General features: G+C 43.3%; 2 protein-coding genes across 5 annotated transcripts; one reads left to right on the plus strand and one right to left on the minus strand.

Moving 5' to 3' along the window:
- Positions 1–9,708: 9,708 nt before the first annotated feature.
- Positions 9,709–118,773, minus strand: CTPS2 (CTP synthase 2). 4 transcript variants are annotated; one of them, XM_082681879.1, is made up of 19 exons: positions 118,680–118,773; positions 111,806–112,010; positions 106,256–106,426; positions 104,019–104,119; positions 95,986–96,102; positions 95,625–95,708; positions 94,701–94,781; positions 91,242–91,393; positions 87,186–87,318; positions 84,858–84,946; positions 83,632–83,726; positions 81,588–81,650; positions 81,438–81,481; positions 42,668–42,764; positions 31,355–31,410; positions 29,256–29,352; positions 24,363–24,507; positions 10,863–10,973; positions 9,709–9,954 (listed from the first exon to the last, which is right to left on the minus strand). In XM_082681879.1, exons 2-18 carry the CDS (start codon positions 111,969–111,971, stop codon positions 10,904–10,906), a joined length of 1,761 nt encoding a protein of 586 aa, XP_082538005.1. In that variant the 5' UTR covers positions 111,972–112,010; positions 118,680–118,773; the 3' UTR covers positions 9,709–9,954; positions 10,863–10,903. The 4 variants fall into 4 exon arrangements, with proteins under 4 accessions (XP_082538005.1, XP_082538004.1, XP_082538006.1 ...); XM_082681878.1 differs by lacking the exon at positions 118,680–118,773 and adding an exon at positions 118,456–118,583; XM_082681880.1 differs by lacking the exon at positions 111,806–112,010 and having other exon boundaries at positions 118,680–118,762.
- On the plus strand, positions 53,567–58,570 carry S100G (S100 calcium binding protein G). The gene is made up of 3 exons (XM_082681882.1): positions 53,567–53,647; positions 54,372–54,515; positions 57,924–58,570. Exons 2-3 carry the CDS (start codon positions 54,381–54,383, stop codon positions 58,026–58,028), a joined length of 240 nt encoding a protein of 79 aa, XP_082538008.1. The 5' UTR covers positions 53,567–53,647; positions 54,372–54,380; the 3' UTR covers positions 58,029–58,570.
- Positions 118,774–120,701: the final 1,928 nt, after the last annotated feature.

A 120,701-nucleotide genomic window follows, 5' to 3' on the forward strand; every position in this document is an offset into this window, starting at 1 on the left:
CTCCATCTCAACGCTAAGACCCAGCTTCACCCAACGGCCAGCAAGCTCCAGTGCTGGATGCCCCATGCCAAACAACTAGCAAGATAGAAACAAGCCCACCCATTAGCAGAGAGGCTGCCTAAAGTCATACTAAGTTCACAGACACCTCAAAACACACCACCAGACGTGGCCCTGCCCACCAGAAGGACAAGATCCAGCCCTACCCACCAGAACACAGGAACAAGTCCCCTCCACCAGGAAGCCTACACAAGCAACTGAACCAACCTCACCCACTGGAGGTAGACACCCAAAATAATGGGAACTACGAACCTGCCACCTGCACAAAGGAGACCCCAAACACAGTAAGTTAAACCAAATGAGAAGACAGAGAAGTATGCAGCAGATGAAGGAGCAAGATAAAAAACCCACCAGACGAAACAAATGAAGAGAAAATAAGCAGTCTACCTGAAAAAGAATTCAGAGTAATGATAGTAAACATGATCAAAATCTTGGAAATAGAATGGAGAAAATAAAAGAAACGTTTAACAAGGACCTAGAAGAACTAAAGAGCAAACAAACAATGATGAACAACACAAAAAATGAAATTAAAAATTCTTTAGAAGGAATCAATAGCAGAAGAACGGATAAGTGACCTGGAAGATAAAATAGAGGAAATAACTGCTGTAGAGCAGAATAAAGGAAAAAGAATGAAAAGAATTGAGGACAGTCTCAGAGACCTGGGGGACAACATTAAACACACCAACATTCGAATCATAGCAGTCCCAGAAAAAGAAAGGGTCTGAGAAAATATTTGAAGAGATTAGAGTTGAAAACTTCCCTAACATGGGAAAGGAAATAGTCAATCAAGTCCAGGAAGCAAGAGAGTCTCATACAGGATAAATCCAAGGAAAAACACGCCCAAACACATAGTAATCAAACTATCAAAAATTAAAGATGAAGAAAAATATTAAAAGCAGCAAGGGAAAAGCCACAAAAAAACATACAAGGGAATCCCTGTAAGGTTAACAGCTGATCTTTCAGCAGAAACTCTGCAAGCCAGAAGGGAGTGCCAGGACATATTTAAAGTGATGAAAGGGGAAAACCTACAATCAAGATTACTCTACCCAGCAAGGATCTCATTCAGATTCGGTGGAGAAATTAAAACCTTTACAGACAAGCAAAAGCTAAGAGAATTCAGCACCACCAAACCAGCTTTACAACAAATGCTAAAGGAATTTCTCTAGGCAGAAAACGCAAGAGAAGGAAAAGACCTACACTAACAAACCCAAAACAATTAAGAAAATGGTAATAGGACCATACATGTCGATAATTACCTTAAATGTAAATGGATTAAATGCTCCAATCAAAAGACACAGACTGGATGAATGGATACAAAAACAAGACCCGTATACGTGCTGTCTACAAGAGACGCACTTCAGACCTACGAACACATACAGACTAAAAGTGAGGAGATGGAAAAAGATATTCCATGCAAATGGAAATCAAAAGAAAGCTGGAGTAGTAATTCTCATATCAGACAAAATAGACTTTAAAACAAAGACTATTACAAGAGACAAAGAGGGACACTACATAATGATCAAGGGATCAATCCAAGAAGAAGATATAACAATTGTAAATATTGATGCACCCAACATAGGAGCACCTCAATACATAAGGCAAATACTAACAGCCATAAAAGGGGAAATCGACAGTAACACAATCATAGTAGGGGACTTCAACACCCCACTTCCACCAATGGACAGATCATTCAAAATGAAAATAAATAAGGAAACACAAGCTTTAAATGATACATTAAACAAGATGGACTTAATTGATATTTATAGGACATTCCATCCAAAAACAACAGAATATACTTTATTCTCAAGTGCTCATGGAACATTCTCCAGGATAGATCACACCTTGGGTCACAAATCAAGCCTCAGTAAATTTAAGAAAATTGAAATCGTATAAAGTATCTTTTCCGACCACAACACTATGAGACTAGATATCAATTACAGGAAAAACACTGTAAAAGATACAAACACATGGACGCTAAACAATACACTACTAAATAACCAAGAGATCACTGAAGAAATCAAAGAGGAAATCAAAAAATACCTAGAAACAAATGACAAGAAAAACACGAGGACCCAAAACTATGGTATGCAGCAAACGCAGTTCTAAGAGGGAAGTTTACAGCAAAACAATCCTACCTCAAGAAACAAGAAGAATCTCAAAAAAACAACCTAACCTTACACCTAAAGCAATTAGAGAAAGACGAACAAAAAAAAAAAACCCCCAAAGTTAGCAGAAGGAAAGAAATCATAAAGATCAGATCAGAAATAAATGAAAAAGAAATGAAGGAAACGATAGCAAAGATCAATAAAACTAAAAGTTGGTTCTTTAGAAGATAAACAAAATTGATAAACCATTAGCCAGACTCATCAAGAAAAACAGGGAGAAGACTCAAATCAACAGACTTGGTAATGAAAAAGAAGAAGTAACAACTGACACTGCAGAAATACAAAGGATCATGAGAGATTACTACAAGCAACTATACGCCAATAAAATGGACAACCTGGAAGAAATGGACAAATTCTTAGAAATGCACAACCTGCCAAGACTGAACCAGGAAGCAACAGAAAACATGAACAGACCAATCACAAGCACTGAAATTGAAACTGTGATTAAAAATCTTCCAACAAACAAAATTCCAGAACCAGATGGCTTCACAGGTGAATTCTATCAAACATTTAGAGAATAGCTAACACCTATCCTTCTCAAACTCTTCCAAAATACAGCAGAGGGAGGAACACTCCTAAACTCATTCTATGAGGCCACCATCACCCTGATACCAAAACCAGACAAGGATGTTACAAAGAAAGAAAACTACAGGCCAATATCACTGATGAACATAGATGCTAAAATCCTCAACAAAATACTGGCAAACAGAATCCAACAGCACATTAAAAGGATCATACACCATGATCAAGTGGGGTTTATTCCAGGAATGCAAGGATTCTTCAATATATGCAAATCAATCAACGTGATACACCATATTAACAAATTGAAGGAGAAACACCATATGATCATCTAAATAGAGGCAGAGAAAGCTTTTGACAAAATTCAACATTCATTTATGATAAAACCCTGCAGAAAGTAGGCATAGAGGGAACTTTCCTCAACATAATAAAGGCCATACATGACAAAACCACAGCCAACATTGTCCTCAATGGTGAAAAACTGAAACCATTTCCACTAAGATCGGGAACAAGACAAGGTTGCCCACTCTCACCACTCTTATTCAACATAGTTTTGGAAGTTTTAGCCACAGCAATCAGAGAAGAAAAGGAAATAAAAGGAATCCAAATCGGAAAAGAAGAAGTAAAGCTGTGACTGTTTGCAGATGACATGATACTATACATAGAGAATCCTAAAGATGCTACCAGAAAACTACTAGAACTAATCAATGAGTTTGGTAAAGTAGCAGGATACAAAATTAATGCACAGAAATCTCTGGCATTCCTATACACTAATGATGAAAAATCTGAAAGTGAAATCAAGAAAACACTCCCATTTACCACTGCAACAAAAAGAATAAAATATATAGGAATAAACCTACCTAAGGAGACAAAAGACCTATATGCAGAAAATTATAAGACACTGATGAAAGAAATTAAAGATGATACAAATCGATGGAGAGATATACCATGTTCTTGGATTGGAAGAATCAACACGGTGAAAATGACTCTACTATCCAAAGCAATCTACAGATTCAATGCAATCCCTATCAAACTACCACTGGCATTTTTCACAGAACTAGAACAAAAAATTTCACAATTTGTATGGAAATGCAAAAGACCCCGAATAGCCAAAGCAATCTTGAGAATGAAAAACGGAGCTGGAGGAATCAGGCTCCCTGACTTCAGACTATACTACAAAGCTACAGTAATCAAGACAGTATGGTACTGGCACAAAAACAGAAAGATAGATCAATGGAACAGGAGAGAAAGCCCAGAGATAAACCCACGCACATATGGTCACCTTATCTTTGATAAAGGAGGCAGGAATGTACAGTGGAGAAAGGACAGCTTCTTCAATCAGTGGTGCTGGGAAAACTGGACAGGTAAATGTCAAAGTATGAGATTAGATCACTCCCTAACACCATACACAAAAATAAGCTCAAAATGGATTAAAGACCTACATGTAAGACCAGTAACTATCAAACTCGTAGAGGAAAACATAGGCAGAACACTCTATGACATAAATCACAGCAAGATCCTTTCTGAGCCACCTCCTAGAGTAATGGAAATAAAAACAAAAATAAACAAATGGGACCTAATGATACTTAAAAGCTTTTGCACAGCAAAGGAAACCGTAAACAAGACCAAAAGACAACCCTCAGAATGGGAGAAAATATTTGAAAATGAAGCAACTGACAAAGGATTAATCTCCAAAATTTATAAGCAGCTCTTGCAGCTCAATAACAAAAAAACAAACAACCCAATCCAAAAATGGGCAGAAGACCTAAATAGACATTTCTCCAAAGAAGATATACAGACTGCCAACAAACACATGAAAGAATGCTCAACATCACTAATCATTAGAGAAATGCAAATCAAAACTACAATGAGATATCATCTCAGACCACTCAGAATGGCCATCATCCAAAAATCTAGAAACAATAAATGCTGGAGAGGGTGTGGAGAAAAGGGAACACTCTTGCATTACTGGTGGGAATGTGAATTGGTTCAGCCACTATGGAGAACAGTATGGAGGTTCCTTTAAAAACTACAAATAGAACTATCATATGACCCAGCAATCCCACTACTGGGCATATACCCTGAGAAAACCATAATTCAAAAAGAGTCATGCACCAAAATATTCATTGCAGGTCTATTTACAATAGCCAGGACATGGAAGCAACCTAAGTGTCCATCATCGGATGAATGGATAAAGAAGGTGTGGCACATATATACAATGAAATATTACTCAGCCATAAAAAGAATCAAAATTGAGCTATTTGTAATGAGGTGGATAGACCTAGAGTCTGTCATACAGAGTGAAGTAAGTCAGAAAGAGAAAGACAAATACCGTATGCTAACACATATCTATGGAATTTAAGAAAAAAAAATGTCATGAAGAACCTAGGGGCAGGACGGGAATAGAGACGCAGATCTAGAGAATGGACTTGAGGATACGGGGAGGGGGAAGGGTATGCTGGGACGAAGTGAGAGAGAGGCATGCACATATATACACTACCAAATGTAAAATAGATAGCTAGTGGGAAGCAGCCGCATAGCACAGGGAGATCAGCTCAGTGCTTTGTGACCACCTAGAGGGGTGGGATAGGGAGGGTGGGAGGGAGGGAGACGCAAGAGGGAAGAGATATGGGGAACATATGTATATGTATAACTGATTCACTTTGTTATAAAGCAGAAACTAACACACCATTGTAAAGCAATTATACTCCAATAAAGATGTAAAAAAAAAAACGCAAAGAAAGATGGCAATACAGTGGTTTTGTTCAAGTGCAGTGTGAGTCACAATAGAATGAGCTGTTTTTCAATATGGCTCACCTATTGATTATGACTGATAATAGAAGAAGCAGTGACATGCAGAATGGCAGCTCATCATTATATCTGGCTTATTAATAAACCCATATTCAAATGTAAACACAAATCAAATAATGGTATCACACAAGAAAAGCCTACCTCCAAAAGAACTAAGAGGCTGGTCACTTCCCCAAAGTTGACTTTCTGGCTAGCACTGACTGTGCTGCTCAGATTAACGATGAGTATAGAGCCTGCTTCCTTACCATTGACCCTGAGAATACAAGTGTGATTGTATTTTGCAGACTTGAAAGAACCCCACATCTCCTCATCCACAAGTGAAACAGAAGGGTTAGAAGGGAGACTCTGAGAAGGGCTTGGCGGCCTAGGGAGAGAGTGATGCAGACCTGTTGCTGCTACACGATCTTGAGCTCTTTCTTGCTCCGTTCAAGAAATTCAATCAAACCCCAAAGACACTAGCACAGAAAAGAACCCACAGGCAACATTTCACTAACTCTGGATTTCTGGTGTTGTTTCTGCATATCTCCCCTCAACTTGTACGGCATCTTTGGGGTGCAGAACTTCAACTCTAGGGGAAAACTGTGATGCGTGTCAATGTCTGGCACTGACCTTATCAGAGCACAGATGTGCAGATAAGTGGTACTTTTTACTTCAACAAAATATAAAGTCCAAGTAAGAAGTACAGCAACAAAAGTGACAATTGGGAATGGAGCTGGAGAGCTTATGGAGAAAACAAAAAAGCTGAGTCCCTTCAGCTTTAGTCCAAATTTCAACCAAGGAAAGGTGTGGGCCGATACCAAGCAGGTGATGACACCAGTGAAACAGTGTCACCACTCACCCAATTGCCAGCCAGTCTGGGAAACCACAGCCCACTGGTTCTCGGAGCTCTTTGCTCACCATCTTTGCGTTGTGTGACCACAGGCACAAATCTGTGTGAAACATTTACCAGCTTTGCTCAGAAGGCCTTCCTTGGCTGCCCAGTTTGTCAGAGGATCCCACTTTACACTCTCTCACAGTCTCTTTGTCCTTCTTCTTTAACACTCATAGCTCCCTGAACATCTCACAATTATGATTAAATGCTTATTTTCCTACAGATTTGTTTAAAGCCTGCCTTCCCCCGAGAGAAGGTCAGGTGCAAGAAGGTAGGTTGCTTCTGTAGGGGAAGAAAAATCATTTTCCCTCTACCCTTCTAGGTTCTTGGCTGACACCCTTCTGTAATAAAAGACAGATGAACAGGAGAAAAACAAACAAGGTTTGTTGTTGAACCCAAGATTGTGTGCCTGTGTGTCCTGAAGCCAAACAAACCGAAATGTTGGAGTCCTGAGTAGAGAAAGGTTATTGATTGAGAGGGCGCCAGCTGAGAAGATGGGAGATGTAGGCTGATCTCAGATCCATTTTACTGGCTGGCCTGGGGGTAAGGTTTTTAAAGGCAAAAGGGGCAAAAGGGTGTGTGACCGGTTCGCGCACAGTTCTCTATTGGTGCGTGGGGAGGTGACGGTAATGTTTTGGGAGTCAACATCCTCAACCTGGTTCCAACCAGTCTGATGTCTACTGCTTGTGCTCAGCACGCAGTCACCATCCATCACCAGGGTGCGGGTTGTAGTTCCTGCAGAACAACTCAAAGATATGCATCAGACTGTCATATACATCCCTTGAGGAGGAACTAGGGCTACGTATTATCACTGAACTATTGTTTCTCGACTGCTTCTCCTTTGTTTCTGCATCTTCTCACTTCCACAATTAGTAACTGCTTGAGTCTGCTCTTTGGAACTCAGGGAAAGCTTAGGAGACTAAAGCCTTTTTCTACAAACAAGAAACAGAGGACATGGAAAGGCTTTTGTACCTGGGAGGGCCCTGCAGGGTCCTGCTTGGTTTCAGTTTAATAACATGTGTACCTGCTGTATACATGGGAGAGACGCAGGAAAACTGAGTAACTCTTCAAAATGGCCCAAGCCACCACCTTCAATACCATCTCCAGCGAAAGACAGAAGATGTTTTTGTGGGGGAGGCAGTTATGGAAGGTGACCAGGCGAAACACAGTAATCAAGGGTGAGGTTGTTATACAGATTTAAGTCCCTGCCTTCTCCACTGAGAAGAGGTTCCAGAGATGTAGAGCCCTCGGTCTCTCCCTGGTACAAAGAAGGACTCAACTTTACAAACAAAGGTTTCCCTTATAAATGTAAATGTCTCTTAAAAAGGGCAACTTCTATTCAGTTTTCAGAGCTTTTCCTGTATCTGCTGTTTCTTTAAAATAATCCTTATGCCAAAGAGACATTTTTGGGGGGCAAATTCTGCTCCCCTTCACTTCCCCCAGCACCTGACACCATGTGTCGCGCATCCTGGGGGCTCAAGATACATTAGTCGAATGACTGATTTATAATACCTTTCTATGTGCTCCACCACCGTAAGCAGCCATGCTATTACCATTCCGCACTTCGCTGAAGTCCAAGTTCAACAGGTGTCTCCAAAAGAGGAAATCTCGTGCAGCAACAGCGAAGAGGCTGCTTTGCTGCTTCTTAATCATTAGCCCGAAGGTAAGCACTCTGTTATAAGTAACTTTACAAGTCATAATTACTACAATTGAAAACTCCCATTTAAGCCAGATTACCTCTTTGTGCTGTTCAAGCATCCCCTCTGTGCTTACACACCTCTCTCTAGGAGGCCTATACCAGCTTTTAACCTCTCTTGTGGGCTTTTCATTTGGAGCCTCCTGTGATCTTCAAGCTGTAATTTTCACAAGTGGAGTCCTAGCGTTCTTTAATATTTTTGTTTACCAGAATTATTCATTTCATTTCTGCATGCGTTTGGTAGATAAATTTTCTGTAGCAGTTCACAAAATAATGCTTTACAGCATTAAGAGAAAACAGTTAAAGGCCAAAGACAACCACAAAAAAATTAACCGAGCAGTTAAAATATTTAAATCAGTTTCAGAAGGCTCAAATGTAAGCAACAACTAAGTCATCTCAAGTACATTCAACAGGGAAATCAGGAAGCATACTGGATGAGAACGTTGTACAACTGGCCCAGGACTACGGCCGGTGAGGGAGGGGCAGGGCTGGATCCTGTCCTTATTTTAAAATTTGCTATTTTGCTCTTTGTAAATTTTTTTTATGAATTTTGGTTTTTTAAAATCTTATATTAAAATATTACTGATGCTTCCGCCAAAAGTCAAACAGAATTACCACGTGACCCAGCAATTCCACTCCTAGGTGTAACCATTTACCAAAAGAGTTAAAAACAGATACTCAAACAGTTATTTACAGGAATTCCCTGGCAGTCCAGCGGTTAAGGACTCTGTGCTCTCACTACCGAGGGCCCGGGTTGGATCCCTGGTCAGGGAACTAAGATCCCACAAGCTGAGGCACGGTGTGGCAAAAACAAAAACAAACAAACAAACAAAATTTATTTACACATGAATGTTCACAGCAGCGCTATCCAAAAAAGCCAAAAGGTAGAAACAACTCAAATGTCCATCAACGGATGAATGAATAAACAAATTGTAGCCTAATCCATACCAGGAAATTCATTCAGCCACAGCAAGGAAGAACTGACATAGGCCACAACGTGGATGAACCTTGAAAACATCAAGCTCAGTGAAAGAAGCCAGACACGAGAGGCCACGTATTATATGATTCCACTAATATGAAATATCCAGGATAGGCCCATCCATAGAAATAGAAAGGAGATAAGTGGCTGTGGGGACGGCTGGGAAGAGGGACGGAACCAGATGAAGGTGGTGGTTGCACAGCACTGCGAATGGACCCAGTGCTCCTGCACTGTTCACTCTGAAATGGTTAATCTACGTTATGTGATATTTCACCCCAAGTAAATATATATACATATGTTACCGATCTTGATTCCTGAGTTTTTTTATGCCCCCTTATATTCTGTGCCTGAGGCCAGGGCCTTACTTACCACCCCCAGTCTTGGACCTGTTTCATTTTACTTTTTACTACAAATAAACAGAGTGACAAACTGAAATAAACTTGGGCCACATGCAAATCTGTGGCTGAATTCCAGGTAACAGAATGACTCATTTTTGACACAAAATTAGTTGTTGCGTGTGCCCTGCCGGCCTTCCCATATAGCCCAGAGAAGGCTCAGCTACCTGGATCCTTCCTCACCACCTGGATGTCTCCATACACCAGACAAGACACCAACACACTTTCTGCCCGCTGAAGTTGCTGGGAAAAGTTTAATTGGCTACAGAAATTTGCAAGAACCAAAGGTCACCTCTGGAGGAAAAAGAAAACTACCCCTTTGATTCTGGTTCATGGAAGTGCATATTATCAGATTCCCCTCGAGGCTGTACATCCCATGTTTGGTGGAGAAAAGAGTGATTCTATGAGTGTGGTGATTTCCTTAGATACTTCCTTCATCTTGGCTTCGGTTACTTCAGAGCCTTAAAAAAAAAAAAGAAAAAAGAAGTATTAGCCACATCGAAAGCTGAATAATATGTCTTACAAGTGCCTCCAACTAATCTTTGCACCATTTTGGTTTGCTTCTGAAGGTCTCCATGTCTGAGGCAAACCTAAATAGGCCCGGATGTGCCTTCCCTGGTGAACAGGAATGTTCTGCCCCCAAGTGAAATAAGAAGAGAAATCACACTGGAGCGATGAACTCCGCACGAATTTTCCAAAAGTTGCTGTCCCTGCTAAAGAGCAGGGTTGTCCAGGCAGCACCTGCCTCTGAGCATGAATGGAACAAAGCCATCCAGGCTGCTACCTTCTCTAATAAAACCTCCAGGAGCCGTGAGGGACATAAGCTGCCCTTGGAAGCCAAGCCAGTCTCTGGCATCTCCCTACAAAGAAAGAAAACATTATTTTATTTTCTACAAATCCAAGGAACTCTGCTTTTCCATGAGTGACCTAGACCAGGGGTCAGCACACTGTGTCTGGAAATCAAGTTTTACTGGGACACAGCCCTGCCCATTTATGTACATACTGTCCAAGCCTGCTCTCCCTCTCCAACGCACTGGAGGGCCCACAAAGCCGAAAACAGTCACTGTCTGGCCCTTTACAGAACAAGTTTGCTGACCCCTCAGCTACACTATCAGCCTCCACGTATCCATTTAGAGGCACCCGGATATGTTTATTCCCGGCCTCAGGCGCATTCCTAACTGCCTGCTTCCTCAGGTGCATTCCAGATTCCCAGAAGCACCGTCAGCTGTCAAGTCTGTCCTGCTAACTATGCAAACAGGAGCGTCCCAGGGGAGCAGGATCCTGCGGGACCAGTCCTGTGATGCTCCCTTCTACACCAAGAAGACAGCCTGTCTGGGAAACAAACAAGAACTTAAAGGTTCCATCTCACCCTCTCAGGCAGTCCTGGTGATTCCAAGTCACGTATCAGTTTCAGCTGATTTCCAACTCAGCTATCCTTTGCTCTGAAAAGCTGTCATCACTGGCATCGCTGTATCTATCACTAGAGCAAAAGACGAATTAACTTAGCAAGGTGTAAAAAAACTCTGGGCAATTATCCTATTTACAATCCTAAACACTTTCCATAATTAACCCCCACTAAGAGAAGATACTAAGGAATATTCTATTATTACTTCCTAGTCACTCCAGGAAGACGTGAGTCCAACCACAACCAACGGTCTCCTTCTTTTGTCAGAGGAACTGATCATTTGCTTGTGTCTTAAATTGGAAGTACCTTATTCAGAAAATTTATAAAAGCATTTCAATTTAGACTGAAATTTATAACCTTCTGAAGACCACTAGTATAGGTCAACAGCATGAAAGTTTTCCATTCCAATAAACATTCTCATAGGTCCAAGGGTTTGAGAAATAATTTGCACAATTTTGCTGTTCTCAAATTAGAAACTTTATGTGATGATCCAACTACCTCAAGTTACATGTAGTATTCAAAGTAGGACTGATTATTGACCTAGATGCCGCCATCTTGGGTTCCCGAAGAAATACACCTTCTCCATGAGATAGGCCTGTAATTGTACTTTCACTTTGAGCCACAGACTCAGTTTGGGGTTCCTCTTGCTTGGTTCCAAGCAAGTCAGCAGGTTGATCAACCCCTCAAGAGTTCTACTGATCTACGAAGATGACATTGTCAGGAAGTAAGTGTTTTATGCCGACCCGTTCCTAGCCTTGGCCAAGTTTTTGCTGACTTATAGCAATAGAAGTCTGAATTCCATAAGAGGTGAAAATTCACTTATTTTAAAGAGAGGAGAGGGAACAATTGGAGAAACCCTATGCTGACAGGCTAGAAAACAAAGATTTACCCTAAACATATGGAGTAAATATCAATAAATACATAAACAAAATCATAACAGACAACCTCACTCTCCTCCCTGACTTTTGGACAAAATACTGGAAAGGGGGAGGGTGGGGCTAGAGTATGGAGAAGACACAGAAAAAGATCAAGAATTGGCAGAAAAGACAAGATTACTTAGGTGAACAAAGAAATCAACATATCCTTAAAACCAATCAAGTAGAAGATACCTCCTAGTTAGATTTTAATTCAGGAAAACCACTTCTGTTACAACAGGGTTTCCAATAAAGAAAACACAGGAATAACCAAAGAAAATATATTTTTAAAAAACAACCCCCCAAAATTGATATATCCTTATCCATGCACTCTTACTACGCAAACGTCGACTCCTTCCTGGTTCTCTGCAACTAAAGGGAATTTGGAAGATGCACTCAACTCCCCATGTGAGAAGAAATGAAGGTCAAGGATGTTCAAGTGACTCGCTAGGCACACAGCTTGTTCAAGGTGGGACCAGGATCCCCATCGTGCTAACCCAGGCCACAGGCTCAAGTCGAAGGTGTGTGCTGCAGTGGGCCCCACAGGGCATGTACCCTGACACCACAAGTGAGAAGGGCCAAAGGGCCAAGGGAACTCCATTTTCTCAAGTATCTCAAGCTTCCTTCCCCACCTCCGAGCCCATGGAGGAGTGGGGTGGGCCCACATCCTCGCCCTCACACTCCTGGTTGTACTGGTTATTAGCCACATGCCTGGGAGTCTAGAAAAAAGTAGTAACAATACCTACCACCTCATCAAAATGTTATGAGGGCCGAAAGAGAATGCCTAAATGTGCTCTGAAATTATATGAAAATAGGAGCTGTTGCTGTTTATGGGGGCTATGTGTTTACAACATGGCATCTCTCAAAAAGTCATGGAAATATAAAGAAGCGGCGAAAACTGCCAAGTGCATGATTTTCAGAAGTCTTTCCTGTACCAAGAGTAATTCCCTACCCACTTCAGCAGGTGGACTTGGGTGGGTCTAACCTAATGGCTCTCATTTCCTGTCTGCTGGCTGTCAGCCCCAAACTCTGCCAAGGCATCAAAATGACACAGGTTGAGTCTAACGAAGGGGAGCTCCAAGGCAAATGACGGTTCACTAATTTTCTTCCATATGTGTTCAGGGGCGGAGGTGGAACAACCACATAAACCACAACACTCAAGGACAGAATTCTCAAAATAGGCAATGCTGCTCAATAAACATGCTGATTTTATGGCATTCATGCTCCAGCAAAACACAAGTGCTAGAAACACAATTCCACATGCAGGACAGCAGTGGTTCCTGCACATCCAATAAAATGTGGGTGCTGCTCTGTGCCATGTAAGACTTAGGGCTTCATTTTTGTTTCACACAGAACAGACTTAAGTCATAAGATACTTATCGGGGCATATTTTCACTTAATTCGAGACATCTCAGCTCTATCTTAAGACAACCTGTCTTTTTAAATAACCTCTGTACACACACACACACACACACACACACACACACACACACACTTCTCAGTGGGGAGAGTTATTAGATATTAGGGTCTTACATGTTAAATTTTTTGAAATGCCGCAGAATACGGAACTATTCGTGTGTGCCTTGTTACTTTTGAGGAGCAGAAAATTTTAAACCTGCACTGTCCGATGTGGTAGCCACGAGCCACAGTAGCTATCTAAATTTAAATCAACTAAAACCAAATAAAAGTTAAAGTTCCATTCCTCACGTGTACACACTGAGCCACACTTCAACTGCTCAACAGCCATGTGTGGTTGGCAGCTACCATATTGGACAGTGCAGATTACAGAACATTTCCATCACGGCAAAAAGTTCTATTGGATAGCATTGATTTAAAAACAAATGAATGATGATTTAAAAAAAAAAACCATAATCACCATGCAGTGGTTCTCCTTATCACTCCCTAAGAAAGGTTTTTTTTAAGGTCTGGCTATGTACAGTCAAAATCACAGCAACTCTCTCTCATACATGCATGTACCCCCCAAATAACGGAAGCACTCTTTCTAAAAAAGTTTTTTACTGTACTATTTCTTACAAGACAAAATCAAAATCACCAGCAGCAACGCAAGGGAATCGCTATCCTTAAACACTGGCTGGACTTACAAGACTTGACCGCCATGGTCTACATGTGGTTCTTTGACAAACAAAAGGCTTGTCATAGTCAAGTTTGTTTGTCCAAGACTCCTGGTTCCTAATAAATTCCCAATATAAGAAAACATATATTCCAAGGCACCAGGGCAAGGGTAGAGTAATGTCTCATATAGTCCACCTTCTTTGCTACCCTGATGCAGCCATTAAACCATTTCTTCTCCATTAACAAAAAGAGGTGGTCGGAATTAAAAAAAAAAATTAATAGCATACTTAAGATTCCCAGCATGCATACATTCCTGTAACACTTTATATCAAAATCCATCTCATATGGAGAAAGCATATTTTAAAACAGGTTTCCATGCACACAGTTTCCCCCAAAGCATTGTTATTGCTATGCTTCCTTCCTTCTCAAAGAGCCCCTGGAAGCCATAAAATATAAGAGCAATGGAATAAAAACTTAGTATGCTGTGAATGAGTTTTGCATTGAATAGTAAACGGTAGAACACAACCCCAGCGGGGCGTTAAAAGCACAGTAGTCTATGTCTCTATTAACTCCGTCCCTGGCTGGTACCACATCATCTGCAGGCAGTGAATCACGATCAGTAAAGAGCACCTCTTAAGCAACGTTTAATCCCTGACGGAAGGCATACTCAAATGGGGTTTATCAGCAGTACTTTACGAGAAAAAGTCTCCAGGTATGGTTTTGGAGTCCAACAATAAGGGAGGGGGGCTGTTTTAAAGATGTTTAAAAGAACTGTCAAAAAAGAAAGCAAAAAAGAATATTTTTTTCCAGTTCACTTTTGCTTGAAATATAACAAAGGAGGAAAAGTAGTATTTTTATATCAGTTGAAAGTTTACAAAGCACCATCTCAACTGTTCCTCACAGCAACCCTAAAGGATGAAGATCCTGACGTTTAGGACTGGGGACTTGGAAAAAAATTACCCAGTAAGTGGCAGATCCAGAAAATAAACCCATAGCACCCGCTCTACTTGCCCACACTGTCCCCACAAAAATAAAATATTTGCACCTTATACTGCAAGAATGGCCCCTGGCAACATCAACCATGTAGCCCAAGAGTTAAAATAAAAAGGAAGGTGATTCCAAGTTTAGAACAGTGCTGGAAAATGCACATTAGATTCACACAGGAGAAAAAGAGTATCTTACTCTCCTAGTCAAATAGAAAGAGACACCCAAAGTGGGATAAGGACGCCTTAGAGGGAGAAATGTACACTCTGTATATAATCAGCGGAGAGGCCACACCCACCTCTGATGCCCACCATCAGTAACAATTTGGGGAACCAGCATCCTAACAGGCTACAGATTGGCATTCCCTTCTCGCTAAGCACTTCAGGAATGTATAACAGGAGCCAAGGGAGACGTGAGAGCTGAAGCCAAAGCACTAAACCCTCTGGGGGAGTTCAGGCTGTTCCGTAGGGATTTGTGGGCATTTTATGCTGTGAGTCAAGAGAAGCCATTTAGAGATTCAAGCTCCAAAATAATGCAGGAAGAGCATTCTGCCAGCAGAAGATGGACTGAGAAGAGGAAAGCTGGAGGCCTGGAGAGCAGGTAGGAGGCTTTGAGTAGGCAAGAGATGAAGGAGACGGGAACTAAGGTGAAATTAATAATAGCACAATAATAATTCCCATTTAATTTCCTACCATAGACCAGGCACTGTGCTAAGTGATTTCCATTTAGAATAAAACGTACTCTTCATCACTACCATGTGAAGTGAGTACTATTACCATCCCCTTTTTATAAAGACTCTCTTAGCTGGGGGTCTGTATCTGAGGACCCCTAGAAGAATATCGATGGATTCGATGGATGGGAGGCTTGTGGGATATGAATACCGTTCCAATTGCTATGTGTGTGCAGCCTTCCAGGAAGTGGGTCCACAGCTTTCATCACTTTCTTGGAAGGTGATTTGTCAGCCTCAAAATGTAGAGAACCATTAAACTACCCGATGAGTCCCCCAGGACAGGGTGTGTGTTCTCATTGGACTTGCAGTTGATTCTCCTGCACCCAGCACCATGGCTGGGATGGCGTGAGCTCCAGCACATGTGGCGCATTGAGTGGACGCTGAAGCACGCAGCCATCAAACAGCCAGAGCATCATGCAACTTGGAAAAATGTGTACGAGGTGTTCAGTTCAAAAGACAGGCTTTTGTAATTAATAAAGACTCTGTGGTGATGCTCTGAGAACACATGAATATCCTGTTTTCCGAAACCTTTCATCCAATGGTTTTGGCAACCACTGATGATCCTTATTTGACTCAGTTATTATATTGGGGGTTGCATCTACATTTCTTTTAATTGGCCTTTTGGTTTTTTTGAGTATTATTATGGAATTTTTTAAAAATGTAATGTGTTATAATCCAATTTTGTCATGATTGTTTTTGATGTTCGAACTGTCCAAAGTGAGCCCCTTTCAAGTGGCTTCTTTGATCTTATACAAAATCTCCCCCTTGGTTTTTGAACTCTCCCTTCCTTTAAGTCTAGCAACACATTCTGGGCTCATCTTGTACTTTCCCTGCCCCAGACCTGAAACCAAGCGTTTCTTCCAGGAACCCTAGTTCATTTCAGTGGGGGATGGTATTTTAGAAACTGAAATGGAAAAAAATGTTTCTTTACAAAAGAGACGTCCACACAGTCACTACCTTAACCAGGTGATAAACTCAGCCTCATCCACCGTGTGACAACAGAGGGAAGGTTATGTGCCTTACGTGTCTCCTGACGTGTCTGTATAAAGTCTACAACAGCCCCAATGAAATACTCTTCCCAAGATGTCTAACCTGATTCTAATCATGAGAAAACAATCAGATGAATCCAAATTCTGGTCATTGCTACAAGACAATTGGCCTGGCCTCTTTATTAAAGTCAATGTTATGCAGAACTGAAAACGAGAGGGTGATTTACCCAGATTAAAAGAAACTAAGGAAACATAACCAAATGAACCTCAAATTGAGCACTGATTACATTTTTTTGATTTCAAAAAAAAGCTAAAGATACATTTGGGGATAAATGGAGAAATTTAAATATGGACTGGAGGGCTTCCCTGGTGGTGCAGTGGTTGAGATTCCGCCTGCCGATGCAGGGGACACGGGTTCGTGCCTCAGTCCGGGAAGATCCCACATGCCGCGGAGCGGCTGGGCACGTGAGCCATGGCCGCTGAGGCTGCGCGTCTGGAGCCTGTGCTCCACAACGGGAGAGGCCACAACAGTGAGAGGCCCAAGTACCGCCAAAAAAAAAAAAAAAAATGCACTGGATAGTAAATGATGTCACTGAATTAATGTTAATTTTCTTAGGTGTGATCATGATACTGCATTTACGTAAGAAAATGTCTTCAGTTTTAGAAAATGAATGATAAAGTATCTAGGAGTGAAGTGCTATGATGTTTGCAACTTATAAATGATTCAGAAATAAGTATATACACAGAGAAAGAGAGAATCAAATGTGGTAAAAAGGCAACAATTGATGAATCTAGGTGAAAGGTTTACAAGTATTCACTGTACTATTCTTTCATCTTTTCTGTAGGCTTGAAAGTTTTCAAAATAAAAGAATCAGGAAAAATACACACACACACACACACACACTCACTATTATGATTACAAGCATGAAATGAGTCATATACGGATATGGACTAAAGACTGGAAGGAAAGACTCAAAAGCGAGCACAGTGACTATGTTAGGTTTATGGATCCATTTTCCTTTTTTCCCCAATTTTCTGTAATGCCTCAGCTAGAAGTCCACAGAAAACAAAATCTTCCCAGGCTGGAAGCCAGCATGTCACTTAGAAGGAAAAGCCCAGGAGTCACAGGAGAGAGACCAGAGACAATGGCGAAGGAAATGGGTGCCTTTGCTCCCTGACTGCTGCCGAGATTCAAAGAGAAAAGTGAAGAGGGAAGCCTGAGCTTGCAGGAGAGAAGGGACTCAGATCCCAGGAGCACACCCGGGCTCAGGAAACGGAAGGCGCTGACTCCAGCTCTGTACTTCCTCTAAGGACCCTCCGATTATGAAGTAGTTTCAACTTCTGAGTTTGGTCTGAAACGATCAAGCTAATACAGTGCATCGTGGAGTTAACTTCCCTCCTCTTTCTGTATCGGCCTGCCTCCTGTCTCGCCACAAAAAGATGATTTCTCTGCATAAGAGATAGTATGTATTGGGTGGAGACATGGAATCTAAGATCCTAAAACCTAGAATAAAATGCTACTCACATGTCTTAAGATTACGGTTTTGTATTTTAAAAACATGTTTCCCAAAAGAGCTGCATTTCTGGGAACTGTTGACTGAACTCCATCTCATTTCTTGCTTTCAGGCATAGAGCACATAGAACAAGCACTATCTAAGCACAAGAGTTTTACTCTGACCTGACAGAGGGGCATGATAAATGTTGGAATCATAAAAACTGGAAGTCGTTCCTGACCTCGGTGTGGAGTGATTGCACCTCAGGGCCTTGCAGGGCAGCCCCAGAGACACGCAGACTGAAAAACAGCCTATGAACTTCAGACTCCCATCCCTCTTCTCTTTCCAGTTGCTTAAAAATGGAATTCTGAAACAACAAGGTCCTACTGTATAGCACAGGGAACTATATTCAACATCACATGATAAACCATAATGGAAAAGAATATATATATAAAACTGAATCACCTTGCTGTACACCAGAAACTAACACAACACTGTAAATCAACTATACTGCAATTAAAAAAAAAATGGAATTCTGGACAGAGATCCTGTGCTTTGCTTCTAGATACTGAAAAACCTGCAATTATAAGAACCTTTGGATATTCTATTTAGTATAAATCTACAATTTTTTATTACAATTACATGAAGCAGTCTCATTCTATTACATCATACACCGCAAAGCCACGCAAATTTGTGGATACCATTTAAACATGGGACAAATTATATTTAGACACCAGGGGAGAGACCTCAGCAAGGAATTACAATGATTTATTTAATGGACCATAATTTCCCATTGATTTCTTTATTCTAAAAATGGTTTATTAGACTTGTGCAAAAGAGTTAACACAGCAGGCCTGAGGCTGCTATCTTTAGAAGGGCCTGCTTGCTGGGGAACTTAGCTTTCAGAATGTTTTCTCCATTACTAACTGATAAGGTCATTTCACTGGGCCTAGGCTGTTTGTACAAGCAAGGTGATTTGTGGTGAGCGCTTGCTATCCTTCTGGGAGCCTGGAATTTGGGTAGTTGCTAGGCAGAGAATGCCCATGTGACCAGTCTCCTATAGAAACTCTTAAGTGTCAAATGGGCTTCTCTGGGCATAAACATTACACACTGCATTTTTACTGCTGGAGGGAGGGTGAGTTCTGTGTGACCTCTCACAGGAGGGAGAGAACATAGGAAACCTGCAGATAGATTTCTCCAGACTCTACTTAAACCTCCTTCCCTTACTGAGCCAGCTGTGTATGCTTACTCTGTCACTGAAATGAATTTTAGCCATGAGTACAACTATATTGATTCCTTCTAGTCAATCATCGAATGTGTGGGTGGTCTTGGGGGACCCCCAAAACAAGACTTAGTTTGATTTTGCAAGTACTTCTGAGTAGCTTATAAAAATCTAAAAAAAAATTTAAAATACTATCCTAAAACTATTATGCCTGGGGGCTTCCCTGGTGGCGCAGTGGTTGAGAGTCCGCCTGCCGATGCAGGGGACGTGGGTTCGTGCACCAGTCTGGGAAGATCCCACATGCCGCAGAGCGGCTGGGCCCGTGAGCCATGGCCGCTGAGCCTGCGCGTCCGGAGCCTGTGCTCCGCAACGGGAGAGGCCACGGCAGTGAGAGGCCCGCGTACCGCAAAAAAAAAAAAAAAGAAAGAAAGAAAAAACTATTATGCCTCTTGAACAGACCACCACAGGTGGTGGACCTGGTCTTTGTAACTGCTGCCATTCTATAGATACCAGAGTAGCTGAGAGTTCAGCTCACCAGCTCTAGATCCCAAAATAATATTCTTACTGCAACTTCCCAGGCAATAAAAGATAAATGTTCTCCACGAAGCAGAAAGCAAAGGTTAGAGCCCAGGTGTATTTGCTCAAAGCCAAGGATTTTTTTTTTTTTTTTTACATTGTGGGTTTTAAAGACATCAGCTGCACATGTGCCATACATTTAAATAATATCAGCCAATTTCTGGGAAAGGAAGTCATTAGTCTAGTGTTCATATTTCTTGACACATTTGTTTAGGATTGATTACAGACAGTAATCTTGTTTGACAGAAATACAGTCCCAACTCAGCTCACATTAGCGCCTGGCCATCAAAGCAGTTATTTGCTTTTCAGTGCTCACTAACACCATGGAGCCAGGCAGAGAGGAGCTGAAGTGCAAGGTTCCTCTGGAACCCTAGGGTCTGCCACTGGATTAAGTCAGGGGCACCATTGTTAGTTGGAAAACCCCCTGCAAGGTGTCAAGATTATACTAGATTATATCCTCCCCTGCTACCTACATTTAGTACTGTAATGGGTAGTAAGCAACCACTGCATACTAGGGAGCCAGGAGACCAAGATAAATAAGATGCTGGCTGCTCTGAAGGACCACACCAGTTGGTGGCTGATAGACAGGAATTCTCTGACCACCATGGAAGCCTGCTAGTCAGCTGTGATCCCAATCCCAGCATCAGAGTCTTGTTAAGAGATCTTTCCTTTCTTTCTGAGACCCTGTGACTCGCTCAGCAGTTGCTGGCAGTCACTTTTCTCAGAAACTACTGGTGAGCTTTACCCAGAGACCACCAGGCCCCAGGCAAGAACTGGCGGGCCAGCCAGCACACAGGTGGGTGGACCACACAAAGCAGACGCCATTTCTATATTAGTTGATGCTTGCAAACAACCAGATAGTTATGCATGAACGATTATGTGTGCGTTATTTCTCCCAGCCATCTCACTTGTTCCACCGTCATCCTCCTTTCACGTGTGAGCACCTGAAATAATGGAGACAATAAAGTGGCTGGGAAGGGACAGAGCATATATCCAACACGGGACCACACTGGAATGTCCAATCTGCTGTGTAAGCCATGCAGCCTTACAGCACAGGAAGCTCGTCTTCATATGCAATCTCATGCAGAACCAGGCCACGTGAGCCAGGAAGAGTGGAGCTGAAGCTCCACTGAAGTAGGGAAGCAGGGAAGAGCCTGGAAACACCCCCCCCTCCCCGCCCCGATCCCAGTCTACTCCTCATGGCAGCCTGGATTCCAGCTCCACAGGCACGGTGTGAAAACCACTGCACTGGTTCAAGAGTGCAGGGAGTGATCATTAATTCATTAAGAGACCCAACATGCAAAATATGTAAAGCTATTCCCATCTGAACACACAGTTAAAGGACATGCTAGAGAGCTGTGAGTCTCTCCTAGCAGGTAATATCGCAAACAAGCAGGCTTGCGTAACAAAGCACACGTAGACACACCACACAGCGATCCTGGCAGTCCTCAAATGCAATATCGCCAGGCTCATTTGCTAGGATGAGGGTCCACAATGGTAATCTTCTAAACAAGATATATCCAGTTATTGTGGTAATAACCCCTACCTAAGAACATGATTCCGGCTAGTTCCTTTCACTTTGAAAGTTATTACATACAATATTCTTAGATGAGAGGAAGTAAAAATGTAAATTCTCCCCAAATGAGTATTTAAATAGAAAGAATTTTTTTTTTTTTTTTTTTTTTTTTGTGGTACGCGGGCCCCTCACTGTTGTGGCCTCTCCCGTTGCGGAGCACAGGCTCCAGACGCGCAGGCCCAGCGGTCATGGCTCACGGGCCCAGCCACTCTGCGGCATGTGGGATCCTCCAGACCGGGGCACGAACCCGCATCCCCTGCATCGGCAGGCGGACTCCCAACCACTGCGCCACCAGGTAAGCCCCTAAATATAAAGAAATTTTAACGAAAATCCCTAAGGGATTTTTTTATTCAAACTTGACTCTAAAAATCATTATACAGGTCCTCCAGAAGAGAACAAAACACATTTTTTAAAATGTTAAATAAAAATGAGAATAGGGTAGATAAGGGCTTGATTTACAATAATCCTATGATAATGAAAAGGGTGGTAAGGATTCAGAAAAAAGAGATGAAATCACCAATGGAACAAAACAGAAATCCCTGAAACAAATCTAAATTACTTCATTGGCGGGGGTGTGGGGGCAGGGGGGCAGTATAAGGGGGATGCGGATTCCCTGCCTCACACAATACACCAAAAATAAAGTCCATATAAATTACAAATTGAAAATATAAAATTGAAACCATATCACTCTCCCAAGGCAATAGAAATAAAAACAAAAATAAACAAATGGGACCTAATCAAACTTACAAGCTTTTACACAGCAAAGGAAACCATAAAAAAAACCAAAAAGATAATCTATGGAATGGGAGAAAATATCTGCAAATGATGCCATGGACAAGGGCTTAATCCCCAAAGTATACAAACAACTCATATAAGTCAACCAAAAAAAACCAAACAACCCAATTGAAAAATGGGCAGAAGACCTAAATAGACATTTCTCCAAAGTAGACATACAGATTTCCAAGAAACACAGGAAAAGATGCTCAACATCACTAATCATTAGAGAAATGCAAATTGAAACTACCATGAGCTATCACCTCACACCACTCAGAATGGCCATCATTAAAAAGTCTACAAATAACAAATGCTGGAGAGGGTGTGGAGAAAAGGGAACCCTCCTACACTGTTGGTGGGAAAGTAAGTTGGTGCAGCCATAAGGAAAAACAGTATGGAGGTTCCTCAGAAAACTAAAAATAGAGCTACTATATGATCCAGCAATCCCAGTCCTGGGCATATACTTGGACAAAACTGTAATTCAAAAAGATAGCTGCACCTCTATGTTCATAGCAGCGCTATTCACAATAGCCAAGACATGGAAACAACGTAAATGTGCACTGACAGATGAATGGATAAAGAAGATGTGGTACATAAATACAATGGAATATTACTCAGCCATAAAAAAGAACAAAATAATGCCATTTGCAGCAACAAGGAGGCAACTAGAGATTATCATACTAAGTGAAGTAAGTCAGAAAGAGAGAGACAAATACCACATGATATCACTTATATGTGGAATCTAAAATATAGTACAAATGAACCTATCTACAAAACAGAAACAGACTCACAGACATAGAGAACAGACTTGTGGTTGCCACGGGTGGGGGGTGGGGGGATGGAGAAGGGTGGATTAGGAGTTTGGGGTTGTTAGATGCAAACTATTACATTTAGAATGGATAAACAACGAGGTCCTACTGTATAGCACAGGGAACTATATCCCATCTCCTGGAATAAACCATAACGGAAAAGAAAATTTAAAAAAGAATGTATATACATGTATAACTGAGTCACTTAGCTGTACAGCAGAAATTAGCACAACATTGTAAATAAACTATACTTCAATTCAAAAAATTTTAAAAAAGAGAAACCATAAAAGTGCTAGTGGAAAACAAATGGGTAACTATTTATATAATAATCTTTTGATAGGGAAAGACTTTAGGCAGGATACTAAAGACATAATCCACAAAAGTAAAAGATTTGACCACATATAAATAAAAAATACATGAATAAGGACTACATAAAGTCTTTATTTAAAACTTTAGGGAAAATAAAAACTAAGATAAAACTAATAAAAACTAATGAAAGCCATTAACAACTTAGAAAAAAAACAAAATCACTTTGAAAAAGTATGTGTAACCTAACAAAGGATTAATGTCCTTTATATATAAAGAGCTTATCAATCATTAAGAAAAAAGGAGGGGATTTCCCTGGTGGCACAGTGGTTAAAAATCCTCCTGCAAATGCAGGGGACACAGGTTCGAGCCCTGGTCCAGGAAGATCCCACATGCCGCAGAGTAACTAAGCCCGTGTGCCACAACTACTGAGCCTGCGCCCTAGAGCCCGCGAGCCACAACTACTGAAGCCCACGCGCCCAGAGCCCGTGCTCCACAACAAGAGAAGCCACCGCAATGAGAAGCCCACACACCGCAATGAAGAGCAGCACCTGCTCGTCACAACTAGAGAAAGCCCGCGCACAGCAACGAAGACCCAACGCAGCCAAAGATTAATTAATTATTTTTAAAAAAGAAAAAGGATAATAGCAAAAGGAAAAATAGGGCAAAGGATATGAACAGGCTATTCATAAAACAAAAGGCCAATAAATATATAAAATATTCATATATATTTATTAATCAAAAAGTCAACAAAAGAAAATCCCTTTTTTAACCTATCAAAATGACAAAAATCTCTAAAACAATACTCAGTATCAGCCTGATTTTGAAAGCTGACACATTACCACTGTAGATGTGATTAAATCATTTTCACTAAGAGAAAAAAGTATGCTTGTTAAGAGGGGAAAAAAATGATTCTCCACTTTTTAAAAAAATCCTACAATGATATTAAATTTTATGAGAAACCTAAGATGTTGATAACTGCACCTCAAGTCACTGCTAAGAACTGTAAGCTGGTTACCTGGAAGACAGCTTGCATCCCTGAAGGAGGTAGGCATTCAGAGTCCCAGTTGCCGCAAGTAATAGCCCCAGGTATGGAGGGGAAGGCTTCATTGGCCTCGAAGAAAACTCAGGATGGAATTGGACACCGACAAAATAGGGGTGATCTGAAATGAGAATAATCATAATGCAACTGAAGCAGATAAATATAAGAAAACTCATTAAGTGGTAAGATGATTATTTAACTTGTTACCATCATAGCCAGTTATTTTCATGATCCAACTTGGTAGCAGAATTTCACATTGCAAAACACATCACATCAATAAGAGATCCAGCATTTTATTTGTGCAAGGTGTTAGAGAGTGAGCAAAGTTAAGCAAAAGTTTTTGAATGGGAAGATGATCTGCTTTCTCCAAATCTGCCCGCTATCTAGACCCTTCACAGAGGTACAGTGGTTCCATTTCCATGGGTGGGGCCCAGGGCAGGCCACCCTAAAATATGCCTAAATGGCATATTGATTATTTTGAATTAAAGTTACTTAAGATTGAGCTGATGGGGACTTCCCTGGTGGCACAGTGGTTAAGAACCCACCTGCCAGTGCAGGGGACATGGGTTCGAGCCCTGGTCCGGGAAGATCCCACATGCCGCAGAGCAACTGAGCCCGTGTGCCACAACTACTGAGCCTGCGCTCTAGAGCCCACGTGCCACAACTACTGAGCCCACCTGCCACAGCTACTGAAGCCCGCGCTCCTAGAGCCCGTGCTCACCAACAAGAGAAGCCACCGCAATGAGAAGCCTGCGCACCGCAACGAAGACCCAACGCAGCCAAAAATAAATTAATTTAAAAAAAAAATTGAGCTGATGCAAGAGGGACACTTTGACACACACCCCACCTAGTCTCCTGAAAGCAGGAAGTAAATCTCTCTTGTGAAAGGTGTACTTCCTGCCTCTGAAGTGGAAGGATACCCTTATCACCAGAGACAGGGAATTTGGGCAGAGAAGCCTATAGAAACACATCTTGTGACTTCGTTAATTTACGACCCAAGCCCAAACTTTGTTTAGATTCTTCACTAATTAAGCACCCAAAGCCTAAGTTTCTTTGTCCTGTTAATTCCTCACATATTTATTGTTTCTTTGTCTAAAAAGTATAAAGGCTGCCTGCTTTGGCCGCTTCTTAGGTCCCATTTCTATGAGACCTCCGTCTGCATGCATTAAAATTTGTTTTTCTCCTGCTTATCTGTCTTGGGTCAATTTTACTATTAGTCTAGCCACAAGAACTCAAGAGGGTAGGGGGGAACGGTCCCCTCCCAGCACCCTGGTATCCTCATACTTAAGGCTAACTGTAAGTCACTCTTTCTCTTAGATGACTTCAGGCCATTTTCCACAAGGTCTCCTTTCCCAAGGGATGGGTCCCCTGGGAATGCACCAGGTATAACTGCTTTTCTAGTCACAGCTCTGGGCTGGATATTAATCACGGATAGCACCATGAAGCTGAACAGGCACTCGTGTTTCAGCCGATGCCAACGTATCTCTTGTGATGAAGAGACTCCAAGTGATAAAAGGATGCCCTTTCAAGATGTTAATGGTGGTTATGGCTCAAGGGGTGAGAGTTCAAGATATTTTAATTTTCTCCCTTATATTGATACTTCTCTGTATCGTGTGAACCTTTACAATGAACACATATTTCTTACATTATCAGAGGGCAAATAAAGCTATTATACATTGAGGGTTGTAAGAAGTCCCTATATGAGCAATTCAAGTTCTCCTAGATGTAATAGGAACAGAAAAGTAGCTCTTCTCAAGTATCTGAAATCCCTTGTTTGGGAATGGTAAAAATTAATGGGCAACATTTCCAAATCTGGGTAGAAATTTTCTAGGATTACAAATTCCTCTCCCAACTCAGAACTCTCAAAAACTATGTTTATTCCCAGATTAGGAAGCAACTCCTAATTAGAGATTGGGCAACTCTCTAATCACATAATTGCTATAGTCAAAGCATGGTCAGTATGTATTCCTTACTTTAAAAATCATTTTAATGGCCATATACATATCAAACTGAAGATGATAAAATATAAGTTTTATAGGAGGAAGTAAATATAACTTTAAATCTTTCAATGAGATGCTTTATCAAGTGATCTGAAAGTCTAGTACGAAATTCAAAATCACAAATCCCCATCACTTACCACTGAAGACCCAAAGCTACTGCTCAGTAGTAAGGAAATGATGATTGAACGGCAATGTCCACTGTCTTAAGGTTATCATTTAAAGCTTATCCCTCATCCTAATAAAATATGTAGCAGGCTAGCAGAGTGTTCTTATCTAATGGTTATGGAACTTTAGAACAGGAAAGGACTTCAGAAGTAGGGTAAATGTCCAGGTATAGACGCAGAAGCCTGGAGAAGCTTTGTCCTGTTCCTGGTCGGCTAGCTGGGGTTTCAGCTTCCATCGTCTGACTAGCTCACGCCTCCGTTGGCACCCGTGGGGCCAGGTGTGTCCTGGGGCGCTCACTGCCCGCTTCAGAAGCTTTGATGTAAGATCACCATTTGTTCTCTTCTGCAAAGGACTGATCTTTCAATTCTCAAACGATGATGATGATGATCCTTCTCCTATTTTGAGTCTTCTTTATAAAATAGTGGCAGGATCAGAGAGTAGTTTTTCATGTTTGTTTTAATTTTTACTCCTTACTTAACTAAATAAAAGTTGGAAACCTGAAAAAAAATAATAAAGCTTTGCTACACAAAATGGTAGCCCCTGGCCACAGGTGACCATTTAATAAACTCACTCAAATTAACTGAGCACATTTCAAGAGCTAAACAGCCACACACAGCTAGTGGCTACCATATTGAACAGGGCAGAACACTCCATTATTGCAGCAGATTCTACTGGACAGCTCTGAATCCAGAAAAACCCAGTGTAGACATCCTCTACATCATATCCAAGAAGAAGCCTCCTTGAATTAGAATAACATTCAGGTATGAAAGCTTGGTGAGAGGAATGCCACCTTCTCCCGGGAAAGTGTCCCCTCAAGAAAAGAAGAGAAACCAGCTGCCCTTAGAAAGGAAAACAATACCTCTTTAAATTAAAGATGTGATGAATCTTGCAGCACAGCATCTAGGGATGTCTCTGAAAGAAGCCGACAATAATTGTGGTTTTGTACCACTAGAGACAGAAACTAAGCAACGGATCGTGTCATAGCCAGGGAAAGAATATTTGAACGAATGGATCGTTGCTCTGAATCACTTTACCCAAAAAATCCAATATGAGGAAAGAGACTAAAACTTTTTATTTTGATGATGCTCTATCAGTCAAAGTATCTTTTAAATAATGCTCTTAATTGCTTTGAAACAAATTCTGACATTATACTAATCTCAAGCTTTGTTGTTCCTTTTAGAACTCCTTCAGGAACGTAGTGATTCATGGATGTGATAAGGGTAGCTAAGATCAAAATCTTCTGGGAAATTTTCCTTAATAAAATGAATTCCCTTGCAGTCAGCTTTTTAAAAACTGCAAGGTTTTACAGCAGGTCTCATTTCCTTTCCAACCCACATGAAATTTGAAAGTGTCGGTGGGAAACTAAATCCTTGCGATGAAGAAGCTTCTAAGTGCTTGCTGGTAATAATGAGAGACAGGAGAATTAAAGAGAATAAGTACTTGAACAAAGTAAACAAATAGTCATTTGCATAAGAAATTTCTCTGCCCTCTCACATGCCAGCCTTAAGAGACTTCAACACCAAACAGTGATCCACTCTATAACAATTGTAAATGATGGGCATTTCCATCAGAAGGACTACAGAAAATACATCCTCATATTCTAATTTAAAACTTCAGGCATGGATTGATAATCTTAAGTGGAATGTCCAATGAAAACAAGAAGAACAATAAAATCCCACAGAGGTGGTGGCAGAAGGAGGCTCCGACCTGGTTTAGCTCCAGTCGCGCCAGGGGCTGGCTGGATGGCCCTGGCAGGTTGCTTAACCTCTCTGCACTCGGGTCTCCCTCTCCATAAAGTAGGAATAACATCACCTGCCTTGTAAGTTACATAAGGCACGTAGAGTCCCTAGCAAGGGGTCTGGTGAGAAGCATCTAGTGAGTGCACACTCAATGTCCACTGCTTGCCTTCTTTCTGGGTCCAGGTAACATGCTACAGTGGTCAAAGAAGCCTTTCCCAACTTCAGTACTCCTCCCTGCTCGGGACTTCTGAAGTACCTGAACAGTTGAGAGACAGAAAAGGAAAGGGACAGAGAAAAGGAATTTGAAGTAGAAGCACAGTGACGTGGACTAAAATGGAACAAACAGTAGGAAAGTTAGAAGAAGAGTAAGTAGTTCGGGTTATCTGGAGCCTAAAGTACACAGATTGGAAAAGGTAGGTTCTAGAAAACGATGCTACCATTTTTAGAGTATCCTGAACACACTAAGCATTCAATAACGAGGATGGTTTATCTAACAAATTACTGTCACATGTGCTGCACAGTCAGTCACCAGTAGTGAGGGGGCACTGGGCCATTCTTCCTCAGAGGAGGGAGAAAGCAGAATGCTACTCAACAGTGGGCTGCCTGCCTTTCCCAGAGCGTCTAACCCAGAAGCTGCAACAAGAGACACCCCAGGAAGGGAGCAAGGACGCCAGGAAGCACACTACTGGTAGATCTGGTAGGCTCCGATCACGACATCATTTTATGGCAGGTTCACTCTAATAGGCCCCAAAATGATTAGTATTATAAGCAATCTAGTTTTTCATGCACTTTATACTTAGTGCATATTATTTCTATTTAGCTGCATATTTATTTCAAAGGAGAGAGGAAAAGGAGAGCAAATAAAATGGGTCTCAAGTTATATCTTTGTATGCTTACAGTCGACAAAGAGACATTAGCTCACCACAATCACCACAAAAGTTTTCAAAAATGAAGAGCCCACTTACTTGCCAGTTCAATGATCTCCATCCGCTCCCCGTCGACATCCTGACCTACAAAACTTAAGTCATTATGCTCAAGTTGGTTGATCAGGCTAGGATTCACCTGGAAAAGCAAGAAATGAAGTGTCTTTGGACAGCAGAGCAATACAGACGTATCAGCTTATGAAAATGTCCTCCACCAACTGGGTGGATTTTCCATTTCGGTGATGCTCTAACTAGGAGTTAATTTCTATTTATATTCAAATCTCAAAGCCTATTTTTAAATTCATGATGAACCTGAGAAATAGTTGGATCACAGCCCTTACATTTGGGAGGCCCACCTTCTACTGTCCAAAGATGAGTTTCAAAAAAAAGCAGGGAAGATGGCGGAAGAGTAAGACGCGGACATCACCTTCCTCCCCAAAGATGAGTTTCAAAAAGTAGGACTGTGAGACTACATCAAACTAAAAACTTTCTACACAGCGAAGGAAACCATCATCAAAACAAAAAGGCGGGGAATTCCCTGGCGGTCCAGTGCTTAGGACTCCACACTTCCACTGCAGGGGCATGGGTTCAATCTCTGCTTGGGGAACTGAAGTCCCGCAAGCCACGCAGCATGACCAAAACAAACAAACAAACAAAACAAGGCAACCTACTGAATAGGAGAAGTTATTTGTAAATCACGTATCTGATAAGGGGTTAATATCCAAAATATATAAGGAACTCATACACCTCAACACCAAAAAAAAAAAAAAATTAAAAAATGGGTAGAGGATCTGAATGGACCTTTTTCCAAAGAAGACATACAGATGGCCAAAAGGTACATTTAAAGATATTCAACATCACTAATTATCAAGAAAATGTAAATCAAAACCACAATGAGCTATCACCTCATATCTGTGAGAAAGGCTATCATCAAAAATACAAGGAATAACAAATGTGGGAAAGGATGTAGAGAAAAGTCCTACAATGCTGGTGGGACTGTAAATTGGTACAGCCACTAAGGAAAACAGCATGGAGACTCCTCAAAAGATTAAGAGTAGAACTACCATATGACCTAGCTATTCCACTTCTGGGTACCTATCCAAAGAACGTGAAAACACTAATTCAAAAAGATGTTCACTGCAGCATTATTTACAATAGCCATGATATGGAAACAACGTAAGTGTCCACTGATGGAAAAAGAAGATGTGAGATTATATATATATATATATATATATATATATATATATATATATATATATATATATATATATATATATATATAGCAGTTGAACTGTTACTGGTTCACAAGTGGGCAGGTAATCTAAATTGACCCAATCAGGTTTAGGAGAGATGCATGTTGCCTCACTTGCCACTGGCAGCCATCTTACAACTATGAGGGAGACCAGCCTAAGGACAAGGCAGACACACAGAAAAGGGTAGGGCCAAGGGACTCCTAGACAAAGCAAGAGCCTTGATTGTACCATGCCTGGAGCCCGCCAAGCCTCTGGACTACCTGTTACCTGAGATAACAAATTTCCTTATTGCTTAGGCTGGTATCAGTGAATAATGAGCAGGAATTTTGACTCTTCACAGTCAAAAGCAATGTAATTGGTACACCAATTAATCCCTGAACAGACAATTTGCATTTTGGGGAACGTAGGCTTCTCATGCGGCAATCTCAACAATAACTCCTCTTCATCATGCGACACTAAGCTTCATGCTCAATGTAGCTTCCAAGAGGCTCCCAAACCAAGAGTCCATCATGTGATACCCAGAGCCACATCCCTATCCCGAGAGGCATTTGGTTCAGAAGATGCAAGTACCCTTTTCCCAACTCTGCCAAAATAAAGGGCAGGAGGTTCAGGATAAGGATAACAACTTTATCTCGGTCTAAGAGACAGCAGTTAGGGTAACAGAGAGCCCTGAAATGTCCCATGTGCAGATACTTAAAGATTTTGCCTTTGGAAAGCCAAGACCAGAGTCTCCCCACCCCTACCCGCCCCCTCTGGGAAATCTGACACTTCTCCCCTGAGCCCTATGGATACCAGGCTGGACAGCTTCTCCAGAGGCCCGCTTGTGATCACTGGGGTTCCTCACACTAAGCATCTATATTCCACAGTAATTCAGTGTAACAGCCATACCTCATACCGATGTCTGTGTCTTTCTTCTATAAAAGGAACGTCACCATAAAGTTTCCCTGCAAACATATGAAAGTGAAATGAATATTGTAGCAATCAGCTTTGGAACCACATCCATGGCATCTGTGTGGGGGAAATCTCTTTGATCTCCATCCGTCTATCAGAGGTCTAAAAATGAACCAGACTCTAGATAGTAATCTCGATTTTCTTTTCCTATAGGACAGCCATAGCTTCTTTGAAACCCTGAAGCAATTCTCAAGTAAGCCGTCAGCAGTGCACAGAGGGAAGCCCACCACGGACTCCAGCAGAGGCCCTCCTTTCATACGCCTGCCTGCAGAACGGAGAGCCCCAGTGACATCGGCACCATCACCACTGTGCAGATTCACAACGGGGCTCATGTTACAAAAGAAGAAAATGAAACCAAGGGAAGGGAAACGAAACCAAAGGACTTGCCCAAAGCCCCGCCCCGCTGGCCATGCCGTCCTGTCTGGAGCCCAGGCCTCCTCACTCCCGGCCCAACGCATTCTCCACTACACCAGCCGCCTCTTCTTTCGCATGTGTGGTACCGGCCACACTGGTTTACACCCCACCTTAAAAATATGACTATCCTTTGACTAAAATTTGACCTCTAAGAATTTACTCCAGAAAACAAAAACGAGGACAGAGATGTAACCACTAAGATGTGACCTGCTGCGTTATTAGCAGGGGACAGTCGGAAACCAGCATCGCCTCAGGAACGGAGGGCTGCTGGCAGGAATGAGAGCACATCTCCACCCACAGTTCTCAACCAGGGGTGTGTGGCAGAGAATCACACGCGCGGCTGCTTAGACAGGCCCGTGTCGCAGTGGGGGCCGCAGCCCAGGGCAGCATCTCGGGCACAGCCTGTCTGGCGATGGACACGGGGGCCAGTGGGACGCCCAGTGACCCCAGTGTGAGGTGGAGAGGAGCGGGGTCTGTCACCAGGCACCTCTCAAGAACACAGGGCCCATGGAGCACGTAGAGAAGCAGGATGGCCAAGTGGGTCACAGCACTGGAGCAGGCACAGGGGCCGATGACTATTCCCTCTGCACCGGCTCTCAGCACGCAGACCCCAGGCTCACAGCCAGGGGACGGGAAGACCTGCCGACAGCGCTGGAACACATCGCTGAACCCCAGCAGAATCAGGAGCAGGGCTCGAGTCCACAGGCAGGGGATTGCCAGACTCTCCAAGGTGTCATCAGGCCGCGGAACAGGATGTTTCAACCAAGAGACCAAATGTCTCACATCTCGCTTGAGCTTCTGACTTGGATACAGAAAACTCAAACTGGCTGTATTCTCCATGACTAAGTGTGATCAATTATCATGACTGAACTTCTACTTGCAATTCTGCGCATACAAACTGAGTTCCCTGGTGGCGATGTTAATGACAGTGAGTATTTAGGTATGTGCCTTGGAAGAAAAATGGGCATAGTGGGGGCAGGGAGCTCCTTTGAGAGAACTCCAACATGCCACTGCCAGGGGGTCATTCAAGACAGAGCCCTTTGTACTCAAACTATCGGTTCATAAAAATGAAAGAAAAAATGGAAGATGATAGCACAATAATGCCCAGTTGGAGAAAATGGAAACACTTATACTCTGATGTTACAAGAAAAAGCAGTTGAAACATCTGGACCTAACTTTGAGAGGATTCTGATTCTCCTCTGACCTCTAACTTTGTCATTGATCTTTTCCTCCTAGAGTCCAAAATGTCTTCTCTCCTTCCTTCATTAGGACAGATGACTAAGCAAATCCAATAACAGAGCCTGCCAATACTAATAGAGATGGTGACAAAAAGGGCAAAAACCTCCAAATTAGGATATAAGGAATTATATTGAGGAATTATATCTGAGTCATCGGGACTAGCAGGATATTGACGAACTTTTGAACCTGTGTGGCTTGTGCCTGCTGCCTGGCTTAAGGCAAACTTTGTGTTTGCTATGAAATCCCAGAAGTGACAGGAAGAGGGGAGGTATAGTGACTCTGGAGCCAGAATGCCTGGCTTTAAATTCCACTATACCATGTAATGGATGTGTGACTTGGGCAAGTTACTGCACCTCTCTGCCTCAGCTTCCTCATCTGTAAAATTGGGGTGATGACAGTCTCTACTTCATAGCGTTGTTGTGAGGACTGAATAAATCAAAACATGTGAAACACTTAAAACAGTAAGTAAACCATGTGACTGGTATTGTTATCTCTAGACTATGAAATCCAAACAGAAAGAGTGGAAGCTAGAACATAAGTTGTACAAGATAATAGACAAGATAGGGACCCATCCCCTCAATTCTTGAGACCAGTGTCTAGCATATAAGCAGGTACTCAATACATATTTGTTTAATGAATGAAGCATATATATGGGGCAGGGGGTGTACGTGGTACACGATGAAACATGTTTTCAGAACTTTGGAAATGCTGTTTTGTGCATTCAAAATCTTTCTTAATCACTGACAAATCTATCAAGAATGAATTTATGAAATTAATCCATTGCCATATCCATGAAAAAAGAAAAAATTTAAATTTCCATTAAAACTATATGTTGAGAATCAGCTCAGAGTGTTACCAGATGAAAACACCTTAAAATCAAAAACTAAGAATTCTCACTGCAGGGTCGCCCTGGCACCAGGAATTCTGATTTCGATGCTCTCAGGAGAGTGCCCAGGCACGTGGGTTTTTACAAAGCACCAAGTGACTCCCTGTGCATTCCTCGTCAGTAACCACTGAGCCACAGTATCACTGAACGTGCTGTTGGGGGGACAATCAATGACAAGCGAGATGCTGGATGCAGCTGGACGCAGACTGTATCCAGCTGTGGACTGAAAAGACTAAGGGGTAGATATGCCATGTTGTTAGGAGCGCTTCTCTGGACGGATTTATTGAGCACACGTGCCATGTGGTAAGCCTAGGCACAGGGGACATCCTCAACGATGACAAAGTGACATGGTCTTCCTTCCTGTCCTAGTCTTTTTGGAGACAAAATAAAATGCAACAGAGATTAACTGCACATAAGCTTAATGTTCACTTAAGAAGCACGTAGCAGCAAAGCTTTAGAGAAAGACACCTGATAAGGTCTTAGGACCTACAAAACACTCTCAGCGTAGGCAGCAAGACACCAACAATGCATATAATAGCATCGTCGGAAACAAAAACTCTGCCGAATTACACCTTCTCCTTCTCTAATTTGCTACTGGGTAGATTCTGTCTCATATATAATATATATTTAACCCACTAACGGTCCTGCCAATCCCCACCCTCCTGTTAATAATCCTAGCGTCTGAACCTGAACCTTTCTCTTTCCTTTTCAGAGCAAAAACTTCCCCCACAAAAAGCTATACAAGCTAGAAGGTGGAAACAACCCAAATGTCCGTGGACAGGTGAATGGATAAACAAAAATGGTATATACATGCAATGGAATATTATGCAGCCTTAAAAAGGAAGGAAACCCTGACACATGCTACCATATGGATGAACCTTAAGGACTTTATGCTAAATGAAATGTCAGCCACAAAAAGCAAATGCTACACGACTCCACGTATATGAGGCACCCAGAGTCATCAAATTCTTGGTGAGAGAAAGCAGAATGGTGGTTTCCAGGGGCTGGGGGAAGAGGAATCAGGAGTTGTCGTTTAATGGGTAAAATGTCTTAGTTTTGCAAGATGAAAAAGTTTGGGAGATCAGCTGCACAACAATGTGAATATACTTAACACTTCTGAATTGTACACATAGAAATGGTTAAGATCACAAATTTTATGTTATGTGTGTTTTACAACTAAAATTTTAAAAAGTAAAAGGTAAACAGCCCCATTCTTGCCGCCACCACTCCCTCTTCCTCTGACTCCCCCTTTATCTAACACCCCATCCCCACCCTTTGCAACCCAGCTTTCATTCCTGTCATTTTACTGAACAACCCAGCAGATCTGTCCTCAGTGAGGACTGGAGTAACGCCCCCATCCCCCATCTGTGACCTCTGCTCCTCTCTGGACTCCCCTTGCCCCGCCTCCCTGGACTCCCTGCGGCCTCCACTGGGGACGGCCGCCCACGCTTACACCCTCCCTTCCTCTCCCACCTTCACTCCCCGGGAAGCCGTCAGCCTTATGCTCCCATTCTACACCTCCCGATCCTTACCTTTCACCGGGCCTCCACATTTCCTATTTCCAGGGGGCCAGAAGAAATCACCCGTAGTGTGCAATAAAGCTAAAATCACTACTTGATGGGCTTCATTACCTCTCTCTCAGAATACCTGCTGTGCTTTTGCACAAATATCTTTTAACTGCTGCACCCGTGTCTTAATTTGACTCACTTTTAAGACTGCCCAGAACCTTGCCCTGTACTAATTAGGTATTATAGGAGCTAGAGCTCTCTTTGTATGTGCAAGGATTTGCTGGTGTTTGTCTAGAGATCCCAAGAGGCTGCCCAGAGTGCAGATTTTTGGTGTATTTGGCTTGCACAGTGTCGGCAGACACACAGTTATTAATTTTTAAATATGTTGCCAACATTTAAGAATCAGAAGATTTCTCATAAAACTCTAGATTTCCAGATTCTCTTAAAAATTTAGAAGACTGGCAACAGTGAATCAATCCACAGTCCTTCATGCAACTATCAGCTACAGCAGTTACTCCTTTGATGGGTCAAGTGCTTGTCAATTTGCCCCAGGCCCCACCATTCCCTATGGCCTCTCTAACTCTGAGGCCCACTGTTAACTGCCATTGATTGTTGAGCTCAAGCCATGGCATTTCTCACACTTGGCTGTGTAACTCGTTCACATTCCCAACCGGGGCCTACTGGCCCAGCTGCTCAGTCCAAGGTTGATACAGGGTCCTTCCTGAAGTCAAGCACCTAATTTCAACTGGCTTTCAGAAGCCAGGGGTGGGCTCTTCACTCCCTGTTCTCCTCCACAAGACACTCCTCCTGAAACCTGCGGAAGCCTGTCTTGGGGCTCTCAGTGCGAGGAGGCTCAGCTCTGGGAGCTGTTTGGGGGTTTCTGTCCCCTCTGATTAAGGTCCAGCCATTTGGCAGAGTGAGGTGGTCAGGAGTTCGGGCTCTGAAATCAGCTCAGTGACTGTCTAACAAGTGACTTTGCCATGCTACGACACCGTTCTCGCGTGCAAAATGCGGCTGGGTCCCAGGGGTGTTGACAGGCATAACTGAAAAGATGCCCATCGTGTCCTAGTGACCGATACTTAGAAAGTGCACGGTCCGGTATCTTTCTCCTTCTCCATCTTTTACTTTTGGATTTTAGCAGATCATTCCTTTAATTTTTAGAAAACATCTCATTTCTTTTAAGTATCTAAACTCCTCCCCTTACCCTAATTTTATTTTTCATGTTCTGCTCAATTTTCTATTATGAAAATGTTAATTTTCTAGTTTAAAAATGCTAGTCCTTCCCTTTAACTCTGCACTGCAGGGTCACATGCTTTTCCATTGCTTGTATCTCCTTTTATTCCCACCCCCACCCCCCCTTTTAGTATTCTCATCGCATTTTTTTAAACTCTTTTCTTAGATTTTCTGCGTTCTTCTGCTAGACCATATTAGCAGGTTGGGGAGCCAGGAAACCAGAAGGGAGGGGCTTGAGAGAACCTGCAAGACAAAAGGGCTGCCTGCCCCCCACCCTTCGGCTCACCTCTCCTCCCCAGCCACTGGCCCCGTGAGAGCCCATTCTTAACACAGGCCACTAACTGAAGTTTATCCCGAGCTCTGAGAGAATCACAGGTCAATACGATAAACCCTCCCCAGTCACGATCGCAGCGTCGCACTGGAATAGTGCTTTCCTGTGCCAGGTGCTGTTCTAAGGACCCACGTGCATAGCTGATTTAGCCCTCACAAGGCCCCCACAAGGTAGCAGCTCTTCTGATGTCCATTTTCTAGATGCATAACTGAGGGTGAGCAGCTACACAGCCAGCGACTGAGAGCTGGGGATGGGGCGGTGTGACTCCAGGGGCTGGGTTGTAACCACCTCCCGAGTTCCCACAGGTGAAGTGCTCAGGACAGAGCTGGTCCAGTAAGGGGGATATAAATGCTTTAACCCCTTACAATTAAAGGAGCTATGTCCCAGACCTGTGAGCCCCCATATCCACGAATACACTTTGCTGGGAAAGCCCCAGCAAAAGGCAAGAAGCAGCCGGGGAGAGAGGGACCCCCAGTGTGGGCTGTCCACGGGGAGGCTGGCCCACTCCTCTCCCGAGGCCCATCACGCTCCTTTCAAACTCCTGTCTCAGCGCAACATGTTACCGTGGCACAGACCTTCTGGGTCCCTAACTCCCTAGTGATCTCTTTCAAACTGTTTTATAAATCACCTCATTAACCCAGCCAAGGTTTTTTGTGCGGCTGGTTTTTTCCTCAAACTTCCTAACAATCTAATCACACAAGGAACTAGAAGCTGTTTCTGTCTATCAACGCTTGGATAAGAGATAAGAAAGCACAAGCAGTTTTTCTAGCCTGAAAATTTCTTCCCCTTATCCGCCTGTCTTTCAGTTCTTTCAAATGTGAGATTAAACCACTCTGCATTTCCAATGCCTTGAATTTTACCCAGATCCTTAATACGGGGACTCACTCAATACCTTCCTAATTGGCCTCTTGCCTCTGTCCTCTCAAAACAAAAACCTCTTTCTCTTACAGTAACGCAGAACCAAGGCTTTCAGTCAAGTCCTTCTCCTTATTATGAGGAAATGCAGACAAGGTCCCCAAAAGGAACTAAGTTTTTTCCTAAACTATTCAATTTTCACCTGCTGCGTCCAGACAGCTTCGCTGGCCTCCTGCAGCCTAGACTCTGCCACACTCACTAGCAGCTGGCGTCACCCTGAGGAGCTCTTCCCAGCCTCCTCTGCCAGCGGACGTCTGCCAGCATCAACTCACTGTCCCCATGTCGCCTGCCCTGAGGATGAGGGTCACGTCAGAACTCTGATGGGAAATCACCAGGACCTGGTCTCCAGCCGTGCGCACTGCACAGCAGGGGGCTCCTAATTCCTTCCAATACATCATGCTGCATCCGCCACTGGACCGGACACCCCTGGAGGGCAAAACAGCATCCACTCACCTTTAACGACCCCACGGCCCAGCCCCACCGTGCTCAGGGGCTGGCCCTCTCCCTCCTCTGCTTCCCCGAGTGCAAGGGTGCTGGTTTGGAGGGCAGAGTCAGGCGGATTGCATACACAGTTTGGGACTGCTTTAAACTGGGTTTACTCTAGCGTTCCTACCAGCGCACACCCACACCAGACTGTGCAGTATTCAAACACGCTGCCTGAATGGTCCCAATGATGTGTTCCTGCCGCTGGTGGCAGTTCGGTTCAAAGACCACACTTGGCACAGACAAAACAGGCTTCTTTTCCTGGATGTCTTAGCAACATACTTGGGACCTGACCAAAAAAATTAAGCCAGGGACCTATAATATTTTGGACACACTATTCAAAAGGCTGTCAGCTGTGCCCTGAATGAGCTCTGAACCTTGCCTGTATTGCTTTGTACTTCAGTATGTTCCCAGCTCTCACACTCAGCTGAGAGCCACAAGCAAAACAATAAAGTTTCTGAAGTCTTAAAACCCTCTCATACCAAAGTTCCTCGGTGCTCTCCCCGGCTCCCCTCTCACCTGAGCCTGACCCCCTCCATCTCTAGCCACACCTCAATCTAGATCTCTCACTCTTCAAAGCACCCCATTTAAGACTTAACTGCTAATGTAAAATAGATAGCTAGTGGGAAGCAGCGGCATAGCACAGGGAGATCAGCTCCGTGCTTTGTGACCACCTAGAGGGGTGGGATAGGGAGGGTGGGAGGGAGGGAGACGCGAGAGGGAGGAGATATGGGGATATATGTATATGTACAGCTGATTCACTTTGTTATACAGCAGAAACTAACACACAATTATACTCCAATAAAGATGTTTAAAAAAAAAAAGACTTAACTGCTTTGTACCATATCCCCCTGCTTTTCAAAAGTCATCTAATGAGTTAATCAACCAAGTAATGGTATCACTATAAGTAGACAAGTCCTACCATCTACATTCCCAGATAAAATGTGTGTGGTTTGTAAACTGAGGTGTAATTTACATGCAGTAAAATATACACATCTGAGGTGTTTGACAAGTTTCACAATCCTGAAATGTGTGTTTAAAGAGTCCCGTTTTGGAGAGTGATCGTAACGGTGGGCTGTGGAGCCAGGGCCACGTGTTCCAGTAGAAGACTAGAAACAATGTGAGAAGAGCAGCCGAGGCCTGTCCCCCGCACCCACCCATGGCGAGCTGTTCCACCTGTGGGCCCTCCTGGGACCCTGTGGGCCCCACAGGGTTCCACCTGTGGGCTCAGGTGAACAGTACAAAGGCTGGACCAAACGGCTTCTGAAAGCCGTCTTGGCCTTACTCTGTCACTAAATAGGGTATTTAGGCAGGCAAATGGACAAGTGGGGAGATGTCCTTGAACGCTCCCCAGGAGGGTAGCAGCCTTGCAGCCTTGGCCTCTTGCTTCAGCCTGTGCTTCTTTTGTTTAGACGGGGTTTCTGTAAGCCGTGGCAACCCCAAGGCAGAACAGGATTCCCCTGTCTTTGTTCAGCTCTGGAACTAAGAATGGTTTTCACATTTTCAGATGGTTAAAAAAAAACAAAAGAAAAAGAATGTTTCATGATGCATGAAAATTACATGAAATTCACATTTCAGTGTCCATAAATAAAGGTTCATTGGAACACAACCATGCTCGTTCACTTGCATATTTGCCTATTGCTGCTTTCACGCTACAACACAGAGTTGAGTAGTTGCATCAGAGACCATATGGCTCCAAAACTGAAAATATTTACTATCTGGCCCCTTACAGAAAAAGCTTACCAACCCTTGCTTTAGACCATCTAGGTAAGAGACTCTGGGCTGGTATACCTCTCTCTTCCCATATTAAGTGCTGGTGGAGACTTCAGACATGGGTGGTATACAAACAAGTAAACCAACATCTGGAAAGGGGAAATTTCCACTTTGTAGAAATGAAAACAAATGCAAATTAAAGTACAATAATACAAGGCCCTTTTTGTTCTTGTTAATAGAAAAAGAAGAAAAATAATAAAAATATTAGCAAAAAGACTAGAGAAAGCAAGGACACGACACTACAGTTAACATCATTATGAACTGGTTCACCTTTTCTTTCAAACAATCCAGCAAAATTATCAGTTGTAAAAGTGTTCATACCCTTTGACATAATAGTCTGACTCCTGGAAATCTATCCTAAAGAAACAATCAAAAGAACAAAAGAACACTGGGTCAAAATGTTCACATCAGCATTTTTCTAACAAAATGACAGAAACAACCTGAAATGCTTAGCAAATGGAAATGAATCAGTATATTATGGTTCCTTAACTCAATTAAATATATGTCCAAATAATAGACATGAAGACTAAATACATGAAAAAGTTTGCTACTATAACAGACTATATAAAAACTAAGGATGATAGGGACTTCCCTGGTGGACCCGTGGTTAAGACTCCACACTTCCACTGCAGGGGGCCCGGGGTTCAATCCCCGGTCGGGAAACTAAGATCCTGCATGCCACGTGGTGTGGCAAAAAAAAAAAAAAAAAACAACTAAGGTTGATAGATAAAGTTTAGAAAAGACCATGAAAACTTAAAAAGAAAAAGTTTAGAAAAACAAGGAATGGAGTACTGACACATGCTATAATGTACACATACGTTTAAACATTATGCTAAATGAAAGAAGCCAAACACAAATGCCAGAGATCATACCATTCTATCTATATGAAATATCCAGAAAAGGCAAAACTATAGATTAAGGTAATGGGCTCAGGGCTGGAGGGGGTGGTGGTGATAGCTAAAGGGAACAGGGTTTCTTTTTGAGGTGATAAAAATGTTCAAAATTTGACTGTGGTGATGGTTGCATAACTCTGTGAGTTGTACATTTTTAACAGATGAATTGTATGGTATGTAAATGACATCTTAATAGAGCTGTTTAAAATTTTTTTTCAAGGCCGGCAAAAGATGTTAATTAAGCAACAAACTTTGGTGTTATGTTTAAGATTCATAAAAATCATCGATGCTACTTTCAGGTCTACTGTAAAGAAAAACAAATCCTAAATCAGTCTTATTTCCATCAAGACAGGTAAAAATTTTAAATATATTGAACACAATGCTCTTTTTAAAAAGCTTAGTACGATTATAACTGAATCTTTTACAGTAGATAACAATTTTAAAAGATGAAATTTCTCACTAACCATTTTTGCCTCTTAGACCACTATTTGAACAAAGTTTCAAAGTATTTAGAAACATCTGAAAGCCAAAGAATTGCTGCTAATACCCACAAAGAGAAAAAAATCTTATCTTCTTAAAGAAAAAAGTCACTTAAAGAACACTGGCTTCTCACCCAGAGAGAGTAGGGAAATGTGTGCACTTTAAAACTTTTCCTTTTTAAATTTCCTTCTTGCTAGGAAGCTTTATATTCCTTAGAAGCTGTTTATCAGCCTTAAAGGAGAACCTCATATTTCTAGTCTTATTCTTCTTTGAGTGAAGAAGGCATTTTTCTAAGGTATTCTTATAACTTCACAGGAATGATGCTGGACGCCCGAGATACCTGGGTTCCCTCCTGTGCATCCGGGACGGGCGGGGTGGGGGGTGGAGGGGGGAAGGTGAGCAGCGCAGGCATCTGTCCCGGCCACTGCTGTACTATCTCCAGAATCGAGCACAGTGCATATGGCGCAGAGCAGGCACTGAGATACATTTATCAAATTGAATTAAGGGTTTTGGGGTTACATTAAGTTATTCTCATATCATATGTTAAGCTATGGAAAAAAGTTCCACAGAAATTAGAATAACCTTATCGGGACTAGAAGATCAGCAAGTATCAGACAGTGAAGCATGTCATATTTTCCTTACCCCATGCTGGAGCCACTCGGGGAACAGAGAAATAGACTTCTGAGACATAACTGGCCCCCTTCTCAAGAAGTTCAAAAATTAGCGGCTCAAAGCAGTCAGACATGAAACAGTTAAACAGGGAGCTGGTTTCGATGCAGTGGAGAAAACAGTGGATTGGAAAGAACTGAGCTGGAATCAGGGCTGTCCTGGTACAGGGTCAACCCCAGGAGCATCGGGAAAGCACAAAGCAGCCCACTGGCCAGGGTGTGGCGGAGGGCAAATGAGGAGGGGCATCCATGTGTGTTCTACCAACCCTTTCAGGGAGAGGAATGGGGAAGCAGGAGGACCAGCGAGTGCAGAGGCAGGGAAGGGGCGACAGGGGCGGGACGGGAGAGCTCCAGGAGGGCTGTGGCCAGGCACGGCCATGTAAATGATGCCTGCCATGTTATAAAACAAATGATCTGAGAAACTTACTTAATATTGAATTTTCAGTTTTGAAAACAGTTCTTCTTATTCCCAGCCTCATCGTTCCTCCCAAATTGCCAGGGTTGTGTTCCGGCATATCAATCACCTTAGAAAACAAAACAAGTCCGGTTTTGCCATCTTGTAAAAACGTAATTTCCCACATTTCAAGCTTTACTTTTAGGGGATGCTCACTGGGTAAGGATGTTCCTTAAACAAGAAAATCCGATCGTTCCTTCCAACCTTCCTATTCAAACACGGTCATGCTTTTATACACTCCTCACAGTATGCTGCCTTTTCATCTCTGCTGCTCATCTTTCATTCAAATCACAGGTAAAAAACTTCTCAGGAGCATCTTTATAAGCTCCCTCCTGTCATTAGTCAAAGTGTCAGTTCCAGGCGATGTTCACACTTCACCTTCTGGGACCTTCCGCTTTGGTCTTCACGTCCCTTATAATAACAACCCTCTCCCACCGCCCACTCCACTCCCTAAAGATTTTCCATAAGCAAATCTGTCCATTTTGGAAAAGGATACCAGAAGTACAGTGGTCCCTCAGTATCCAGGGGGACAGGTTCCAGGACCCCTCTGGATAACAAAATCCTTGGACGCTCCAATCCCTTATATAAAACGGCCTAATACAGTCAGCTATCGGTATCTGCGGATGCCGAACCCATGGATACGGAGAGCCAACTGAACTTATTTGCAGAAAATCATTTAGAAGGATTCTTTTTTTTTTTTTTTGGCTATGCCATGTGGCATGCAGGATCTTAGTTCCCCAACCAGGAATCGAACGTGTGTCCCCTGCAGTGGAAGCATGGAGTCTTTAACCACTGGACCACCAGGGAAGCCCCCTCGAAGGGTTACTCTTATTAAAAAAATTAAAGAAAAAAAATATATATAATCCATTCTACCACATTCCATAGGTAGAAACCTAAGTGCCACCCTGGATCTCTCCCTCTCCCTCATCTCCAATGTGTCAAGTCCTATCCACTTACCGGCTCTAGACTTCCTGCATCCATCCACAGCTCCCACCACCACCCAAACCACAGCCCCTCACCTGGACTGCGGCCAGAGCTCACCAACTAGACATGCCCCACATTCACATGTCCCCCCAACCCTGCGCACTGCAGGCAGAGTGGTCGTGGTGTTTCTCCTGCTTGAAATCCTTGACTGCCTGGTACTGGCCCAACCTAGCCCTTCAGCCTCACTTCCGGTGACTTTCCCCTCCTACCCTGAGCTCTGGTCGCTGAGCCTTCCTTCAGTTCCTCAAGTGCATCTTCCTTCCTCCCACCATGGAGACTTTGAACATCTCCCACTCCCCTACCCTCTTTTCCTAAATTAATCCATCCCTAACCTTAAGCTCTTAGCTCAACTATCCAATATGAGCTTCCGCAGGAGTTGATATTAGCAGGCGCCATACCCTAGTCAGGGTCCTCTATCAACATGCTCCCCGTCACCGTGCTCCCCTCCGTTTGTGTGTAGAGTGCTTTGTGCGCTAGACTGTGAATCGCTAAGAGCTGGGGCACTTTTTGCTTTTACCATCGCATTCCCAGCCCCTAGCACACATGGAACTGGCATCTGGTATGCACTGAACGAATGCAGGGATGATTGAATGAACTCAGACCAAATAATTTCAGATTTATCTTTAGGATTAACTCTCAGAAATGCAGACATGTGATTTTTATGAAAAGTCTGTTCTTGTTAGCCAATGGTCTATTTTCGCAATTCTGTTCACTACAATCTCATGGTTTTATTTCATCTTTAAGCTGTTAGAACAGACTACAGTTGGGTGAGTTAACCTGTTCTAATGGAATTGCTCAAGTTTCCTCTCATAAAACCTTCCTCTCCTTGTTTTTTCTATACCCTAACTGCCACATGTTGCTCTACAGGAATCCTTGACAACTAGAATTTTCCAAGAACTTGTATGATCTTATCAGTGCTCCAGAAGAACTTTCTGAGCCATTTGAACCCTGTGGCCCGGGTACACTCTAAGAGTCACTGAGAGGAAGGGGTGGAGAAAAAACTTGACTACACCCCTTGGCAGATGGAGCGCTTGGTTCTGAAGTGCTTTTGGCCTTGGCGTGTCTTTCCTATCTTCTTGGGTCGGCTAATTACGGCTAGATTAAGTATTACAGGAGTGAGGTGAGGAGAGGGCATCAGCTTCCAGTTCAGAAAACTGAGCTGTTTAGCTTTCAGCCCCTTGGGTATTTTCTAGGAAAGGACAGATAAGACTACATTACCTGCCACAGACTCGTAAGAAGTCCTAGGTTGATTCACAGCTACAATTTCCGCTTCAGCTGAAGACAACCTGAACCCTTTAGGAAGACCACAGCAATAAACTCCCCTGGTTTCTTCTTATAAGTGTACTGTAATGCTTTAAGTCAGCCTTACTTCCGGCACTGGGTTTCTCCACTCAGGAAGAGTCTTTTAATGTAGTTTGTTCAGTTATTGGCATGTTTGGAATTCAAGGAATGTTCTGGTATAAACCACTGAAAATGGAGTCAAATGACCCAACGAAGAACAGGAATCCTCCCTTACTGCTTACTTGGGTTGAATCTGACAAACAGAAGGCCAGAAAATATTTCCAAAAGAAATATTTCCAAAAGCTAAATGCAGTGGGCACAGGGCTGCCTAAGGGTCTTAAACACTCCTCCAACATAGAGGGAAGTCTGGAAATTCCTGAAAGAGCAATATGAGAACATTGTTTAGAAACATGAACTATCAGGAGAAACAGCTATAAGAGTTGAGTGTGGTAGACAGGAGGTGAGGATTACTGAATTTTTTCATTATAGGCTTTTTGGAATTGTTGGGTTTTTTTTTTTTTTGGAATTGTTGAACACTTAATTACTTTAATGAAAATACAAATTGAAGGCCCAAATAGTGAAATATATTGTATAGGCCTTCCACTAGGGTATTAGTTCACATTATCCCTGCTGTTTTCAAAAGCAATATATCAGACCTTCTGCTGATATGATAGCACAGAAAGAAATCCCAAGGTGTAACTGCCACGGTGACCCTCCGATTAAAATACGCTCCCATAGAAACCACTGGAGAGGCAAATAAAACGGTAGACAAAAGATGGGGGAGCAGACGGAAGTAGCTTCCAACTCTAAATGATGCCCTGTACGGCAGTGAAAGGAGAAAAGCAGAGCAAGAACTGACAGGCGGCTTCATCCAGGGATGCCCATCACACACTCAGTGGAAGGATGTCCAGGCCAGGAAGACCTTCAACATGGCAGAAGAGTAAGATGTGGAGATCACCTTCCTCCCCACAGATACATCAGAAATACATCTACACGTGGAACAACCCCTACAGAACACCTACTGAACGCTGGCAGAAGACCTCAGACCTCCCAAAAGGCAAGAAACTCCCCCACGTACCTGGGTAGGGCAAAAGAAAAAAGAATAAACAGAGACAAAAGGATAGGGACAGGACCTGCACCAGTGGGAGGGAGTTGTGAAGGAGAAAAGGTTTCCACACACTAGGAAGCCCCTTCACTGGCAGAAACGGCGAGTGGCCGGGGGGAAGCTTGGGAGCCGCGGAGGAGAGCACAGCGACAGGGGTGCGGAGGCCAAAGCGGAGAGATTCCCGCACAGAGGAACCATGCCGACCGGCACTCACCAGCCCAAGAGGTTTGTCTGCTCCCCCGCCGGGGTGGGCGGGGGCTGGGAACTGAGGCTACGGCTTCAGTCGGAGCGCAGGGAGAGGACTGGGGTGGCGGCGTGAACACAGCCTGAAGGGGGGTAGTGCGCCACGGCTGGCCGGGAGGGAGTCCGGGGAAAAGTCTGGAGCTGCCGAAGAGGCAAGAGACGATTGTTTCTGGGGGCGCAAGGACCCTCTCTGAATCCCCTCGATTCAGAGCACCGCCTAAACGAGCTCAAGAGACGGGTGCAAGCCGCGTCTATCAGCGCAGACACCAAGAGACGGGCATGAGACGCTAAGGCTGCTGCTGCCGCCACCAAGAAGCCTGTGAACAAGCACAGGTCACTGTCCACACCTCCCCTCCCAGAAGCCTGTGCAGCCCGCCACTGCCAGGGTCCCGTGATCCAGGGACAACTTCCCCGGGAGAACACATGGCGGCCTCGGGCTGGTGCAACGTTCTGCTGGCCTCTGCCGCCGCAGGCTCGCCCCGCATCGTGCCCCGCCCTCCCCCCCCCCCCCGGCCTGAGTGAGCCAGAGCCCCCGAAGCAGCTGCTCCTTTAACCCCGTCCTGTGGAGAAAAGGGAACCCTCTTGCACTGTAGGTGGGAATGTAAATTGATACAGCCACTGTGGAGAACAGTATGGAGGTTCCTTAAAAAACTAAAAATAGAACTACCATACGACCCAGCAATCCCACTACTGGGCATATACCCTGAGAAAACCGTCATTCAAAAACAGTCATGTACCAAAATGTTCATGGCAGCTCTATTTACAATAGCCAGGACGTGAAAGCAACCTAAGTGTCCATCAACAGATGAATGGATAAAGAAGATGTGGCACATATATACAATGGAATATTACTTAGCCATAAAAAGAAACGAAATTGAGATATTTGTAGTGAGATGGATGGAACTAGAGTCTGTCATACAGAGTGAAGTAAGTCAGAAAGAGAAAAACAAATACCGTATGCTAACACATATATATGGAATCTAAGAAAAAAAAAACGGTTCTGAGGAACCTATGGGCGGGACAGGAATAAAGACGCAGACCTACTAGAGAATGGACTTGAGGACACGGGGAGGGGGAAGGGTAAGCTGGGACCAAGTGAGACAGTCGCATGGACATATATACACTCCCAAATGTAAAATCCATAGCTAGTGGGAAGCAGCTGCATAGCACAGAGAGATCAGCTCAGTGCTTTGTGACCACCTTGAGGGGTGGGATAGGGAGGGTGGGAGGGAGACGCAAGAGGGAGGGGATAAGGGGATATATGTATATGTAGAGCTGATCCAGTTTGTTATAAAGCAGAAACTAACACACCATTGTAAAGCAATTATACTCCATTAAAGATGTTAAAAAAAAAGAACGTCCAGGCCAGGCTCCAGCTGGGAGAACAGAAACACTCCAGAAGGGGACGGCTGGGGAAGGCAGAGAACACAGGGTACTTCTGGTCAAACCTGGCCAAACCAGTTGCCTTGCAGAGTTCTCAGGCTGTCCTTCCTACCAGCTCTAAAGATGACAGTATGACTGCCTCTCGGGTTACAAACAACCTGATTGAGCAACAAAATTAAGGAAACGTCTTCGTTCCTGGCATTCCTTCCGCAAAAAGCCTGAGAGATAGGAGAACATCACAGCTTTAACACATATCTTTTATCATTACTGGGGTGGTTAAAGAACTTCAGATATGCTTTAGCTTTAATCCCAACATTTTCAAAATACCCTAGATTTTGCATCTAAGAGGAAAATGCCTCTTCCATTGCAAAAGGGTCACCTCGGCCCATTCTGAGTTTGCCTAAATACAAGCTGTCATCTGATCCCCACTACAGAGCTGTCGTTTCTTGGAACCAAGCCATAGCGCAGAAGAAAAATAAAAAAGGATCAATAAGTAACGAATATTGGTGCTGATAAAGCTTTAGGAGATGTAAATGTACCATGTAAGGATAAACACGGCCCTAATTAACCTTTACCAAAGTTTCTGCAGCCCATGATAAAAGTGTAATGGGTTCAAGACTTCAGGAGTCCTGGGTGCCTTAAACAACAAAGTCTAGGGAAGTTAGGTTCTCTTATCAAAGATGAAATTCCCCCCCCCTTTTTTTTTTGGCCACGGAGCCGGCTTGCAGGATCTTAGTTCCCCGATCAGGGAACTAAGCCTGGGCCTCGGCAGTGAAAGTGCGGAGTCCTAACCATTAGACTGCCAAGGAATTTCCAAAGATGAAATTCCTAAATGGCAGTGTGGGAAAGAGTGCAAGCCTTCTGACCTTCCTGACAGAACCCTGGTAAGGCCAGCTTCTGTCCAGTCCCTTGCCTTTGGACATTTCATTTGGGGACACTAGAGGAGCCGACCTCCCAGCAGACCATCTTCAGTAGCTGGGCAGCTACAGCAGTCTCCATTGTTGCAGACCAAATCTAAACCCTTCCATGTGGCACGCAGGTTCCACCTCATTCAGGAACCGTCTATGCTCTCCCCACATATTCTGACCCGTGGTTTCTACCTCTGCTCCCCTCCCCTCGACGCCACTACATACAGACCGCCTCTTCACTACTTTCCCTGAGATGGCTTCGCCCCACCATCCCACGTGGGCTTGCGCTTTAGGGGCCCCCTCCAGTTCTCCTCACCGTGCCATACTTAATACCAGTGTTATGCTCACCCTACCAAACAAATGACCTACACAGTGTTCATTCATTTCCAATAAGCGGTAGGCTGAATAACAGCCCCCCCAAAGATGTCCAAGTCCTAGTCCCCAGAAACCGTGAATATGCTGCCTTCCGTGTCAGCCTGATTAAATTAAGCCTCTTGAGATGGTAAACTTATCTGGGGGTTATCAGCGTGGGCCCAACGTAACCACAGGGTCCTCATAAGAAGCAGCAGGAGGGTCAGAATCAGAGATGGAAATGTGACAACGAAGCAGAGGTCAGAGAGAGAAGGAGAGAGAGAGACTGGAAGAGGCCACGTGGCTGGCTTTAAAGATGGAGGAAAGGGCCATGAGCAGGCAGTCTCTAGAAGCTGGAAAAGGCAAAGAAATAGATTCTCCCCTAGAGCCTCCAGAAGAAATGCTTCTGAGCTCCAGACCTGTAAAAAACTAAATTTGTCACTAAGTTGGTGGTAATTTGTTACAGCAGCAATAGGAAACTAATACAGTCCTTTAACGTATACAAGTTTAACCTCCTCCATCATTTCGTATATGCATCTCCTCTCAGAAACTAAAGTGTGGGCTCCTCACGCACAAGGACTAGATCTTCTTCTCTAGCACCATCGGAGTTCAGCACAATGGCAGGTTTGGATCAAGCGTTCCATCATTTAATCTCCCTGGATTTTAATCAAAAACTAACAGAGGAGACCCAGGGACTGGTCGGTGGGCCTACAAGAAGTAGAGGGTCTCTGAGACCAAGTCGCAGACGGAAGGGGAGAGGGGCAGTTGCCTGCTCTGAGGCCAAGGTACGCTGTGTCCAAGCTCACCTCTCACCTGATACAGGGCCGGTACCTCTCTTCAGCATCAGGGCAGCGTGAGGATGGAATCTACAATGGTGAAAGCATTAAGCAGTCCTAGAAATATGTAGATATTTTCTAGTTTGTTTGTTTGTTTTTGCGGTACGCGGGCCTCTCACCGTTGTGGCCTCTCCCGCTGCGGAGCACAGGCTCCGGACGCGCAGGCTCAGCGGCCATGGCTCACGGGCCCAGCCGCTCCGCGGCATGTGGGATCTTCCCGGACCGTGACACGACCCGTGTCCCCTGCATCGGCAGGCGGACTCTCAACCATTGCGCCACCAGGGAAGCCCCTCTAATTTTTTTAACTTGTTTTTTTCCACCAGTAAAATAAGGTCTATATTACTTCCACTAGGAAAAGAACATTCTTATACCTTCAGGTGTGATCATGACACTTAAGTCCTGCCTCTGAGCCTCACACTAACATTGACCAGCTCTCCTCACAGAAGCCCTACTCCTGAGACGGGGCAGGTGGCATGGTGGCTGACGATGCGGGCTGGCTCTGGACTTGAATCCCAGCTCTGCCAGTCCCCAGTGACGTGACCTTGAATGCGTCCTTGACTGTCTCTGTAGACTGGAGGTAACAGCGGCATCCACTTCACACGGGTACTGTGGAATTTCTGGAGCTAACGGGTCGGGTAGGGGGGGCAGCACACAGCCCATGGGAAAAAGCAGCCCTCGATAGTCCCAGGCTCTGATAAAGAGGCCTCTGCGAACTCTGGCACCCAGGGCAGAGGCTGGAAACGAAAGGTGAACTCTGTCATGGGCGGGGGGCGGGGGGGGCCTCCCTTTTAGGGACAGCTGCTCTTTAATAGTCACGGTCTCTCCCAAACCTCAGCATCAAAGACAACACGAGTCCACAGACAGCATTTTACACCCATTTTGCTTCGCAGGGCCTGGCTGCTGACACTACCCTCTTCCCGAGGTGCTTTTTGAGGCACTGCTGCTGTGGCCTTTGAGCACAGTAACCCGGCCACGGAGACCTGTGGTACCCCAAGCTTGTAAAATAAGTTACTCTTGGCTTTCCCAGGAAAAACTGCAGTCTGTCCAAAGATCAAGCAATTGAACGGTGAGGTGAAATAACCTTTGCCTCTCCATTTTTCCATTACCCATCTTGTGCCTGTCATGTTTTCCCCCTTCTCTGGTTTCAAAATGCACTCTTTTGAACACACCCTGTATTTATCGCCCATCTCCACATATTTATAGTTAATGTTTCATGAGAGTATCTATTGGTGGATTTCACGTTTCCCACTGCAGGTTTACCCTCACGCTTGAGTCCACAGGTAAAGAGAAAAATAAGAGGCGAGAGATGTGACTTGCAGAGGTGAGCAAGTGAAAACATAAGAGGACCAACGGGGTGTTTTTCCCGTTCTGTCAGCGTTTACCACAAGCCTAAGTTCTGACAACAAGCAGCACTGGGCCTGTTTTAATCAGAGGTCTTCCCTTGAAACTAGAGATTTGTAGCCTAAAAGACTGTTAACCAATACTGTTCCAAATGTTTTTCTTAGGGTTCATTTTATATACACACATGCTCACACACGCGTGTGTTCATATATACATTTCATGTGTTGTATACAACATATATTATCTCATACAATATATACTTGTTAAAATCATATAGTTATATATTATATTGTTATTAAGATCACATATAGTTATTAAAATCATTTCTTCAGTAGACTCAAGAAATAAAACAACTACCATGTTGATTTTAGCTCACAAGCGGTAATTTGAGAGAACAGATAATTTAAGATGCTATTTCAACAACTGGGGAGATGTGAGTACAGGCTGTGATCATGGCATTGTGGTTGTGTAAGAGAATGTCCTTGTCCTTACAAGATAAGATGCTGAGTTATTTAGGGGGTTAGTGTCTGGATGTCTGTAACTGATTCTCAAATGGTTGGGGTTGGGGGGGTCATCCATGGAAAGAGAAAGCAAATGTGGAAATGTTACCGATTAGTGAATCTGGGCAAAAGGTGGGTTGGTATTCATTGACTCTTCCTGCAAATTTTCTGTAGATTTGAAATTTTTTTAAAAAGATGCTGGCGGAAAAAGATATTTTCATGACTGTTCAACAAAAGCCTCCTTCCTCCCAGGTAAGACAGAGCATAAGTATAAAAACCCGAGAAATTCTCTAAAATCTTGATTAAAATACATTGCCAAAATCAGAACATTTTTGTGTAAATCTTACAGCTAAAAGCAAAATGCCTATCTTTACTCTAAGAAGTGAGTTAATACATAGTCAGTACTGATGCATACCAATGTCAAATAATCTGCAATAAAAGCAAGAATAACATACACAAGACAGCTAAGGTGCATGGACTGACCAGGACTCAGGACTGGTGGCAGCTTTTAAGGAACTCTATATATAAGATTTCACATTTGTTCTCCAAGGTAAATAAGGCCTTCGAATTTTAGAACTGAAAAGCCTCAGAGAGAAATACAGTCCAATACTTTAATCCTGAATTTGTCTGCAATATAACAAAGGGCCATAGAAAACTAAATATAGAAAAGGTCCATAAAAAGTGTGGACATATACAAGTATTTAAAAGCTGATAAGTGCTTTTAAAGTTGATCTGGAACCCCCTTCTGTGAGTTACAATCAGTATCGGATCAATGTTCCCAGGAAATGTCCTAATTCTTTCATAGAACTCTTTCTAAGAGAAATAAATTTAGTCTCCAATTTTAAATCCTGGCAGTTCCAAAAGTTTGAAGTAATTCCAATTGAATAAAAGTAAGTCAAGGGTTTTCACGAGTTTTTAGAATGATTAACAAAATAGATTTGGCAAGGAAAAGAAATAAAAAGCACATATGCGAACAACAAATAATGAAAAAGTTGAAAAATGACCATGCTATTTGGCAATCTTGCTTTGCCAAATGAAACCACAAATTATTGTGTATCTTCCCCCGACTTCTTAAACCTGCTTCTCAATGATATTTTATTCATTCATTCAGTTATTCAAAAATTTAACCACCTAGGGACTTCCCTGGTGGCACAGTAGTTAAGAATCCACCTGCCAATGCAGGGGACACGGGTTCGAGCCCTGGTCTGGGAAGATCCCACATGCCGCAGAGCAACCAAGCCCGTGCGCCACAAGTACTGAGCCAGCGCTCTAGACCCCACGAGCCACAACTACTAAGCCCGCATGCCACACCTACTGAAGCCCGTGCACCTAGAGCCCATGTTCCGCAACAAGAGAAGCCACCGCAATGAGAAGACTGCGCACCGCAACGAAGAGGAGCCCCCGCTCACCACAGCTAGAGAAAAGCCCGCGCGCAGCAACTAAGACCCAACACAGCCAAATTATTTATTTATTTATTTTTAAAAAGTGGATGTTTATTAAAAAAAAATTTAACCACCTTATATGTACAAAACATCAGAGGGACTTCAAAGGCTATAAGGCAATTCTTTAAACTACGTAGTATTTGATTATCTATTTCAGCATTTTTTTCTTGATGTGCAGAAAATTATTTTTTTCAAGCCTAAATATGCAACTAAATTGAAAAACAACAACCCTCCGTATTTTAGCTTTCTGAAATGTGAACAGTGAGCAAATATCCTAGTTCCACATTGTAGGGAAAATGTAATCTAAGGGGTAAAGAATCCAAGCTTATACTTGGAACTCTGAACCATTAAGCAACTGTTGAGGTGGCCCTTTATTGGATCTTGCCCTTAATTATGAAGCTCATGCAGTCTTAGGCTTGGGTTTCAAAAACCATTAATAATTACCCTTAAATGGCAAACAAAAGGAAAATTTCATCATCAGGGTGGTGTAGGTGTAAAGACTATAAAAGTCGCAGGATCCTGCTCAGCTTCTCACACTCCTATTTGATTCTTCCAGCTGCCTCACTGCTGGACGACCAGGTAAGTGTGATTTTCGTACTACCTGTAGCTGCTTCTGCTTCCTTTCAGAATGGTGTGAAAGATCACGGTCTAGAGAAAAAGTGGGTTTGTGCCATCTAAAGATATTACCAGTAACTTAAGAGGCTAGAAGCTGTGGTCAGGTTTCTTCGAGACCACAGCCTACAGAGTGCAGAACAGGTACCTAAAAAGTGAAAAATGTCAAAATTACTAGTAAAAGTATTTGGCTCCAAAGACTATCTTCTAACAGATATATTCCAAAAACAGACATTTAACAATCTATCTAAGATGATTATTTTTATTTATTTATTTTTTTTGCGGTACGCGGGCCTCTCACTGTTGCGGCCTCTCCCGTTGCGGAGCACAGGCTCCGGACGCGCAGGCTCAACGGCCATGGCTCACGGGCCCAGCCGCTCCGCGGCATGTGGGATCTTCCCGGACCGGGGCACGAACCCGCGTCCCCTGCATCGGCAGGCAGACTCTCAACCACTGTGCCACCAGGGAAGCCTGATGATTATTTTTAAAACACGTTTTCAGTCACTGGTACATTGTGATTCCCACAGTTCCCGCCTCCTCTCTCCTCCTCTTTATCTTCCCCTCTCCCCTTTTCTTTATTCTCTCTCACCTATGCCAAGGAAACAGCCCAAAAGCACTCAACTCCTGCTGGCAATCATCAGTATAAAATACTTCACCTTTTTGGTAAGTTCATTTCTTTCCCAATTTACAGGACACCAAAATGAGTACAAACAAGTTTCCTGAAGAACTGAAGAGCATTTTTGAAAAATACGCAGCCAAAGAAGGTGATCCAAACCAGCTGTCGAAGGAGGAGCTGAAGCTATTGATTCAGACTGAATTCCCCAGTTTACTGAAAGTGAGTATACCACCACAGAGCCCGCTGATGGGGCGGCGATGGTGGGAAGGGAGGAGAGAAGAGAGGAAAGGACGCGGGGACAGGCTGAGGTCCACGACGAGACGGATCAGAGCTCCATCTGAGGCGGAGCGCCCAGCAGCCCAGGCATGGGCATCACCGGAGGGAGGGCGCTTGAATGTGTGCTTTCCTCCCCTGAGGGCAGGCCACATTTCAGAAGGCAAGTTCCTAGAAAGCATGGACTACGCCTTCTATTGCCCACAGCCTTGACTCAGAACTCCCCAGGACCAGCCATAGTAAACAGAAGCCATGATCGCACTCTTACCGAGCTAGGCCTGGAAGACCCGCAGGTTGCCAAGCAAACACACTAAGGCCTTCAGCCTGGATTCAGCACCCCTGTGCCAGGCTTTAGGAAAACAACGAGGCCTGTACGGTTATAGGAGCTGGACTTGGATGTGCTCCTCTGTAATAGGTAGGATCTCTCAACTAGACCAACGCTTACTTGGCAGTCTGTTAAGAAAACCAGCCTCATGCTGACAAATTGCCCTCTGGCGACACCCATTTCTATTTCAAAAGCATTTACATTTGTGCTAATGAGCAACCATGAGTTTCTAAACAACTTTCAGGAAAGGATTACATTTCCTCAGCCATAAAGTTTCTGATCAAAGCCATCCCAGAGTTATCAACATCAAAATGCATCTAGAGGCAATAAGGAATAGGGAAAGGTTAATTCTCTTTGCTCCAATACACTCTCTTTCCCTTGTAACTAAAAACCATCTTCAAAATGGAAGCAACTGTGCAACTACCTGTTACATTTGACTTGGTCCCTACTTAGCTCTAACTTCAGAATTTGGTTCTCAGTTTTTAACCAGAAATGTCCCTTCTGTCAATATGACATATGAGAAGGTTTCTAGTTTTAGTTGTTGAGGTTTCTGTTTTTAGTACTAAAAAGTGAAGTAGCTGAATTCGATGACCTTATAATCGATATTGTCTTATAGTTAAAATGTGAAATAACTTAAAAAGTTAAAGGTACTAGCAGAAAAAGAGACTTTCTAATCAAAAATAAAAACCAGTGTTTCTGAGAAAGATTCAACTTTTCAAAAAAAAACAAAAGGAAGAAAAATAATAATAGGAATAATAGAAAATAATAAAAAGAAGAAAAATAATAATCTGACAGGGAAGCCTAGGCAATCTATTCAAACAATTTGTTTTTAAATAAGGTAAGATTGGTGAATTTTTCTGTATTTTTCTATATTTTATGTATTTCCTATAAAAAGCACATATGGGGCTTACCTGGTGGCGCAGTGGTTGAGAGTCCGCCTGCCGATGCAGGGGACACGGGTTCGTGCCCCGGTCTGGGAAGATCCCACGTGCCGCGGAGCGGCTAAGCCCGTGAGCCATGGCCGCTGAGCCTGCGCGTCCGGAGCCTGTGCTCCGCAACGGGAGAGGCCACAACGGTGAGAGGCCCACGTATGGCAAAAAAAAAAAAAAAAAAAAAAAAAAGCACATATGACTTTTCTAATTAGGATAAAGGTAGGAAGACTAATGGTAAGTTGTGAAAAAATCTACTTATTAAGTCATGTACTGATTACATTTCCATATGGATTTCTAAGGTTTTCTAAGCTATACTGTTTACATCACATCACCTTGTATGGTTTAGAATGTAGCAAATGCTTCAGGAAAACAGTGCTTGGTATTTATAAAACAGATGCTAAATAACTAACACAGTTTGGTCTTGTGAGCATAGCTAAGTGCCAAGTGTCTTTACAGGAATCTTAGGGATTAAAGCATACCTTGATGTAGAGATTTGTTGCACAACAATGTGAACATACTTAACATTACTGAACCGTATACTTAAAAATAGTTAAGATGGGGAATGTTATCTTATGCGATTTTTACCACAATTTAAAAAAATTTTTTGAAGCTGACTTATAAACTAAACTGTTATTTCAATAGGTTTCCTGGGTACTATTTTGCCACAGAGACTCCTAACCTGAAAGTCAGAGTTGTGGCTCAGAACAAGTCTCCTCCACTTTAGCATGAAGAGTACTTGGAACTAAAAAAAATCAAAACCCAAAGATTCAGGGAAAACTCTTTACCTCCCACTCAGCTGCCTAAATTTATACTGCAAAGAACAGAGCTCTTCTTTTACCAGGAAGAGAGCTCTTGCTAGAGATTCCTTTTGTCCTAAGAAATTTATCTGTATAACAGGCCAAACTTTTGTTTTCCAAACATCTCTGCCTACATCTGAATGGCCTTCCTTCCTTTTGTAGCCTTAGCCCAGGATGTTATATAAGCCTCAGTTACCTGGCTGCCCTTTGGGTATCATACTTTTATGGGGTACCCTGTACGTATGTAATTAAACTTGTTTTTCTCCTGTTGATCTATGTCAATTTAATTAATAGACCAGCCAAAGAACCCAGAAGGGAAGAAGGGAAAATTTTCCACCCCTACAGCAGAGACAAAAATTAATTCACTACAGGAATACCAGTAGTCAAAAGGGAGTTGAGCTGAACATGATCTGATGTAACAAGCAGTGGTTCTCTGAGTAGTCAGTCCTGGACCAGCAGCATCCACACCCGCCCAGGAACCTGTTGGAAATACAGATTCTCAGGTCCCACCCCAAGCCTAGTGAATCGGAAGCTCTGGGAGTAGGACCACCCATCAGTTTGGGTTTACTAAGGTCAGCATGCCCACCTGGTGATTCTGACGCATGCCAAAGTGTGAGAACCACTGAGCCAAAGTCATCCTGCATAGCATAGCAGTGGGCTGCAACCCGGGGTTTGCAAAAAAACTAGGGTGGTTGCTAATTAAGGGGTTGAGCTCTGGAGTCAGTGTTTGAACCCCAAGCCCTCTACTTAACAGCTGGGGGCGCTGAGCAAGTCAGCGGGTGTCTCAAAGCCTCAGTTTCCTCATCTGTAAAGTGGATCTCCCCCACATGGCAGCTGGGAGAATTGCACAGGATAAGGAAAAGCTCTGGCACGGGGCTGGCCCATGGCAAGCCTAGGATCACATGCTGGTCCAGCTCTGGGGCTGGATGCCAAGCCAGCTACCAGGGAAATCTTGGAGCAAGGCCCCTCGGCAGTCAAGTAAAGCCCTGGGACTTCTTCTCAAAAGAATGATTTAGATTTAGTTTACATAGGAAACCAATTATTTTAAAATACACATTAGCAATTTTAAAATAATAAATGTATGATATAGTTTTTTTTAAAAAAAAGGGTAGGCAGTTCTGTGACATGAAGCAATACTACAACTAAAGTTGGTTTTTTCATCTCTATCAGTAACATATGACTGAAAACTCGGTTGCCTTCTAGGAACGCAGACCCAGTGTCTCTAATTCGGAAAATGTGCAGCAGTAACTGAATCATTTTCTCTCCTCTCTTCTATCCCATCCTTTTTGTCTAAAACCAGGGTCCAAGCACCCTAGATGACCTCTTTCAAGAACTGGACAGGAATGGAGATGGAGAAGTTAGTTTCGAAGAGTTCCAGGTGTTAGTAAAAAAGATATCCCAGTGAAGGAAAAAACAAAACAGATCATTCTAAGAACCGAAAGAAGAGTGCCTGGGATGTGGCCCTATTCTGTATGAAACCACCATTGTCTCCACTTACTTCTTTGCAATTGTAATGATCAAGCAGTGAGGTCTAATTACTGAATAAAGAAATCCGTAGACATGTCTCCCCTTGTCAAGTACTGACCCCCGTAGCTTACTAGATTTGAAAGTAACCTTAATTTGATGCATCTAATTTATGGATTTATAAAGAAAAAAAAAAAGGCCCAGAATAGTTCCACGATCTTGACCAAGACCACAAAGATGGTGGCGGAGAGTTGGAAAGAATTCTGACGAGTCAAACCAACTCCCTCCCTCCACTCGTCCACCAGAATAACCCCCTCCCTGCTGTCCCTCCGCAGCCAAGCAGGGCTCACATCATTCCCAACATCAACTCGTATTTCACTCTAGTCAATGGCTATGGAGAAACAGACTTCACAAAACAGACACTTGTCTTTAAAGTCATCTCCCAGCACCGGCTGTGCCTCTTGAATCAATGACCCTTTGGGGGAGCAAAAGGAATGTATGTCCAGAGAGTCAGTTCCATTCCATCACTGAGGGGATGGCCTTGGTTCTAGTATGTGATGTGGAAAATAAAAGGGACAGGAAGGCATAGGGCCCTCCAGCTCTGGCATCCTGCGATGCTGGGACGCTGGGTATCTGAGAAACAGCTAGTCCTCAGGTTCTACTAGTTGAATCCAGCTGGGGGGAGGGAAAGAGGGAGGAGCGTGGGAGAGGAGTAACTTTCTTCTGCCCCTTACCAGACAGTTAAAATGGCAAAGTCAAATCAGTCTAAGTTGGCCACGGCAGCCCACCACAGCAGTGCCCTGGAAGCCAGGTCTTTATCCTGACCACTGCTCTCCCCTCCTTGGAAACACCCACAAATCATCAGCACTGCACCCATTCCCTTTGACCAGCATCTCAACCTTTCTGTTCATTATCATCCTCCTAATGAGCCTTGTTAGACATTCTTTTCCCAACTGCCCCTCCAACAAAATTTTAATTCCACATATACATTGTGTATATACCTGTTTATGTACCACATTCATATCTGTGCTTTAGACATGGTGTAAGATGGTTTTTTGACCCACCACCGCCCCCCCAAAAGCAATTTTAACCCTGTGGTGTAAGCACATAGGGTAGCACGTCCCCAGAGGAAGAAAACCAGGCATGGCTGGTTTTTTGACATAAGAGAACCCATCTTTGGCCTAAGCCATTTTGTGATCTAAGCCTGGCTGTAATGCTTGTCCTTGAACAGGTCTCAGTAATTAATTACCTTAAGGAAACAATGAAGGAACAAATGACTGTTATCAGGCAAGAGAAGTAACAAGAGCAAAGATAATACATCACTTGTAAAGACCCCCAGTTCTGTTTCAGCAGTAAAGACTAGCCTGAAGCACTCAACCACCAGATCAACTGGCACCTAAGGGATGATAATGTTGACCTTTTCTGACCCTTGTGACTTCAATCAACTAAAGCTTGGACTGTGTGGACCACCCAAACCCCTTCGTGAATATGCATGTACCCTTAGCTTAAAACTTCCCCAGTTTTCAGGGAGACACTGCTTTGGGAAAGATCCCTGGTGTTCTCCTTACTTGCTGCAAGTAATAGATCCTTCCTCCTCCCATTCTCTGGCTTGGTTGCATCTTTTGGCTCAACACCCACGAAGAGGTGAACCCAGTTTTGGGGTAACATTGGGAGCAATAGCGCATGCCTTTGAACAATGTTCTTTGATGTTTTTATTTTTAACTCATGCTCTAGAGCCAAAATTGCCACACGTTACTTTCTGTAGTTGACATCAGAAAGGTATGGGATTATTTCCACTTTCAAAATGCAGGAAATGACAACATTGAATGGTTTTAAAACTACACAAGCCCTCCTGAAGATTCTGCTATGACCTTACTCTCAAGCTGAGAAAAACCGCCTGAAAAGTACTGCCTTTGAGTCAGTTTTTTTAACCTAACATATTTGAAGTGTGTGCTGGGTATGTCAGTCAAGTTGGCTGCTGTAATTTTCTCAGTGGCTTCAACTGTGCACTTGAAGGCACTCCAAGGTGGGCACACACCCACTCCCCACCTCGTTCACCCTGTAGGGGAGCAGAATTTGCCCCCCTATGTCTCTTTGGCGTATTCATTCTTTTAAGCTGGTTATTTTCTAAGAAACAGCAGACATGGGAGAAACGCTGAAAACCAAGTAGAAGTTACCCTTTTGTAAGAAACATTTACACGCATAAGGAAAATCTCCATTTGTAAGGGTGTCTCCTTGACTGTACCAAGAAGTGGAGGATGACCAAATCTCTAGAAACTTAATCAATGGAGAAGGCAAAGGCTTACATCTGCATGAAAAGCTCACCCTTGTTTACCATGCTTTTCCTGGTCACCTCCCATAACTGACTCCCCACTGTCCACACCCTCTTTTGTCTTTAGCCAAAGATGGTATTCAAGGTGAAAGCCTTCTCTCCCATGTATTCATGTTGTTCAACTTTTGTGTGATTTTCTCCTGTTAATCTGTCTCATGTCCATTTAATCCTTAGACCAGCCAGAAGAACCTAGAAGGGTAGAGGAAAATGTCTTCCTCCCCAGCAACCCATAGAGCGGGCAGGGGGCTGTCCATAGGCTGAGGAGTTGCATCTCAGATAGGCAAGTCCTGGTGATGTAAGAATCTAGAACAAGGCCAGCCAGGGTGACCCAAAGTGGGCCAGGCATAAATGAGCTAGGCAGTAGATAGTGACTTGAGGGCAAGGTCGGGGGAGGTCATATATTTAAATTTGCTTGAACATGAGCTAAAAAAAAAAAATCTCTGAAAGGACACAGAAGAAACTGAGGCAGGAGATAGGTGGGTTCCAGGCTAGGCATTTACAACTGGCCTCCTGTTCACACTTCCTGGGGTGAGAAGAAGATGAGCTCCAGGCCAGACAATCATTACCAGCCCCCGGTTTACATTTCCTGGGGCAAGAGACAAACGGGCTCCAGGACTACATATTTATGACCGGACTCCTGTCTATATTTTGAGATCTGCACCTCGATATAAGAAACAGGAACAGGGTAGATAACCGGACACTGGACACTTTTATGGCAGAGACAGAGAGGGGCTAAACCCTGTTAAAAGATTGAGAGGTCATACATTTCCCATCCTTGGGGCAAGGGAGACACTACGCATGCACAAAAGCCTTCACAGGGTCAAAAAGGCAGGAGATGCCAGACCATAGTAAGTCCTGCTACCTCCCTCCCAGAGGCCTTTGCGATGAAAGCCATCTTGATTGAGGGGTGCACGTACACCCAGGGGAAGGTCCAGAGACAAATTAGCCATGGGGTCAAAACAATACGATTGGCCAAGAAGAAGACAAAGACCCGGAAGACTGCCCCCTCATAAAGGGTTTAAACTTCCCAAAGGCCCGACTCTCATGACTCTCTCACTGAGTTCGCCTGTGCTTCCTTCCGCATGTACTCTGCTTTTCCAGTAAACTTTTCACTTTTCTCTTTACCTTCTGCCTCCGCACCTGAATTCTTTCTTGACAAGGCAGGCAAGAACTAGGGACCCAGGCCCTAGCTGCTGGCCCCTGTGATCCAGTGGTTAGGACTCCCGGTCCCGGAACTAAGATCTTGCTTCCAGCTACTGCTCGCTGCCGCTACTGACGCCTGTGATCAAAATCAAAACTAGTATCAGTGGTCACATGTTAGTATGAAACCGAGTCCCCCTAAAACTGAATTCCCCTGCCGAGTTTATGATTAACCTCTCTATTAAAACCTTTTTCCCCTTTCTCATCCCCTCTGACCTCAATCCTGTGCTAACTGAACAATGATCAACCAGAGTCAGAGGACTAAAAGTGCTCTTGTCCATAACATCCTTAACAAACTCCGGCTGTTTCTCCAGGGCAGGATGAGCTAACAGACTGCCCCCCTCCCCAGGTCATGGACAACCTGGCCAAAGACTCATAAACCTTAGGCATCCTGACTCTTGAAACTGCGATTAACAAATGTCACAAGACAATGATTAGCCCCACCTTCTTTGTCCTTCCCCTTTAAAAACCCCGTAACTCGAAGACCAAATTGGAGGGGATCTGAGGCTCACCTCCCACTCCCTTTCTTGGCACCCTGCAATAAACCCTTACTTTGCTGCAAATACTCGCTGTCAGAGTTTGGCTTTCTGAGCAGCGAGCACTCAACCCCTTGCTCGGTTTCAAGGAAAGGACTGGGCAGATGAGGGACAGAGGTGTGAAAGCCACTTTTCACTTCATATTTTATTGTACATTTTTGGTTTTTCAACCCTGTAAATGTGTGTCCCATCAAAAAGCATAAAAGAAAATTTTAAATAAAAAGAAAACATTTGTGGGCTTCCCTGGTGGCGCAGTGGTTGAGGGTCTGACTGCCAGTGCGGGGGACACGGGTTCGAGCCCTGGTCTGGGAGGGTCCCACATGCCGCGGGGCGACTGGGCCCATGAGCCACACCTACTGAGCCTGCGCGTCTGGAGCCTGTGCTCCGCGACAGGAGAGGCCGCAGCGGTGCGAGGCCCGCGCACCGCAATGAGGAGTGGCTCCAGCTCACCGTAACTAGAGAAAGCCCCGACACAGAAACGAAGACCCAACACAGCCAAAATAAATAAATAAATAAATAAAATTGTAAAAAAAGAAAACATTTGTAAAATACCATATTGTTGCTTTTCATAATGAGCCTCTTTTCATCCTCTTTCTTATTTGGAATAGTCAGAACATACAACCGTCTAAATTTTGGGAAGTGCATATTGGAACCTATTTCAAACACTCAGAAATTTAACCAGAAAAAAAGAAAAATGAGTTCTAACCCTTCCATCAAGAAACAAAGGAGATTTTTATACACCATCAGGGAATATTTAAACACAATCTGTATCATTCTAATTCATACAAGAGCATTCTCATAGCATCAAAAGCCTTAAACATTTCTAATGACTAGTTATATTCCACTGTAGGGATACCGCTTAATGGTCTCAACTATTTCCCCACTGTGGGGCATTTAAATTACTATCATTTCTGATTCTTCTAACTAATGTTATAGTGAATACCTGTTCACTTCTTTGTCAACATATCAGATTCCTTAGGAGAATTTCGGAGAAGTAAATGTCTAAGTCAGAGGGTATGAATATTTTTATGCTTTGTGAAAGAGACCACCTAGTTGACTTCCAAAAGGTTGTATTGATTCATATTGCTAGAAACAGGCAGGAGAGCATCAGCTTCACTCCCCAGACAGCATTCATCAGTCTCATTTTAACTACTTCATTAATCGCAACAGTACATATCTTTTATTATTTCTGGTTTTTATGGGAATCCCCCACTACAGATGGTACCCAAATTACAATGCTTCAACTTTCCATTTCTCAGCTTTAAGGTGGTACAAAAGCAATGTGCATTCGGTAGAAACTGTACTTCAATTTTTGAATTTTGATCTTCTCCTGAGCTTGAGATATGCAATATAATCCTCTCGTGATGCTGGGCGGTGGCAGCCACAGCTCCCCGTCAGCCGTGCAATCACGAGGGGGAACAACTGATACATGTACAACCATTCTGCACCCAGACAACCATTCTGTTTTTCACTTTCAGTACAGTATTCAATAAATTATGAAACAGAGCAGGACCCTGCGAGGCCCTCCTGGGTACAAGCCCCTCCTTGTCTCCTGTTGCTTGTTTGTAGAAAAAGCTTTTGTCGCCTAGACCTTCCCCGGGTTCCAAAGAGCAGACCCAGTTAATGATTAGAGAAGTGGAAAATGTAGAAACAAAGGAAAGCAATCAAACAAGAAAAGTACTACTAGCTTAAACAACAGAGTCACAGGACTCCTAGTTCCTCCTGAAGGGATATAGACAACGATCTGACACATATCTTTGAGTTCTTCTGCAGAAACTAAGCGGAAGACGTTGACTTCACAGGGTCTGCACACAGACCCCAGACTGGTTGGAACCAGAAGACTGATGATTGAGATTCCTGAAACACCACCCTGTTACCTCACCACCAACCAATCAGAAAGAACGTCCATGAGCTGATCAGGCACCCTACGACCCTCTCCCATAATGTTGCCTTTAAAAACCCTTGCCTAAAAGCCATTGGGGAGTTTGGGTCTTTTGAGCACTAGCTGCACGTTCTCCTTATTTGGCACCCTGCAATAAACGCTGTTCCGTCCTTCACCACAACCCGGTGTCAGCAGACTGGCTTTGCTGTGCATCGGGCAGGTGGACCCAAGTTTGGTTCAGTAACAATTTCATGAGATTCGTAACACTTTATTATGAAATAGGCTTTGTGTGAGATGGTTCTTCCCAACTGTGGGCTAATGTAAGTGTTCTGAGCACATTTAAGGTAGGCTAGGCTAAAATATGATGTTCAGTAGGTTAGGTGTATTAAATGCATTGACTTCCAATATTCAGGACACAACCCCATCATAAGTCAGGGATGATCTTTATTCTCCCACTGAGTTTATGGTTGGGTACTGTTTTGTAAAAGATATTCTTTCTCTTGTTTGAAGCACCCTGTCAAGTTTGTTATGAGATTGTGAGCACCAGGGTGTAGATACTGTACGCTGCCTATTGAGTGTCTATGGTGATACGGGGGTTCACTCTTTTGTTTGAACAGTATGATGTGTTAATCAATTTAATTCCCGGGATAAACACACTATCCATTCATGACTGATTATCCCTTAACACTATTAAATTAGACATTCTAAAATTTTATTTAAGGTTTTTACATCTTTATTAATAACCGATATTAGTCTATAGCTTGGAGTTTTATTTTTTGTTGTATGTGCTTTCTTGAGTTCTAATGTTTAGGTCATGCTAGCTTCCCATTTTCGCCTATGGTTTCGATCTCAATCAGCCTCTCACAAAGTAAATATACACAATCTCTTTCAATTCCAACATACGTAAAGCACCTACTACAGGCAAGGTATTATACAAGATGCCATAAGAGATACAAATTGTCAGACCTCTGAGATCCTAAGTCAGTGATTCTGAGATCAGGCGAGGGAAAGGCTTAATCTAAGAAGTAGTATTTCAACTGGGATTTGTAGGAGCAACGCTGAAGACAACGTGCAGAAAAGGGGCAGCACTGGGCATTGAAAAAGAGAGGAAACACAACAAATAAACATCATGTGGTTAAGAAGGAAGACATTTTCCTCTACCCTTATAAGGTCTTCTGGATGGTCTAAGAGTTAAATTGACATGAGACAGATTAACAAGAGAAAATCAAAGTTTAATAACACGTATACATGGGAGAGACCCAGGAAAACTGAGTAACTCACCAAAATGGCCAAAACCCTAACCTTAAATACCAACTTCAGCCACAGACAAGAGGATGTTGAAGGTGGGTAGAGTCAGTTATGGGAGGTGACTAGGAAAAGCACAGTCAACAAGGGCAAGACTGTGATGCAGATTTGTGCACTGCCTGAAGTCTTTTCTCCCCTCTCATCCCTCCGTCTCCCACGGCAGCTGAATCCTCCTAAAGTACCCATTTCTACTGAAAAGTCTTCACTAACGAGTACAGTATTTATCAATTACATAATATGTCAAGGTTGGCAGGTATTATCTTACTCATTCCCTGATTCTTCAGGATGAATTTTGACACTGACACTCAAGGACCTCCACAAATTCACACCAATCCCTTTTATTTCCTTCCACTTCTGTACAGGAGAGATGTGCTTTGGCCACGCTATTTTATGACAAAATCTTGGACATTCCAGCCTAGCATAAGCTTCCCCTGCCTTCAGTGAACTCTCCAAGAGTGTCACAATCTTCCCTTCTTACTGTAATCCACAGTATTTCCCCCCTCTCACCACCCCTGACCCTGAATTCTTAAGTATCCAAGGTCTACCTGTGCTGTGCAATACCTGGGCCACTACACTAGGTGGCTATTGACATTAAAATCAATTAAAATTAAATAAAATTTACGGACTTCCCTGGTGGCAGAGTGGTTAAGAATTCACCTGCCAATGCAGGGGACATGGGTTCGAGCCCTGGGCCAGGAAGATCACACATGCCGCAGAGTCACTAAGCCTGTGCACCACAACTACTGAGCCTGCGCTCTAGAGACCACGAGCCACAACTAACGAGCCCGCGTGCCACAAGTGCTGAAGCCCGCGTGCCTAGAGCCGGAGCTCTGCAACAAGAGAAGCCACCACAATGAGAAGCCAGCGCACCACAACAAAGAGTAGCCCCTGCTCGCCTCAACTAGAGAAAGCCCGTGCACAGCAGCGAGGACCCCACACAGCCCAAAATAAACTAATTAAATAAATTTTTTTTTAAATTAAATTAAATTTAAAATTCAGTTCCTTCACAGAAGAGAAGACACAGAGACATAGGAAGAGGAGGAAGCAATGTGACCAGGGTGATAGAGATAAGAGTGAAGTAGGCCCTGAACCAAGATGGCGAAGCAGAAGGACACGCTCTCACTCCCTCATGCGAGAACACCAGAATCACAACTAACTGCTGAACAATCATCGACAGGAAGACACTGGAACTCACCAAAAAAGACCCCACATCCAAAGACAAATGAGAAGCCACAGTGAGACGGTAGGAGGAGCACAATCACAATAACATCAAACCCCATAACTTCTGGGTGGGTGACTCACAGACTGGAGAACACTTACACCACAGAAGTCCACCCACTGGAGTGAAGGTTCTGACCCCACGTCAGGCTTCCTAACCTGGGGGTCCGGCAATGGGAGGAGGAATTCCTAGAGAATCAGACTTTGAAGGCTAGCGGGATTTGATTGCAGGACTTTGACAGGACTGGGGGAAACAGAGACTCCACTCTTGGAGGGCACACACAAAGTAGTGTGCACATCAGGACCCAGGGGAAGGAGCAGTGACTGCCTAGGAGACTGAACCAGACCTACCTGCTAGTGTTGGAGGGTCTCCTGCAGAGGCAGGGGGTGGCTGTGGCTCACCGTGAGGACAAGAACACTGGCAGCAGAAGTTCTGGGAAGTACTCCTTGGTGTGAGCCCTCCCAGACTCCGCCATTAGCCCCACCAAAGAGCCTGGTAGGCTCCAGTGTTGGGTCGCCTCAGGCCAAACAACCAACAGGGAGGGAACCGAGCCCCACCCATCAGCAGTCAAGCAGATTAAAGTTTTACTGAGCTCTGCCCACCAGAGCAACACCCAGCTCTACCCACCACCAGTCGCTCCCATCAGGGAACCTGCACAAGCCTCTTAGATAGCCTCACCCACCAGAGGGCACACAGCAGAAGCAAGGAGAACTACAATCCTGCAGCCTGTGAAACAAAAACCACATTCACAGAAAGACAGAAAAGGTGACAAGGCAGAGGGCTATATACCAGATGAAGGAACAAGATAAAACCCCAGAAAAACAACTAAATGAAGTACAGACAGGCAACCTTCCAGAAAAAGAATTCAGAATAATGATAGTGAAGATGATCCAGGACCTTGGAAAAAGAATGGAGGCAAAGATCGAGAAGATGCAAGAAATGTTTAACAAAGACCTAGAAGAATTAAAGAACAAACAAACAGAGATGAACAATACAATAACTGAAATGAAAACTACACTAGAAGGAATCAATAGCAGAATAACTGAGGCAGAAGAATGGATAAGTGACCTGGAAGACAGAATGGTGGAATTCACTGCCGCAGAACAGAATAAAGAAAAAAGAATGAAAAGAAATGAAGACAGCCTAAGAGACATCTGGGACAACATTAAACGCAACAACATTCACATTACAGGGGTCCCAGAAGGAGGAGAGAGAGAGAAAGGACCCGAGAAAATGTTTGAAGACATTATAGTCAAAAACTTCCCTAACATGGGAAAGGAAACAGCCACTCAAGTCCAGGAAACGCAGAGAGTCCCACACAGGATAAACCCAAGGAGAAACATGCCGAGACACATAATAATCAAATTGGCAAAAATTAAAGACAAAAATTATTGAAAGCAGCAAAGGAAAAACGACAAATAACATACAAGGGAACTCCCATAAGTTTAACAGCTGATTTCTCAGCAGAAACTCTACAAGCCAGAAGGGATTGAAATGATATACTTAAAGTGATGAAAGGAAAGAACCTACAACTAAGAATACTCTACCCGGCATGATCTCATTCAGATTCCATGGAGAAATCAAAAGCTTTAGAGACAAGCAAAAGCTAAGAGAATTCAGCACCACCAAACCAGCTCTACAACAAATGCTAAATGAACTTCTCTAAGTGGGAAACACAAGAGAAGAAAAGGAACTCCCAAAACAAACCCAAAACAATTAAGAAAATGTTCAAAGGAACATGCACATCGATAATTACCTTAAACACAAATGGATTAAAGGCTCCAACCAAAAGTCACAGGCTTGCTGAATGGATACAAAAACAAGACCCATCTATATGCTGTCTACAAGAGACCCACTTCAGACCTAGGGACACATACAGACTGAAAGCGAGGGGATGGAAAAAGATATTCCATGCAAATGGAAATCAAAAGAAAGCTGGAGGGCTTCCCTGGTGGCACAGAGGTTGGGAGTCCACCTGCCGATGCAGGGGACGTGGGTTTGTGTCCCGGTGCAAGAAGATCCCACATGCTGCGGAGTGGCTGGGCCCGTGAGCCATGGCCATTGAGCCTGCACATCCGGAGCCTGTGCTCTGCAACGGGAGAGGCCACCACAATGAGAGGCCCGCGTACCGCAAAAAAAAAAAGAAAGCTGGAGTAGCAATACTCATATCAGATAAAATAGACTTTAGGGTCTTCCCTGGTGGCGCAGTGGTTGAGAGTCCACCTGCCGATGCAGGGGACACGGGTTCGTGCCCTGGTCCAGGAAGATCCCACATGCTGCAGAGCGGCTGGGCCCGTGGGCCATGGCCGCTGAGCCTGCACGTCCGGAGCCTGTGCTCCGCAACGGGAGGGGCCGTGGCAGTGATAGGCGCGTGTACCACAAAAAAAAAAAAAAAAAAGGACTTTAAAATAAAGAATGTTACAAGAGACAAGGAAGGACACTACATAGTGATCAAGGGCTCAATCCAAGGAGAAGATATGACAATTATAAATATATATGCCCAACATAGGCGCACCTCAATACATAAGGTAACTGCTAAAAGCTATAAAAGAGGAAATCGACAGTAACACAATAATAGTGGGGGACTTTAACACCTCACTTACACCAATGGACAGATCATCCTAAATGAAAATTAATAAGGAAACACAAGCTTTAAATGACACAATAGACCAGATAGGTTTAACTGATATTTATAGGACATTCCATCCAAAAACACCAGATTACACTTTCTTCTCAAGTGTGCACGGAACATTCTCCAGGATAGATCCCATCCTGGGTCACAAATCAAGCCTCAGGAAATTTAAGAAAACTGAAATCATATCAAGCATCTTTTCTGACCACAACGCTATGAGATTAGAAATGAATTACAGGGAAAAAAATGTAAAAAACACAAACACATGGACACTAAACAATACATTACTAATTAACCAAGATATCACTGAAGAAATCAAAGAGGAAATCAAAATATACCTAGGGACAAATGACAATGAAAACACAGTGATCCAAAACCTATGGGATGCAGCAAAAGCAGTTCTAAGAGGGAATTTTATAGCTATACAAGTCTACCTCAAGAAACAAGAAAAATTTCAAATAAACAATCTAATTTTACACCTAAGGGAACTAGAGAAAGAAGAACAAACAAAACCCAAAGTTAGCAGAAGGACAGAAATCATAGAGATCAGAGTAGAAATAAATGAAATACAAACAAAGAAAACAATAGCAAAGATCAATAAAACTAAAAGCTGGTTGTTTGAGAAGATAAACAACAGTGAGAAACCATTAGCCAGACTCATCAAGAAAAAGAGAGAGGACTCAAGTCAATAGAATTAAAAATGAAAACAGAGGGCTTCCCTGGTGGCACAGTGGTTGAGAGTCTGCCTGCCGATGCAGGGGACACAGGTTCGTGCCCCGGTCCGGGAAGATCCCACATGCGGCAGAGCGGCTGGGCCCGTGAGCCATGGCCACTGGGCCTGCGCGCCCACAGCCTGTGCTCCGCAACGGGAGAGGCCACAACAGTGAGAGGCCCACATACCGCAAAAAAAAAAAGAAAAAAGAGAAGTTACAACAGACACTGCAGAGATACTAAGCATCCTAAGAGACTACTACAAGCAACTCTATGCCAATAAAATGGACAACCTGGAAGAAATGGACAAATTCTTAGAAAGGTATAACCTTCCAAGACTGAACCAGGAATAGAAAATAGGAACAGGCCAATCACAAGTAATGAAATTGAAACTGTGATTAAAAATCTAACAAACAAAAGTCCAGGACCAGATGGCTTCACAGGTGAATTCTATCAAACATTTAGAGAAGAGCTTACACCCATCCTTCTCAAACTCTTCCAAAAAATTGCAGAGGAAGGAACACTCCCAAACTCATTCTATGAGGCCACCATCACCCTGATACCAAAACCAGACAGATATACTACAAAAAAAGAAAATTACAGACCACTATCACTGATGAATATGGATGCAAAAATCCTCAACAAAATACTACCAAACAGAATCCAACAACACATTAAAAGGATCATACACCATGATCAAGTGGGATTTATCCCAGGGATGCAAGGATTTTTCAACAGACTCAAATCAATCAATGTGATATACCATATTAGCAAATTAAAGAATAAAAACCATATGATCATCTCAATAGATGCAGAAAAAGCTTGTGACAAAATTCAACACCCATTTATGATAAAAATGCTCCAGAAAGTGGGCATAGAGGGAACCTACCTCAACATAATAAAGGCCATATACGACAAACCCACAGCAAACATCATTCTCAATGGTGAAAAACTGGAAGCATTTCCTCTAAGATCAGGAACAAGACAAGGATGTCCACTCTCACCACTATTATTCAACATAGTTTTGGAAGTTTTAGCCAGAGCAATCAGAAAAGAAAAAGAAATAAAAGGAATACAAATCGGAAAAGAAGAAATAAAACTGTCACTGTTTGCAGATGACATGATACTATACATAGAGAATCCTAAAGATGCTACCAGAAAACTACTAGAGCTAATCAATGAATTTGGTAAAGTTGAAGGACACAAAATTAATGCACAGAAATCTCTTGCATTCCTATACACTAATGATGAAAAATCTGAAAGAGAAATTAAGGAAACACTCCCATTTACCCTTGCAACAAAAAGAATAAAATACCTAGGAATAAACCTACCTAGGGAGACAAAAGACCTGTACGCAGAAAACTATAACACACTGATGAAAGAAATTAAAGCTGATACCAACAGATGGAGAGATATACCATGTTCTTGGATTGGAAGAATCAATATTGTGAAAATGACTATACTACCCAAAGCAATCTACAGATTCAATGCAATCTCTATCAAATTACCAATGGCATTTTTTACAGAACTAGAACAAAAAAATCTTAAAATTTGTATGGAAACACAAAAGACCCCGAATAGCCAAAGCAGTCTTGAGGGAAAAAGGCGGAGCTGGAGGAATCAGACTCCCTGACTTCAGACTATACTACAAAGCTACAGTAATCAAGACAATATGGTACTGGCACAAAAACAGAAACATAGATCAATGGAACAAGATAGGAAGCCCAGGGATAAACCCACGCACCTATGGTCAACTAATCTATGACAAGGAGGCAAGGATATACAATGGAGAAAAGACAGTCTCTTCAATAAGTGGTGCTGGGAAAACTGGACAGCTACATGTAAAAGAATGAAATTAGAGGGCTTCCCTGGTGGCGCAGTGGTTGAGAGTCAGCCTGCCGATGCAGGGGACACGGGTTCATGCCCTGGTCTGGGAAGATCCCACATGCCGCGGAGCGGCTGGGCTCCTGAGCCATGGCCGCTGGGCCTGTGCATCCGGAGTCTGTGCTCCACAACAGGAGAGGCCACAACAGTGAGAGGCCCGCGTACCACAAAAAAAAAAAAAGAAGAATGAAATTAGAACACTCCCTAATACCATACACAAAAATAAACTCAAAATGGATTAGAAACCTAAATGTAAGACTGGACACTATAAAACTCTTAGAGGAAAACATAGGAAGAACACTCTTTGACATAAATCCCAGAAAAATCTTTTTTGATCCACCTCCTAGAGTAATGGAAATAAAAACAAAAATAAACTAATGTGACCTAATGAAACTTCAAAGCTTTTGCACAGCAAAGGAAACCATAAACAAGACAAAAAGACAACCCTCAGAATGGGAGAAAATATTTGCTAATGAATCAATGGACAAAGGATTAATCTCCAAAATATATAAACAGCTCATGCAGCTCAATATTAAAAAAACAAACAACCCAATCCAAAAATGGGCAGAAGACCTAAATAGACATTTCTCCAATGAAGACATACAGATGGCCAAGAAGCACATGAAAAGCTGCTCAACATCACTAATCATTAGAGAAACGCAAATCAAAACTACAATGAGGTATCACCTCACACCAGTTAGAAGGGGCATCATCAGAAAATCTACAAACAACAAATGCTGGAGAGGGTGTGGAGAAAAGGGAACCCTCTTGCACTGTTGGTGGGAATGTAGACTGATACAGTCACAATGGAGAACAGTATGGAGGTTCCTTAAAAAAACAAAAAATAGAATTACCATATGATCCAGCAATCCCACTACTGGGCATATACCCAGAGAAAACCATAATTCAAAAAGACACATGCACCCCAATGTTCATTGCAGCACTATTTACAGTAGCCAGGTCACGGAAGCAACGTAAATGCCCATCGACAGACGAATGGATAAGGAAGATGTGGTACATATATACAATGGAATATTACTCAGCCATTAAAAAGGAACGAAATTGGGTCATTTGTTGAGATGTGGATGCACCTAGCGACTGTCATACAGAGTGAAGTCAGAAAGAGAAAAACAAATATCGTATATTAATGCATATGTGGAACCTAGAAAAATGGTACAGATGAACCGGTTTGCAGGGCACAAATTGAGAGACAGATGTAGAGAACAAACTTATGGACACCAAGGGGGGAAAGCGGCAGGGGGGTGGGGATGGTGGTGTGATGAATTGGGCGATTGGGATTGACATGTATACACTCATGTGTATAAAATTGATGACTAATAAGAACCTGCTGTATAAAAAAATAAATAAAATAAAATTCCAAAAACGAAGAGTGATGTAGCCAAGGAAGCTAAGGGTTTCTGGGAGCAACCAGAAGCTGGGAGAGACAGGGAGTGATCCAAAAATAAATAAATAAATAACATAAAAATAAAAAAATAAAATTCAGTTCCTTGGCCACCCTAGCTAAATTTCAAGTGGTCCACAGCCCCATGTGGCTCGTGGCTGCCATAAAGGATGGCACAGATCCAGAACATTCTCTCATGGCAGAAGTCCTGGTTGTCTGAGCTGGTAGCATTACTGAGGGCGTACTCACATACTGCCACACATTTGGTTGTACGTCTCAGGCGTCTGTGTCTTGTGTCTCCAACTAAACTGCATGCAAGCAGGGTTGTGGCAGCTGCTCATCTGTTATACGCTACAGTTAGGACTGCACTTAAGTGGACGAGTGCCAAATGCACAGTGAGTTTTTTCTTAATAATCTCTTTCCACTAGAATCCAGCTATTTCTACTGCAAAAAAAAAAAAGAAAATCTTTGAAGTTGTTGAAATACCTATTCCTAAGGCATTTCTCATTGAGCTAAATGTATAAAAGCTTTCAAATACATTAGCTTTGAAGTACTCATTTAGTCATTCAGTTATTGTTAAAATTATGGGCTACCCTTATTGATTCACTAATGGGGGCTTACTCCCAGCTGTGCTGACTCCTTTTAAAAAGTAGACTCCAGTAACAGCCTGATATCAGCTCTGAACCTATGGTCCCCACAGAGACAGGATTAAGTGACTATTAGGCTCCCAGACTGGTCCATAGAAAGCTATTTTACACACGGTACAGCTGTCTTCCTCACCACTGCTTTTATGAGAAAGAAGTTCTTTAGCCCAAACTAAGCTCCAAATGACTTCTTTAAGATCATTTTGTTAGTTGGGAGATGCTTACTACAATGTTCTAAATTAAAACAGTCTTCAAATTTATAAAAGTTGCCTGGAAGGTTACTGTAAGTGGCTGTCTGGGTTTTTTAACCCTCTTAATTTGCTTTGCATATGAAATTGTTGAAAAATAAATGAAAGTAGAAAATATTTAATTTAACAGGGCTTCAACTAAAGGTAGGAAAATGTTATGCATTAATTATACTTAGTATATAACACAAATTACCCTTCACCTGAATGCATTTTTAATTATATGTGACTATCACAAATCCACTGTCAGATGTAAAATTAATTTTGACTTTGAAAATTCTTGGATCAAAAAGGGGTAGGGGCTTCCCTGGTGGCGCAGTGGTTGAGAGTCTGCCTGCCGATGCAGGGGACACGGGTTCGTGTTCCAGTCCCACATGCCGCGGAGCGGCTGGGCCCGTGAGCCATGGCCGCTGAGCCTGCGCGTCCGGAACCTGTGCTCCGCAACGGGAGAGGCCACAGCAGTGAGAGGCCCGTGTACCGCAAAAAAAAAAAAAGGGGGGGGCGGTAAAAGAAGTCACATCTATGATAAATAACCAAAACTGAAATATCAAATGCCACAATCTCAAATCTCCGTTTGCATCTGCTTAAAATGCTTCACATTTCTCACTCTTCCTTACCAGTAGCACCATCCAAGTGTACATATGTGAAAGGAAAAATCCAAATGGACTCAGTATTGCTAAGAGAACTCTCTACAATGGAGCCAGGAGGCCACTAAGGAAGTATGACTTAGGCACGTGTCAGCCTGGATGGAATCTGACCTTTTGACCCAATGAAGTCATCAGAACTGATATCAAGCAGGACCCTGTGAGGCTCCTGAGCACAAAAGCCCTTCCATGTCCCCCATTTCTTGATTACAGGCAATAGGCTTCATTCAGGCCCCCTGACCTTCCCTGAGTTCCAGCAGGTCGGTGTTAATTAGGGAAGGGAGGGGATGCGGAGACAAGGGAGGAACAGTCAAGAGAAACAACAGTGCCGCCTTGGGGCAGGGTCCTGGTTCCCCTCAAGGGACACACATAACAATATCTTTGAGCTGTTCAGCAGATACTGAAGCCCCCACCAGGTGGAAGAAGTTAACTGCATGCTGCCTACAAGCAGGTAGACCCCAGACCAGTTGGAACCAGAAGGTTCCAACTTCACCACCAACCAATCAGAAGAACGTCCACGAGCTGATCACGCCCTCTTTGAACCATTACTGTAAAACTCCTCACTACCCCCTCCCGGTCGGGACACAGTTTCGAGGGCATTAGTCCACTGCTTTGCCTGGCAAAGCAATAAAGCTATTCTTTTCTACTTCACCTAAAACTCTGTCTCTGAAATTTAATTTGGTTTCGGGGTACAGAGGTCAGATTCGGCTTCAGAACACCGGCCAGAAACTCAAGATACTTACTGGACCCCTACCCTAAAACAACTCATGATTCCTCAGGGCAAGTATTCTCTGACTCGCATCACAGTCCATCACAATTCCTACCAGGCAACTTTTAACAACCTCTTGGCTTTCTGTCTTTATAAGTCCTGACTCTCTCTTCCTCAGAACACTCTTTTAGGGTTACCCAGATTTTTTTTGGCCATGCAGCGGGGCTTGTGGGATCTTAGTTCCCCGACCAGGGATCAAACCCGGGCTCCCCCGCCCGGCAGTGGAAGCGGAGTTCTAACCACTGGCAGGGAATTCCCCCAAATTGCAATTCTTAAGATTCCAAATAAACTCTTTTCCTATTTGCAGCCTCCTGTATTATTTTTTTAGTTGACACCAGTCTGTGTAGATGTGTTTGAATGTGGAACATGGATTCTGTTTTCAGATTCTGTTTCCATATCTAACGTAAATTCATATTTTTAAGTTACTCTTTTCAGTAAACAGAAAAGAAATGCTAAAAATTATGCATATCCACATACCTAAACATCAGATTGAGATCATTCTTCCTATATATATATATCTCAAAAGCCAAAAACATTCTAAATATAAACTCTACAATGCCATGAGCTATCCTCCACATGAACTGGAGAGATCTGAAGCCAAATTCAAAGTCAAGGGTGTCAGCAGCTGCCATGTGATTGATACAGAGTCAGAATACAAGTCAGCTACAGCGGCGTTCCTGGTACACATCATCTAGAAGGTGGGTGAAGCTGCTTTAAAGCAGGCCAGAAAGTCAGACTTGCTGTAGAACCTAAATATTCTGCAAAGTTCCAGAGCCTTCTATTGCACCTTGTGGATCAAGCAGAGAAATGGCACAATAAAATTTTACTCACTCTCTCCTGGTACTTCCAGACTCAGAAAGACTCTACCTTCACTCTTAGGAAAAAAACTATTTCTCCTTTTACGTGCACGAGAGACGCCCCCTCTTAGATATCTGTGCTGTATGCCAGTATCTCTACTGATTTAATAAGCAACCATAAGACTAATCATGCATGCCAAAGGAGGGTCACGATGGCCCACGAAGGGGAGCAGAATTTGCCCCCCACACACAAAATATACCTCTTTGCCATAAAGATTATCCTGGGCTGATTATTTTTAAGAAACAGGAGATATAGGAGAAGCTCTAAAACAGAACAGAAGTTACCCTTTTGTTAGAGACATTTGCATTTATAAGGGAAACCTCCATTTGTAAGGGTGTCTCCCTCTCTGTACCAGGAAGAGAAGGGTGACTCTAAATCTCTAGCAACTCTTCTCAATGGAGAAGGCGGGGACTTAAATCCGCATAACAAACTCACCCTTGTTTACTGTGCTTTGCCTTGAAAACCTCCCATAAATACCTCCACCCCCAACATCCTCTTTTCTTCTCTGTAGCTGGAGACGGTACTTAAGATGATGGCTTGGGCCATTTCTGGGAGTTACTCAGAAACTCTGTATACTCCTGGGTATACAGGAGGTATCCATGTTATTAAGCTTCTGTTTGTTTTTCCCTTGTTATTCCTTTATTACAGGGGGCCTCGGCCAAGAATCTAGAAGAGTAGAGGGAAATTATTTTTCTCCCCCACACCCATGAAACAGATTTTAGCTGCAAATATACCCTTCAGGAGGCTCCCGGTTTCCAAAGCTATTTACTTTTTTAGCGAGAAGGGCCAGAATGGCCATTACCCACTGTAAGTCATTGTTATTTGCTCAAGTTCAAGGGATTCCCCAGGCTTCCTGGTGTCTGCTCCCTGGTGATTCTATCACCTTAGTCTTCTCCTTCAATAAGACTTCTCCCCATCCTCATAAATGGTGGCTCTTAAGGCTATTTTTCTCCAACAAACTGAATGCACGACATAAAGATGTTCAGTAGCAATTAGGCTTTATTGTTCTCATCTCACTTATGAGTATAGAAACTATCAAAATGTAAAACGCACAATTCCTCTGACTTCGCAATTCCCCTTCTAGGAATTCATCCCACAGAAGTGTGTATGTGTCGCTACGAGAACATATGTACACATACTAATTTGCAGCAACAATTTAAAGCAGCAAATAATGGACACAACCTAAATATTCATCAATATGAGACTGTTTAAATAAAGAATGATGTGCAGAGCAAGGCAAGCACGTAGAAGATCTCTGTGCACTGATGTGGAGTGATGAGTACAAAAAGCAAGGAGGGGACTTCCCTGGTGGCGCAGTGGTTAAGAATCCACCTGCCAATGCAGGGGACACGGGTTCGAGCTCCGGTCCGGGAAGATCCCCCATGCCGAGGAGCAACTAAGCCCGTGCGCCACAACTACTGAGCCTGCGCTCTAGAGCCCGCAAGCCACAACTACTGAGCCTGCACACCTAGAGCCTGTGCTCCGCAACAAGAGAAGCCACTGCAATGAGAAGCCCGCACACCACAACGAAAAGTAGTCCCTGCTCACCGCAACTAGAGAATGCCCGCACGCAGCAACAAAGACCCAACGTAAAAAATAAATAAATAAATTTATTTTTTAAAAAAAGCAAGGGGAACGATGTCTCAAGCATGGTAGCATATGTATTTTTTAAGGGAACATATGTCCATATATGTTTGTAGGTAGGCATTTGTACACATACACACATACAATCTTTGGAAGAATAACAAAAGAAATGGATGAAGGTAGTCACCTCTGGGTAAGGGAACTGAGGTAAGGTAGGGGCACATGAGAGGCAGTTTTATACCTTTTCTGTAGGGCTTAACTTTTTTATCCTGTGTATAAATGTCTTAAAAATATGCAAACACACACACAAAGAGTAAAGTATAGTCATCAAGGAATTAACCTTGCCAAAGCTATCTAACAGTGGCACCTACTGGTAAAATCACTTCCTATCCCAAAGTATTCTCTAAAAGAAAACCCAAGGTTCGCCTGGCACAGCCATTTCAGCCATTAGTCAGGACATATGTTTCTGTTAAAGCCTTGTAAGGAACTCTTCACTTGTATTAAGTCTTCTGAGCATAAGACTTAAAAGTGTCATCTGGCTGGGAAATTACAATTCATTATAGTCTGAATTGCAAGCTATAAAAATGAGTGAAGTGGACTTCCCTGGTGATGCAGTGGTTAAGAATCCGCCTGCCAATGCAGGGGACATGGGGTTCGAGCCCTGGTCCAGGAAGATCCCACATGCCACAGTGTAACTAAGCCCGTGCACCCTAACTACTGAGCCTGCGCTCTAGAGCCTGTGAGCCACAACTACTGAGCCCACGGGCCACAACTACTGAAGCCCGCACGCCTAGAGCCCATGCTCTGCAACAAGAGAAGCCACTGCAATGAGAAGCCCGCGCACCGCAACCAAGAGTAGTCCGCGCTCACCGCAACGAGAGGAAGCCCACGTGCAGCAACAAAGACCCAATGCAGCCAAAAATAAATAAATAAATTTATTTTAAAAAAAAATGAGTGAAGAATATCTCTATATCCTTCCACGGAGTGATCTCTACTCCAGCATACAGAGTTAAGTGAAAAAAGCAAGGCAGAAAGAATGGGCAGAGTATGCTGTCATTTATCTAAGAAGGGGAGGGGGTTACAAGCAGACATACAGGTTTACTTATATTTTAAAAATGGAAAGATAACCCATTTAAAAAAATGAATTAATGGTTGCCATAGGGAAGGAAGGGACTATGCTGCAGGGGAGAGAACAGAACTAGATTTCTCTGAATCAGTGCTTCTCAACGGGGGCTATTCCACCTGTGTCCCTAGCGGACGTTCGGCAATGTCTGGAGGTATTTTTAGTGTCACAACTGGGGTTTGGGAGAAGTGTACTACTGACATCTAGTGGGTAGAGGCCAAGGATGCTGCTGAACATCCTACAATGAACATGACGGTCATCTGGCTCCACATGTCAACAGCACAAATTATATATCTAATAAGGAACTCGTATATAGATTATATAAAAAACCCTTACAACTTAATAATAAAATGACAAATAACCCAAATTAAAAGTGGGCAAAGGATCTGAATAGACAGTTCTCCAAAGACGATATACAAGTGGCCAGTACGCATACGAGAAGACGTTCGACATCCTCAGACATCAAGGAAAGGTGAAGCAAAGCCACAGTGAGCCACAACTTCACACACACTAGAATCGCTACACGGCTGAGCCTTGAACAATGCAGGGCTTAGGGGCACTGACCCCCAAGTAGTCAAAAATTCGAATATAACTTTACACTTGGCCCTCTGTATCTGCAGTCCCATACCCGTGAATTCAACCTACATGGATCAGGTAGTACTGTAGGATGATTTATTGAAAACAACAACAACAACAACGTATATGTGGACCCATACAGTTCAAATCCATGTTGTTCAAGAGTCAACTGTAATCAAAAAGACAAGTGTTGAGGATATGCAGAAATTGGAACCCTCACACACTGCTGGTGGCAATGTAAAATGCTGCAGCCACTTTGGAAAACAGTCTGGCAGTTCCTCAAAAAATTAAACATACAGTCACCATATGACCCACAATTCCACTCCTAGGTATAGACCCAAGTGAAACAAAAACATATGTCCATACAAAAACTTGTACACAAATATTCATAGCAGCATTATTCATAGTAGCCAAAAAGTAGAAACAGCAAATGTCCATCAAAGGATGAATGGATAAGAAACAAAGTACTGATACATGCTACAACATAGACAGACCTTGACGATGTTATGCTAAATGAAAGAAGCCAGTCACAAAAGGCCACATATTGTATGATTCCATTTACAGTTGACCAACACAGGTTTGAACTGAGCAGGTCCACTTAGACATGCCTTTCTTTCCATAGTAAATAGTACTACATGGTCCATGGTTGGTTGAAGCCGTAGATGCGGAACCACATATACAGAGGAACGCATATACGGAGAGGCGACTAGGAGTTAAAGGCAGATTTTTGACTGCGTGGAGGGTCAGCCCCTGACCCCTGCATTATTCAAAGGTCAACTGTATATGAAATGGCCAGAATAGGCAAATATAGAGAGACAGAAAACAGATTAATGGTTGCCTAGAGCTAGAAGGATAGACGGCTTGCGGATGTCAGCTAAAGAGTGTGGAATTTCTTTTTGGAATAATCAAAATGGTCCAAAATTGACGGTGGTGATAGTTGCAGAGATCTTTGAATGTGCTAAGTCACTGCATTATACACTTTCGATGGCTCAATTTTATGGTATGTGAATTATATCTCAATAAACTGTTAATAAAAAACCAATCACAATGGTGAGGTGTACACTCTGATAGAGGTGGTACAAGGTTCAGAAGGCAGAGGCCAGGAAACAAAGGAGGTCAGAAAAGCCTTCCCGGGATGAATAGGAAGTTGTCGGTAATGAGGTTTGGTTTATTTTTGTAATTAAATTCTTCATCAGTTTTATTGAGATTCCAGGGGTAAGGAGGTTGCAGGACGCGGACATCTCAGGTGTAGGGAATCTCAGGATACATCTAAAAAACTCATTCAGATAGTCCAACTATAAAACCCCAAGTGCAGGAGAGAGGGGGATGCCATGGGATAAGTTAGCAGAGCAGCAGGTGACAGAGCACGATGGCCTTCACTCCCAGCCAAAATCTTGGACTGAATGTTTTACAGGAAAAGGAATCGGTGAAAGATGAGAAGCAGCAGCAGAACAGACGGGGATGGGTCTAGAGACAGGACAGCCCGTGTGTTTACATCAGCTGTGAGTGACTGTCGTCACAGTCAACTCAACCCATTCCTAAACATTCAGCTTGAAAACTATTGCAAAGAGAAGCCAATCTAGGACTGTGTCTTCCTTCAAGGCACAACCGACAAGATGGACAATTGAGAACAAAGTGGTTTGATATAAACTAATAACAATAAGAGTAATAAGAACAAGAAAAATCATATATAATTAAAATGTCCTGATGTCAGAATGAAAAAAATAGTAATAATAACCCCTCATGAGTTTATGCCGAGCCAGAACCAAAACAATGACCCAACCCAGAAAGTTAAGCCACTTACCACAGGAACATGGGCATTTGGCTCAAATTCTGTGGAATCAGCATCTGAAGATAAAGAAATGAGTTCAGCAACTCACCAATACTGCTGAAAAATACTTCAAGCAATAAGAATGCTTTTTACTAAGAGGTTATTAGAAAATCTCAGACTTACCTTTCAAGTTAAGGCAGTTTCTCGCAAATTCTATCACTGCCAGTTGCATCCCAAGGCAAACTCCTATTTTAAAAAGGACATATATAAAGCAAATGAACGTTATTTTGTACTGCTTCGTATTTTCTGTTCATTTATTTGCTGTCTATCTCCTCCATCTAGAATGTAGGCTCCAAAAAAGAAAGTTTACTGCTGTAGCCTCTGCCCTCAGAACATGTGTGGCAGGGGCAGGGAAAGGACTGGACAACCCAAACTCGAGGAGGAATAAATGCGAGGTCAGAAAAGGGCAGGAGAGGAGAAGGCAAGGTCCGAAAGGCAAATCTGCCTCCCTGCAAATGTGTCTCTAGATCGAGGCACGCTTGTGGGCTGCATGGCTGCCCCAAAGCGCCCGACTCCTTCAGAGAATGTCTAACAACACCTCAATTCAAGAGGGAGTCTCCGTGGGCTGGGACCTCACACCCCCTCTTCTCAAGGTAGAGTCACGGCCTTAAATGCGGGCTCTGCTTGCGGGCAGCCCCCGGCTGGCCAGCAGGCTGGGATCCAAGGAGCACCTACAGGCGGGCAGGGGAGCGGGAGGTCAGTGCCCAGCTGCTGAGCCCAGAACAGCCCTAAACCTCACTGCAGGGAAACAGCAGCAGCTGGGGGAGCTGGTACCTCCACCGCAGGCTGGAGCGTGACAGAGAGGCCAAATGGAACTGAACAGAGAGCTCAGTAAGGAGAAAAGGGGACCTGCGTAGGCCCAGGCCTGTTGCCGCAGGGATGTGCCCCTCGCCGATCTCCACATTCACTGCGGCCCATCGATTCTCTCCAATAAACAAATGCCAAGGAGCATTCCAGATGCTTTTATAGATATATTGAAGGTACACAGGGGCTCAAAGGAGAGAGCAATCAATATACCAGGCACGCCAGAACAGAAGTCAATAAGCATGAAACAGCTGAGTGCTTTGGGGGCACTTTAGAAAGTTCCATAAGGCTAGGACATAAAGAGACAGTGTGTTAAAGAGAAATTTAAAGAGCTGCAAACTATTCTACACAGTGAAAATTATCTGAAGAACGCTAACCACATTTAGACAGAAACTAAACAAGATTACTTCAAAAGAAAACAGTGGCCCAGATGAGCTTAGATGGATAAAACAAAGCAAGGTATCAAGGTAACTACTCCTGGCTTCTCTTTTGAAAATGGATCCCAAGTGGAGAGCATCTAGGAAGCTAATCAAAGAACAGGCAAGGGGGAAAATGAACAGTCTGCTGTTATTAAGTAAAGAGTACCAAAGCTGGTCCACTCAGTTCATAAACCCACCAGCCCACGCAAGCACAGCATGAAACATGGCCTCTCCCCACTCCCTCTTCCGCCTGAAACCCCAGCTGCAGGGCTGCCTTTATCCCATCAGTGTTCCATTTCATCTGGTTTCATTGCTCCAGAAGCCATGCTTTGCAATTTGAACGAACACATTGAAAAGACCCAGCTCTACTAAATCTTAACAGAGCTGTCCCTGTAACGTTGGACGGTCTTTCTGTATTATCTTTTCTAGAAGGAGCATATAAATTTCAATTTAAGCTTTTTTTTTCTGATGAGAAATAACATTGTGGCATTCTGTTGAGATGTTTGCTCGAAGTGGTGAAAGGTGGAATCGGAGAAGGGCAGGTATGAACAGAGGTTCCTCCCAGCCTCTTGCTACACAACCAGAACAGTGGTAAGTTCTCCTGGGCTGACAAATGTTTTTGGTCAAGGGCCAGACAGCAGAGATTTTAGGCCTTGCAGGCTGTAGGGTCTCAAACTCTGCTACTGTATCGCAAAAACAGCCACAGACAATATGTAAACCAACTGGTACGGCTGTGTTCCAATAAAACTTTATTTACAAAAACGCTGCAAACCAGGTAAGGCTTGCAGAATAGAGTTTCCACACCCTGTAGCAAACTATTCGGCACCTGAATATTCAAATTCAAGATCACACTTTTCACATTAACAAACTCTATTACGTGTTACCTTACTAGGTGTCAAAAATCTAAAAAACTCATAGTTAGGATTCATAAACATCAGTTTTACCCAGAAAAGGAATCTTCCTTGACCGTGCCCAAGAAATCGCCTGGAGTTTTCCCAACGTTCCTCTGATTCCGAAGCCTCCTGGCACAAGAACACCACTGCAAGCAACACAAGAGGAGGGGAAATTTGACATTATTTTTATTTGTAAAACTCTTGTTTTCAGCCATTCATGCTTATTGATCCCAAATCCGGCACTTGGCACAGCCGCTAGAGAATACGCTTGGAGTCTATTTTCAGAACTGATTACATGATTTCACATCCTGAACTTTCTTCTTGAAATCCTCCCAATGTTATAAAGAAGTTGCAACAATTTCTCACAACTGACCTTGATATATATTTTCTGATAGGTCTTTGCAGCACATGAGCATAGTGACTGAGAAGCTCAATTCAATTAAAAATGCCACTGAAAGAATTATCTGAATAAAAATAGGTTAAGGTTCTTTTAAAAGTACTTTTATACAAATGTTAAGACCTCTGGGGCTTCGCTGGTGGCACAGTGGTTAAGAATCCGCCTGCCAATGCAGGGGACACGGGTTCGATCCCTGGTCCAGGAAGATCCCACATGCCGTAGAGCAACTAAGCCCATGCGCCACAACTGCTGAAGCCCATGTGCCTAGAGCCCGTGCTCTGCAACAAGAGAAGCCACTGCAATGAGAAGCCCACGCACGACAACAAAGTAGCCCCCGCTCACCATACCTAGAGAAAGCCCACGCGCAGCAACAAAGACCCAACACAGCCAAAAATAAATAAATAAATACATTTTTTTAAAAAAACAAAAACGCAAGAGCTCAAGAGAAAAATCCAAGGGCCATGCTACCCTCACAACACAATGCCACCCCCAAAATTTTTATTGATTACTTACAAGATAAAACCTAGAATCAAAGGATGTGGAAAAGAAAATAAAACCAAGAGAGGAGGGAGGATTGTCATTCTTGCACTTTAACTTTGTATATGTAAGGTCCATCTCTGCATCTTTCAGTAGCATCAGCTCACTTTCCCACCAATATGGTATCGTCATCCTCCCCAGAATAAAACCATCTCCACTGCACGTGCCACTAACATTGACACGGCACGTTTCAAAGTAAATGCAGCGTGAATGCAGCACAACCATCCAGAATCACCACAAGTACTCCAAACTACACTTCAAAATGCACAAAAATTAGTCATTGGGGTAAATCGAATCATGGAAAAAATCACAATGGCGTTCTCCTAACTGGCGTGGTACTTACTCAGCTTTGCAGAGTTTCTGCCAAGCTTCGTGGAATTTCACAGGGTCCTCAGTTTCGGTAGTCTGCTCCAGATCAATGGAATCTATGTACTAAAAACATGCAACAAGCTAAAGGAACATTTCAGAAAAATAAAAACTGGAAAATACTAGAGCCATCTAATACTGACACAATTATTCAATGACTACTTATTATGCAAACACTGTACTGGTCACTTAGCATAGAAAAGCACCATCTCTGTCTTGTGGCTCTTACAATCTTTCAGGCAGGTTATGAAACCAAATAAACAGGCATCCACATCACAGGGAGGTAATGGCTACGATGGGCAAAGAAGAGAACGCTGCGGGAGGAACCAGGAGCCGCAGCTGATACGTATGAGGACTGGAGAGAAGAAGGGCAAGAGCACCTTCAGGGAAGTCCTCTGGGAAGGGGATGTCCAAGAAGCTAAGCCGTCGAGGATGAGTGGACGCAAGCCGAGCGCGCGTGTGCAGTTGGGGGGCAAGTGGGAAGGGGTACGGGGGGTGGGGGAGGGCTGTGAAGGAGCAGCTTCAAAAAGCAGAAAGACAAGAAACAGACAACAACCGGAAAGTGGTGACCACTCTGGGGGCCTCAAAAGAAGCTCCATCCGGTGAGAGAAGTTTATACTTGAAGCCACTGAAAAATCTGAAGGAACAGAGAGCGATTTTAGAAAAATCACTCTGGCTCAGTGAAGGAAAGGGAGGGAAAAATGAAAACCAGTCAGGAAATTACTGCAAAAGCCGGGTGAGATAAACACAGCACAAGCCCATGACTCAAACAGTACTTAGGAGAAGCCACCGTCAATGAATTCTATTACGTGAAAAACACGTACAACAATTCCTATGTACATAACAGTCCCTATATGTCTATATTATTTTAGAATTTCTGTTGTAAAAATTACTATCTGAATATATCTTAAGATACAAAATTTTACTTTATAAAATTAGTATTATAACAGATTTTCTATTTTCTTTTTTCTACGAGGGACTGGCAGACTAGGAAGGAAGAGGAAGAACAAGAAGGGAACGATTCCTTGGAAAGTCAAAAATAAAAAGTGATTAGAGAGGAAGCGACAAACAGGTGAGAGAAAACTGGATAGGTCCTAAGCTGAAAGTTACTAAATTTCTTGAACATATAAGTGTATCTTTTGGCTCATTATATTAAGGTTTTACCATTTAAATCAAGATAATAAGGCCTCCCTAAACTGTGATATACCCAGAGAGAATAACATTAAATATAAACATTTATATAGGGAGAGAAAACTCTAGAAAGATATGCATCAAACTGGGAACGACAGGTGCATCAAGAGAAGTGGGATTTCACTGAGGAAGAATCTTCCACTTTCTGCATTTTACATTATGCTTTGCTTAAATTTTCTATACTGAGCATATACTACTTCTGTATCTAACAAAGAATATACTCAAGCTATATAAAACTCCACCTCTGCTATCCCGTAATACTGTTTGAAAAACAAACAATCACTGTTTGCCATATATCAGTCCTCCGAGTTAGAAAGGGAAATATATATAAATATGGCATTTAAAAAATCTGGGTTCAATTCCCACGCTAAAGGGGAAAAAACGTTCTATTATTTTCTCATTAGACAAACACAAAATAGTTAAATGAGCATGAAGTATATATGCCCCTGAATGTGCAAAGCCTAATTTCAAAAACTGTGCCTTAAACCTGTATGCAGAAAAAAAGTTAACAGACTGAAATCCTTGGAAATGCCTGCTTACAAGGTTGGCCCTTGTCTGGCATCTGGAAACTTGGATTTGGGGAGGGTTCCCACCATTCCCAAGAACCAGTAAGAGTGGCTCAGCGTGCCTACAGTGTTTGAAGAAACAACATGATTTAAGGTGAACACCTGCTTTCCTCCTGGGAGTCTGAGATTTTGACACTCAGGAGGCTGAGGGCATCTGTGTGACCAGCCCCCAGTAAAAACCCTGGGCGCTGAGTCTCTAATGAGCTTCCCTGGTAGATGGCACGTCACCTGTGTTGTTGCAGCTCGCTGCTGGGGGATTTAAGCACGTCCTCTGTGACTCCACTGGAGGAGGGCTGTTGGAAGCTTACACCTGGTTTCCCCCAGACTTCATCCCACGTGCCTTTTCCTTTGCTGATTTGGCTCTGCATCCTATCACTGAAATAAGCCGTAATCGTGAGTACAGCTGTATGCTGAGTCCTCTGCGTCCTCCTGGTGAATCATTAACCCTGGAGGTGGACTTGGGGCTCCTTGAACACAACCTGCCTCTCTGCAACACGAGATTTCACGATGAATGCCTGAAACATGCAGAAGACCAGGTGGGGGCTCACCATCAGATTCAACTTGTGGTTGATGGCCAACGCTGAGTGTTCCAGGGCTTTGAACACGGAGGCATAGCAGTCCCTGAGCTTGGTGTACTTGCCAACCAGGGCTATGGAACACGTTTTCTGTAACCTTTCATACCTGGGAAGGAAAACAAGCTTAAAGGTTATATGCATGTAACATCATATCACAAGCATAATGACAGCCACTGTTCTTATCCTGAGGCACTTTTTAAAACCTGAGGAGCAGATGTGCCTTGAACTTGGTGTACTTGACTCAAATTCCCCACTCCACCCCCAAAGAATAACAATCTGTACCCCAAGAGATTTGAAAATCATGAGAAAGCCCAACATTGGCTTACATAAGCAGGCAAAGATATAAATCTGAGGAGAGTATATCAGAGAAAAAGTTAAAAGCATTAAAAATAAAAAAGCTCTCCCCAGGCTTCCCTGGTGGCAGTAGTTAAGAATCCGCCTGCCGATGCAGGGGACACGGGTTCGAGCCCTGGTCCGGGAAGATCCCACATCTCACGGAGCAACAAAGCCTGTGTGCTACAACTGAGCCTGTGCTCTAGAGCCCGCGAGCCATAACTACTGAGCCCACGTGCCACAACTACTGAAGCCCACGCGCCTAGAGCCCATGGTCCGCAACAAGAGAAGCCACTGCAATGAGAAGCCTATGCACCGCAATGAAGAGTAGCCCCCACTCACCGCAACTGGAGAAAGCCTGCGCACAGCAACGAAGACCCCAATGCAACCAAAAATAAATAATAAAAAAAAAGTTCTCCCCATCTCATAAACATGAGCTGTCCTGAAATTCATTTATAAGGTGACACTGTATAAGAAAATGCATTCTCAGTGCCAACAGGAGACATTCCAACATTAACTTTGTAAGGTGATACCATATAAGAAAATGCATTCGAAGTGTCTACATTAAAGATTGTTACATTCCCAGCTGGCCCACAAACGCCAGGTTATTTGTGGCATTCCTGAAGAATGGTGCTGAGAGAACTATTTAAAACACTATAAGCCACTTAGATCATTTTTATGAGAAAATTCCATTCTACATGAGACACTCAATCACATTTTACCATTAGAGACATAATCTTTACCGTTGCTTTCGTCAGGAGATCTGTTCAAGGAACATGAAAAATGCCTGGTCTGGTACTAAGTATGCAGGAATGTCACTTGGGGCTGAAGATCTTTTAGGGCTTTGAAGCAAACTGTTCCCCAAACACCTTAGAACAAAAATGTTACCGGGATGAGGAATATTCCTCCTTTATAACAACATCTGCAAAAAGTGAAAGAGAAGCCTGATGGAAACAGGCTGGGAGGAGAAAAAGGCACGAGGGGCTAAGAAGTCAAAACTGGCAGCAGAGGTGACTTTCTAGGAAGGTGACTGAAGAACGTGAGAGAAAGATGCTAAACCTCTAACTTACCAGTTAATTTTATGTCGCTGTGGAGACTGCCTGCCTGCCTGCCTGTGCTTCGCCCCAGCTCTAGGGAAAGGACTCAGGTAACAAAGCAAGTTGGTATCAAGCCAAGATTCCAAGACGATGTGCGGTCGGGGGGCACATCCTGTCCCTCAGGGGAGGGACGCAGGGCTGCAGTCAGCATGGCCAGTCCCTCCTTGCACCCACTCTCCTTCCACTCACTCGTTGCTGGTCTTCCCGGGGCGGGGTGGGGGGGAGTGGGGGAGAGGGGAGGCCACTGGGTCAGTCCAGCCGCCATCCAGGGAGGTATACTGAGCCCACGCCCCTGTGCTCTCTTTCCCTCTTGGCCCTGCAGGCTGGGCTCACTGCCCGGACCAGCCAAGCACCTCCCTCCCTCGTGCTCTCCATTCAGCCATCAGCAGGGTGTGACACAGCAGCTGACACTGCAGTCAGCTGGTCGGCTTTGTAGGCCCATCCCCCAGCAGGAAGGTTCCCAGGGAGGCAGGGTTGTCCCCACCTCAGGACCCAGGCAAGTTCTTCCACCCAGCTCAACCAGGGACCCCTGGCCTCTGGGCAGCACTGGACCTCCACGATCAACACTGTCCCTTTGACCTCTGTGTGCCTCCTTGTATCTCTCTACAGGCTGTACTGAGGGGACAGGGCCTAAAGAATGGACACTTCACACTGCCATGACCAATGAACCAACATCACGGCCAACATGATGCAGAGGGACTGATGCTCAATATCCCCTTTGCTTGAATCCTGAACTGAATGGTGGCCCCCAAAAACATATGTCCCCCAGAACCTATGAATGTGCCCATATCTGGAAAACAGGGTCTTTGCAGATGCAATTAAGTTAAGGATCTCCAGTTGAGATCATCCTGGATTAGAATGGACCCTAACTGCAAAGACAAGCATCCTTATAAAAGAGAAAGGAAGAAGACACAAAGGAGAAGGACATACGACAAGAGAGGCAGAGATTGGAGTGATGCGCCCACAAGCCAAGGAACACCAAGGAAGCTAGCCCCCAGAAGCCAGGAGAAATGCATGGAACATATTCTCCCTCAGAGTACCAGAAGGAACCAACCCTGCTGACACCTTGATTTAGGTCTTCTAACCTCCACAACTGTGACAGAACAAATTCCTATTGGTTTAAGCCACCCATTTTGTGGTAACTTATTACAGCAGACACGGGAAACTAATACAAAAACCAAACACTGGCTTTAAAAAGCACAGAGGCATAGAGTAAAATTTAGAACTACTTCCAACACGAAGAGTTAAAATATTAAAGTTTCTAGTGCTTAAAGAGGATCAACCCCAAGCTACTCAGAAAATTCCTACGAAGAGACTGATTCCTTAAGCATTCTGGAGGACAGGGGCTTAGTTGTATCATCAGTCATGGGGGCACCTAAGTTCAGAAAATGTGCTTTGTTCGTGATTCTTCTTGCCCCAGAAATTCTAAAACGCTTTTAAAATTTTAAAGTGAAAGGGCAAAATAACTTTCAATCTACTAGTCATCTACCAAAGGTCAGTGCTTTTGTCATCATCAAATCATTTAAATTATCGTTACCGACATCAGTAACCAATAGTGCCTGATGTGATGTTAAGGCCTGGTGTATTTTCTCTCATAAGTGCCACAACGTGGTACCAGTATCCCCCCAGTTATATATGTATGGATGGGAGAATAAGCCCAGAGAGGTTAAGTAATCTACCCAAACTCAAAAACAGCTAGTGAAAGGAGAAGCTGAGCTCTGAATCTATGGTGCCTGACACCAGAGCTTACGTTTTTTCATTGAGATATAACTGACATACAACATTACATTAGTTCCAGATGTACAACCTAATGATTCAATATATTTATATATTACGAAATGATGACCGCAATATTCTAGTTAACATCTATCACCGCGCACAGTTACAAATTTTTTCGTGCGATAAGAACTTTTAAGATCTACTCCTTAGCAACACCAGAGCCTTCGTTTGTAACTACTGCGCCTATTGCCTCTACTTCAGCTGCAGGAGAAGTCAAGCAGCCAGGACTTTATGGAGTCACGCCTCAGCAACATTTAGTAAAAGAAAACAGGTGATGGGGATTTAATCTGTATATGACATCAAATTAGACAAACCTTGCTGAAATTAATATGACTGTCTTAAAGCTAAAACCTATCAGGGGTTTTTAATGCCAATACTGATAGTTAATAACTGCAGGATAGAACGACAATGCCATGGCCAAAACTTCCCATTCAGAAGGATTTTCTTTAAGAAATGTTAGCCAAATCTTAAAAATAAGCAAAACAAAACAAAACAAAGCCTGTAGCATTTTAAACTGTTTAAAACATTCAGAAACGAAATAATAAACTAATAAATAACTGCTTCCAAAAGTTTTTTAAAATGCTGGAATCCAAATGCCTTCAATTCACTTTGCTTTAGTAGAGCAAAATCAAAGGCCCCAGAAATCTTCAGAGTACAGCAAAACACCCTAACAATATGCTAGAGCTTTAGATATTTCCAGAACCAAACATACCCATGTGGAAAGTGGAACGCTACATAGTTACCTTTCAAGGGACACCTCAGTGCTACCCCCAAACCTAAGAATTATGAAAACTTACATTAGTAATTCCTTTCACAGTACCTGTCAGCCATATTTTTCCACTTGAAAAGCAAATTGCTTGCAGAATCCCCAATAGGCAGATCCAATCTCTCTTTGAAATATTTAACGATGCCTTGTTCCTCCAAAAGCACAGGTACTCGGTAGGTGGAAGGAACATCGTGGATACATATAACCTGATCAATGATGATAAAACACCATATTTAATGGAACAACTCAAGTATGCCACAAAAATGAACGTAGGAATGAGGCAAAACTCAAGAGAGATAGCAGTTTATTTTTACTGACAGAAGAAAACCAGGAACACAGCAACCTAAACAGGAGTCAGAATTAACACAAGGTGACTTGGATCTAATTACAAAACACTTTGAAGTCATTATTCTACATCTGGAACCGTGGATGCTATGGTAGAATATATATATATGTTTTTCCCTATATACACATTCTTTGTTCGTAGTTCCTGGCACAGGGCTTCAAAAACATTCAAAATTTCCTGAGTTATAGGGGTAACTTTGTTAAGTTAATGAGGTGACTCAGGGTGGCCCCTAGATGACTTCAGGATGGGAGTTGGTCACCAGAAAAACCAAGCAGGTCATTAGAAGGCTAGAACTTTCAGCCACCTGACCTCCACGGAGGGGACAGGGGCTAGAGACTGAGTTCAGTCAGGTGACCAGTGATTTACTCCATCATGCCTACGTAATGAAACTCCAATCAAAAGGCTGAACATCAGGACTCAGGGGAGCATCCTCGCCAGTGAATTGACAGATGTACCGGGAAGGGGGTGCACCCTGACTCCACAGGGATAAAAGTTCTTGTGCCTGGGACTCTCCTAGACCTTGCCCTATGTGTCTCTTCATCTGGCTCTTCACCTGCACCCTTTACAATTAAACAGTAATCATAAATATAGCACTTTCCGGAGGTGTGAGTCATTCTAGAGAATTATCAAACTTGAGGTGGTCATGGGAAGCTTCAACTTTGTAGTCAGCCCGGCAGAAGTGTGGGTGGCTTGGGACAATAGGAACCTGCGGCGAGTGTCTGAAGTGCACGGCAGTCTTACAAAGACCTGCGGAGTCTGATGCTCACTCCAGGTAGTTAGTGTCTGAGTTGAACTGCAGGAACCCCAGGGGGTGTCAGAGACTTGGTACTGGAACATGAATGCTTTATGTCAGTATCCAAGACACACGGCCCAAGGCACCATCTTCTAAGCCTAGGTTAAGGCAGTAGCAATGAATACCTACACCTTGTCTTCTAAGTGTGGGTATGAAGTTTGTTCACTCATTTGTTGTTGCTGCTGCCTCTGTAGTTGCTTTTGTCTGTGCTCCCTTCATTTGGGTAAATTTAGAAGCACACATTAACACACTTAAATTAATTACACTTGTGAGGGGAAAAAGGCTCTTTTAAATGCCAGGTGGTGTGGTTGTTTTTCACACCCTAACGAGCTTTCACCACCCTCTCAGGTACATGCAAAGGGCTACTGGCAGGCATCTAAGGATCTGCCACACCCTAAATAAATGCCAAGAAATGTTCTGCCAACTCTATGTGTTCAGTCTTTCCCAATCCATAGCTATCCAACCAAGGGTTCCTAAGCTGTTTGGACATGGACAACTTGATACTTAAGACTACTGTGTCTCACCCATGCATTCCCTGATACAATTCAAAGTGCCAAGATGTCACTGATATGAGGCTCCATCCCAATTATTAATTAAAATTATTGATAAACCTCTGGACAGCCACAACTCCCACAAGTGGAAGGCATGAGGTGTGGAGCTATTTACTCATTTATCCTCCAAGCCAGAGACATTTGTTCAAATATCATGGTAACAGAGAACATCACAGAGACACCTGTGACTTTCCATTCCCTCCTCAGCAATCCAGGTGAGAAGAGCTCTAAACGCAAGTTCACCAAGAACTAAGAAATGGGAGAATTAACTCATATGAGAAAAAGCAATGTGCTGACAGAGGTAGAAAACAAACTTATGGTTACTGGGTGGGGGGGGGGGAGTAGTGGGGGGGGGATATTGGGAGATTGGGATTGACATATACATACTACTGTATATAAAATATAGATAACTAATAAGAACCTGCTGTATAGCACAGGGCACTCTACTCCATACTCTGTCATGACCTATATGGGAAAGGAATCTAAAAAAGAGTAGATAGATATATGTATATGTATAGCCGATTCACTTTGCTGTACAGCAGAAACTAACACAACATTGTAAATCAACTATACTCCAATAAAAATTTTTTTTAAAAAAAGCAGTGTGCTAAAAAATGGCTAATAGACTAGCCTGCGGACTGATGAGATAGAACATTCTTCAGAATCTATAGTTATAAAGAAAATAAACTCAAGAATTCCCTGGCGGTCCAGTGGTTAGGACTCGGCACTTTCACTGCCATGACCCAGGTTCAATCTCTGGTCGGGGAACTAAGATCCCGCAAGCCATGTGGCATGGCCAAAAAAAAAAGAAAAGAAAAGAGACTCCATACGGTTGAAAGTTTGGACTGTATCATCTGTTCGCAGAGCTCTCAGCAACCCAACTCTAAAAGCTGTATCCTTCTATTTCGGAAACCAGGTTAAATGTGTGTGATACCCACACCAAGTACTATTTACAAAAAACAACGGAACAAAACCAAAATGGCTTGACGACACACAGATATAGGAGAGTGCTTTAAACCTGCTATCACATTTTTCAAAGGAGTTCAGACTTGTGCACTGACCCTGAAGCATCAGGCAGTGAATACAACAGCCTGCCTCCTGAGACTCAGAAATCTGATTAGGTGGTTTTTAGGCTTCAGAGAACCCCCAGCTAATCTGAAGAAAACAAAAGGTTTCTGACAAACCTCGCCCTTTTCCTGAGCACACGTCATATCACTTTTTAAACTCCAATCCCTTGTGCCTGAGCCTTATTGGAAACAAGAGACAGAGATAAGCAGATGAAAGCGAAAAAGATGAAAGAGAAAAGAAAAGCCGGCTCTTGGATACCCAGGTGGAAAGTCCTGCAGAACAGAGGACCTGAACCCACGTCACAGTGGTTTTTGTAGCAGTGAACTGAGCTGAGGTCACTGATGTAATCAGAAATGATAGTGTGAATGTCACCGTAATGTGTGGTTTGGGGTGAGTTAAGCTGTAACAAGTACAAAAGAGAAATCAAAGTAAAAGCCATAAGTGTCCTGGAAAGACAAGATAAAGAGATGATAAGCAGGCTTCAAATGGTTCTCTCTCTAGAGGTTGGACTGTGAGTTAAAAAAAACAACCCACCTGGTTTTGTACCTACAATTAAAACTTAAGGAGTGAAACACACAATCTATTTCAGGAGTCTCAAGACTGTTCACTTAAGGGCAAGGGAGCCGTAGTTGCATATGAGTCCCCCAAATCTTTTATAAATGTTGTGAAAAGTAATACGATAACTTAAGAGGTGTGAAATGCTGGCATCAGCAGAAGCGCCTGCAAGGCATTCGAATCTAAAGAGCAGCACTAACCTGTTCAGGGTTCACGTGACAAAACATAGAAATCTTTTCCTTCACAGCCATTTCGATGGGCGTTGAACTTCGGCAGACAATCTGTCAAAGTCGATTACGCACGGGGTTAGCAGACAGGAATTGGGCTGTTCACACCGCCACTGATTTTCAGGAGGACGCTACATTAATTTTGCTCCAGAAGACTTGACCGAGTGGGCATTTCTCCACCCTGGGCGTTCCACTGGGCTACTAGAAATTGGTCTGAGCAGTAATATAAGCAAGTGTAACCAAACTCAACACAAATCCACCGGTAGGAAATGTCAAGGCATTTCTAGCGAACAGACTCGAGGCTCACAAATGTTACTTCTTTAAAACTACAAGAATAGAGCCAGACCAAGGGTTGGCAAACTTTTCTCTAAAGGGCCAGATGGTAAAAACTTTAGGCTTTGCAGGTCATGCAGCTGCTGCCCTGACTCCTCACGGTACCGCCATGAGCAAAGGCAGCCAGAGATAAATGTGGACAACTTCCTTTACAGGAGGCAGGTCTGCAGGCCCTTACCTGCCAGCCTCTGATCTAGACTACTGGCAATAACTGGATTACTGCTATAAATAAGAGCAGGGATAGCCCCACCTAGCAGGCTCATAGGAAAATCTCCCAGGTCCCACCTCCCTCTAAGGGACCCAGGGACCACACAGATGACAGGACATTGCACTTGCCCAGATGTCAGTGTGGCCAATCAAATGAGAACCTGGAGAAGAAGAGATGGCCAATTTAGAAATGTGTGAAGTGACACTTGAGGATGAGGGAATAAGCCTTCCGCAGCTCCCAGATACAAAAAGCTCAGTCATAGAAACCATTTGAGAGCTAGGAAGGACTTAGATGATGTTATAGTTTAAGAAATGGAGGTCCTATTCCAAGAAACTTACCCACTCTCTTTAACTCACCAGATCGGGAGACAGGCCTAAGCCCCTCAACGCACGGACACTGTTTTGTGTGGGTTTGGTTTTCTGTTCTCCAGTAGCACTGGGCTGAAAAGAAATGGGTCACTGTCAGTACACTGGACATCTAGCTCTTCTGGATAATGAATGGCTTCCTGGTTTAAAATTTGGAATAGGGGGCTTCCCTGGCAGTCCAGTGGTTGACTCTGCACTTTCACTGCAGGGGGCGCAGGTTCAATCCCTGGTCAGGGAACTAAGATCCCACATGCCACACGATGCGGCCAAAACAAAAAGAAAGTGGAATAAACAGAGTATCACAGGAAGACCTACAGGAGTTGAAGACTACACACTTATCTGGAAAGCTCACCTGTGGGACAAGGCTAACATGGATATTACAGAAATTCTCTCTTTTTGCTTTAAACTGGAATTGTCTGAACGCTTCCACAAATGGCATTCCTTCAATGTCTCCAATGGTGCCACCCAGCTGGGAATGGAAAAAAAAGACACAAGAGATCAAATAGCTTCCGTGGTACACAGACTAACAGAACAATTCTTAATACACTAAGCGTGAAAACTGAAGTCCCCCGAAAATGGGGATCACTAATAGGCTGTCAACGCTTCACCTCATCAAGACTGAAAAAAAATTTTTTTAAAGAAAAGGAGTGGGACTTCCCTGGTGGCACAGTGGTTAAGAATCTGCCTGCCAAGGCAGGGGACATGGGTTCGAGCCCTGCTCTGGGAAGATCCCACATGCCACGGAGCAACTAAGCCCGTGTGCCACAACTACTGAGCCTGTGCTCTAGAGCCCACGAGTCACAACCACTGAAGCCCGCGTGCCTAGAGCCCGTGCTCCGCAACAAGAGAAGCCACTGCAATGAGAAGCCCGCGCACCGCAATGAAGAGTAGCCCCGCTCGGCCCAACTAGGGAAAAGCCCGCGTGCAGCAACGAAGACCCAACGCAGCCAAAAATAAATAAATAAATAAATTTTTTTTAAAAAAAGGGTTTGTTTTAAAAAAAAAAGAGCACTTTAAGAAAAGAGAAGGGAATTCCTAAGCAGATAAAAAGATCCAGAATATACACCACAGAGGAGTGAGATCAGTTAGTTTCTACCAGTGGTCCCGTTGGAAGGGAGAATTGAAATCCGGTGACAATATGAGAAAAGGGAGAGCCATCTGGTTCTGCCCGGTGTGAAACAGTTAGCATTCTCCCTCTCTCTGTCTCTCTCTCTGTCTCTGTCTCTCTCTCTCTCTTCACGAACACACACACACAAACAAACACACATACACACACACACACACACACACACACACACACACCTGTATGCAGCTCAACAGTCTCCTTGTAATGGTGGTACTACCAGAATTAAATCACTTGTACTAAAACATGCTGTCTCTCTGAAAGAAGTAGTACCAAAAGCCCCGAGAATATTCCTGACAGTGTAATCCTTTGACAAATGTTAACTTAATTTACATTGTACTTCCAATAAAGTTACTTAAGCATTTTACTTTAGACAAGGATAAAATTTCACCTTAACGCATTCATCCTCACCATATTTAAATACTTAAAGATTATCACCCAGATTTTTAAATTAATTCTTTAGCATTTGAGCATCTACTACGGGCTCAACACTTTAAATGAGCTGCTGGGAAGAACTTAAGACAGCCTGCTCCTGAGGAGCTCGGAGTTTAGCGAGGAGAATAAGGCAGCGCTAAAGAACAATAAAGCAAGAGCAAAACTTGAGCACGAAGTGGAATGATCGGGATGCTGAGGAGGAAGAGATCACGGTGGGCCCAGGCCCAGGATTCACCACCTTCCCCGGCTTCGGCTACTCGACTGGGTCCAAAATCTACTTGCAGCCCGGACCTCTCCTCCCAGCGCCGCTGGGCTTTGAAGCCAACTTGTCCGTGACATCTTGGATGGATCAGTAAGTATTCAAACTTACCATACCCCAAACTGAACCCCTGGTCCCCACAGCCCTGGGCCTGTTTGTCTGCGGGCTTCTCCCTCATCTCAGCAACAGCATCTCCTACCACTAACGGGTTCAAGCTACAGGTCTGGAAATCATCCTCCATTCCCACCTTTTCCTTACCCAACCCTGTCCAGTGAGCTGTACCTCCAAAACGTTCTTGAAAATCTCTCCACTGCTATTTCCACCACTACCACCCTAGACGCCCAAGCCAACACCATCTTTTGCAGGGATTACGGCAATCGTCTAAGCCTGCGGTGGCTAAGAGGGCCTGCTGTCTATTTTCACACATGAAGCTATGCTGGCACACGGCCACGCCCACCCACACGTCACCTAAGGCTGCTTGGGCACTGCAATGGCAGAGTGGAGTAGCTGTGACAGAGACTCTCTGACCTGCAAAACCAAACACATTTACTATCTGGCCCTTCACAGAAAAAGTTGGCTGTCCCCAATTTTAATGGCCTCCCAGCTTCCACCCTCTCCTGTCCTACCAACCATCTGTCATACAGCAGCAGAGTGACCTTTTAAAACTCAGAATACATCTCTCCCATGCTTATAACCTTCAGCAGCTCACTGCTTGACTAAAAATAAAATCTTAACTCCTTTAGGCAGCCAACAAAAGGCCCTACATGATCTGACCCTGAAACATATCTCTAATCTCATCTCATGCCCCACTCCCACCTGCCCCCTTCCATCCCCCTACTCCCCCAGCCTCCACCTCTGTGCTCCAGCCCCACTGGCCTTTTAGGTCCTCAGATGGCTTACGGTCTTCCTTCCTGCCCCTTAGGCCCTCCAACCCACCCGGGGAGCTGTGTCCCCCCCAGAGAGCCCAACCCTGACCACCCACCTAAAGCACCCTGTCTCTCCCCTTCCTAGTAACACAGCACAAGGTGCCATTATTTTATTTGAGTCCTTGTCTCCTCTCTACCCCACTGGGCTGTAAGGCCCATGAGGGCAGGAACTTGCCTGCCGTACCTCCAGCACAAGTCCAGAGCCCTGCACACAGCACTGGGAGTTTAGGTTAGTGGTCAGGACAGGACAGAACGGTCTTGAAATTCAATATAAGCCCTAGGTCACAGCGTTCTAGTACCTGTTACCATAATTACAACAGAATCAAACTAAGAAGTCTGAGGATTTCATTGCTACAGAAGAAATTATTCTTTACTAACTTTAACTAAGATAACAAAACATAATTAAAATTCAATTCTCCTGGCTACGGAACAGATAGAAATGTATGATCATTCTGTAAATGAGTGATAAACTTAATTATGAAAATCCAAGAAATAAAACATGAAATCAGGAAACTGGCAGGGGGTGAGGGGTGTAAGTGCTCACTAACTATAATACACCAGAATCCAATGGGGGGAAAATATGTAGGAAAAAAAGAGGTCTGCACTTAAACTAAACCATAAGGACGCATTTTCTGGTTTTTGATGGGGGCTATTCTGGGAGTAAGCAGGGAATCCGGAAAAGGAAGCAAAAGCTTTAAACGTTACCTGCTTCCACCCCCACTGCACCCTCTCTGCCAATTTGGAAAGTTCCATTTCTCCTCTGGTTCACCATTATCGTCATTGTGATCAGAAACTTTCAGTGTTATTCCTAGAGTAGCCCTAAGTTAATTCTTTCCTCGCACAACAGGGAAAATATCACCCATAACGACATGTTAAGATCTATCCAAACCAAAGCTGAAGCAGCAGTCAAACAAATTTATGGGATGTGCAATGTCCACTTTGCCTTTAAGGAAAGGAATCTTCTCTGAAAGTTGCTGAGAGAGTAAACCTTAAAAGTTCTTATCACAAGAAAAAAAACATTTTGTAACTATGTGAGATGATGGATGTTGACGAAATTTATGATGCTCATCAATTCACAATATAGGGACTTCCCTGGTGGCAGTGGTTAAGAATCCACCTGCCAGACACTATAAAACTCTTAGAGGAAAACACAGGCAGAAGATTCTATGACATAAATCACAGCAAGATCCTTTTTGACCCACCTCCTAGAGAAATGGAAATAAAAACAGAAATAAACAAATGGGACCTAATGAAACTTCAAAGCTTTGGCACAGCAAAGGAAACCATAAACAAGAGGAAAAGACAATCCTCAGAATAGGAGGAGATATTTGCAAATGAAGCAACTGACAAAGGATTAATCTCCAAAATTTACAAGAAGCTCATGCAGCTCAATATCAAAAAAACAAACAACCCAATCCAAAAATGGGCAGAAGACCTAAACAGACATTTCTCCAAAGAAGATAAACAGATTAAAAAAAAAAAAAGAAGATATACAGATTGCCAACAAATACACAAAAGTATGCTCAACATCACTAATCATTAGAGAAATGCAAATCAAAACTACAATGAGGTATCACCCCACACCAGTCAGAATGGCCATCATCAAAATATCTACACATAATAAATGCTGGAGAGGGTGTGAAGAAAAGGGAACCCTCTTGCACTCTTGGTGGGAATGCAAATTGATACAGCCACTACGGAGAACAGTATGGAGGTTCCTTAAAAATCTAAAATTGAACTACCATATGACCCAGGAATCCCACTACTGGGCATATACCCTGAGAAAACCATAATTCAAAGAGTCATGTACCACAACGTTCATTACAGCTCTATTTACAACAGCCAGGACATGGAAGCAACCTAAGTGTCCATCAACAGACGAATGGATAAAGAAGATGTGGCACATATGTACAATGGAGTATTACTCAGCCATAAAAAGAAACGAAATTGAACTATTTGTAGTGAGGTGGATGGACCCAGAGTCTGTCACACAGAGTGAAGTAAGTCAGAAAGAGAAAAACAAATACCGTATGCTAACATATATACATGGAATTAAAAAAAAATGGTTATGAAGAACCTAGGGGCAGGACAGGAATGAAGACGCAGACGTAGAGAATGGACTTGAGGACACGGAGTGGGGGAAGGGTAAGCTGGAATGAAGTGAGAGAGTGGCATGGACATATATACACTACGAAATGTAAAATCGATAGCTAGTGGGAAGCAGCCGCTTAGCACGGGGAGATCAGCTCAGTGCTCTGTGACCACCTAGAGGGGTGGGATAGCGAGGGTGGGAGGGAGACGCAAGAGGGAGGAGATATGGGGATATATGTATATGTATAGCTGATTCACTTTGTTATAAAGCAGAAACTAACACGCCACTGTAAAGCAATTATACTCCAATAAAGATGTTAAAAAATAAAAAATTAAAATTAAAAAAAAAAAGAATCCACCCGCCAATTCAGGGGACACAGGTTCAGGCCCTGGTCTGGGAAGATCCCACATGCTGCACAGCAACTAAGCCTGTGCGCCACAACTACTGAGCCTGTGCTCTAGAGCCCGTGAGCCACAACTACTGAGCCCACGTGCCACAACTACTGAAGCCTGCGCATCAAGAGCCCGCGCTCTGCGCCAAGAGCCTGTGCTCCACAACAAGAGAAGCCACCGCAATGAGAAGCCCGCACACCGCAACGAAGAGTACCCCCCAATCGCTGCAACTGGAGAAAGCCCGCATGCAGCAACGAAGACCCAACGCAGCCAAAAATAAATAAATTAAATAAATAAATGGGAAAAAAGCAAAATTAAAGTGGAGAAATTAATTTTAACACTATATTTTATGTAGCAGAGTGTATCAAAAATATTATCATTTCAACATCACCAATTTTTTTTAAATTATGAGGCACTTTACATTCTTTTTTTTTTATACTAAGTCTTTGAAACCCAGTTATATTTTAAACTCACAGCACGTCTCAGTTTGGATGGGCTACTTTCACATGCTCAACAGCCCCATGTGGAGAGTGGCTACCATATTGGACAAGGTGGTACTCTGCAACAAATAACCACTGTAAACCAAAGGTGTGAGGGCTTGTCCGACCCTTTGCTGGGCTTGAATAAAATCAGTCTTGGGCTGATCTTTAAGATTTTGAAATTGCTAAATGGCACCTTCAAGTTGACATTAATAAGTTTTTTTCAAAAAGTAAAATGATGCATGCACATGGTTAAAAACCAAATTGTACAGCAGAGCTTACAATAGAAAGCAAGAGTTCCCTGCCCCACTCTTCCCTCTCCCAAGTCTGATTCCCCAAGGCAAGCGCTTTATTTTTTTATTTACTTTATTTATTTTTGGCTGCGTTGGGTCTTCGTTGCTGCGCGCGGGCTTTCTCTAGTTGCGGGGAGCGGGGGCTACTCTTCGTTGCGGTGTGCGGGCTTCTCATTGCGGTGGCTTCTCTTGTTGCAGAGCACGGGCTCTAGGTGCGCGGGCTTCAGTAGTTGTGGCTCGCAGGCTCAGTAGTTGTGGCTCGCGGGCTCTAGAGCGCAAGCTCAGTAGTTGTGGTGCATGGGCTTAGTTGCTCCGCAGCATGTGGGATCTTCCCGGACCAGGGCTCGAACCCATGTCCCCTGCACTGGCAGGCGGATTCTTAACCACTGTGCCACCAGGGAAGCCCGGCAAGCGCTTTAACTTCTTTGTTGGGATTTCTTCTGGTAGTTGCCACCATATCTCTAAACCAAAGCTCATGCATCTCAGCTCTTCCTCAACTTAGCTATTTCAGACACCCTCTAATGAACGTAGGTGTACTTCCTGCTGTGACAGATGAGGATGCAGCTCTCCGGTACCCCCATCCCCAGATACCAATCTCAATTGTTAATTCTACTGGTTACTTTCCTAACCTGAGATACTTTTGCTTCTTTTTCAGCCAAATACTAACAGTATCTGTAGACCCTCGCAGTGTAAAATGAGGTTCTGCCCACCCCCCTTCCCCTCCAGCACTCCTCCACCCCCTCCACCTCACGATCCCTCTTTTCAAAGTTGATGACACATTCCTGCTTTTAAGGTTTCTCTGATTCATCCTGGAGATGGGTCCTAAAAACTGAAAATCAATAAAGAGAGTGACCGTGCCAGTCTCCTTCACCGTAGAGTCAAGCTATGCCCCGGTTTACATCTTTGTTCTCATATCAGATGTTATTCTCCTGACACTTTTCCTGCCTTTCTCTTTTCTCACACTATTTGTCTTTATCATTGCCTCGATTTGTTTGCAAACTATTCACTGTACTAGATATTAAATTTTTTTAAAGGAAGCAAGCCTAGTTATGCAGACATGGTCAGTTTATAAAACTTCACCAAGCTATACATCTGTGATATGTGCACTTTTCTGTGTTTATGTTATACTCCGATTTTTAAAAATTATAAAGGAGGCATCCTCTCTTTCCTCGTAAATTGTGAAGGAAGAAATACAAAGGGAGAGAAAATTTTATATAGCACACTTATACATTTACATTAAGTTTATCAACCATACCATTATAGTAGCAAAATATATAATTAATATATGATAGTACAGCACATTTACGTTAAGATTATCAGCTCTGCTATTAACGAAATGGATATTGTGGGTAGCATAATATCTATTTGCAAACACTGATAACGATGACAATAATAGCAGCTAACATGTTTATTGAGCACCTCCTAAATGCCAGACATGGCCAAGTGCTTTTTACATTATTATATTTAATTCTTGCAACAACCCTGTTATTATTATCTTGTTGTTATTACAATATTACACTATCATATTGTTATAGATGAGTACATTGACACTTTGAGAAGTAACTTGCCAAGTCATACAAGCATCTTAACAATGGTTAATAATTTTCGAGCACTTAGTATAGATCCAACACAATCTAAGCACTAAACGTATTGGCTTATTTAATCCTCAAAGCATTATCCCCACTTGGTAGATGAATAAATTGAGGCACAGAGTAGTTAAGCAAACGTGGCCAAGGTCACCCAGCTGGTAAGTGAACCAGCTGGGCTATGAACCCAAGCAGTCTGACTCCAGACTCTTAACCACTAAGCCATACACCACTTGGGGGTGAGGGCAGAAATGTGAACTTGGGGAGTCTGCCTCTAGGAACCAAAATGTTCATTATTCTGCTGTCCCGTCTGGCAGTTAGGTCAACTGACCTTTAGATAAGGAGTACATGGATGTTATTCTCATTCTGCACATTGAGAGGAAGGGGAGCAGTGAACAAGTGGCAAGTTCAAATACTAAGCTCTTTCTTTAAACAGCTAATACTCACTTCTCACCTCCAAATCACCTCTACAGTCAGACTTGCCTAACTTGGTCTCTCTCTACTTCCAAAGCACTTTGCAAACAGCACTCAGTAGAATGCATTCTGTGACTGACCAGTCCTCACTTGCAGACTGCTGCACACCCACCCCAGGAGTAATCACCCAGTTTAAGCCAATCTTGCCCACTGACTTGTGACCACAAAAGCAGGGGCCATCTATGTCGCTCCCTGCTGTAATCCCACCTCCTAGGCCGGTGTCCAGCACACATGAGGCCATCTACACATATCTGTTGAATGAATGAAGACCAGTTGCTTAAAAACCCATAAGGATATAAAATTATAACGAAAAGTTCCATGCTTGCCTCAATAACACATATTTGGGGCTCTTCCTTATGACCATCCACAGGCACCATGGCTTGATTCATAACCCACTCCTGGACAGCATCAGTAATGTGAGGGACAACTGTAGAAAGAAGTAATAATTAGCACAAAAGCTTATTTCATGGTCACGGTCATGAGAAATGAATGTATTAGTGTCTTTAGACCTCCCAAATAACCTGAAACCCACCTGGCAAATTAGACAAGCTACAGTCCTCACATTATTATCCATCTCACTGAAATTAATACTATAGATGCAACATAGGTTTAGTCATTTAAATGTTATGCCATTTCCCTTGAAATCGACCAACCACAGAGAGAGAGAAGAAATGCCATCTTTGATGCTATCTATAGAAAACACCTATAATGCCAACTAAAAACTGTGCAAGGAGGGCTGCCAAGGGTGCTGAATACTGGACTCCAAGGGGAAGAAGGTCTCAGAGTGGCCCAGCCCTGCAGACCCTGGGCAATTCGCCAGCCAGTGTGGAAGGGTCACTCAGAGGGTGTACACGAGGCCTGCATGCTGACCAGGGGCCTGAGGCTGCTAATCTCAGCCGAAGAGACAAAAAGATGCAGCCAACTAACCTAATGTGATGTACAAAGCAGGAATGTTGGCCTCTGGGAAGCTGACGCGGATAGCGCCTGTCATCTGCTCCACCGCCACCTGCAGCTCCCCGGCCCCAACTGCTCCCGCGAGGCGGAAGTCGTCTCTGATTGGTGCGTTTGGAACGACCCACCACACATGCCCAGCCCGACCCCTTTCTGGGAGGGCGGGGTAGGTCTGGCTCTGCCTCCACGTGGGCAGCGCAGGGATGGGGTCAAGGCCCAGGTCTGGGGCCTTGCCCTCTCCCCAAGTTTGGGACGTGGCAGGTATGAGGCAGCAACTCTCCCTCCCCCGGGTCTTCCCAATACCTACACTTGGGGGAAAACTATTAGAAAGTACAATTGTAGCTAAGATCTAAACCACACCGTCCAGTGTCAGCAGTAACATAGCTGATCTTTTGATCTCCATCTGTCCAACTTCTTTATCTACTTCTCAGCTGCTTTCCAACATGAAGGTGATTTAAAGGGGATGGGGAATTAGCACCTTTACCCTACCACGTAGGAACTTATGAATACAAGCGGGGCGGGGGGGGCCTGCGGGTCTCTCTTCAAGGACAAAAGAGAATAAGAATCATACCCCCCATGAAAAGGGTTGCTGAAAAAAGGGTCATATCATGCTGCCCTCCAGTTCAATCCCCGCACCCCCCCCCACGTCCCTCCCCATCACTGTTCTTCTTCAAAGGGGAGTAATCATCATCCATGCAAAGATACAAGAAAAAAGTAGAAAAAGAACATATTAAATAAACGACAGACAAAAACAAACCAAAATAAATCTATACCCCAATCAGATGTGTGATGAATAAATGGTTCCCCATGGATTTTATAAATAAAAGCTAAAGAGAGAAAGAGAAAGAGGACAGAAACATGGACTAAAGGAAACAATGACATTAGTTAAAAAAAAAAAAAGACTGATGAAAATACAATCAATCAGGAACATGGAGGATGAACTTGAAACCTTTGAGGAAAATGAAAAGTAAAGGTTTGTATGGTGACATCGCGGTGATCATTTTGAAATGTATAAAAACATCAAACCACTATGTTGTGTAACAGGAACTAACATAGTGTTGCAGGTCAGTTATACGTCAAAAACAAACAAACTCATAAAAGAGACAGATCAGATTTGTGGTTATGGGGCAGGGGGGACTGGATGAAGGTAGTCAAAAGGTACAAACTTCCAGTCATAAGATAAATAAGTACTAGGGATGTAATACACACCATGATAAATATAATTAACACTGCTCTATGTTATATATGAAAGTTGTTGAGAGTAAATCCTAAGAGTTTTCATCACAAGGGAAACATTTTTGTCTGTTTCTTTAATTTTGCATCTATCAGAGATGATGGATGTTCACTAAACTTATTGCGGTCATCATTCCATGATGTATGTAAGTCAAATCATTATGCTGTACACCCTAAACTTATACAGTGCTGTATGTCAATTATAGCTCAATAAAACAGGAGAAAAAAAAAAAAAGAAGGAAAGAAAAGGAGGAGAAAACAGGGATCTGAAAAGGATTGGAGCTTGTAGAGCACAGGGACCCCCTCACCTTCAGGTCTATTTTGAGCAGGGTGTGAGTGCTCAGCACATAGGGCCCCTAATGTTTGTGGAATATAATACCTTGTACTGTTTTCCCCAGGTAATCGCCACGCCTCTCTTTATTGATCACATGTTGATATATCTTCCCAGTGGTGATGTTGTTGTCTTTATAAAGATTAATGTCCAAGAACCTTTCATAATTTCCAAGGTCTAAATCAACTTCTCCACCATCGTTTAAGACAAACACTTCACCTGGGATAAAAAGGCAATGTAAAAATTAAAAATTTGCTTCCAGTAGATTATTTTTCAAAGATGAGCACAATATATTAAAGGGCTGGGAAAAGACTTATTTATAAGCCATAGTGTATCACCATTTCCATATTTCAATGGGAAAATTTAGCAATTCGATTCTATCCATGAAAGTGCATTGGAAAAATTCTGGTATTCTATTACGGTAGTTTTAAATGCTTACTGAAATTCTGTCCTCAAGATTTAGCTTTTCCAAACTCATCATATACCACATGAAAAAGGGACTTTAAAACAGCAGTTTTTAAAACAAATAGCAATTGACTTCAAAGCATCAGTATCCCGGACTCTGAAATGGGCGTAAGAAAATTTTCATTGATTCCAGTCTTGGGTAAAGTCATTATTGAACAGACAGTAGATGAAAAGCAGGGCCTCCACTAGCCCACGGGGCGAGTTGGTGAAACTGAGGCCAAAAAGAAAGTGAGCAACAAGCCACCTGCACAACAGCACCGTGATGAAGGATACAGATGAAGACTTGGGACTTCCCTGGTGGCGCAGTGGTTAAGAATCCCCTGCCAATGCAGGGGACACAGGTTCAAGCCCTGGTCCGGGAAGATTTCACATGCCGCAGAGCAACTAAGCCCACACGCCACAACTACTGAAGCCTGCGTGCCACAACTACTGAAGCCCACGTGCCTAGAGCCCAAGCTCTGCAACAAGAGAAGCCACGGCAGTGAGAAGCCCGCGCGCCACAATGAAGAGTAGCCCCTGCTCACCACAACTAGAGAAAGCCTGTGGGCAGCGACGAAGACCCAACACAGCCCAAAAAAAAAAATTTAAGTAATTAATTAATTAATTTTTTAAAAGTGTGTATAGATGAAGACTTAATCACATGACCGGCAACTGTGTTGACTACTAGGCATGCCTCTGGGTCTCCAGCGTTACTTGAGGGCATCGATTGGGAGTCCAATGTCCTAAAGCCACCTGTCAGAACTGAACCTCTCCCTGATTAAGGAAATTCTATCATTTACTTCTATAGCTAGATGTTCACAGCATAAAAAGAAGGTTGGCTAGCTTCTGAACCTAATCAGAAGCCTTTTATAGTCTCATTTATGTCTCCCTCATAAGGTACCTATGTGTGACTGGAAAGATCTCTAACTTTAAGGACAAAAGAGCAAAATGATGAAATTGCAATATTTTCGTGTTTCCCAAATTCCATTTCCAGTTCAAATTCTACTTTCTCATGTTTATCAGGAATTGCCAATCCATGGAAAAGTCTTTGTACTTTGATCATCTTAACTTCTGCCAAATAGGGGAAGATCTCTGAAATCTCTCTAGTTAATTCAGGCCCAATCCAGTTTGGCAATTCTCCAGGTATACGGCAAAGGTCTTCAAATTTTAGATTCCTAAATTTTAAAATTTTAGATTCCTATTATGTTTTTAGAAGAAAAAGAAAAGCTGTAGATCATGTCTTCAAGAACTTTTTTTTTTGATTTAATGCAATTATAATAAAAATGCCAACAGATTTTTTTTTAACTTGACAGTGAAACTAAAGTTAATCTGGAAGAAAAACAGGTGTGATTACCAAAACAAAACACATGAAAAATAAATAAAAATAAAAGCCCTTAAAAAATAACAGTGAGTAAAGGAAGATTAAAATATATATGTGTTAAAAAAATAAATAAAATAAAATTCAAAAAAAAGTGTATATATTTATATATTTCAGTATATACAAATATGGAATAAGACAACATGAACAAATACTACACAAAATACCCCAAAAAGTCCCTATTACATAAAGGAATTTAATACATGACTAAAAAAACCAAAGATATCATTACAAATCAAAGTAGGTAAAATACACAGAAATAAATTTCAAAGAAATGTGTAGGACCTATATGAAGAAAACTTTACTTCAGAGACATAAAAGAAGGTATGGATAAAATGAAAGCCACTTATACACTTCCTGAATAGGCCAGTCAATATTTGCAGTGTTTAATTCTTCCCCAAATGTAAAGAGTCATTTCTCATAAACTTTGATAAAAGGACTCTGAAGTTAATCTTGAAGACAACTAACATTTCAATGTTTAAAAAAGGAGAAAAGGAATAATGAGAAAAGTCCTGATAATAAAAAGCTGCAGCTATTAAAATGGTAGGCAGGAATAAACAAAGAGATCTGGAACAGAGCAGAATACAAAGACAGAAATTTAGTATATACTGAAAGGTGGTATTTCAAGTCAGTGGAGAAAGGATGCAATCTTTGATAATTGCAATTAGGAATAGTGGCTAATCAGAAAAAAATTTAGAGAAAAAATTATGTTACATCCTCCTCTCCCACCAAATTAAATTCCAGATGTATTAACAATATTAAAGTAAAAGCAAATGGTGGTGATCATTTAAAAATGTACAGAAACATCAAATCACTATATTGTGCACCAGGAATACAGTGTTGTAAGTCAATTATACTTCAAAAGCAAACTCATAGAAAAAGAGATCAGATTTGTGGTTACCAGAGGATAGGGGTGGGGTGAGGGGAATTGGATGAAGGTGGTCAAAAGGTACAGACTTCCAGTTATAAGATAAGTAAGTCCTAGGGATGTAATGTACAACATGATAAATGTAATTAACACTGCTCTATGTTATACACGAAAGTTAAGAGAGTACATCCTAACAGTTTTCATCACAAGGGAAACAATTTTTTGCTACTTCTTTAATTTTGCATCTGTATGAGATGATGGATGTTCAACTAAACATTGTGATAATCATTTCATGATGTATGTAAGTCAAATTATTATGCTGTACACCTTAAACTTATACAGTGCTGTATTTCAACTATACCTCAATAAAACTGGAAGAAAAAAAAATAAAGTAAAACCAAATGAAACTCTAAAAGTGCCAGAAGAAAATATAGATGAATATTTAAATATTCCTGGGACAGAGAAGCTTACAGGTGACATCAAAGGCAGAAACCATAAAGGAAACAGCTGATACATTTAGTCACACAAATGGTAAAATGAAATTTATCAGCAGCAGAAGTAATATTAAGACAAATTGAAAACAGAGTAAAAATATATACATGTGGTAAGTATAGGTTAATATACTCGGCACAAAGTATTCTTGAAAATCATTTTTCAAAATCCAAAGGAAAATTGGCATAACACATGGCGTTAGTCAATTCTGCTGCCTACCAAACAACCCTAAAATCTCAGCGACTTAGAAAACATTTACTGATTTCTCCCTCATGTTACGTAGGGGTTGTGGGTCAGTTGTGAGTCTACCTTGTGCCTTCTTATTCCAGGACCCGGGCTGAAGGAGAAATCCCTATATGGGGCATGCAGCTCTCACAGCAGAGGGCAGAAAGACGACAGAGACTGAGTCAAATTCTGCCATTGCATTGAAAAGTTCTACTTCAACAAAGGCATATTTCATATTCACTAATATCCCACAGAGCAAAACAAATCACATGGCCAGATAAGGTGACTGACCTCTCTGGTTTGCCCAGGAGTAAAAGGGTTCCCAGGATTCAGGAGTTTCAGTTTCAAAACCAGGAAAGTTCCAAACAAACCAGGAAGAGTTAACCATCCTACATGGCCAAAGGCCAAAGTCAGTGGGGCAGGGAATTTACTCTACCCAGGAAGCTGGGTGATAGTTTCAAACAAACATACAATCTTCCAAAGACTTAAATAAGCCACTCCACCGACAAAATGAAAATCAAAGAAATCTAAATTAACATAATGAGATACCCGGGAATTCTCTGCCAGTCCAGTGGTTAGGGCTCCACGCTTCCACTGCAGGGGGCACAGGTTCGATCCCTGGTTATTCCTTTTTTTGGTTGTTTGGTGTACTCTCAGGTTAGTAAAGTTTAAAAAGAATAGTATTCAGCAAAGGTATAAAGAAAACTGAAACACCTGAAAAACATACCTACCCACCAAATCAGAAATTCTGTACCTAGGCATTTATGTTAAAAAAATAAATTTTAAAGTTTCCCTTCACAGTGTTGTTTATAATATCAATAAATTGGAAATGATTTCCTATTATTGTATAGATTCTGTGCAGCCTTTAGAAGTATAGAATCTATTAAAATGTCTACAGTAGATTAAGTTTTAAATTTTTGATTGAAAAATAGTATGACTAGGGGAGAGATAAATTGGGAATTCAGGATTAACGGATACCTACTACTATATATAAAACAGATAAACAACAAGGACCTACTATATAGAATAGGGAAGTATATTCAATATCTTATAAAAACCTATAACGGAAAGGAATCTGAAAAAGAATATATATATGTATAACTGAATCACTTTGCTGTACACCTGAAACATTGTAAATCAACTATACTTCAATTAAAAAAATAGTATGGCTAAGATTCAGTTCATTTAAAGTTCAAAAATAAGCAAAACTGATCTATAATGTTAGAAGACAGGATAATGGTTACCCTGGTCGTTTCAGATGGGGAGAGACTGGAAGGGGCATAAAGAGGGTTTCTGTTTCTTGAGCTGGAGGCTGATTACACATTATGTTCATTTCATCTACTGGTACTTATGATTTATACACTTTCTTGCTTGTATGTAAAAAGTTTAAGAAGAAAGTATATAAGGGCTAGTGCCTTTTTTAAGATAATTAGTATAGGGAATTCCCTGGCGGTCCAGTGATTAGGACTCTGCACTTCCACTGCAGGGGGCACAGGTTTGATCTCTGGTCAGGGAACTAAGATCCCACAAGCTGCGCGGCATGGCCAAAATAATAATAATGAATAAATAAATAAAAATAATTAGTATAGGGCTTCCCTGGTGGCGCAGTGCTTGGGAGTCCGCCTGCCGATGCGGGGGGTGCGGGTTCGTGCCCTGGTCCGGGAAGATCCCACATGCCGCGGAGCGGCTGGGCCCGTGGGCCGTGGCCGCTGAGCCTGTGCTCCGCAGCGGGAGAGACCACAACAGTGAGAGGCCCGTGTACCGCAAAAAATAATAATAATTATTATTATTATTATTATTCCAAGTGGTGGGAAATGGACGATTTTTATTTTCTTCCGGTCATTCTATATTGTCAATATATTCTATATTGTCTGAGTTTTTCTCTTAACAATGAAATGTTGAGAAATACATTACCTTTATGATAAAATAAAACAAAACATAATCCATACTACAAAAGGTACAGGGAGAATGGTGAACTCACACACTGTTTTCCAAAAGGGTGGACTCATTTAGAATGTCATCAGCAATCAGAAAAAATGTATCAATAACCATGAGAACATTCACAGATCCAAAATGTATGACCCAGCAGCTCTACTTCTGGAACTCTATCCTAAAGAAATTACCCCAAACACAAGAAAGAACCTCAGTTTAACCCAGTGCTTCATAGGGGGGAAGTGGTCCTCCCTCATACCGTGCTCATAAGGTGAAAAAGTGCCCGCATCGATGTTTATATAGGGGTCGATTTTGATGGCAGTAACTCGGAGTCCACATGATTTTAGAATCGTCCCAATGCTGCTCGCTATGATCCCTTTACCGATGCCCGAGATGACCCCACCAGTGACCAAGATGTACTTCATTGGCAGAGGAGTGGCTGAGTGCCAGCACCCAGATAGAATCTGAAAGGTAATGAAATTAAGGGTCAGGGAAGAGAAACATGTTCTTAAACCAGTAAAGTGGAGAGTGTGTTGGACCAGAATTTCAAAAGCACACAGCACTTTTTCTAAGTATTTGAAACAAAGTCTTATCGTCTAGGTTTTTCTTTCTTGTCGACATGCAGGAAGCTCTGGATTCAGCAAAATGTCTGGCTCCATTACCCTGATTTTACATTTACCCCAACTCTGTCGTGTGACAAACTTCATCATAAGAAGCCAAAATTCTCTGGGATTCAGAAGCATGGTAAAATTTTTAAGAGATCAGGCTCTGGAGTCAGATCTGTAGAAGCTATACCTGGGCGAGTTACTAATCCTTTCTGTACCTGTTTCTTCATCTGTGAAATGGAATAAAAAGTACCAATCCCAATCCCTTGGAATATTATTCAGCACTAAAAAGAAATGAGCTACCAATCCATGAAAAGACGTGGAGGAAACTTAAGTGCAGGTTACTAAGTGAAAGAAGCCCATCTGAAAAGGCACATACTGCATGATTCCAACTATATGACATTCTGGAAAAGACAAAACTGTGAAGACAGTAAAGTGATCAGTGGTTTTCAGAGGTTAGTGCGGGAGGGAAAGATGAATAGGTGGAGCACAGAGGATTTTTAGGGCAGTGAAACTATTCTGTATGATTCTATAATGGTGGATACAGGTCATTATACATTTGTCCAAACTCACAGAATGTATAACACCAAGAGTGAACGCTAATGTAACCTATGGACTTGGAATGATAATGATGTGTAGCTTCATTGACTGTAACAAATGTACCTCTCTGGTTCAGGATGTTGGTAATGAGGAACGCTGTGGGCATGGGGCAGTGGGTGTATGGAAACTCAGTACTTTCTGCTCAGTTTTGCTGTGAACCTAAAATTGCTCTAAAAATAGCCTATTTGGGGGGACTTCCCTCGTGGTGCAGTGGTTAAGAATCCGCCTGTCAATGCACAGGACACGAGTTCAATCCCTGGTCCGGGAAGATCCCACATGCTGCGAAGCAACTAAGCCCATGCACCACAACTACTGAGCCTGTGCTCTAGAGCCTGCCAGCCACAACTACTGAGCCTGCATGCCACAACTACTGAAGCCCACGCGCCTAGAGCCCGTGCTCCGCAACAAGAGAATCCACCACAATGCGAAGCCCGTGCACCACAACGAGAGCAGCCCCCGCTCGCCGCAACTAGAGAAAGCCCAAGCACGGCAACAAAGACCCAACGCAGCCAAAAATAAATAAATTTTTTTAATTAAAAAAATAAAATAAAATAAAAAATAGTCTATTTTTTAAATCAGTATTCAAATATGCCAACATTTTAAAAAATCTTGGGACTTCCCTGGTCTCCAGTGGTTTAGAGTGCGCTCTGAATGCAGGGGGCCCAGGTTGAATCCCTGGTCGGGGAACTAGATCACACGTGCCACAACTAAGACCTGACGCAGCCAAATAAATAAATATGTTAAAAACAAAACAAAATAAAAAATCTTGCAGATGGTTGTGAGGATTAAATGAGCTAAGGTACAGATCAGAGGTCAGGAAACCAGGGCCCATAGGTCACATCTGGCCCACTGTCTGTTTTTGTATGGTTGCCAAGCTAAGAATGTTTTATATTTTAAATGACTGAGAAAAGATCAAAAGAAGAATATTTCATGACACATTAAAATTGTATGAAACTCAAACTTCAGTGTCCATAAATCAAGTTTTATTAGCACACAGCCATGCCCATCATTTACATATTGTCTCTGGTGGCTTTCTGGCTACAATGGCAGAGCTGAGTAGCTGGGAAAACAGAGACCTCTGGCCCACAAAGCCTGAAATATTTTCTATCTTTTATAGAAAATATTTGCTGATACCTGGCTTAGAGGGGGTCAAAATTGACCCCTATATTAACATACAGTAAGAACTTAGTAAAAGTTAGCTACTAATGTCACTATTAATAATAATAAATGTATCCTCCTTAACTATGCACGTGGAAGACTGAATCTGTTCCTTACCCATCCATTTCACCATGCAGAAATATTCAAGCAGAAAAAAAAAAGATAGAAAATATTATGTCATAAAGAAATTTTATTTGACTTTCCTGCTGCTGTCTGATTCAAACCCTTTTGTTTTAGAGGCGGACAGGAAGCCCAAGAGCTACTTGGGCTACTCTACTCTGAGAACTATTGTTTTCCCCTTGAGCCTGGGCAGGGGCCTTCTGCCCTTGCCATTTCACCATGCACGTGAAGGTGAGCCTTAACGGCGTTATTCGTGTGGTCCTGACATGCAAACAAACGGCCAACCAAGACTATTAATATAAAATCGCAACTACAAGAAAAGAGAGTAACTAACAAAAGCTAATAACTATAAATCCCACTTTCTATTGTAATTCACAAATGTTTTTAAATACCTGGATATCAAGCTCAAATGCAATCAGGTAGGAATGATTTCAGCTACCCGCTTATCCTATCAGCCTGTCTTTCCCAAAGGAATGCCTATTCTGATTTTGTAGTTTCCTCTACTTTCAAAACCAACTAGCTTGGGTTTCCCTGGTGGCACAGTGGTTGAGAATCTGCCTACCAATGCAGACGACACGGGTTTGAGCACTGGTCTGGGAAGATCCCACATGCCGCGGAGCAACTAGGCCCATGAGCCACAACTACCGAGCCTGCGTATCTGGAGCCTGTGCTCCACAACAAGAGAGGCCGCGATAGTGACAGGCCCGCGCATCGCGATGAAGAGTGGCCCCCGCTTGCCACTGGAGAAAGCCCTCGCACAGAAACAAAGACCCAACACAGCCAAAAATAAATAATAAATAAATTTTTTAAAAAAACAACTAGCTTAACTTAAAAGGTGTAGAGCCCTTTCACTTCAGAGCTGTGAGTTCAATTTGAATTAGCTGACCACCGTCAAGGCGAGTAAACTGAAGTCATCCAAAATATACAAGTCCCATCCCAAATGGCTTCCTTAAGTCCCTGCCTTTCTCTACACAAAGGGCCTGCCTTTCTCTACACAACACAGTTGATCATGTTCAATGTCACCGTTCCTCTTTACTACCCACCTGGCCATCCACTCACCTGAGCTAGATTTAGCCTAAAAGATTTTCAGTCCAAACCCAGAATGCTCCTCCTATAGATCCAAAATGTATCTGAATATTCATCTCTTGCCACTTCTACTAGCCGAGGTAGTTGTTAGAGTGGGAATTTCATCACAGTCTTCCCTTACTCAACCCACTGTTGATTTTTTTCTATTTTGATAAGTGTCCCTCCTCTGGAGTCAGACAGCCTGAGCTCAAGTGCTGTCACTTAATAGCTATGACCCTGGGCAATTTCAACTTCTCTAAACCTCAATTTTCTCCACCTGTGCAGTACACAGAAACAATACCAGTGCCAGCCGTATAGAGCTGTGTGGGTATTTACAAAGAGAGCGCCCAAGTGCTAAGTCAAGGTTAGCTCTTATTTTTCAGAGCCCTCTACTCACTGATTCAGTCAGCTCATAAACGTTTATGGAACAGGCAGAAGAGGAAAATCTGCCACACCAAAATGTGCCTCTTTGGCATGAGCATTAATTTAGTTTGATTATTTTTAAGAAACAGAAGACTCAGGAAGTCCTTCTTTTTGTTTTGTTTTGTTTTGTTGTTTGCTGTACGCGGGCCTCTCACCGCCGCGGCCCCTCCCGCCGCGGAGCACAGGCCCCGGACGCGCAGGATCAGCGGCCACGGCTCACGGGCCCAGCCGCTCCGCGGCACGCGGGATGCCCCCAGACCGGGGCACGAACCCGCGCCCCCCGCATCGGCAGGCGGAGTCCCAACCACTGCGCCACCAGGGAAGCCCAAGTCCTTCTTTTTTATTGCCCCCTTTGCTGCCTAAAGAATTTAGATAAAGGGCCTGTTCCTGGCATAGAGCTATCACCAGAGATATATTCAGAGAATATGAGCTAGATGTGGTCGGGGAAGCTCTTAGAGATCAGAGTCCACTCTGTGTACCACTGTCTCTGCCTGACCTAGCAAACATTTGTTTACCAAAATATTTGCCTTTCCATCTCCATGTTAATTGCCTTCTTCCCTTTTTTTTTTTTTAACTATTCATTTATTTACTCTTGGCTGCGTTGGGTCTTTGTTGCTGTGCGCGGGCTTTCTCTAGCTGTGGCGAGCGGGGGCTACTCTTTTTTGCAGTGTGCGGGCTTCTCATTGTGGTGGCTTCTCTTGTTGTGGAGCTCGGGCTCTAGGAGCGTGGGCTCAGTAGTTGCGGCTCACGGGCTCTAGAGCACAGGCTCAGTAGTTGTGGCACACGGGTTTAGTTGCTCCGCAGCATGTGGGATCTTCCCAGACCAGGGCTCGAACCTGTGTCCCCTGCATTGGCAGGCAGATTCTTAACCACTGCGCCACCAGGGAAGCCCTGCCCTCTTCCCTTTTGAAGTCCCAAACTACTACCCACAACATCTTCTTTTGTCTTGAGCTGAAGATGGTATTTAAGGCAAGGGTTTTAACCATTTTAGCAAGTGACTAAGTTTTCCTGGGTCTCTCCCATGTATACACGTTATTAAACTTTTATTTGATTTTCTCCTGTTAATCTGTCTCATGTCAACTTAATTCTTAGACCAGCAGAAGAACCTAGAAGGTCAGAAGGAAATTTTCTTCCTCCCAGACAAATTATACGCTTGACGTGTTCCCAGGTCCTGCAGATATGGGGGTGAACAAAAAGTCAAGGTCCCTGTCCTCTTGGTCTTCACCTTTCCTGTTGGATAAAGGGGCAAATAAGCTGTTCTGTAACTACCTTATTCTGGCACCGTCACACTATTAAAATGACTTCCCATTTGTAAAAGTTAGCAAAATGGAAAAATGCCATAGAAAACTGGAGAGTATTTATGAGAAGGCACATTATGTGGTTGTAAAAAGCCTAAGAATCTTTCATATAAGGTATGCTTATGTTACACAACAGAGCAGGATATAAAATTAAATATATTATTATCTCAACTGTTTTTTTTTTTAATTAAGACTGGTCAAATTACACCAAAATGGTACATTTTAATATATATTTAGGTGGTTGGGTTGCAGGCAATTATTACTTTTCCATATTTTCAAAAGCACAAGATACCTTTTTAAGCATATCAGACATTTTACAAAGTCCTTTTCGAAAATGTAACAATATCAAGGAGACACCTAGTCCTTTCTATCTATTTTAAGCAAACAAGTAAGTTTAAAGCAAAATTTTAAAACAACAGGCAAAGCAGGTTCTTCAAGCTACTTCTACAATCGGGATTTTTTTTCTCTTGTGAAGACCATTATTTACATTTACTCTTATATGCTGTGAGCAGACCCAATTGTCTGTAAAATAGGCATGTGTAGGGCTGTCCACTGTCCAATAAAAACATTTTAAAAAATTACACTGTAATTTTAAATTTTCCAGTAGCCATTATAAAAAGTAAAAAGAAACAGATTAAGTTCATTTTAATAATATCTTATTTAACCTAAGGTATCCAAAATACCCATAATCAGCCCATAATCAATGTAAGAATATTTGGGTGAGATAATTTACATCCCCTTTTTTTTTTTTTGTAATGTCTTCCGAAATTAGGTGTGTCTACGCACAGCACATGTCAACTCACACTGGACAGTGCAGGCCTAAAGCAACCAAAAACAGATGCACCAATAGATACCTTCTCAATGACGGCCATTTAAAAAGTAGTCAAAAACAAGAGTACTTACTGCATGAGCCCACCTTATGAAGTTCTAGAACAGGCAAAACTAAGCTCTGATGGAAATCAAGGGGTGAGGGCGGTTGTGGATCGACCCGAGAGGAGCACGAGGGAACTTTCTGGAGTGATGGAAATGGTTTATGTCTACGTTGGGGTAGTGGTTACACTTGTGTATAATTTGTCAAAATCCCCGATCTGCACGCTTAAAATGGGGGCATTTTACTGAACGTAAATTAGACATCAAATGTGGAGAAACTGTTTTAGAAAGAAAGCTATGTTGTAGCAGCAGCGGACTCGGGCTCAGAGCGCCCTAACCAGCTGCGACCCGGGAAACGCGAGGGTCGCGGTTTAACTAGCGCCCCGGGCGGGGGAGGAGACAGAAAGGCCATCTCACTCCGCGCGGGGCTGCACTTCTGCCAACGCCATCTCGGGGCTCCCGGGGCCCGGGGGCAACCGGGCGGGGGCCGCGGCGGGCCCCAGCGCCCGGTTCCGAGGCGGGGTGCGCGCCGAAGCGCCGCTCGCGTACGCGGCGCTCCAGAGCCCGGGCCGCGGGCCGCCGCAGGGCGGACTCCCAGGGCCCCGGCCTTGCCCCGCCGCTGTCTGCCCGCGGGCAGAGAGCACAGGGTGCTGGGACGCATGCGGTGGCCGCCCTCGGAGGGGACAAAGGCTCCCGGTCCCATGTGCGCGCCGGGCTGGGGCCGCGGACTGGAGGGCGGCCCCGGCGCTGAGGCCCTGACGGGGAGTTACCTGTGCTTTGGCGGCGGCGGTGGCGCGGAGGGTGGTCGTTGGAGCCGGCGAGCTCCGCCCCGAGGCCCGCCCGCGCTCACCTGTCGGGCTGGGGAGGGGTCCGCCGCCAGAGGCGTCCCGAGTCGCCCCCGTGTCCCTCCCGCCGCCCGCGCGGGCCTCGGGGTGCATGGCGCCCTCCTCGCCCACCTCCCCCTCTCCTGCAGCCGCGGGCCCCACTGACTCACGCCGGTGAGCTCGGGGTTGGCACCCGGGTTTGTGCAGTGCTCCGAAACAAGCGCCCAAAAGTGACTCCTCAGGCGTTGGTGGCTTCCCGTCACCCTCCGCCCTGGACGCACTTGGCCCCAGGCCAGGCTCAGCCCGGGGACTGCTCCTCCCCTCCGCGGCTTGCTGAGCACCGGCACCTCGGAGACTCGGGTGAACGCCAGGTCCCGGCGCCCCGGCCCCGCGGCACGCCCAGACCCTGTTCGGGTCCTCGCGTCCCGCTCTCGGCGCCGGAAAGAGCTTCTCTCGGTCACGGAGAGCAACTGCGGGAGCGCCGAGCAGAGGACGACGATCAGATGGGATGCCGGCCTTTGAGGGGCTCACAATCTGGGGTGAGGGCTACACCTCTACTGGAATCAGTAAGGTTCCTGGAACAGTACGCGTGTAGCAAAAATTAAAATTTAAAATGCGAGGGGCAGAAGGACGACAATCAGGGCTTCGCCGAGTGACTTTTTAAAGAGTATTTGGAGGATGGTTAGTGCCTTGGTGCCAGGAAAGGACACAGGAGGTTATTAAGGCGAAGGGAAGAACATAAACCACTGAAGGAGAAAGGATCTAACTAGGGACAATAGGAGGGTTTGGAATCAGACGGAAGGGTTAGGAAAGTGGTGAAAATTTTGATTGACCAGGTGAGTCACTAGAGGGCTGAGTGAGGAGAGCATCATTGAAGACCCAGTGGAGTCTAGAAACCATCATTGTGTAACGACCTCCAGCTATAGTTGTGCAAGATGTCTATAGGTCGGTATATAAATATTGATATTGATAAAACCAGAGTTTGCTGGTTGAGTAGAGTAGAAGGATGAGAGTGAGGAAGTTAAGAGCACTGAAAGAATGTGATGGTAGTGAGGCACCAGGGGTCTAGTCCCCAGAGGAAAGGAAGGGAGAGGAGCAGGGAGTGGATAGACTGGAAGAGAGAAAAGAGATGGACCAAAAGATGAGGGCCTGTGGGAATGAAGGAACTGAGGAGTTGTCACCACAGTGTGGGTGTCGGCGATGTCAAAGGGGAAGCAATTCCAGGAGATGATCCAGTTTAGGGTCTGACTCTGGAACGGAGTCAAGTGAGATGGGCGTCACTGGAATTGGGTCTAGCGCCCACCAGGCCAGTGTGGGGGACATTGAAGGCCCCCGGAAAGATGGCGGAAATTGGAGGAGTCAGTTGAGGCCAAGGAACCAAGTCTCCAGTGAATGTGGAGAAGCAGCCCCGAAGCTAGTAAATGACAGCAACAAAGAAGGGTAGAGGGATGTCTGGCAAAATTGGATGAGTTTCAAAACAAAAGGGAGTTTCTCCCTATCAAGAATGACAGAGCAGTGCCCTGGAAGAAGCAGTAAGGAGCTGAGGATGGTGTTGTCAACTTCTGGGAAAAAGAAGAGCTCCACTCAGCAGGAATGGTAGGGGAGACCCAAGTCTCCATGGAGGCCAAGAAAATTTTTTTTTTTTTTTTTTTTTTTTTAAGGAGAAAGCACCTTGTAAAAAGGCCGGAAGCACAGAGGGCTTTCTTGTGAAACAAGTCTTCCAGAGGACCCAGTGGGAAGAATGCTTGTGAAACAGGTTGACATGGACGGTGATACTTAATACCTGCCACGTATGTAAGGCTTCCCTCCACATTTCGGTACTTTGTTTCCTTTTTACAACCAGGACAGCTATTAAGATCCCCTTATTATAATGAAGAACCTAAGGCTTAGAGATGTGAAATGCCCTGACCAAAATATCTGTCCCCAAAGTCAGACTCTTCACCACAGGATATAAGGCCTCATCCTTATTCTATTAATCTACGAGGTCAACAGATGAAGGATACTTTGTGAATACAAAGGGGTTATGATAACTATTGCATCATTAATCCAAAATGGGAAAATATTTGAGCAGAAAAACAAATTTGATAACAGGGTCCAGATTGATTGATTTGTGTGGGATCAGAGTGTACACTCATTCAACAGGTGTTTTATTCATGGACTATATAGCATTGAGGATAGAAAAAGAAGAAAAA

Source organism: Grampus griseus (genome assembly GCF_964374135.1).
Source record: "Grampus griseus genome assembly, chromosome: X".
Lineage (NCBI taxonomy): Eukaryota > Metazoa > Chordata > Mammalia > Artiodactyla > Delphinidae > Grampus > Grampus griseus.

Coding starts and splice junctions, on each gene's coding strand:
- CTPS2 (XM_082681879.1), bottom strand. CDS start 111,971: ATGAAGTACATCTTGGTCACTGGTGGGGTCATCTCGGGCATCGGTAAA. Junction 84,947..87,185: donor ACCACAAGTTGAATCTGATG/GTGAGCCCCCAC, acceptor GCATGTTTTTAG/TACATAGATTCCATTGATCT. Junction 81,651..83,631: donor AAGGAAGATTCCTTTTCTGG/GTAAAACTGATG, acceptor TTTTTAAAATAG/GAGTTTGCCTTGGGATGCAA.
- S100G (XM_082681882.1), top strand. CDS start 54,381: ATGAGTACAAACAAGTTTCCTGAAGAACTGAAGAGCATTTTTGAAAAA. Junction 54,516..57,923: donor AATTCCCCAGTTTACTGAAA/GTGAGTATACCA, acceptor GTCTAAAACCAG/GGTCCAAGCACCCTAGATGA.